The 117500-nt window shown below is 42.7% G+C and overlaps 2 protein-coding genes across 2 annotated transcripts; both read left to right on the top strand.

Moving 5' to 3' along the window:
* Nucleotides 1-19967: 19967 nt before the first annotated feature.
* On the top strand, nucleotides 19968-21235 carry pirt (phosphoinositide interacting regulator of transient receptor potential channels; the record flags this gene model as incomplete). The annotated part of the gene is made up of 2 exons (XM_084328924.1): nucleotides 19968-20069; nucleotides 20789-21235. Exons 1-2 carry the CDS (start codon nucleotides 20064-20066, stop codon nucleotides 21233-21235), a joined length of 453 nt encoding a protein of 150 aa, XP_084185050.1. The 5' UTR covers nucleotides 19968-20063.
* Nucleotides 21236-39963: 18728 nt separating this feature from the next.
* Nucleotides 39964-77459, top strand: foxk2b (forkhead box K2b). Its single transcript, XM_084328160.1, has 9 exons — nucleotides 39964-40472; nucleotides 46347-46541; nucleotides 51403-51556; nucleotides 53005-53151; nucleotides 65656-65849; nucleotides 68538-68743; nucleotides 69297-69542; nucleotides 73741-73935; nucleotides 76732-77459. The coding sequence occupies exons 1-9, from the start codon at nucleotides 40153-40155 to the stop codon at nucleotides 76950-76952; spliced, it is 1878 nt and encodes a 625-aa protein (XP_084184286.1). The 5' UTR covers nucleotides 39964-40152; the 3' UTR covers nucleotides 76953-77459.
* Nucleotides 77460-117500: the final 40041 nt, after the last annotated feature.

The raw sequence follows: 117500 nt of genomic DNA, 5'->3' as shown, positions 1-117500 counted from the left end.
TTGATTCGGTGTAACCTTTCTGTTTATACAGTGATTGCGGCCTGTCCGCATTGATTATAGAGGAAATTAAACAACATGACCAAGTTGTTTCAAAATCGTCGAGCAAAATAAAAGGGCACTGAAGCTAAATGCTGTATGCCACTGAGACAATTAACAACATTTTACGCTGACCTTTCAACTGTTTTGAACACGCGACCAATGCTATGTTCGAGTTTGTTTTAATTAAACCTAAATGTTAAACTGCAGAGAGATTGCCCAGTTAAGGTCAAATCCTGCCGCATTATGTCAGCGCGGTCCCCGGAGTTCTAAGAGTCAGAATGATGATTAAAATGCAGGAAGACAGTTTGTTTGCGGGCAAAAACAGACGCAGGAGAAAAAGAACACACTCATGAATAATTCAAGATGCAACATGTCTCAGAAAACACCACTTAATGAACTGCGATAGTAAGAAAAGCCTCCAGGAATGTTGATACACTGACTCTTATAGAGCCAGGCCGATATTGGCTTCTCACCGATATTATCTGGCATTTATTAGCCGTCCTTAAAAAGGGTTCTAGCGGACGTATCTTTTAAGCCAGCATAAAGATACTGGTATCTCATGAAACTAGAGATCTTGGTGGGGACTATCTAAAAGAATCGGCCATGGCATGCTACCTCACTGGCAATGGGGGTAGATTTTGCTCCTAAATTGAACTATTTTAAGCTAGCTTAAACTTGATGGGAGGAAAATGCCACGGGCATGGCTATTTTCAAAAGGTCCCTTGACTTCTCACCTCAAGATATCTGAATGTAAATGGGTTCGATGGAGCCACACAAGACTCCTCTTTACAGCCAGGCTAATTGATGCTAGTCACGTGCAGAATTAGGCCCAAACCAGTCCATTTTCTTTGCATGCAGTGCAGGTTACCAAATACACATACATACATACACACACATTCACATTTACATTTAGTCATTTAGCTGACGCTTTTATCCAAATCGACTTACAAGTTCTGTACGACAAGTCATCAGGAAGGGCACAACTCTGTCAGCTGAGTAACAATGTTCATCAAAGTGTTGAGTGCTACAGTGTAGGTTAGTTTATTAGGACAAGTGCATGACAGTAAGGTTAGTTAGGGTTAGATTTTTAAAAAATTTAGATTTTTTTTATTTCTTTTCCCCTCAAATATATATAAAAGGCTAATGCATGGCTGCATTTATATAGCGCTTTTATCCAAACCGCTTTAGAATTTGTTCCGCACATTTTACCCATTTACTCACACATTCACACACCCGACGGTGGAGGCAACCATGCAAGGTGCCAACCTGATCATCAGGAGCAATTAGGGGTTAAGTGTCTTGCTCAAGGACACTTCGACACACTTCCCGGGAGGAGCGGGAATCGAACCGGGAACCTCCAGATTACCAGACGACTGCTCTACCTCCTGTCGCCCCCAATATAATATGTATATTCATATTCACAGTAAACTTTGTTCAACTGTAAAATATCCCATCTCCAGTACATTACACAACTCTTTGATAACTAGGTTTGATGGATCATTGCTAAAAACGTGTGCAAATATAATTTTTTTATAAAAAACGTTTTACTCCCAAATATCGGCCTCAGAAATCCAGTATCAGTCAGGTTCTACTGACAATGTTCAAGCTTATTATATGGACAACGAGTATAGAATGGAATTTATGGGGTATACTGTATAAGCTGTTCCACTCACTTATATCTTTGATTGGTAACAGGATACACATAATGGAGATAACATTTCCCAAGAATCTTCTGGCATTGTTAATGGAATTTGTGGTCCTCTCTTGCAATGAGGCAAGAGAAAAAATAATCAATTGCTGTCTCGAAATTAGAATAAAAATGAAGGGACTAAATCAATTCTATGAGAGTAAGCGTTCATTTGGTTGTTTTGAACAATGCTGAATGGGATTGGTTGCATTGTGCTTAACCCTTTCACTACCACACTACAAGAGGTTAACCCCTTCACTACCACATTACAGACGGTTAACCGTCTGTAGTGTGGTAGTGAAAGGGTTAACCATTTGGTAGTGCGGCAGTGAAAGGGTTAAGCATGCATCCACAGAGCTTTTAGAGAGGTGTGGAATAAAAGTATTGCTTTCCCCCAAAGTAATTATTGATTCATTTGGCGGGTCCAAAATGAATGTTGTTGTTTACATGTTGCGTGCATGTATCCCCTCGATACTTCCCATTGTCCCAAGTGGAAAGCACCTGATTGGATACATGACATGCTGGTGCTCTGGTGTGACATCTAGTGGCTGAATATTATCTATAGCACCTTTAAACCTTATAGTAACATGAAGGAAGTTATTCTTCCACAGTCAAATAGGAAACTTGAAACTTGAACGTACACCTCGTACCTTAAATCTATTTAGTGTATTACACGTTTTCATACATTTTTCCACAAAGTGGAGAATAAAACGGTAAAAGTAAACTATTGCTCATTTTCCCGGGGACCCCCCTGGACCTCCCTCTGGGGTCCCCACATTTTGCTGTCCTTCGCCCCGTCCACATACGATACTATACAGACGTTATAGGTGCAATGGAATGACAAAACATCAGAGGAAATTGAGCAAAACTGGACAAATGCAATTTCCACACTACAGAGGTCGTATATATAAATTGACTGTGTGTAACGGCAGGTTCTACTCCCTCCTCCAGCCATATGCTGTCCTACCAGTCTGGAAACAATTAATGTAATGACCCCACGCGGATGTGTCCGGGTGTTCAGGTTCTCAGCGGTCAGAGCGGTCAGTCATCTCCACTGTTTGCGAGAAGTGGTCCCTTAAGGTTAGTACACACTCGGAGTCGTAAAAAAAAAAGAAAACTGCAATTTTACCTCACACTCTGAAACGGAGGATAATATACTTCCAGACACAAGGGATGAACCGTCGACCTCACCCCGAGGCGTACTACAGATATGCCTTTCAAGGAGAACAACACATCATCGCTCGGGCAGAAAATTCAGGGAAGCAAACAACACGAGTGAGAAAAAGGATGAAGGACGAGATGCATTTTCTTCTGAGACAATCTTTAGACGTGGAACATCACCGGTGTGTTGTTCCCAAGTCCTTATGCGGCTGCTTTTAATCCCCCACAATAGCAGAGAGGCACAACTCTCACACACAGCATGTAAGCACAAATTGCAGAGTCGATACAAATTAGAAGTAAACTTGTTCTTTCGCCCGTTTTAAGAAGCATCACCGTCCCAAAAGGTTTCCTCTGAGCGATCTAAAGGCCAGACACGCCACGGGGAACGATCTCGGGTGACGCAGTACGGCCACCATATTGAATTTTCAGCAGGTTGCAAAATAGGCCTCGTTCATCTCGATTAGGCCTCAACATACATCGCGCTGCCTCCTCTGCCGTCATGGCTGTCGTCGAAGGTTAGGCCTCTGACTGCTACACTAGTCTGAACCCCTTCGGCGTTACGCACGAAATATCGAGGCCTGTGAAAGATAAGCCACGGCGAAATACTTACCCCCGCAAGACAGAGGAGGAGGACCGTCTCCTTACCGCTGACGGGCCCCCGGCCGATCAATAATACCATCGACCCCGGACCTGCCGCTCCCGCAGGGGGGGGGATTAGCATTTCAAAAGGATCCCCGGCGCTACGACGGCGACGTTGCCTCTGCCGGGGTGGTCTCTGTCTCTTTCCCGAGTCCCTGTCAAAGGGGAGACGCGTCGTCCCCCCTCGCCGCGGCTTCAGCAGGTTGAGAGACAGCGCCGGTATCGCCGGTCGATACCGTGACCCGTGAACCACGTGTGCCGGTACAAACAGAGCCTTCCAAAAGATGGCACTTTCCAGATCACGCCAGTCAGCCATAATAAAGTGCCGTTTGTTCAAAGCTCAGTCCTATTCGTCGTCGTTGTTGTTATTGTTATTGTTGATGTTGTTCCCCTTTTGACCCCGGGTAGATTGCTGTTATTTCCCATGGCTCAGAGGGATGCTCAGACCCGGTGATACCGTTAGTCTCTCCCTTGATATCTGAAATTCGATGTCAGATTCTCTCCTGTGCGGCGCGATCATAACGTGGGCTTGTAGCCTAACCTTGCTGAAACCCTCTCAACCCCATTTTGGGGGCTGACGTAATTAGAGTGTTATTGCTTCAAGAGGATCATACAGAACAGAAGATGGCAGCCATAAAGGTTTGCTAATGAACGGGGTTTAGAGTTTATGATCCCCGGTCTTCTTCTTCTTCGCTCCAGAGACGACTAGATTGTGTGTGTGTGTGTGTGTGTGTGTGTGTGTGTGTGTGTGTGTGTGTGTGTGTGTGCGTGTGTGCGTGCGTGCGTGCGTGCGTGCGTGCGTGCGTGCGTGCGTGTGTGTGTGTGTGTGTGTGTGCGTGCGTGCGTGCGTGCGTGCGTGTCTGTGTGATGAGGGATGGATGAAATCCTAAATAACATTGACCCTCTGTCAGAGTTATTGAGGCAAAGGGTCCGGGCTACATTGATCCGTTTTGTCTGTCCCCTCTACGTCTGTTTTTAATTATTTTTCAATGAGGGGTATCCGTTTACCGGACAGGGCCCGTGACCCGTCCGTCTCCCCTCCGGATTTGTGTCCGTTTTGACGGAGAGGGTGACCTTTTGGAACCGACGTCACCCGTCCGTTTGCAAAGCTGTTGTTTCTGCGAACGCACGGTTACGTCATGTTCTGATTTGAAAACGAATCTGCTTTATCTCTGAGTGCTCATCTCTGAGTATTGGCTGAGTACCATTCTGGTCTACTTTTACCAAACAGTCGGCTACTTAGAAACATCCGATGCGACATGGCTGATGGTTGAAGGGTGGTAAAGATGCTGGGGTTTGCTGATATTATAAACCACTAATCTATAATACAACTATACAATTATCAGTGAAACAGTCTATTGACTTAAACCATAGTTTGGGATCATTGGACAAAAATTATAAAGAGAGAACCCGTTTTTCTATAGATCTAATGTGATTTCATGATTGCATGTGCCCAGAACGTAGAAAATCAAGTTGCTTTGCTCTGATTTCTGACACTTGGAATACAGATACTGATCCGGTGTTTTAGCCTCCGGTATCGGTCTTGATTTCAGATACCGGCGTGAAACCGGGGTGACTCCCTACACTAAACAAAGCCTTAGGGAAACGGAACGAGTCACAACTGACTAATTAATCGATTGTTGTTATGACATTGTAATTATTCATGCATTTCGCCCGCAGGGCTGACAGTAACATTATGGAGACAGTGTCGCTGGTGGAAGGCAGTGTCTTAATCTCTCTGCTTGAGTGGATTTCTTATTCATGGCGCTATATATGCTCATGCAGAACAGCGGTGACAGCGCCGGAAGAGAGCTGACACCTGCAGCACGGGGGCCCCGTCTCCTGCGCGGTTACCTGAGAAACGCTCTTAACCCTTCACTACCACACTACAGAAGGTTAACATTTCACTACCACACTACAGAAGGTTAACATTTCACTACCACACTACAGAAGGTTAACCTCTCACTACCACACTACAGAAGGTTAACCTTTCACTACCACAGTACAGACGGTTAACCCTTCACTACCACACCACAGATGGTTAACCTTTCACTACCACACTACAGAAGGTTAACCCTTTCACTACCACACTACAGAAGGGTAACCCTTTCACTACCACACTACAGACAGTTAACCTTTCACTACCACACTACAGACAGTTAACCTTTCACTACCACATACAGAAGTTTAACCCTTTCACTACCACACTACAGACGGTTAACATTTCACTACCACACTACAGAAGGTTAACCCTTTCACTACCACACTACAGAAGGGTAACCCTTTCACTACCACACTACAGACAGTTAACCTTTCACTACCACACTACAGACAGTTAACCTTTCACTACCACATACAGAAGTTTAACCCTTTCACTACCACACTACAGACGGTTAACATTTCACTACCACACTATAGAAGGTTAACCCTTTCACTGTCACACGACAAATGGTTAACCCTTTCACAACCACACTACAAGATGTTAACCCTTTCACTACCACACTACAGAAGGTTGACCCTTTCACTACCACACAACAGAAGGTTAACCCTTTCAATACTACACTACAGAAGGTTCTATTTCATTCTGGCCTCCGCTCAGCGTCAGTCTGCACTGACTTCACTTCGTGCACGTGCACTGAATAAAAAATTCCACAATGTACCTTTACATACCAACATTCGTCTGGCCACACCCCTATCCGCTTACCTTCATAAGCAGGTGTGTGGTCACCTATTCGCCTCCTTCTTCACTTTCACCACAAGGAAGTGCCTTCGGTAGATACCCACACTTGACGAGGTTGTTAGTTGAAGAAAGTTGATACGTGTTTACATTTTTTCTTGCTTTTTTCTTCTCTCATATATTTCAAAAAGAAAAAAGCTAAGTCATAATGTCTACCTCGGAGGGTCGCGCTCGCAACGCCACCCTTTTTTTTATTGGATTCTATTATATGTTGTACCACTGTATTGCACATAGTTGCGGGCAAGACCACCCGCATTTCATTGTATACTTGTATGCCGTGACAATTAAAACTCTTGACTTGACTTGACTTGACCCTTCACCAGCAGTTCTCCATTGCCGCCTCTGTCGTACGTCTTGGAGCGGGGTTGAGGCCTCTCTCGTGGTCGGCAGCCACGCCCGGTAGGCGTCCGATGGGTAGTTTGCCTCTCCAAGGAGCTGGTGCACCAGCGCCGTCTCCTGTGCGATGGCCTGGTTCCGGCTCTGGTTCCTCTGCTTCCGGGGAGTCGTCCGCTGTTGGGCGGCCGGCGCCTTTGGTTGCGGGGGATTTGAGACGCAAACTTTTTGCGTCAGCTCACTCCCGTCGCAAGATGGTTGCTTGCAGATGCGAACGGCCTGGTTTTGGTGAGTTGCTGGAGCCGGATGAGGATGCGTCTGTCTCTACATGGCCGATGGAAACAGAGGACTACATGATAGAGGCGGACGGGTTCTTGTTCAAAGGCCCGGTGGAGACATGTCTCCCGCCCGTCCAGGTAACACTGGAGGGGGGTGAGATGTCTCCTTGGGGTTCCTCGTCCGCAGATGTTGGGTTAGAACCTCCGACTCGGCGGCGGGATGCCCTGCTATCAGCCACATCAGAATGTGGCTCCTTAACCAGTGGTCTGCTGCATGTGAGGGACGCGGGCTCGGAGGGGGAAAGTATGCAGGGGGAACTGCGTGCTTTGTTCCCCGAGCTCATGGCGGCGGCGGCAGTCGCAAACGGCGTACCGCTGCCGCAGCCACTGCCTGTTCCTATCCCTGACGATCTCATAGGTCATCTATGGCAACGTCGCCCGGTGAGAGGGGTGGACGTTGTCTACCCATTTTTCCCTTCAATGGCGGCCTACGTCCGTCAGGGACAGGTGGTCTCCCACATCATGGGCCTTACTACCGCCTACGTGCAAGTCACGCGGGTGGTGGGTTTGGTAGAAGGCATGAAGGAGGGCGTGCCTCGGCTTGATAGGCCAATGGCGGCGCTCCTTTGTCCTGAGGTGGTGTGGGAGCCGTTACGGAAGCCGGTTCCTCAAGGGAAATCGGCGAGGCGGTTGGCTTACTGGAGTGACCAGTCATTTATCTCCGCGACGCAATCTCTGGCTGCCACTTCCAACATTGCGCAGCTGGCGAGATTCATGTCCGGGATACTGACGGGCGGCACGGAGCTGACTGATTTACAGCATGATCAGCTCACCCAGGCGGCAGGAGCCATCCTGCATCTGATTCAGCCGCAGGCTATAGCCGCTGGGAAAGTGCGTGCCCTGGCCACTCTGATCCAGCGCCACCTTTGGCTGGAGCAGGCGCGTGTGCCGGAGAAGAAGAGGACTCCACTTCTGACGGCACCCCTCTCTGAGGCTGGACTATTCGGGTCGGCACTGCAGCTGATGACCTCAACCTGCAGGGAGATGCAGGAGGAGCGCTCCGTGCTCCAGCCTCATTTCCCCCTGCCCGATGTTGCCGGTGGAGTCAGACGGCCGCCGCGTCGTCGAGGTTCCTCCGCCGTGGCCGCCGCTGCTACCACCGCCACTGCTGGACCTTCGGCGAAGAAGGCCAGGAGGAGAGAGGGCGCCTCCGCCACTACAGCCGGCCCATCTACGCCCGGAGGTGACGGTAGGGATCGTCGTGACCAGCCGCCGATCGTTTACCGTCCCTCCGGGGCTCCACAGGGTGGAAAACCCTGAGCGGCTCGTGGCAGGCGTCACTAAGATAATTTACTTTTTCCCTCTGTGGTCCCCCCCTGTTCCCTTCCCGGCCCTACTATGATTTTGTTGCAAAATAAAGAGTCCCTCCTAAGGAGCCGCTCCTAAGGAGGGACTGTATTTTTGTTAAAAAACTGTGTGTTTATTCACCAAACATATGATGGGGATGCAACGTGTGAATCTTTCGCTAGTATGGGTTTGATAGGAGGGCTAGACGTTACTTTCATGTTAGAGCTTAAGCAAGGCCTGCAGCCTACACTCGGTTGAAAACGTTTTTTTTTCTGCCTCGACCTGAATCTTCACATAAAGGTAGAGGTTAGTTGTGTGCTCTGTTGCTTAAACAGTGATATTGAGCTGCAACACTATTGTGTGGTTTGCAGTAATGCTCGTATGAAAACGTACCGCGGCTCAGCCGCTCTCTCTCTCTATCAGATTTTTCTGTGTCTTACAACATAGATACGGGTGTTGGGTTCACACATACACAACTTGGCCTTGCTATAAACCCTGTTCACAGATGTGTCTGTGGCTAGCGTGCATTGAATTAGCTTGCACTATTCATTAGCATTGCTACTGAAGGTATCATATGGCTGTTGTTGTTGTCGTATGCAAGGGTTGGGCTTGCGAGGGGGTACCGGATAAACCCCTCCTTCCCTCTTCTGATTGGTCAGGGGGTTATTGGACTCTCTTTTCATTCGGTCAGGGCCAAGCTGTTAGGCAGCTTGGCACGGGGGGGGGGGTTCCCAGACTCCGCACCTATCACAGGCGATTGAGTCTTGGGTTTCCCCCAGTCATAGCAAACGTCACTAGGCACGTTTTTATTGGACGACGGCTTCCGTGAGTTTAGACCCGTATGTAGGGTCTGTTGTTGTCAAGTTGTCGGGGCAGAGCGTAGGAACTTACTGTTCTACTACGCTCGATATACGTGTAACTTGAGTCGGTTGGTCACATGACTCAATGTTACCGTGACTTTTCAATCTATGGCTCACATGGGAAGTCTCTCTGAGGAGTTCCGTCTCTCCTCTGTGGTGAGGGTGGCGGGATGTAAAAATGTAAACAATTTTTACCCTCGGCTGCGTCACGTGGGATTCATGTCAGTCGGTGTTTCTTTCTTATTTAATAAAAAAGAGTGGAGAATATGAAGCACGACAAACTTCTTGTCGTTCTCCCAGGCGACTTGGAGTAACAATGTGGGGTCTGGTTAGACTGTCCATTGATATGTTTGGGTCCCGACGCATACATAGTGCTGGCTCGGGGTGTTTCTGTTAAGAATCATGCGGGAGGCAAGTACGCCTTGGTTGCTCGTTATTAAAACAGCGTTTTTATAGGGCAACTGGGATGGGGGATTTTTTCCTCTTCCGAGAGCCTGTTACTGGGTCTCGACGGATTCTCGTTCATATCTGGGGGATGTTAACGGAATAGATCAGAACATAGGTAGAGGGGTCTCACGCCCTTGGGGTGGGCCACTGAGCGCGGTATAAATAGGACCGTCTGGGTGGCGTCCCTCTTTTCATGTTTTAGATCAACACGCATACCTACCCCTTCTCCTGGAGTGGGCATGTCGGCGTGGTTATGGCACGGGACTGGTTCTGGTCACGCTGGTCCAGGTCAGTTAACCCGTTGTCCGCCGGGGATGCAGATCTGCTGTTCTGGTACCCTGAGGGACTTGTGCTTTTTTCGGGGGGGGAAATGCCGGGTCGGCCCGGGTGTCACAGGGTTAGGTGTTATGGAGACCCTTTGTTGGGTACACGTTGTACCTGGCACTATTATAAGGGGCTGGTTCTCCTTTCTTCGCTCCTCTCTCACGCATGGCGAAGAGGGGGCTGTTGGGGTGGTCTTCTGGACCTCCTCTGGTAACCCTGTGTGCTTCCCGAGCCGCCGGGCCCGGTCCGAAGTAATGTTTCGTTGAAACCGTAGGCCTGGGATAACCCTTTTTTCTTGAGGGGTTATAGGAACTACCACCGTATGTGGTACCAAGAGGGTGGTTGATTTCGTGGTGTGTTGGAGCAGAGTCAACTCCCGGGTTACCCGGTTGAGTGTGCCCCTGCACGTTCATGACGTCTGCCAATCGTGTCAGCCTTCTCTGCCTCGACCCCTCTGGGTGGGTTTTTTATGGAGGCTTTGTCATGGTGCGCAACAACGCCAGCATATGCCCCTTCCGCCGGGGGGCTGTTTTCAGTTGACCCCTTTGGCGCCTGTCTCGTCCGCAGTGCTCCAGGCGGACGAGACAGTGCGCTGCCTGCTTCCGTTGGTTAACCATTTGAATGCTTTACAGCCATGCTGACTGCCTGTGTTGCAGGGTCAGTGTGCCAGGCGGTGTACTAATGGGGGGAAAGGGCCCGCTCTTGGAGGGGCCCTGTCCAAATACGCTGGCGATGTGGGGGGCGGTGTCACTAAGTGACCGCCTGGTGGGGTCTTGATGCCTGGCGTCATTGACCTCTCCGGGCCCCCCTTTTTCCAGGGGATCCAGTCCCTTCAGTGGGTCTGGGTCTTCCTTCGCGCTCCGCTGCTACGGCCTTGCCACGGGGTTGAGTTTGCTCTTGACCCCGTGATTTTGGGGGCAGTAACGAGGGTTGTTCCTTCCGTTTGTTCCCTGGTGGCATGCGGGTTGTGCGTGTGCGTAGTCGTGGGGTCAAGCCACGATCTGCTCACCCTGTGCATTGAGTTGCTTGAGTTCCTCTTCGCACAGTCGGATCCGTCTCCCTCCCGTCCTCCAATAGGGAGGGTATCCCTCCATTAGGGAGGGTCGGGGGGCTCGGTCTTCCCCGGTCTGATGGTTGTGGGGGGCCTCAGCGGGGTACATTTGTCAAGCTTCTGGCTTCCGCTCAGCTCCTCTTGTGCAGACTGACGCTGAGCGGAGGCCAGAATGAAATAGAACGTATGGTTATGTATATAACCAAGTACTATGAATTCTGCTGACGCTCAGCGTCAGGACGGCGCTGCGGCCCTTGATCTCGCCTTGTGGTGAAAGTTTCGGAAGGAGGCGAGTAGGTGACCACACACCTGCTTATGAAGGTAAGCGGATAGGGGTGTGGCCAGACGAATGTTGGTATGTAAAGGTACATTGTGGAATTTTTTATTCAGTGCACGTGCACGAAGTGAAGTCAGTGCAGACTGACGCTGAGCGTCACCAGAAATCATAGAACTTGGTTATATACATAACCTTACATTAACCTTTCACTAATACACTACAGAAGGTTAACCATGGTAGTGTGGTAGTGAAAGGGTTAACATTCTGTGGTATGGTTGTGAAAGGGTTAACCATTTGTCGTGTGGCAGTGAAAGGGTTAACCTTCTGTATTGTCGCAGTGAACGGGTTAACTCTTTGGTAGTGTGGTATGGAAGGGTTAATAAACAAAGGCTGCGTCGAATTCACTCCAAACCACTCCGTGGACTGAATACAAATCCTTTTCTTTACACCTTTTCTTCTTTTTCTCTTTTTTTTCTTTCTTTTTTTTGCATTATGAATCATAGTGAGGTACAATCAATTCATTACAGAAATTCAAATTCAAACAGCAAAACCCCTCATTCAACTGACGTGTATGTACGTTTGTATGTATTGCACCAGAATATTAGAAGAAAAAAAATGCAATGGATTCCCATAATAACAGTAACTTTTGTATTTTCTGTTTCTACAAATTCATTATAGGACTCTGTTTGGTATAACATACATATTTTAAGCTACCGGTTCTTCAAGAAGGACTTGTTATTATTATTATCTCCACCAGGCAGAAGCAGCTACTCTTGCAAACTACAGGGCCAATTTGGATGAAACGTCGCACATAGGCTGAAAGCAGGTCAAGGACCTGAATTCTGGATAATTTTTCTAATTGGTCAACAACAAATTGAATTAATTTTCATCATCGTCCATTGGAATAGATATTCAGTATGAAGTAACACATTTTGAATGCAAGAGAGTGATACTACACAGCTCTCTGGCACATGCCATAGTGAACCTAAAATGAATTATTACATTTCCATCATTGTCCATTGAACGGTACGTTCCACTGAGTGTTCTAACAGAGCGGTACGTTCCATTGAGTGTTCTAACAGAGCGGTACGTTCCACTGAGTGTTCTCACAGAACAGTATGTTCCACTGAGTGTTCTTACAGAACGGTACGTTCCACTGAGTGTTCTTACAGAACGGTAAGTTCCACTGAGTGTTCTTACAGAACGGTATACGTTCCACTGAGTGTTCTTACAGAACGGTATACGTTCCACTGAGTGTTCAGAACAGTACCTTCTCCGTATAGATCTCAGCATGCCAGATAAATCCATGGACCCAGTCTCAGTTGAGCCGGAAACTGTCAGCGCTCGCCAATAACCCCGTCCCTGAGAAAGAAAACAAAAGCTCTAGAGAAGTCAAACGGCTCGGACCTTCAGATCAAGGAGAGGAGTGTGGCGCTCTCAGTCCTCACCCAATTACCAGGCTGGGAAAACAAATCGGGCAGAAATCAGACCTGGCTAGAGCTATCGATCTGTTTATACAATCCACACACCTTTCTCTCAGCGCGTATCACTACCGTCCGTTTCTGTCTTCCTCAATGTCTGAGACGTCACAGCAGGGGGGGGGGGGGGGGGGGGACTACGCCGAGGGACACCGGGTTGACGTCTCCAGGGAGAGAGGGGTTGAGGGGTCAGCGGCACCGGGACCATGTGTGGGATACTATCCCTCCTTTTATTGGGCCAAAACTCTACGTTATGTACTGCGGTTTAACTCCACGGCGGCGAATACATTAGGTCGCCTCGTATTGACCGTATTCACACGGCGGATTTCTTAACCCAACATGAGCATGACGTAAGAGCAAAATGGCCACCGTGTGAATACGGTCAATAGCAAAGAGGAGACATAAATGGGAGTTCTAAGAAAGGCAGGGGTGGGGGGGGGGGGGGGTTCCCTATGAGGAGATTAAGTAATTTGTAGCTTTATGGCTAAGAGTGACAGTAAGTTATGAAGGAGGAAGTGTAGGTATTAAAAACCCTGGCCCTTTGTCTATCTCTCTGCATTTGAATGGCTAAGAAAGGGATACACCACATGTACACGCTACAGTCATTTGTATGCACCGCCGCCCTGCTGGTGTTTTGTATGTAATTGAACCAGAATATTAGAAGGCAAGACATTTCTATGGATTCCCATAAAAACAGTAACTTTTGTATTTTCTGTTTCTACAAATTCATTATAGATCCCTGTTTGGTATAACATACATTTTTTAAGGTACCAGTTCTTCAAGACAGACTACAGACGATTATTATCTCCACCAGGAGGAAGCCATGGGGGAGATCATGTAATCAGTCGCGTCTGTGTGTATGTCCGCAGCTACTACAGGATTATGCTACCTATATACACGCTACAGGTGTTTATGCGTGTACTGCCGCCCTGCTGGGTGTACTCTGCAAATGCTGTACGAACGCAAAGGAGGTTATTCCCGTGGTCACTTGTACATAACGGGCTTTGTCTTGCGACAGTGAGACGTTTGAATCGGGCACAGGAATGTTTAACCACAAATACTATTCGTCTGCAGATGAATGAATATCAGCGGATGGATACGACCCCCCGAGGTTTCATGGATATTTACTCCGAGGTTCCCGAGGCTCCGCGTATGACTGTGACTTCACTCGGCCAGGAGAAGTACTTCTCTTTAATCCTCCGCCTAAAATAAAATAAACCCAGAGAGGGTTGGAGTTTTTAAGAGTGTCTTAGTTCTGCCGGCTTTAACCGCAGGGTCTGTGCATTGTGTCTCGGAAGTCCACCGCTGATTTGAACCCTTGTCCTCCTAATACTGTTTTCCAAACTCCCCTCGCAAAGTAACAGCCTCAGTTTGCTGACTTTAGCAGAGGCGTATTAGTTAAATCCCCCGCTCCCCTGATTTTTTTCTTCTTTTCTTATCAGCCCGGGTCTACGGCGTCCAAACCTCATCAGTATTAATTCACAGCCCAATAAACAAGATGGACTGTAACATCACCTTCAGTGGGGGGGGGGGGCTCATTAATGCAAACAGCTCGCCACCTCACAGCTACAGTGTGATGAACGTGCCGCTGGAAACAGGGGGAATGCGGTGAACGATAGCTACATAAAGCAAAGCCTGGACTCGGATAACGGAGGGGATAAATCTTAATCAAAAACCTTTTTTCACACTGCTTTCAAAGACGTTTTTGATATTAGATCAGAGCGGGTTGTTTTATTTTCTTGCCTTCATGGTGACATGCGACGGGACACTTAACGAATGTCACCTCTTACAGACGAATATGATACGACTAACGAGACTCCAGAGTAATGTAAATGAATGAATTGCATATTATTAGGTCCGGTTGATAGGCTACGAAGGAATCAAGACGTTACATCTTGGCTTTTCAAGAACGTCCCGAACAAGCTTTCAAGCTATATTATGTCCTGCGAGATATCAATTATCAATGAACACTTTTTGAAGTTCTTAGGTAGTGGTGCCTGGGAAGTTGCAATCCTTTGAATTTAAAGGCATTATTAAAGTTGTTTCGCCTCGCTAAATACTTGTGCTCATACTCTGTGATGTATATGTATCATCTGTGTCCAATAGTCTTATCTGGGTCGTTCTTTTTTGGTTTATTTATTTATTTGAATGTTTATTTATGTATGTATGTATTTTTTTTATTTTTTTTTCGCTTTTCCCTATTACCCTTCAAGAGGCTTTTTTGTCCTTTCGCCAGGCCGTCGTTGTAAATAAGAACTTATTCTTAATTGACCTGCCTGGTTAAATAAAGGTTAGATTAAATAAATAGAAAATTCTGCCTACCTGCAGTCTCTGGTTATGCTTCATTGTTCCTGTTTATTCAGCAGTAAATGTGACATGGTTACTTCAATTGACTCCACAGGATAATTTATACAATCAAAAAAATAAATGGGCCTTTAAGGAGGATTAAACACACCCTGATCACAGGCTGCCAGCCTGCCACCAGTACGTGCAGCCGCTAATAAACGCCTCAGGCCGGTAGTGACTGTGAGATAAAAGCCTGATTCATAAAAAGGGCCCTTCAGAGGGAGCTGGAGATCCCCAATAACTCAGGTAATGTAGACAACTCAGTGTCTTCCCAGAGGAAGATTAACTAAAACATTCCTGTCTTTTTCTTCATACACACTGTAGAGATTTACCACAGAAATTATGTTAGTCAATTGTGGTATTTCTGCGGTTTTACCATAGAAATACTCATGGGTATAAAGTACTTGAGTAATTGTACTTTGTTACAATACTTAAGTACTGTTTTGGGGGATTTGTACTTTACTCAAGTATTATTAGGTTTATATACTTGTACTTTTACTCAATTACATTTCGGAGAAAAAAAAACATTTTACACCTTACATTTAAAATGCAGACCTACAAAGTACAAAGTACAAATCTCGCAGGTCCAACCATTTTAATTAGTATATTTGTTTTTCTGGCCAAACTAACGTTAACGTTATTAATCCTGCGGCCACACTTTATTTAAAAACAGACCCCCATCAATGGAAAATGAACCTGCCCATACCCATGCTGATTGGTTCTTGTGCAAGACTAGAAAGCGGGGATCTTTGATTAAACACCTGCTATCAGAAGAATAGACAGTCAGAGTGACAAGCTACAGAAGATGGCCACAATCGATAGTACGAGTGATGAAGAGGACGAAACGGAACATTTCATTGCCCCGGAATAAAAAAAAAGTTTTTACTTTGACTTTTTAGTACTTAAGTACATTTAAAAGTAGAAACTTTTTTACTTTTACTCAAGTGTGTTTTTAGCCAGATACTCTGACGTTTACTTGAGTACGATTTTGAGACGGTACCCACATTCACTTAAGTATAATTTCTGGGTACTTTTTACACCCCAATACTACATTTCTATAGTGGTTAACCATAGTATTTCCATAGTAGTCTGTGTGTTTGATTGATTGATTGATTGATTGATTGATTGATTGATTGATTGATTGATTGATTGATTGATTGATTGATTGATTGATTGATTGATTGATTGATTGATTGATTGATTGATTGATTGACAATTGTATTAACAGCTCAATACACACAATTGTTAAGGGGATGCAGACCAGAGACAGACTTTCGTCTTGTTTACATCAGGGTCCCCCATTTTCAATTCATCATAACATATATGACATACATGACATACAGATAGACAGTACTGCTACATCTGTACATTTATGACGTACCAGATTTACAAATACAGTACTGTTTGTGATACAAAAAGAGTTTAAAACAGAGAGTATATACATTTGACGAAGAAACTGTACATTGGATGAGGTGGGGTGGGGGGTTTGGTAGGTGGGGTGGGGTGGGGTTGGGGGGGTAACTGTACATTGGATTATCGACGAAACCTTACTTGGTTCCAAGAAGAGGGTCTTGTGTATTATTGGGTTAGGACATTCACATTAGAGGGGGTTGAGTTAGGACATTTACAGGGGCCAGTTTCGAATTGCAGTCTCCCGTAGGTGCTCCTTGAGAGTGGTTTTAAAAGTGGGTAGTGATTCACATTCCTTTACAGCTGTGTGTAGGGCGTTCCACATTGATGTGGCATAATTGCGAAACGTGTTTAGTCCCTTGTTTGAGCCGAATCTGGGTTTAACATGATTTGTGGAGCTCCCTCTGGTGTTGTGGTCGTGGTATTCACTGACCTTTGGGAAGTATTTTGACATGTACATGGGTACCTTAGTCATGTAGTATATCTGTAGGCCCATTGCAAGTTGATGTACTCTGTCGTCTACTCTAAGCCATCCTAGGTTGTCAAAGTGTGCAGGGGTGAGGTGGTTTCTAGGAGTAAGGTCAAGCAGTAGTCTGACCAGTTTGTTTTGTGATGTTTGTAATTTTGTTTTTAGTGCCTTTGAGGTGCTTTGGTACCATGAGGTGCAAGCATAGTACCCTTGAATGAGTGCTCCTGCCAGAGTCTTCAGGGTATTCTTGTTTACCAGAGAGGAGATCCGGTACAGTAATCTAGTTCGTTGGTTGACTTTTTTTTTGTAGGGGGGTGGAGCAGTACCATCGTTTTTCTATTGTTCATTAATCATTTCCATAATGTGTTAGTATGAAACGTCTACCAACAACTTGAGCGATACCCCTTATGTTGGTCAGTTTGCTCCCATATCAGGCACATGCAAGCTGCTACTGCCCTCTGCTGGATCCATTCGACTACTGCACATATGGACCTCTTAAATCAGTGGTTCTCAAAGTGGGGTCCTTGTGGGTGGGGTCCCAAGCTGTCCCCTGAAACATAGGGAATAGTTTAATTTAAAAATATTTTCTTCACTTGAAGTTAGTACAGTGGGAGAATTCTGCTTTCTCCTGTTAGACAGCCCAATATCTTTCCACCTTCTCCGTACTGTCTTCTACTATCATGCACTTTTCCACTAATTCATCTTCCTTGCCTATATTACTACCTACTATACTAATAATTATGTCTCTACTATACTATGCACTCAAAACTGCAGCGTTTCAACACTGTGTGACTCAGCACATTGTTACTCAGCTAAAAGAGTTGTACCCTTCCTGATGACTTGTCGTACAGAACTTGTAAGTCGCTTTGGATAAAAGTGTCAGCTAAATAATAAATGTAAATGTTATGTAATTCTGGATTAAATCATATGTCAGATATCTTCACAGATGGGGGGTCTCTGTATGGGCAAAATCAAAAGGGGGTCCTTGGCCAATTACTTATCAATTGAAAAAGTGAGATCACTGCCTGAAAGAAATATTATTTTGATTGGTGGAACATATAGCCCTATATGCTCCTTGATTGATTGATTGATTGATTGAAAAGTTTATTAACAGATTGCAGAATGGGTACAGTACAGTACAGCTCTATACATACAATTGTTAAGGGGATGCAGACCAGAGAAAGACTTTCGTCTTGTTTACATCAGGGTCCCCCATTTTCAATTCATTATAACATATATGACATACATGACATACAGATAGACAGTACTGCTACATCTATACATTTATGACATATCAGATTTGCAAATACAGTACTGTTTGTGATACAAAAGTGTCCAGAAAAGGAGTGTATATACATTTGGCGTAGAAACTGTACATTGGAGGAGGTTGGATGGGTGGGGTGGGGTTGGGTGGGTTGGGTGAGGGCTGTACATTGGAGGTGGGGGGGGGGGGGGGCTTGGGTAGGGGACACACACACATTTTACACTGTACATTGGAATACTGACAAAGCCTTACTTGGTCATTTACTGTACAACTAGGTTAGGACATTTGTAGGGGCCAGTTTCGAATTGCCGTCTCACGTAGGTGTTTTTTGAGAGTGTTTTTGAAAGTGGGTAGTGATTCACATTCCTTTACAGCCTTACCTATGATGATGATTGGTAGAGTGAGAGTCTTGCTGTTCCATGCTGTTCCTCGTACTTCCTCATACTAACTCTGGCTAGTTGGCCACAAACCAATACAAAGTCAATAGGGTCACGCCTCCTGCCTGTACATGCTGACTGAGGCTCACTGAAATGTACTCCACAGTGCACGCAAAGTCATTTCAGCGAGCCTCAGTCAGCTTGTACAGACAGGAGCGTGACTCCATGGACTTTGTATTGGTTTATGGTTAACTACTGACGCTTACGTCTTCTCCATAGTCAGACAAAATATATATATATCTATTTCCTCCCTGTACGTTCAGGAGAAAGCTATCGGGCTGCAAGCTAGCTTAGCTTAGCACAAATTAATGGAAGCGGATACGGACCAGCAAGCCTAGCTGTTGGCCAAAAACACGTCTCCCGGGGGTTTTGAGCTAGGCTAGTGGTCCGTATCCGCTTCCATTCATTTGTGCTAAGCTATAGCTTGCAGCCAGATAGCTTTCTACTGAACGCACAGAGTATCTATCTGCTTGTCTGACTCTGCAGAAGATGGCTAGTGCGTTTCCCATAATGTTGGTATGTTCCTTTAAGTAGGAAATGGGGCTAGGGTTAAAAAGAAATCTGAACTATCCCTTTAAACCAATCAGTGCCACATGCACTGATGCTGTGGGGCTATTGCGTTTCAAATAAAGGACAACATTAAACTAATGAGGAGGATTACGAGTTCCGTTTCAATAAACAACTGCTCACAGGGTAGTAATCACAAGGAGCCATTTTCCCGGCTGAGGAGCTCTTTTTAGCGGCACAATTGTATTAAACCGAGGGATCACATTTCGATCAATGGCCACACCCTGACACATGTTCCTCTCCAATCAGACAAAGGAGCAAAGCCCAAAATGCACCAGCAAAATGGTTTAATGGAAACCCGAGACCAGGCCGAGGATATCACGTTGCAAAAAAATACTGTATTTGCACTTCCTCTCGAGTCCGATCTGGGGCATGTATTGTACACAGGGGTTGGTGATCAAAAGAAGTTTAACCAGGACGGCAGCTTTCCTCCCATTTTCCCAGGGCCTGGTTATGCTACACAGATTTCATTGATCGTATGGTCACTGTACCACTTGCAGATAATTGCTCCAGGGTACTTTGAGATCAATACAATACCAACATATCAAGCCGCATTGGAAAGTCGCTGTGTGTGGGTGATTGGCTGTTACATCAACCCAGCAGTGAGTGAGTGAGCCATTTCCTACCCAGTGTTCTGCCCTTCTTTGTGAGGATATATCCGGCTTTTGAAACACAGTTATCATCTCTTTATTATCCAGTCATGGGAGATTTCCGGCTCTTCTTCAAACTAAAGGCAATACACGACACAAGCTCTAATGCAGTTTTTTAATAGAGTTTGCACAGGTCGAGGAGACGTCTGCCCGTGTCGTCTGAGGTCTGAGCTCACTGCATGGGAGCTCCCATGGACAGACTCTGGGGACCGGAGCTCCTCGCCCAGCATGCACCACCAGGACTAAGTGCTGGCGAGGCGAGATGATGGTAAGGGATGATGGTCAGAGGAGCCTCTTGAGGAGGAGGAGGAGGAGGAGGAGGAGGAGGATGGGTGGATGTTGTTTTCAGAGGGTGTCTGTAGCACTGTGTTGGCTGATCTCACTGGCGTAACAGTCCGCGTGGAGTTCTATCAGCTTTCCAGTTGTTTTCTGCTGGATGTTTTCTGACGGTGAAAGGGATCTGAACCTATTTTGCTCAGAAATACAACCACAGAAACATACTACCGATCTTTAAAGGTAGGTGTTTGTGCGTTCTTATTTTAGGTCATGGGTTGAATTTAAACAAGATTAGCCAAAAGCAAATCAATTGGAAATATTAGACTTTTTGTCACAATTATGTGGCCAGTGAAAATACCCATCAGCATGCATGCAATGGAGGAAACCTATCTTTTCAAAGTATTGCATAATAGTGCACGTTTTGAATATTTTAGTAATTGATCATTTTTTTCAACGTCAAAAGCTATTCGGTGTCATTAGCACCCACATGAGTTGCGTTCAAGAACCTTTAATCAACTGTTATTACTGTTGTTATGCAAAAAGGGATGTTTTATTGAATAGATGTTGCTTTACTTCATCCATATTGAAATGAACCATAATTATCCCTCGGTCATAACTTGCCTACATTAGTTTCCATTGAGGGGGAGATGGAAAACGTGAGGCTCCTGGTCCGCTACGGGAAGATAACTCATTTCACGCCTCCGTCCATAGAGAGGTATCCCGGGCGAGGAGGAGGGGGCTGAGGAGGCCATGCCGGACAGCCCAGAGAACATCCCTCTCGGGGAGTGCACCCTCTCTCAGTCCAGGGACCAGCTGACCCCCCCGAGCAGGACGGAGAGCACCATCTTCAGCCTGTCCCGCAGCGAGTCCCTCTGGACCAACGAGCCCGCTCAGACCACATGTGACATCTACTGGTTCCCCATTCACCTCATGTCCACGGGCGGCAGCTTCCTGCTGTGCGGCGCCATCATCAGCGGCCTCTACTTTGCCGGACACTGCAGGAAGGTGACCAACATCCTGGGGCCGGCGCTACTGTCCATTGGCCTGATGGTTTTCGTGGTGGGCGTGGTCCTCATACCCATCACCAAGGAAAACAGGAAGGAGCCCACCATCAAACGACCCCTCAGTTACTACCGACCTCCACAGTTCAATCTGTGACGACGACGACATGAAGCCATGTAGAAGGATGGAAATAAGTTGGGAGGACTGTTCGAGTACACTATCCAGAATGATAGCACACTATCTAGAATGATAGTACACTATCTAGAATGATAGTACACTATCCAGAATGATAGCACACTATCCAGAATGATAGTACACTATCTAGAATGATAGTACACTATCTAGAATGATAGTACACTATCTAGAATGATAATACACTATCCAGAATGATAGTACACTATCCAGAATGATAGCACACTATCCAGAATGATAATACACTATCCAGAATGATAGTACACTATCCAGAATGATAATACACTATCCAGAATGATAATACACTATCCAGAATGATAGTACACTATCCAGAATGATAGCACACTATCCAGAATGATAGTACACTATCCAGAATGATAGTACACTATCTAGAATGATAGTACACTATCCAGAATGATAGCACACTATCCAGAATGATAGTACACTATCCAGAATGATAGCACACTATCCAGAATGATAATACACTATCCAGAATGATAGCACACTATCTAGAATGATAGTACACTATCTAGAATGATAGTACACTATCCAGAATGATAGCACACTATCCAGAATGATAGTACACTATCCAGAATGATAGCACACTATCCAGAATGATAGTACACTATCCAGAATGATACACTATCCAGAATGATATCACACTATCTAGAATGATAGTACACTATCCAGAATGATAGTACACTATCCAGAATGATAGCACACTATCTAGAATGATAGCACACTATCCAGAATGATAGTACACTATCCAGAATGATAGCACACTATCTGGCATTATAGCACATTATCTAGAATGATAGCACATTATCTAAAATGATAGCACACTATCCAGAATGATAATACACTATCCAGAATGATAATACACTATCTAGAATGATAGCACACTATCCAGAATGATAATACACTATCCAGAATGATAGCACACTATCCAGAATGATAATACACTATCCAGAATGATAGCACACTATCTAGAATGATAGCACACTATCCAGAATGATATCACACTATCCAGAATGATAGCACACTATCCAGAATGATAGCACACTATCCAGAATGATAGCACACTGTCTAGTATACTATCCAGAATGATAGCACACTATCCAGAATGATAGCACACTATCCGGAATGATAATACACTATCCAGAATGATAGCACACTATCCAGAATGATAGCACATTATCTAGAATGATAGCACATTATCCAGAATGATAGCACACTATCCAGAATGATAGCACATTATCTAGAATGATAGCACATTATCCAGAATGATAGCACACTATCCAGAATGATAGCACACTATCCAGAATGATAGCACACTATCTAGAATGATAGCACACTATCCAGAATGATAGTACACTATCCAGAATGATAATACACTATCCAGAATGATAGCACACTATCCAGAATGATAGTACACTATCCAGAATGATAGCACACTATCCAGAATGATAATACACTATCTAGAATGATAGCACACTATCCAGAATGATAGCACACTGTCTAGTATACTATCTAGAATGATAGCACACTATCTAGAATGATAGCACACTATCTAGAATGATAGCACACTATCCAGAATGATAGTACACTATCTAAAATGATAGTACACTATCCGGAATGATAGTACACTATCTGGAATGATAGCACACTATCCAGAATGAGGAACTCTCACAAATAATGCAAAGGATGGAATGCATATCTTTCATGCATTGGTGCCCATACCGGTATATGCTGATTGTTTAAAGATACTCAATCAATCAGATTTATTTATATAGCACATTTAACATGACACGTGTCAACCAAAGTGCTGTACAGAGGGTAGATACACATAGATACATATTGACAACAATCACACTCCGTTTTATGGGAGGGCACACAGGCAAACACATAGGAAAACAGGGCATGAGTCAGTGAACGGGAAAGGCTAGTATGGTAGAAGTGGGTTTTGAGCCTCGATTTGAAGGCATCTTCAAATACTGTGTGGAGATACATATGATTTTGGATATCTTTTTCTCAATTCAACGAGATTGACAGCTCAGCCCTCTACTACGCACTCATCTTTATCTCAGTCAGGGCAAAATGTTGCATGATAAGACTCTATACTGTAACTAAATAATCAGTTATTAGGCTTTGTCACTATAGGAGTTGAAAGCACCGGCATAGCAACATGCTATATATTACAATTATGGATGTGGTGCACCACTTAGTAAGAAGGACAATGGGAAGCAAGCTGTCTTCATGAATATTTATGTGTGTTAGTGAAAGAGAGAGAATTGCCTAATGTTTTCTAGTATGCCGATTTATGAATAATTAAAGTATGTTTGAGTTTATAGTTGTTAATGTGCACTTTACTACGTCCAGTTGCATCCATTAAACATTGTAGTGTATGTGTATGCCATCCGCATCACCATACAGGCCGCCTATGAATCCAGTGCATGAGATGTCGGCCCTTCAATGTCCATTTCTGTGAAGGGCAAACAATTTCACTATAGGCCCTGGTCTGACCTGGAAAGTGTTATATATAAACAAAAAGGAAAGACATTTTACTAGAATTTGAATATTCTTTGCACCATGTGCCCCAAATAGGCTAGTAATAGTTTGGAACATTTCTCTACAAACAGTTTAAAAGTTTTTAAAAAAAATTACGAAGTTTGTGATAAATATCATAAGATAAATTTTCATGCAGATTTATTGTTGAAGTGTTTATTGTGTAACGTCATATATAATAGATGGATTGTCATTTGACAGTCAAATTGTATGGTAAAAAGTTCTGAGTCAAGCATTGGCCTCGCATGCTACACAATTTGCATCCAGCGACGACATGTAGACAAAGCAAAGCCCAGTTGGTTGTTCTACCTTCAACTATCGCTAAGCGTGAGAGTTAGTATTTGTGTTTTGGTTGAACAAACAATAACCATTAATTAAAACAAATAGTCTAAAAAAAGCGCACTTGGCCGATAGCATATAGGAAAATGCGGTGTTTATCTTCTGACGTCACAGGGCGCGTCTCTACAGGTGCGTGTGTGGAAGAGGATCCAGGTGAAGAGGATGAAGCATCTTCCGTTATACTGTAAATGCTAATCGTAACGTTTCAAGGATGGATGTTAAGTGTATAGGCGGGTGTGTGCCTTTATTTTTCCTGGCAATCGCGTTTGATGTTGTCGGTTTAATTGTTCTCTTCGTCGGCATATTTGGCAATCTGCGCGTCGATGACAGGTTTTACGGCGATTTCTTGATCTACAGCGGCTCGCTGGTCATCTTCTCCAGCTTGGCTTGCTGGGTCATGTGGTACGTTGGGAACATCTCGATCCCGGTCCCGGACGATCCGTTTGACCGCGGCTCTCTGAAAAAGGAACATAGTTTCGTGCAGTTGGCTCGGAAGTTATCAGAGAGGTTATCCCAAACACTGAAACCCGTGGTCGGCCCGCGTACAAAATGTGCCGAGGATTATGAAGATGACGGACAACAGGTGGCTCTACCTGAGGCGCACAAAGCCACCCGGGTGACGTGGGGGAAATCGGACGGTTTTCATAATGACGGTTATTATACTGATGATAGTCTGGATACTCTGGACTCCTTTCCCCAAGAGAAGAGAAAGAAGATCAGGCCCGAATTACCCAACAACACAGACGGGATGGTCAACGCAGATGGGATGAGCACCTCCTCCACGACTACGGGTAATATAGAAAGACTCCTCTGATGTTGTAAGTTTTGTGTTCTGAATTAATGAAAACTTTATTTAACAGATTGCAGAATGGGTACAATACAGTACGGCTCAATACATACAATTGTTAAGGGGTTGCAGAGACCAGAGAAAGACGTTTGTCTTGTTTACATCAGGGTCCCCCATGTTCAATTCATATAGTGACATTTATGACATACACAACATATATCATCATGACATTTATGGCATAGGGACATACATGACATACAGGTATACTGTTACTTCTGCTTCCGATAAATTATTAGGCCTGTTTCAGAATAGCAGAAAACAGAAACTACTACCGGGTCTTATTATTTGCTGCTATTTGGGGGAGCCCTATAGGCCCCCCACCACACAATTTAATGGTGTGGTGAGGGGTGGGGGCCGAAATTAGCAATTTACCTGTGTAGTTCAATAGCCCCCAAAACAGCAGCAAATATAAGCAGTATAACGTTATCATTATATCATCATTGACCACTTCTCTCTTTCTCTTATTAAGATCCCTCCTTGGCTTATGATGATCCAGCTCTACCCCCATGAACGGCACAGACAACTTGCCATAAGGGCAATGCTTGGGGTAATCCTTGAAAAATATCGGATATAATAATCACCATGACTCTGCAGAAAGGTCATCATGCACACTATAATTAGGCCTATGTCATGACTCCTGAAATGTCCCTGTGTAAATGGCATATTAATTAAGAGTCATTTATATTTCTGCTATAGGCTTAATGTTAACTGTAAAGTAGAATTAGCCTGCATGTTTATGTTTCAGAGATCAAATGAAGGCTAGAGTTTTTCTTTAAATGTTTAAACAAGACAAATGACTGTGGAATCTCATTTACACTTGAAATTGTTGTCACAGCAATAGCAGTGGTCAAACAGGTTTTTCTGTTGGGTGTGAGCCAAACTAAAAACGCAAACAACTCTCGTGTGACTATAGGATCCCCATGGTTTGGTAACACAGTCACACCTGTTCAAAATATTTAAAAAACGCACTATACTACCACTTAATGGGAAGTATAAGCATTTAGTTTAGGCAGCTGTGGTCGACCAATTTGACAGTAACAATAACAGCACACCTTATGCAAACATTTAATGTGTGACCGGTTTTAAAGCTTTCCTTGTGTTTGTATTACACTTTTCACTTTAGTAGAACTAAAGGCAGCAGTCTCACCTCTATCAAAGTAATCTACAAGTAAGCCAGCAACCACTACTGTCCCTGTCATCTGCTATCAACACCATCATTCTTATCAGGTGTCAGGTTCCTCAAAACACTTCCTCTCATTTTGAGGATACTGTAAATATCATACTTCTGAAGTATAAACAAACAATACAGAAATATTAGTGAGTCAAAGGTATTTTCTTTTTTGTGCTAATGTTGCCATTTTCAATGGATGAGCATGGGAACTATTTCTCACTTGTGGTGTAGTTTGACCAGCTGTCAACTTCTCACGGTGCGTTTAGAATATTTCTTACAGCACGTAACCATGGTAACCACTCCCCAACAGTCTATGCAAGGCAAAGATACACAGCACACTCCAGACTAACAACAACTTTTATTTTTCTTAAGGTCACAAATCTCTGTAAACACACATAAAATGCCAAAACAGACAGTGTACATTTGACACAGAATGGTCTGCTTTATTGAAATCTCCACAGCAGTAGTTTGTTTATATTTCAGAAATATGATTATTTAGACTATATAGGTCCTAAAATGAATGGAAGTGAATGAGGAGCCAGAGGGGAATGGTGGTGTTGACAGCTGATGACACGGACAGCAGTGGTCACTAGTTCACGTGTAGATGACTTTATGAAGTGATAAGACGAGTTCTACTAAAGTGAAGTATCACTTTAGAGTGACTCTGCCCATTAGAAGGTTGACTCTCCGACTCAGTAACATGATTGATGATGCAACAGGATTAAGGACGGTGTCACAGTCCTGTTGACAGTAGGCGGTGGTGAGCACTCCTCTCTGCCTACAGGATGCAAACAGTGCCTTGGTGAGTCCAACTCCCATGACACTGACAGCCTGACAGTCAAACAAGGCACTAGAGAAGTTTCCATTACATCATATTTCCTCCCTGTGACAGTCACTCAACAACGCTGCCCTACAAAGGCAAAGGGCCGTCACTGCTGTTTGCCTTTGTACAGAGTACCTCTCTACATGTGTATTTATACTCCGTGCCCCTCTACGTGTGTATTTATACTCTGTGTATTAATACTACCACATATTTACACCTCTACATGTGTGTATATACCACCATTTATGTGTATTTATACTCTGTACCCCTCTACATGTGTTTATACTCTGTACCCCTCTATGTTTCTATTTATACTCTTTACCCATTTACGTGTATATTTATACCACCATATATTTACCCTCTACATGTGTATTTATACTCTGTACCCCTCTACATGTTTATGAATAGTAATACCATACATCTACTAATTCTACTATATCAGCACTGCCCTACAAAAGGCTAACTATAGTAACTGAAGATAAAGGGGCACTTGATAAAAAATCAAATGCTGATTTAATTTCTCACATCCAAAATCTCTAAACAGTTTTGCACGCGTTCATTTAGTTTGACAGTTATTGAGAGTAAGTGAGTTTGAATATGGCCACCGGGGATGTAATCGGGGACATTGAGTCATTGTGTTGATTACAGCACCATGAAATGATGTGTAGATGAACATATATCAATACCTTGTCTTATAGGGGCCGCTACCTTATCATTTCATTGAGCTGTAATTAACACAACACACAGATTCAATAGCCCAGATGACAAAGTTTACTCTCAATAACTGTCAAACTAAATTAATGTGTTTAGAGCCTTTTGGGTGTGTGTGAGATTATGTGCAAAATAAATTAGCATTGTTTTATTTTTGGTGAAGTGGCCCTTTAAGGCGTCGTGCCTTTGTAGGGCAGAATGCGTGTCATTGTGATGATAGCATACTATTGTCAATCATTCAAGAGACTGTTTCCACTTGGCTTTGAGATCCAATCCGGGCGATCCACTCACAAGTGGACAGCTCTAGGGAGAAGTAATTATTGGAATGCATACCCCCTAACCCAATACAACTAGATGATATCATCTTTGAGATAGTATCTTTTGACTCGAGTGAAAGATTACATAATATTACATGGGACTTCAGAGGCTGGCAGGCTATTCCAGAGTACAGGAGTCCTGGCAGCAAAAAGCCTGGTCGCCCCTTAGTTCTGAGTCTAGTTTTAGGAATGGACAAAATCTCGATTAGGAGGTTCAAGATATTGCTGGGAGCTAGACCCAACTTTGCTTTAAAAGTGATCAATAGAATCTTAAAATCTATTCTTCTTCTAACATGGGGGGGGGGGGGGGGGGGTGTAATGTGCTATCGCCAGTTCTAGATTCTGGCAGTGTCCCGTATACCAGTTGGATGTGAAAGAGAGTAAAGAGAATTGCAAATAGTCTCTAGAGTGAAACCGAATGATCAAAACAGTCACTCTCATTATTAGGCTAACAAGTAGTACAGTAATTTAAATACTCATAGTACGGAAATTCAACTATTCCTCATTTTACAGAGGGGCCCCCCCCCTTGAAACCCCTCCAAAGGACCCGTGGACCACTGCAAGAACCAAGTCTCTGTCACACAACGTTATGTAAATGATGTGTCTGTCAGCTTTGCAAAGGAATGAGGTAGGGCCTTTAACTTTGGTAATTGTAATAGGATTCCATGACAGCAGAACAACCAGTTGGATACCATTGGTCTTACCATTGTTTCTCGCTATGACAGAAATGTGAGGCGTGCTGAAAGCGCAGAAGAAAATTTCAGAGCTTAGAAAAGCCACGTCCCGGAGAGGACTTGACCTAACTCACTCCGGATCCTCAGGCAATATTATCAACTCTCCCGTCGCTTGGCACCGGGACATGGATTACTCTGGGCACAATACGCAATATGGCCGCTGCGTCGCCTTGCTGGTCGTGGCGTTGGTTTTCGATGTCGCCGGCATCATCCTCTTCTTCCTGGGGATTTTGGCACCGCTCTCTTTCTGGGATTTCTTTGTGCTGTCCGGACCACTGCTCATTTTCCTCAGCGCGTTCTTCTGGATCTTCTGGTACATGGGCAGCCTCACCGTGCCTTACGAACAGCTCGTCCGGGTGACACACAAGGTGTGACACTCGGGCACGACCGGCGGTGGACTTAGAAAACACCGGCCCGCCACCGGTGGCAGGACCCTCTCGTTCCGTGAACACCAAGAGAGAGGAGTTGACGGGATCAGAATGGGAGTTGACTGGATTTCCACTGACCCACGCTTCTCACTGGAGTGTGACAATATAAGGTCCTGGAACTCTTGTCTCGATGGAGGATAATGTTTGCACGTTTACAATGATGAATCCAGACGCATACATGACCAGGGATGCTCGAAACTCAACTTGATTAAACTCTTACACAAGTGTAAATAACGATTTGGGGGTGATGTCGTTATGGAGAGCGACGGTATTGTGTTGGAGTGGGGAAAAAAGTTAATGTCTGTTTTTAAGCACTTGTTGGGGGAAAGCATTAGAAAACCGCAAAACAATGTATAATATGTATATTTAACGAAATACCCATATTTGTATAGTGTATCAATATTTATATTTCAACATGTTGTGATTTATTCTGTGAACATCATCTAAGATGTTCATCTGTTTATCTTTAAGGTCATTGCCGGGACATTATGGACCATATCTGAGACGCTCAAATGACTGGCTTAGGCTTAAGGTTCCCAAGTACAGACTGAATTCTGGCTTCTTTGAATGCTCTCCAGGAATCAACACACCCACTATCCTATAGAGACAGTTTGAAATTACAAATGTCCCTGCTTTCAGTTTGTAACCGGTTTTGATTTGGATCTTCCTTTATTTTTTATCTCTTCATCGTCTGTGTTTTTGTCCTATTTATACAACGTCTAATTATCTAGACATATTTTCTTTTCCTTTATGTTTTTTTTTACAATGTTATTCTTTTTTGTGTGCCTTTATTTATCCTCGAAAATAAAGGTTTGAAATGGATGAACGCATGAATGAATGTATAAAGATGCTTTAAATCGGGAGTAAGTAAAGTTTTTGAATACACTTGAGTTGAGCCCTGTGTTCTTTGTGAGGCAGCCAAACAGGCAGCGTAGGTTTTTTTGCTTGTGGAAGTGAGATCCACCCGGCTATGGCATAACCGGAAAGAACAAACATCCCTCCCATGATTTCCCACACAGACACTTAACTGAGGCGTTCACAGAGACACAGTGTCTTTCGTCCACGAAACCGGTCGAGCGAGTGACGACTGGAACGCCGATATTAAGAACTACCAGAACATAACAAAAAAGTATTTTGTCCACTTGCAGTTTTGCCTCAAATAATATCAACCACTGCCACTGGAGTATTCTCCGGCCTGCGTGTTGTGTTGCAGCCAGTGCAGAGAATCAAGCTACGCCTATTCCCCCTGTTTCTTCCCCGCTATAATCAGCAGCACTCAGGGCACCATTAGCTTCCTCAGACATGGAGAGTGTTATTAATGTGTCCATTTGGGCCCTGGCCCTGAGAGAGAGAGAGGAAATGGAGGAGAGGCGTAATGGGTTCCCTTTGCAAGGAGATTGAGATGGAATGAAACGCTGCTGCTGTTTCTGCTAGAGCCCTCTGTGGGATTGTGTTTCTTTTTCTCTTTTTTTTCATCCTTTTTGCATTGAAAATCCAAATTGTTGATGATAATGGCACGTGTCATCGTGGGATGGAGCTTAATCGTGGCTGTTAGGGGTTAGATAAGATGAGTGTGAGGGGTTTGCCTTGGGAACAACGACAAGAAGGGAAAAAAAGAAGAACACATGTCCGTCCTGATACATTCGCTGGGTATATCACCTGTCTGAACAGCACCGCACTTTTTTTTTTTATTGAATACTTTATTTTGACACAATCGTAGGACAAACATTTGAAAAACAAACAATAACTGTCAACACGCTGGTCAAAAATGGATAAAACACAATAAAGCCAAGGCTTGTTTCCATTGTGGTCCATACATGGAACATAAAAGGCACAAAAACACGAATGGACATGTACACTAGACAGGACACCCTAAAAATAAGTACAATAACACCTAACCTGAAAACTCATACAGTCAACTAATGTTAAAAGAAAATCCGCAAACCCTTAAAAGAAACTCATGATAAAGAGAAATAAAAACCAAGTTATGATAAAAGAGATAAAAACCATATTAAGACCAATTTGAGTTGCTGCTGAGCCATATTTTTAGGGCGGATTTAAATCCGAGAGGGGAGTTCAGGAGTTTTATGAATGTTGGCAGGGCATTCCACATTACAATAGCTGAGTAAAAAAATGCATCTTTCCCCATGCATGTCCTGACTCTCGGCGGGACCAGGTCTGTGGGGCTTCCTCTTGTGGCGTGTTTGTGGACATCTCCTACTTTATATTTACTAGGTACTTGGGGACCGTTTCTTTCAGTACTTTAAAAACCAGTAGCATTTTAAGCTGGTGTACCCTTTCCTCAACCCTAAGCCATCCCAGACTGCTAAAGTGGGCTGGCGTTAGGTGAGTCCTAAAGTGAAGGTTGTGCAGGAGTCTCACTAGTTTGTTTTGGGAGGTCTGGAGCTTGTGTTACTTGATAGACAGACCTAATGTTCAACAGACGTTATAGATGATACACTATGGATTGAAAACAAACGTTATTTCTACTTACATTTAGTCATTTAGCTGACGCTTTTATCCAAAGTCCTGTACAACAAGTCAGCAGGAAGGGTACAACTCTGGCAGCTATGGGTATGTGACATTGTTCATCAAACAGTGTCGAACTTGAGTGCTACAGACTTGAGTGCATATTAGCATAGTTCAACACTTTTACTTAGAATTGAATCACTTACTTAGAATAAATTGTTTCAATAGCTAAACCAGTTAAAAGACTGTAACTTACTATGTACTCACTTCCTCACTAGTCAGTAGGATGTAACTTCCAGAGGCTTGGTACAGAATGACCTTAATTATATGTTGTACTTGGGATCAAATAATAATAAGAGAGAGTCAAGTCAAGTTATATGTATTTGTATAGCCCAAAATCACTGGGATTTACAGATGAACAAGTAACATCACAATAGATCCACACAAAAAAAAAATCATAAAATCCACAATTTTACACCCCCAGACTTTTCCCCAATGAAGATAAGGAACGACTCCCGAAAACCTAGCAATGGGGGGGGGGGGGACCTCAGATGGGCAATTCAAGGGGGATCACCTATCAGGGTGTCGGTAATATTAGGGGTGTTGCTATATAGATGATAGGAGGATGGGTAATAGAACAAGCAATTAATTGGTATGTATAATTTGTGTTATTTTAACTATTTGTCTTAAAAACTTAATATTAAAGACAAATAAAGTTAAAATAATAATAGAAATAAGAACAATAAAGCACAGGAATACAAGCGCCGGTATGATACAATATGAGGCAGGCAACCGTGTTTGTGACAGTTCAGAATACTTTTACAACAGTACTTGAAATCCAATAACTAAAAGAAAAAGTATACACATTTATTTTGCACATATAAATCTGTGATGAGACAAGTATATGAAGAGACCAAACGGTAACTAGGTTTCCTGCAAAAAGCTCTATTGTTGAGGAGCACTTACAGGACAAGTAAGGATTTTAAAGAACTATATTTAATAATTTGATAACAGTGAATACCTTTAACTTACAATATCAACATTTTAACACATGGAGAGACACGCTTTCACACTTTTATTTCATAGTCCATTGTAGACTAATCCCTACATCATGTCATTACTGTCAACAGGGCTTCAAAAGACTTTCAATGTACCATCAGTAGACTGTCAACAGGGTAGCCTCGACAGACTTTTAACAATAAGGCCTAATTTTGAATTCTTAGGTAGCAGGAATGGTAAAGGTTATGGCTTTCATAAAACAAGTGTAAAACATAATAAGTTAGCACGGCATTGTCACTACTGCCTGTGGCAGTAGTGAATTGGCACAACAACAACAAAATCTCAATAGGCGATATCATGAAGTGACCAGCTAGATTCTTAAGTGTGATGTGTTCGAGAGAGAGAGAGAGAGAGAGAGAGAGAGAGAGAGAGAGAGATAAGCCACAGGTATAAAAAGGAAACTGCACTATACATGCTACTTTAGACTACACAGACTGCTTACAGGATGCAGTACATGTTGTTTACAGTCAACCCCTAGCTGCTCACGCTCCCGGCCCCACCCAGGAGAGTGTCTCCCTCCTTATGTTGACATTATTCTAAAAGAGATTGTGAAGGCGCATGTCTCCCTCCAGTGGATGTTTGAGTTGAAATTGATGGGTAAATATTTCTTATGATAATGACTCTTTCGTATGTCAGCATTTAAACTTTGCACTGATCACAAGAAAGGTACCGTAGAAGATAAAATAAAAAGGTCCCCCCCCCCCCCCCCGTCCCATACCGGTGTTACAGGTTGCAGTGTGTATTCGGTTGAGCATTTCCATGACAATGAGAGGTTGCCAAGTGACCAGCCAAAGTCTAGTCGGGATGTCACTGTCATTACATCACAAGGTTCAGATTATTATGAGGCCAAACAGCTCCTGGGAATTTATCTATTTAATATATATATAATATATATTAACTATATATATATATATATATATATATATATATATATATATATATATATATATATATATATATATACTGTACAACCAGTATATCATTGTGATGCTAAAGTGGTTGATAGTAAAGTAAGCATGCAAAGGAGATTAAGAACGGAGGACACGTTAAATAGGTTCAGACAAGAACTATTATCACAGGATTGGAGAAATGTATATGAATCAATAGATGTGGATTCTGCTTATGATTCTTTTCTGAATATGTTCCTGCTGTTATATGACAGAAGCTGTCCAATGCAGCAAAGTAGAATAAATGCAAAAAAAACTGACAAACCCTGGATTACGGGAGGTCTGTTGAATGCTTGCAACAACAAAAAAAAGAACACCTTATATAGAGAATTTATAAAGCACAGAAATAAAGAGAAAGAAATTAAGTATAAACTATATAAAAATAAACTAACTGATATTGTTAGAAAATGTAAGAAAGAGTACTATAATAATGTATTAGAAAATAACATAAAGGGAACATGGAATATATTAAACTCAGTTATAAGAAATAAAGCAACTAGTTCTGGCTTTCCAGATGAATTTATAGATGAGGGAAAGTCAGTAAGTAATAAAAATGAGGTAGCAGAAGGTTTCAACCGTTTCTTTGTTAATGTGGGGCCTAAATTGGCAGAGGAGATAACCCCGCCACAAGGGGGAGGTGTTTCTAATTATCTTGAAGAACGAAACCCAAGTTCTATCTTCTTGAGAAATACGGATAAAAATGAAATTATGGATACTGTGAACAATTTTAAGAATAAAACATCAACAGATTGGAACGGCATTGACATGACCTTAATTAAGCATGTAATAATAGCCATAGCAGACCCTTTAGTTAGTGCATATTTGTAACCTCTCATTCAAACTGGGTGCCTTCCCAACCAAAATGAAAACTGCAAAAGTGATACCGATCTTCAAAGCTGGTGAGAAAAATCTATTCACCAACTATAGGCCGGTTTCTCTCCTTTCCCAGTTCTCAAAGATAATGGAAAAGGTATTTGCTGCACGATTGGACATGGTTTCATTGATGAACACGCATTACTTATAGACAGTCATGCCAACACCATTCTGATTGACAAGCTAAAAGCAATTGGTTTTGATAGTTTATCAGTGAGCTGGATACAATCCTACCTGGAGGGGAGGGAACAGATGGTGGAAGTAAACGGTACCCTATCCCCCCCCTCACAGTGAGCTGTGGTGTTCCACAAGGAAGCATACTAGGACCGCTACTATTCCTAATTTATGCAAATGACATGTCGTCAGCTTGTGACTGCAACTTGTTCCTGTTTGCGGACGACTCAGCCCTGCTGGTCTCTGACAAGAACAAGTTACAGGTTGAAAAAGCCCTCAGCTCGGAACTAGGCAAAATCTGCATATGGCTCGCCGACAACAAACTATCATTACACATGGGCAAAACAGAGTCCATTCTCTTCGGTTCAAATAACAAACTCAGCAAGACCGACGGCTTCTCGGTTACAGTGGGTGACAATATTATCACAAGGAAAGATGAAATTACCTACCTGGGTTCCATCCTAGAGGCTAATCTTTCCTGTGACAAAATGGCATCCAATGTAATAAAAAAAGTCAACCAACGAACGCGATTCTTGTACCGGATCTCCTCTCTGGTAAACAAGAATACCCTGAAGACTCTAGCAGGAGCACTCATTCAAGGGTACTACGACTATGCTTGCACCTCATGGTACCAAAGCACCTCAAAGGCACTAAAAAACAAATTACAAACATCTCAAAACAAGCTAGTCAGACTACTACTTGACCTGACTCCTAGAACCCACCTCACCCCTGCCCACTTTGACAACCTAGGATGGCTTAGAGTAGACGACAGAGTACAGCAACTTGCAATGGGCCTGGTCTACAAGATACACACAAGGTACCCATGTACATGTCAAAATACTTCCCAAAGGTCAGTGAATACCACGATCACAACACCAGAGGGAGCTCCACAAATCATGTAAAACCCAGATTCGGCTCAAACAAGGGACTAAACACGTTTCGCAATTATGCCACATCAATGTGGAACGCCCTACCTAAAGCTGTAAAGGAATGTGAATCACTACCCACCTTCAAAAACACTCTCAAAAAACACCTACGTGAGACTGCAATTCGAAACTGGCCCCAACAAATGTCCTAACCTAGTTGTACAGTAAATGACCAAGTAAGGCTTTGTCAATATTCCAATGTACAGTGTAAAATGTGTGTGTGTCCCCTTCCCAACCCCCCCCCCCCCCCCCCCCACCTCCAATGTACAGCCCTCACCCAACCCACCCAACCCCACCCCACCCAACCAACCTCCTCCAATGTACAGTTTCTATGCCAAATGTATATACACTCCTTTTCTGGACACTTTTGTATCACAAACAGTACTGTATTTGCAAATCTGATATGTCATAAATGTATAGATGTAGCAGTACTGTCTATCTGTATGTCATGTATGTCATATATGTTATGATGAATTGAAAATGGGGGACCCTGATGTAAACAAGACGAAAGTCTTTCTCTGGTCTGCATCCCCTTAACAATTGTATGTATTGAGCTGTACTGTACTGTACCCATTCTGCAATCTGTTAATAAACTTTTCAATCAATCAATCAATCAAAGTCAATATGGATTTAGATCGAATCATTCAACGTCATTGGCACTAATGGACCTAGTAGAAGAACTGACAAGCATAATTGATAATAAGAAGTTTGCAATAGGGGTCTTCATAGATCTGAAGAAGGTGTTTGACACTATAAATCATGATATTCTGCTACTAAAATCGGAAAGGTATGGGATCAGAGGAGTAGGGCTCAAATGGTTAAAGAGTTACTTAGAACAAAGACAACAGTTTGTGCAGTTGGGGGAGTACAAGTCCACTCAGTCAAATATAATCTGTGGTGTGCCGCAAGGGTCAATTCTGGGCCCGAAACTATTCATACTGTACATAAATGATATAGGTAATGCGTCTAAAATATTGAAAAATGTAATTTTTGCTGACGATACAAATGTCTTCTGTGAGGGAGAGAACCTCCAAATGCTTTTAAAGGATGTCGCAGCATGAGCTAACCAAGCTGAAAGTGTGGTTTGATGTAAATAAATGATCATTAAATATTAAAAAAAATAGTATTAAACTGGAGAGGGTATTTGAGAATACATTTCTGGGTGTGATAATAGACGACAAACTCAACTGGAAACCTCATATCAAATATGTCAGGACTAAATTGGCACGGAGTGTTGGTGTTTTATGCAAGATAAGACACATTCTAAACCAAAAAACACTGTATACACTGTACTGTACACTCTTCCTACCATATATGAGCTACTGTGCGGAGGTGTGGGGTAATACCTATAAAAGCACTCTACAGCCAATATGCACCATGCAAAAAAAAGCAATAAGAATAATCAACAATGTAGGATATTAATAACTTATTTATAAAGCTATACAAATATTGAAATGTATGGACCTAGTGGATTACAAAACTGCCCTCATTGTATACAAAGCCAGATACAAGCTAATCCCAGGCAACATTCAAAAATGGTTCAGAGACAGGGAAGGTGAATATAATTTAAGAGGGAGAGGGAATCTCAAACAACCAATGGTACACACCACGCTGAAAAGCATGTGCATATCGGTGTGTGGAGTGAAGTTGTGGAATAATTTACCCGATTACATCAAACTGAGTAAACATGTGGCACAATTTAAAAAGCAGTTAAAAAAATACACATTAGAAAAATACAGAAATGAGTAGTGAGGATAAACAAAATTATGTTATATTGTGTATGTAGTGATGTACTATATTCACTGCTGTCAAGTGAATCATGTTTTTTATTGTAAACTTTTAATATAAGTAAAAATAATATTCTATATTGTAATATACTAAATTATGTAAATTCTAGTAATATTAATGGAAGAACAAATACAAATGTAAGGGGGTAGGGATCAATAAGCTAAGCTTCCCTCTACTCCTTTTTTTGGACATGTCTGCCAACCAAACACATTGCTCTTTTGTTTATAATTCCTGTTTTTTCTTTGAGGATTTTTTAAAATTTGTTGTTATGATTGTTTGGTCTGACGGATCAAGACACTGTGAGTTGTTTGAAGAAATAAGAAGAATAACATGTCCAAGAAATAAACTTTTCATTCATTCATTCATTCATAGCCATGAAGTGCTTTGAGAAGCTTGTGAAGGGCCATCAATCTGTCTATCTATGTATATTGATTGATTGACACTTTTCGTTTACATACTATTGACTTTTTCTATTTGATACTTTTTATCTATTTGATCTAACACCCTCCCAGGAGCTCATATAGAAAAAAGTATTTCATGGAAAAGTATTCTGTATTTTACTATAACAACTTTAAAGAAACTTGAATGTTCTTGGCTTTAACCTGGGGATATTTTAAGTTGACATTTAGGCAGTCTCCATGGTCTACAACGTTCTTAACCTGTCCTGGATATACATTTAAAGTTGACTATTAGGCAGTCTCCATGGTCTACAACGTTCTTAACCTGTCCTGGATATACATTTAAAGTTGACTATTAGGCAGTCTCTATGGTCTGCAACGTTCTTAACCCTAATCATTAGATTAGATTAGATTAAAATGTATTGTCATCATACAGCACAAGTACAGTACAACGAAAATAAGTTTGGCATCCAACCAGAGTGCAAATGTAGCAGTAAAGTGCAACAGCAATATACAATATACAAATTAGTACTACTGAGTGTAGTGCTAATCAGAGAGTTGTATTATATAAATAGAGACAGTATGACTACTACTGGCCAGCAGCGTAACTAGTAAGAGTAGGCTATGTACAGATATAGATATAGTAAAGGACATAATGTGTAAAGTAAAATGTGCAGTAAGTACAGGCAGGTGAGGATAGGTATATATGCGGTGGGAATAAATATATGGTATATACAGCATTATAATACATGCTATCATACAATCATGTGTATGGTTGCCCACAGGGACCAAAATTAGCGACAGGCATAGACCGCCATGGGCCTGTTTCTTGAGGGTCCCTGCAAGCAAGTAGCCCAGTGAGCCAGGATGAAAATGAATTTACCCAATTTGGATCTGGAACTGAACATGTTTTAGAACCTCTGGCTGGCACAAATAGGGCTACTCAGAATAGCAATTTGATTTAGATGAAGCAGTGGTCACTGCATTGCAGAAGAAAATACTCAAGACATCTGTATCACCTCCTGCAGCATTATGTATGCAGGTTATATAGCTATTAAGCTGTCTATAATAAAACACAAGATACTTGTGCCCTAATGATAAGGATAAGTGCTCAATGAAGAAACACCCTTCCATAGCCAAAAGAAAGTCTAACATGCCTATAAATACTTACTATGGAATGACACTCTACAAATGTATTACGTTGGCCCATAATGGCCCCCAAACAGAATTGGGGCTTTACATTGGAGGTGGTATAACTATTACGTGGCCTAATAAGTGAAAATCTATTATGCATGACACTTGCCACCTAGTGCGAAGAGTGATTACTGCACGACAGACCTAGAGGTGTCGGCTCGTCCCTCCCCCAGCCCTCTGCACTGTTTACAAACAACTGACCTAAAGCGGGCAGGGTCAATCACCCTGATGACGTCACTGTCTGCAGTAGGGTTAAGATTCTACAGCAGCACCGCCGCCAACTCGTTGATATGAAAACAAGAAGCCGGCAACAGATGATTCGGTCGATAATATAATAGGCTGTCTTCTATATGGAGCGTATTCGAAAGATTGGCACATATATGGTTTACAAACTCATGCTCAGAGAGTAGCAATATGCTGCAAAAAGAGGGGAATTCAAAGCCAGGCATGGAATATGTAGTGGACGAGGCGATTTGGCACAGATTGATGCCTGCTACACTGTGATGATGACCGAATTCGTGGTTGGAAAAAATCAGGCAAACCTACCACATCACTCTTGACTGGCCTTCGCAGTTCACGTTTTTGATTTCGGTTGGTGCTTAACCCGTCGTACAGTGTTGCAAATGATATAAATGATTGTGGAGGGGGGCTTGCACGTGTAAACTAAAAAAAAAAATCCACTCCCGTCTAGAGTAAGAACCCGTGCCATGTTTTGCAGCTTACCAAGCATATGCGCGTACACTACCAATCAACCGACCTTGAGTCTGTCCTCGGGTTAATGCTCGCGTACGATTGGATGCCGCCACGTAGGTCCACTGGCATGCTCGCATTTGATTGGCCGAGAGGACTGTCAGTAAAGTAATATCCGCCCTTTGCGTCGTTCGGTTGGATCTTTCCACCACCCTTTCTCTCGGCGGTGGGTCGGAGCCGCTGTCCCTGTGGCCTCGCAGCACGCTCCCCTCTACATTTGTGTTTTGAAATCGATGTCCCTTTTTTATAGATTAGTTCATTCACGGCGCCTTTAAAAAGAAAAAGGGGGGCACAGTCAAGGCGTCGATACACCGGTGTTTATTATTTCTCACATATTCGACAACATTATTAAACCCGTTAACCTGAAAATGGCCGTGGCGGTGGTGGTGAGCGGAGGAGGAGGAGGACCGTCTAGCGGGCCGGTCGCCCGGCTCGAGGGCCGCGAGTTCGAGTACATGATGAAGAAGCGCTCGGTGACCATCGGACGCAACTCGTCGCAGGGCTCCGTGGACGTGAGCATGGGCCACTCCAGCTTCATCTCGCGGCGGCACCTGGAGATCTTCACCGCCAGCGACGACGGCAACACCGGCAGCGGGGACTTCTACCTGCGGTGTCTGGGCAAGAACGGGGTGTTTGTGGACGGCGTGTTCCTGCGCCGCGGCGCGCCTCCTCTGCAGCTGCCGCGGATGTGAGTGTCTGGCTGGGTGGAGAACATGTGGAGGATGGTGCTAACGTTAGCTAGCCGCTGTTAGCCAACACAGCGACCTTGTTTTGAATCTGCTACAGGGCGCATCAGAGCACGTGTTTTAGCTCGCTGGCTAAACCCAAGAGTGTTCCAACATATAGCCTGTTCCTTTCCTTTATCCATCTGATATTTAACTTAATAACGTTAGCTGGTTAGTTACACTTACTGGTTTTCTACAACAACAACAACAACTACCTTCCACGTTGGTTGTAATGTTGGGCTAACGTTAGCCGCATTCCTAACTTGTTTGTGGAGCGACAATAATAATGTTGTGCAATGTTATTAGTTGCCCCCCTACTACATTAATGCATTTTTTTTAAAGTGGGATATCGATTCGTAATTCTCCACAAAATTGGCTACCTACACTACAGCTAACGTTAGCTATAGAGGCAGTTGTTTTGCATAAAGCTCCTCACTCCTAAACGTAAACAAAACAGATGTAACCCCACCCTGCCAGGTCACACCGGCGTGACGGGGGGGCTCCTGCTAGACCCCTGGCCCTGGCCGTCCTACAGACTGGGGGTTGTTTAATATGAAACTGGGTACTTTGTTAATCTGATCATCTTCAAAACATTTAGGATTATATATATTGAAATTATTTATTTGGAATTACCCCTTGAGATGAACCATCTCGTTTTCAAGGGGGTCCACAGCTTACAAAATACATAAATTACACATAACAAAACAAAAACCAAACTCAAAACAAGATACAATTAACAGGTTCAAACATCAAACAAGAGGAACATAAGACAAACAAACAACAAAACACAGCACGTATTCTAGTGGTTGCTATAGTTAACTTGTTAGCCGTTTGTTGGATTAGTCCATACATTGAACATTTTAAAAGGTGTAGTAGTGAGTAGCTCGATACACACAGCTAGCATCAACTGTAACTGTTTAAACTTTAGTGCGATGTGGCATTATGAACGACTGGTGTGTGTCGGTCGGCCCCTGATTGTTTCCCACAGGGTTCTTCTGATCAGGAGAAACACCCATTGCAAAACATTTCTCACAATATTATACTTGTGTATATCCATCAGTGTGTAAATTGCATCTTATGTTGGTAACTAATTATTTGTATGTCTCAATTAACTAACTTTCTTACTTTACTTAAATTTTCCTTGACGGTGAGTATGTATTATTTGAGATGATTCAACTTTTAATCAACATTATTATTTAGACCCTGTTTGTTTGGAAAGCACTTTAAAACACGTCCAAAAAAAGGCTAATCTATTTCAAACCAGATATATTGGAGTAGGCCTGTGTGTTTGATCAGAATTCCATTCCTTCACCTGTACATTCTCTTACTACACTAGAAGATACAGACACTATTCCCTCTCGTCGAGGAGTCAAGTGGTTTCATTTTCCCCTATCGATCAAGTTGATTGTCAAAGAGCTTTTAATCAGCGAGTAGCCGCCCCCCCCCCCCCCCCCTTGTGTGTACTCCTATTGGTGAGACTGAGACACAATTTGCACCGTGACTCATAGCGTCAAACATAGTGGATGTATATAGTAGTAACTGTGGATGTATATAGTAGTAACTGAATCAACCCTGTCTAAAGAAGTAAGGCAGACTGGCAGCGTGAGGCAACTGGTAGAGCTGTAGCCCAGGGGACAGGTCCATAATATACCAGGGATTCCAGCGGGCTGATGTAAACAGACAGACAGAAACAGCCCTCCCCCTCCCTGTCTCCTCCCTCCCTGGCTCTCCCACACACCCAGTGAATTTCTCCACGTTCTTATCCTCTGCCTGGCTGTCTTTTGGTGTGTGTGTTTACATTTCAGCCCAACTAGTTTGAAAGTGATCTGGCCACTGAGAATCATTTTTTTTTTGTTTTTTAACTGGGTTGTTTTCCTCCTGTGGTTAATATATGTTGCCATTCTGATGATGGCATAGCAACTGTGTGTATGTGTGCTTTCAGAGTTCAGGCCTCATTGTGCAGCGGGGACAGGAGTGCAGGGGGAAGGGGGTGCGGGGGGGGGGGGGGCTTGGCACAGAATTCTATGAATGCATGGGGACTGTGGGAAAAGGGGAGTTCTCTACAAAATGAACAGAGCTTTACATTCAGTGAGTTCAACTCGAACTTAGTTCATCTTTGTTTAATTGAAAATTCCAATGTGAGCTTTAACTAATTTCTTGCATTGCTGATGAATGTCATAATATATATATATATATATATATAATTATATATATAGCTTGTATTTATAGCAATAGGGGGGGGGGGTACGAGTTGGTACTAGTTTCTGCTTTTTGTCTGCACTAGTGCAGTGGCCGCTGGGAGCGAGTACCCATTGGGGATGTGTTCCCGTTTGGAACGGGCTGTTTGCTGGTCCTCTGAAAGTGCTGCTTGTAGCAACACTGAGAACCGCGGTATTGCAGCTAGGAGCACTCTCAAACCAGTGCGCATCCAATCAACTTCACATTCGACATTATGGCTATTTAAACTTATGGCTGCCTGCTACAGCGCCACAGATCCAGGGGGAAAAGAGTTTCTGAGAGTTACAATACAAAACGGCACCAGATTCGACACTGCACTCCCCATGTTGCTCAGCAATACAACTGCCGGCCGTGAAGTTGATGGGATAAGCGGTTCTCGAGATGTGAAATACAGTAGATAGCCACTCGAGAGATTCCTTCCTTTTATAGTTGGATGCTGTGGCCTCTTTACTTCAGGTGGTCAGTCGGGGGCCGGGCAGGGTGGTCATTTTTTGTCATGAGGAATTTGTCATCTCAGTTAGTGCAGTATGTGCCTGAATGGTTGAGCCACCTACAACGAAACACACGCAGTCTTGTCTACCAAGTTGTGAAAACCAATGTGTGTCGCCGCACTGCTGCTGCCTTTTGTAATCATACACACTGCTCAGTGTGGAATGTGACATCTATTAAGCTCAGCATTCCATTATCAAAGACGCCCTACTAGTGGTTGCCTGGCTAGCATGTTTTCCAACATTGAGGGCCCACGCTCCCTTTTAATTCCTATTGGACACATTGACCTTATCCTGCCAATTATACTCTGTTGCAAGATTTTGAGAAATGTTTTCATATTCAGGTCAAATCTGAACTATCGTATCCACCGTGTGGGGTATTTGTTGACTGATGGGAGTAGATATTGCTCCTGACAGCATGCCAGAGACCATATGCATAATTCAGCGTCTCCCCTCAAACAGTATGGCGCCTTTGCAGTGTTTCACTTTCTCTCTTGACTGATAACGCTAATCTGAGAGGTGTCGGGTACGTAGTTCTCTCTGCATTGGCTAATTCTCTTTGGGCTCGGCAACCCGAGTGCTGTGCCTGGCACTCTTAACCAAAGAGAAGACGGGGCCTCGGCAAAACAATCTGGGTCTCCTGTCTCAGGGGTTTGAGGGAAGCCCGATCTTTAGCAGAGATTTGGAATAGCTTTCCACTGGTGTTCTTCACGAGTTGCAAGTTACTTAGCTAATCATGTATTTCCCCTCAATTATTCGCCCCCCTTTCCTCAAATATAAAGGTTGTGAAGCAAGGATTCTATTATACACTACCAAGCCTTTTTATCCCAATGGAAAACTCTCCTTTAAGTCAAAGTCAACTTTATTGTAAATGTTGTATTGTGCATACGTTTCCCTCATTTCCACAGAGTAGGCTATATATAAACACAGGCAATATAAACAACAAAAGTAAAAATGTGTGTATATATATAATAGTTGCTATCTGCGTAGAAGGAAGTGCACACTTCCATCCAGTGTTTGTTGTTTATACGGTGGTATGAGGGGGGAACGTGCTCGCAGCATGTGCTTGTGTTTACCACAGGACCTAAATTTAGCCAGGTCCTCCAGCGAGTCTCCGTTCCCCCTAGAGGAAGCCATGCTCTGCTCTCTAGCCACACCTCACCTCCAGTGTAGAGCTGGAGAGGGGAGGGCTGTCCTCCTTATTGCACTCGTAGTCAGAGGACTTTGTTGACTGACCAATTAGTTGATTTAATTGGGAAATCTGTACATTTCTGTTCCCAGTGTTACCAGTTTTAGGATAATCAGAGCTGTATTCACTGAGATATCAGCATGTGCCGTGTGTGTGATCTTGAGGAAATGAGAGAATAGATTTTTCAGCCCGCTTCTATAGCGTGCATAAGTACACATATACTATCGATAATCTAGCGTTTATTTGAAAACTATTCATAAATAGGCCGACAAATGACAACGTGTCTAGTGTATTCGAGAATATTCCAATAAATGCAGTTTATGGGCGAATCTTTAACTTTTTCTGAAATTTTCGAGAGAACGATAGCTTTTCGAAATGCTATAAAAAGGATATGAACCGATTATTAAAAAAAAAATCCGTTTTGACAATGTTGACTGCAAACAAGTCATTGATAAGCGACGGGCAGATTAGAGACATAGCCATAATTTAAAACATAGATTATGCGTTTTTAACGCTAACATTGAAGTGGATGATGGCATTCAAGGGGGTAAAAAGGAAAACAAGGCCGGCACTGATAGTGTTAAGGTTCCCAGAGTTTGCACTGAATTAGGAAAAATCTGCCTTTAGCTTCTGTGCCCCAGAAACATGGAATGTTTTGCAATGCACTTTAAAACTCAATACATTAGTATATCTATTGGTCAGTTTAAATCATAATGTTTAATTGATTCCGTTTATATTGTCTTCTTCTTTTCTATTCATGTGTTGCATTTATCGACGTAATTTTGTAAATGAGAGCTTTCTTTCAATCATCCTAGGGCTGGGCGATATGGGAAAAAATCATATTGCGATAACGATATGATAATATCATATTTCTCTATCGATAATTATCGAAATTGTTATAAGTATAAAAAAATATATATATATATATATATATTTTTTTTAAAGCAACAGATGTATGTTTATTTTGCAGCAATTCTTTGTCGTTGCCGCCATCTTTAGTGTTACATCCCCTCACACTCCAGTTCTCAGGCTGCAGCTGGTTTAAAAGCTAAAGTAAACCGGCTTCTCTGCTGGCTGTGGCTCCAGGGGAGTTGAACAGTTCTGGCTCTGCTAGTTTATTTTCGATCTTTTGGCGCTTTTTTGGTGGACAAACCACCGCACATGTGCACCGTGACTCGTGACTGGAGTCTAGCTCTGCTAGCACACATAGCCTACTGTGTACAGACGGTTTCAAACTGTATTTTAAATTAGAAAGCAAACAAAATAAATGGGCAAGAGAGAAATAAATCTCAATTTGGTCAGTATTGTCATTTGGACAAGCAAAGCCATTACTTTAAGTTGCAGGCAAGAAAGACAAGTCTGTCCACTGTCTCTGGTTTTAAAACTGCCCTGTTGCAGGTCACCATTTTCTTCTTATTTTCGATATCTATTAAAATATATCGCGATATTTATCGTTATATCGCCCAGCCCTAAATCATCCGAGATTAAATAGATATTGAATTGAATTATTATATCAGATTGGAAAGAGGTCAAAATCTCGCTCTGTCGTCCTACGTTGGCCGACGGGCAGCCGACACCCATTATTTCTACATGATATATTTTATAGCTATATCGTTTATCCTAGCTAAAGAGGTTTGTGTGATGAGCACTTTTGCACGTTTACTGGTTGTGGTGGAAGGCTATTTATCTTATCTATTGGTCTACGACTCTACGTTAAACATGATTCTGAGAGCTCTATGGTGGATACTAGCCCTGTACCTTCCTGGAGTCATCCAGCATAACTCTTGTAGTACTTCGATACTCTGTTGAGGAGCTAAATAAACCTGTATTAACTAAGTCTATATTTGACTTGAGTACATCCTTGATCCGGCTAAATTCTTCCACATGGTCAAATGATTGATCCTTGTCTCTTCTTTGTGCAGGTGTACGTTCAGGTTCCCCAGCACCAACATCAAGATCACGTTCACGGCCCTGTCCAGCGGCAAGAAGGTGCGGCGCGACGCCCCAGAGTCCCCCGTGAAGCCAATCCAGCCCCAGATCTCCCCTCTGACCATCAACATTCCAGACAACATTGCTCACTTAATGAGTCCTTTACCATCACCTACTGGCACCATCAGGTATGTGGGGGTTCTCTAGCTTAAGAAGCCTACTGGCACCATCAGGTACATGGGGGTTCTCTAGCCTAAGCCTACTGGCACCATCAGGTATGTGGGGGTTCTCTAGCCTAAGAAGCCTACTGGCACCATCAGGTATGTGGGGGTTCTCTAGCTTAAGAAGCCTACTGGCACCATCAGGTACATGGGGGTTCTCTAGCCTAAGCCTACTGGCACCATCAGGTATGTGGGGGTTCTCTAGCCTAAGAAGCCTACTGGCACCATCAGGTATGTGGGGGTTCTCTAGCTTAAGAAGCCTACTGGCACCATCAGGTACATGGGGGTTCTCTAGCCTAAGCCTACTGGCACCATCAGGTATGTGGGGGTTCTCTAGCCTAAGAAGCCTACTGGCACCATCCGGTATGTGGGGGTTCTCTAGCCTAAGCCTACTGGCACCATCGGGTATGTGGGGGTTCTCTAGCCTAAGAAGCCTACTGGCACCATCAGGTATGTGGGGGTTTTCTAGCCTAAGGGGGCTTTCACACTCAGCCTTTTGTATCGAATCACCGTCCCGGAGCACGGGGGGGGGAGTGTTCTCACTCACCCCTTTTGGGGTGCGAAACGGCGCTGATTCGTTTCACCCCCCGCTGAACGGGATCAGCTGGCAGAGGTGGTCTCGGGTTCGGCCCCGGGAGAACGGGGGGTGTGGCTTTGCGAGCTTGTACCTTTTCACGGGCGTGGCGCCTGGTGCTGACATAACGTCATAAATTTTGTTTGCCATTGCTATGTCTATACATTGTTCGAATGCATTTATTTCTATTAGACCAGTGGTGCCCAACCAGTCGGCCGTGGTCGACCAGTAGATCGCTCAAAACGCTCAAAAGCGGACTCTACAACACCATCCATTCGTGATAAAATGGGGTGGGTTATATTGACAAGGCTTGACAACAGAGGTTCAAATATAACTTCATATTTATTGGCAATTTGTTCATTTTATATCAACATCCAGAGTCCGCAGTCGTGTTAAGACATTCCCGTTTACATTTTCGGTCGACCAGTAGATCAATGACATTCAATATAATCGATGCAAGCAATGTTACTAGTAAAAGGTTATAAAGCTAACTAGCGGTAGCCGTTAGCTTAGCATTATTGTTAACCCTGCAAAACGATCAAAAGCGGACTCTACAACAGAGTTCCATTCGTGAGAAAAGGGGGGTGGGTTATATTGACAAGGCTTGACAACAGAGGTTCAAATATAACTTCATATTTATTAGTTATTTGTTTCTTTATATCAACATCCAGTCTCCGTGTTAACACTTCCTGTGTTTACATTTCGAGCGTGACATCATCGACTACGGCAAGCTTACAAGCTCAAACCGTAAACAAAACCCAGAGTGCACCCAGACTGAAGTGTGTACACAAACTAGAGGGGGGGGGGGGGAGTTCACATCAGATCTCGGAACAGGCAGAACGGAACGAAATAGAAACGAATAGGGTGAGTGAGAAAAGGCCCTAAGAAGCCTACTGGCACCATCGGGTATGTGGGGGTTCTCTAGCCTAAGGCTGAGGAGTAGGCCTGAACAATGTGGAGGATTCATTCAATTTGAAAAGGATGAAATGTCTAAATTGATATGGATTTTTTTTTGTATTTGTTGACATAGAAGGTAGATATATTATCACTATGCTATTGAAAGATTACAGAAAAGGAAATGTAGATTCTAAACCATAATAACAAAACATAGGCTATATTGTACTTTGTACAATGTCATCACAAAATGTTTGGCTGGGTCTGACATTCTCATGGCAGTTTTGCTGGTATTATTTACATGTTTAATTAAGTAATAATGGATGTGCTATTACTGGAGAAACTGCTTGAAAGCTGACTACATCGACCACCAAAGCTGATATGATATTACTGGAGAACCTGCCTGAAAGCTGACCACATGAACTACCAAAGCTGATATGACTGGAGAACCTGCTTGAAAGCTGACCACATCAACTACCAAAGCACACAAACATACATAGTGAGACACACAGTGAGAGACAGTGTAGATGGTCATGGTGGTCAGCAGCACCTCTTCAACACCATTCCTTTTCTACCAGAGGATAGGAATTATTCAATTGATTTCCAACCAGTGAGTTTGACATAATTTAGTTATTTCTATTACACCTTTGCTACACTAGAGCCAGAGACCACCTTGCTTCTGGTTAGTTAGTGATGTAAATGTGCAAATATTAAGCATGTTATATCTCACACCTTTTCTCTTTTGGCTTCACAATACATATCGTCATGTTTTTGTGTTGCAACAGTTTGTTGTTCACTATTTCCTCACATCCCTGGAAAAGACACTACTTGGCCAAGGAAAATATAAAACATGTATAACTATTATATAATATAGACTAGGCAAAGTTTCAATGCCGTGGTTAGATTTGTCTGAAAATCCTCATGACTTGTCCTTGTTTTAGGAAAATGTGTGTGGGGGGGGGGGGGAGAGAGTATTTCAATCATGAATTTTGCATTGATTACCACGGCAACGATTTAAGCTTTTGAAACATTCTGCTTAGCCCTATTCTTGATTTAATTTAGCTGGTTGAAAAAACACCTCAGAGAACGAGTGGGCATAATAAGATTTTAATAGGCAGGGGAAAACCCAGTGTCAAGTCAACATTAAAACAGGCTGCTTCACGGGTCTTGGCTCCTCTCCAGGATTGTTATCCGCCATAGATAGTGGTTACAGTTTCGCTAAGGCGATGGCGATTCCTTGACCCAAGCCGAGATAACTCCTGTCGCAGCAGGCCCGTGGTTTAACCTTGGGATGCCGGCTAACCTTGCGGCGACCTGTCGTCTGCGGATCAGCCTGTGGCCCCAGAGCTTAAGCTTATTTCAGTGAAGGGCCGGGAATAGGGGGGCTGGCTGCATCAATGAGCTCTCTACTAGATCCTCTCAACCTTACCACCAGGCCAGATGGCTAAGGAACAACACTGTACTACAGGCTGGGTTTCTAAGGTTTCGGTGACGCTCCTTACCTCGTTTGCGAGTTGAAGGATGGTTGTACCACTCTTGCAACCAAACTCTTGACTGGAAGCTGTGCCATTAGGTTACATGCACCCAGTGGCCACTTTTTTTACGAGGTGCACTTAATAATAAAGTGGCCACGCTCTCTTTATTAGGAGTGTGCAGGATAATCTAATAAAGTGGCCACTGAGTGTGTGAATCCCAGGCTCTCATTCCTGGTCGATTAGCATATTTGATCAATTTAGGCTTTGTCCTAAACACGTAAACACTTTATTCTGTCGACACTTTTTGCACTGCTCTTATTCTGGCTATTTTTATACACATTCTATGTCTGCACTTTATGCATTGCCTTTATTTTGTCATAAACCTGCTAATAGTCTTTTATAGGTTGTTTATGAAATGCAACTTAATAAAAAAAAAAAAAATTTGAACCTTAAATCGCCCCCAAAAGTGTCATTTTCGATTTTGAGGACTGCATACCTTTTTTGCAAACAAATACTATACTTTATACTTATAGCACATGCATGGGCCTGGTCTTTTTTGAAAGATGACATTCTGAAGTTTCTGATACAATAAAGAAAATTAATAAACTTTTAGTGCTGCTAATGAAATGGAGTAACATGGGTCTGAACTTGAGTTGTATAAAAACTTGTTACTCACGTTTTTCTGTAGTAGTTAGTAGTCCAGAAGTAGTATTTTCCCAAAAATTGGTATGGTTGAACTTGAAAAGACACGATGGGTCCATAGCATGAAGTCTTGTGTAGTACATGTCCAAATTTCATAAAAATCCGTTCAGAAATGAGTGATTCGGAGCGGAGTGATTTTGGTAAACTGGTTTCCTTTTCCTCATAGACTTCAATTCATTCTGCGTTTTTTTCTCTTCCTGTTTTCGCTTGTGACTTTTCACCTAGATCCCCGATTAGCCACACTCATTGGCTACAACCCTGTCCAGTAATTTTCGAGATTGCCAAATGATTGACGGAGTTAGAGGTTCGAGAGTCGGGAGTGTATGCACACCCGCTAGAGGTCGCCAAAGTGCCTGTGGGAAAATCGTTTTCAAGAGGGCCCACATGTGGGCCGTTGCATGTTAAGAGGTTTTAATGATTGAAATCTTTAAAATCTTTCATAGATTTTAAATAATGTTTGAATATCAATTCTCTGGCATGATTATAGATGGGCATAAAATGAGCAATCTTATGCTTATGTCTATTTTGTGTCTACATCACTGCTGTGAAGCAATTTTGGTCGTAATTCTTGTATGAAAGGTGCTATACAAATAAAATGTATTATTATTATGGTTGTGTAGACAGATTTTAGAGTAGAGATTTTCTAAAACACTGGATGAGATTTTCTTTTTAAAACGAAGGAGGACAAAATGCCCACGTACGCGTGGACAAGGCCATGGTCACATCTCTAGAGACCCAGAGAATGGAAATGGACATTGAATATTGACGTCTTCTACCACCGACGGTGGCATTTGATCTACCAGTAATTCAGTCCAGTTACCGGACTAATTAGAAATCGTTAAAACCCTTCTACTTTAAATGCGTTAAAATGCTTGCGGACAATTTCCTAGCCATGGCTATTTGCATAGGTGTTGGCTGACTGCAGACCGCTGCAGCAGAGACTACAGATGAGCCCAGGCAGGGTATTTAATTGTTCCCAACAAGCTAATTTGAATACCTCTACTGTTTATTAAAGTACTCTTGACAGTTACCGGTAACTAAAAAAGACCAGACTGTTATATATATATATATATAAAAATGTTTGGGCATTCATCCTAGTTTCTGTCATCTGCAAACCTTTGTATTTCAGGTGTCTGCTGTATTCGGTGTGACTAACTCCCTTTCTGTTTCTTTCCCCCCTCAGTGCCGCTAACTCATGTCCTTCCAGTCCGCGGGGTGCGGGATCTTCGGGCTACAGGATGGGCGGTCGTATGATCAGCTCTGCAGAGCTGCAGCTCATAAACGATAACTCCCAGCCTGACAATGACAAAGACCACTCGGGAGGTGACAGTCCCAAGGTGAGCGCGAGCCGAGTGAACAACCCCGTCGGTCCAGCGTAGCCACGCGGTGCGGTGATGGGCCTCCCAGGGCCCCCGGACTAACCTTTCCACCGCCGTGTGTTGAGTTTAATTTCACTGACTATAAAGCCTGGCAGGCTCTGCACTAGTTGGCTAACGCTAGTTTGAATGTGGATCATTATAGTGGACTGATGCCTGCTCTTTTCTTAATTGACTGTGGACTGTGTCCCTTCTTACCATGTCTTACCATGTAGGGTTAAACATCAGACTGCACATCTTTTCCAAACTGCTACGAGGACTAGTAGCATTTAGCGTGTTGCTAACGACACCGCTAGCTTAGAACGAGAGAAACCAGCACTGTTTTGAGAGCAAGGTGTCGGTGCGGCCAGTGGACAAGTAATGTAACAGGTGTCTGTCGGTGCTCGGTGTGACCCTCGTTTTGATCGTTAAAATGTTTTTATTTCATTGGCCTTTTGTTTTATACAGGAAAGCACACAAGACCGAGATCTCTTTTTCACAAGCGACTCGTTTACACCGACAGTAGACTTATATATAATGAAATGCATTGAACAAACGCAGTATAGTTCAGACAGAAATTCAGTCCAACATGTGCATCAAATTAAACGATTACCAGCAACACTTATATTGATATCAAGAGTTCAAAACTTCTAATGGTAATATTTACAACCTGTTTTATGCCAAGCTCAGTTTTTACAAGTGTTATACCTAGGTATGTCCCGATCAGAATCTGAGCTGATCATGGCATATTTAAACTAATCGGTATCTGGTATATTAAGCACAATCAAATTCACATCCTTTTTTCATAAATGTTTTATGAAGCTTTGATGTAGGCTATTTATTTTCTTATTTCCAAGCATATCTTGCCCACATTGAAATATTTTTTTACTAACTTTAATATAAGTATATGCGCCGTACTTCTATATTATCTAGGAAAACACAAATATTGGATCAGGACACTGATTGAGGGCAGAAAAACTTGATCGTGACATCCCTAGTTGTATCTAAAGCCAAGTATTCCTGTGACCTAGTACGATGTGTGCTGTATTTTAAAAGCAATCAAAGATAATGGGGAAGTCTTATAAGTTATAGATAAATAAAATGCATATTTAAAATGCCATATAAAATACAATGGTGAGTGATAAATGTGCTCTCCAGTGGTTAAACGCAGTGCCCTATGATACAGCTGCAGACCGCTTCATGTTTGGAACATGGTAACGGCTGAATGGATTGTTTCGTGAAGTTCTGTGTCCTTGACTTCGGAGAGTCTCAATCCTATGCCGCTGCAAAAATGCGACAACATGAAATTTGAACTCTCGAATTCACACACGTGACCATTTTGCTCAGTCTGCAGCCCTGCCTCCTTATGTCATCATCATCAGAGTGTTTTATCATTATGCTAATGACGTGCATCTCTTCTCTCCCAACAGGATGATTCCAAACCCCCATACTCCTATGCACAGCTGATAGTTCAAGCCATAACATTGGCCCCGGACAAGCAGCTCACACTAAACGGAATATATACTCACATCACAAAGAATTACCCTTATTACAGAACTGCAGACAAGGGCTGGCAGGTGAGTTGTGTTTGACGCAGGGCCTGTGTGTGTCAGTGGACTGCTTTCATTTAGGAAAGTGAGGTGTGGTGGAACCGGAGAGGTTAATCATGCACGTGGTAAAATCTTCATGGTTGATATAAATGTATTGTTAAAACATGGCTACTCTAATACAATTTGTTAGTTCAGTAGAGGACTTTACTTTCCCTGGCCAGGAGAATGGGCCCCCCATAATCTGTGTGATCATCTTTTAAGCCTTCTGGGAGGAAAGGGTGCGGGGGAGTGATGACCAGGTGAGGGGTGAGGAAAGGAGGGTACAGGGGGGAGGGAGGTGTGTGAACAAAAGGCCTTGAAAGGAAATTCCACAGAGGCCTTCGCACATTCAGTCGGCATCGTCTCGTCATGCTTGACCTTTTCATGTGTACCCTATTCTTGGAAAATGTTCTTCAAATTATATATATATCTTGGAATACTAGAACTCGGTAGCTTTCAATGACCAGTGGTCAGTCGGATTTCAAGTCGGATTTATTTGTAAAGCCCTAAATCACAATTTCTCAATGGGTGTCACAGGCCTACAATGGATTGAGAGACCCCCTGGCTTAACCCCCAAAGAAGATAAGGAAAAACTCACGGGGAAAAAAAAACATTAATAGACCTTAGATGGGCAATTCAATGAGATCCCCCCTCCAAACTAGGATGGCCAGACGTGCAATAGGTGTGGCCGACCGTTCGGTAAAGAAATTCAATGAGGGAATAATAATAATTAATAAAAGGAAGATCATTGATGGGCAGAGAGACAACGGGCATAACAGCGTCCATAGAGATGGCATCATCGACGTCCAGGGTGATCATAGGGCATCACCACGGAACATCAACATTAGAATGTCTCATGTGAGATTGTGCACGGCTAAGTTTCATCCTCATAGGGTGCTGGTCCTCGCACAAATAAAAGGTTACTTCATTGTCTGTGACGGCAGAAATAGTTTTGACCTCCCCATCATGTAACGCTACGCAAGCTAGCTCTCCAACTGGGCCTGAGCGGCACACTAAGAAGTAAACAAATGGTCTCACCACGGTCATGTGTTGGTGTCTCATCTCTCATCCCATAATGAATTCCTGCCGCTGTAATCGCATTAAAGTACAGGAGAAAGATACTTTCTCTATCTGTGTGTTGCCAAGGAAGCGGGCTCTAGCCCCGCCCCTTTTTCTTGATCCTCTCATCACAACTATGGTTTTTCCGAGGGATCAAAGAAAGAGGGTGGGGTTTGAGATCGGTGGATTGAAGTTGAGCTTCCAAGCGAGGCTTGTTTACGGTGGGGAAAGATGCTGGCGAGTACAGAGAAAGTGTTCCCCACACTTTAATGCGATTACAGCACCAGGAATTCATAACCGCTTGAGACAAGACGCCAACACATCACCGTGGTGAGTCACATTGACTTTAATGACGTCCATTTTCACCAGGAGGCTATTTGTTTACTACTCGATGTGACTCATTCGGATCCAGTGGAGAGCTAGCTTGTGTAGCGATTCACGGGTCAGACGGTTCAGGCTAATCACAACTGTACTGGACTACACTTCTGATTATTTGTGTACCACTTTAACTGACATGTACTAGACTACACTCTTCTGATTATCGGTATACCACTTTAACTGACATGTACTGGACTACACTTCTGATTATCGGTGTACCACTTTAACTGACATGTTGGTGTGGTAACGCAACAAATGAGGCATGTCAGGCACATGTAGGGATGGGTACCTTTCACATTTGAACCGATACCGGTACCTGTGAATCGATACCGGTACCCAACGGTACCTTTTTTCGGTACTTTAGTCTCAAGAAATTTAATTTACCTACCTCAGTCGTAAAAAGAAAAATCCAAACTTCAAATAACTACAATTTAGACAGTTTTCGGCTTGTCATTGCTCCGACTGCTTTGTTGTTGAATCAAGTCAAATCCTAGGTAAGCATATATTGTGCGTGTGAACGTTGACATGAAAAGAAAAAAGTTAAAAAAAAAATTAAAAAAAAATTATTTTTTATTTATTTTTTGGTTTCTCACTTGATTCGATACTCGGTAGTACCGACGTGTTTCGGTTCGGTACCTCAAAAGTACCGAATTCGGTACCCATCCCTAGGCACATGTCCGATGAAATGCCTCAAAAACATAGTTGTCGTAGATGGGGAAGAACTTGGGGAAACGAGCTAACCATAATTCACAAAGTCCTCCCAACCAGATTATTTTAGTAATCGAGTATTCTTCCCGTTATTCCATTGATTATTCAAGTAATCGGATAAGAAATAACTTCTGCTTTTTTATGGTTATTTTCTTGAGCAACTTGGGTAACTTGGATCTTAAATCAATATAGTGGCTAGTAATTATGTTAAGTTCTTAACCAGCCATAATTAACTGCATCGTACATTCTTTACTAGCCATAATTTAAACAAGCAATCATAACATTATAGATTTACGTTAAATTCTGAAATTTCTAAATGTAACTAGTAGGGATGCACCGATCCAATATTGGTAACGGTATCGGCCGCCGATATCAGTAAAATAGCTTCATCGGGTATCGGTAAAAAAATCGGATTTTTATATTTTTTTTATAAATAAAATAAGAAATAACAATTCAGTACATTTAGATCTGTGTTAATTTGTTACATTTAGTTTCTCTAAGTTAGGAAAGTAATGTTTTAAGTCGAGCCTGATGTTGCCTTGCACAAAAGAATGATCCCAGTCTCTTCCACACAGTGACAGTGAGGCATACAGTTTATTAATTGAATGAATGAAGTTTATTTTCTGTCTTTGTTTACAACAAATCAAAAACACACTTGTGATCCTTTACAATTCTTAAAAACAAAATATATTTTAATATAAAATTAAATAAAAACGTGGATTAAATCTTTTTAAACTTTTTGGAGAGAAACATTTCATTTGAACAATGGGTATCTGTATTGGCCGATACCCAAACCTAGGTATCGGTATCTGGACTGAAAAAGTCGGATCGGTGCATCCCTAGTAACTAGCCTACCACAATAGCACCCGAGTTTTCCTTTTCTTTCAGCTTGAAATTATCCCAAACGTTTGACAATCTGGCGTTTTCTAGGGCCCGTTTCTCTTTGCTCATCACTATTTTCTCCTTCCATTTTGAAATCCACCCCTGAAACCTCTCCACGTCTAACGCTCCACAGTGGAAGCGTGTTGTGCAACAGTAACTACAGTCAGTGTAAAACACAGACTGTCACGTTTCAGCTCTACTCGCGACATCGTCGCTGGCCGACCTTATTTTGATGTGTTGACATAAGTTACTACTTATGATTAACAAAGGCATTCGTTTTGTGGCATTAACGTTATATAGTTAGTTACACGTTCAATAACATCAGCGTATTTACCCAACCATAGCAAGCATTACTCATTCATATCTCTCACTTCCTTCCTTTGCTCAGAGAGCCTGTACTGAATTGTACCCATTCTGCAATCTGTTTAATAAAGTTTTCAATCAGACAAATGTATAGAAAAGCTTTTATTATAACAATCGTTGGAGTAAAATCATTATGCCTCGTTTAGTACTCCTGCGGAGCGCTGGTAGTCTACTCGTGGGCAGCGGGGAGCTAGCGTTATTAGCTTTGTTGTTGATCTCTCAAATCAATGGAGGACTTCCCGGAAGTAAAAAATACGGATGCACTGAAAATTCGGCCACCGAAAAAAATTATCGCCGAAAATTGTTAAAAAGGCTCTTTCGGCTTTCGGCCGAAAGGGTTTTAGCACCGAAAATATATCACTGAATGTCAAAGAACAGGGTTACGTAACGTTCGTAACCTAAAGTGTTGTTGTGATGACAATCAAAACGCGCAACGTGTAACGTGAGCAGCTTGGCAGCTCTTCCTGCGTTCTGCAGCCTGTGATAAGTAACTCCTCTTGGGAGTCGCGCTGTTTCTATGTAAACTCTGCGAGCAATGCATCCAATAAATGCGTCTTTAACATGCTTTATATCCTCGCCATTACTATATGCCTGTCGCGGTTAAAACCTTTTGAACTAACGTTAGCGTTAAGCTAGCTAACGCTTCCATTCCTCTTTGACCCGTCTCTCATAAGCTACGTCATCCCCCGCTAAGAGTCATGGGAGATGTAGTAAATACAACGGTCCTGTGTGTGTCGTTATGCAGTTTTAAAGCACCTTGGCTTTGTTCTGAATGCACTTTGTTGTAGTTATCCTACAGAGAAAAGAAAATGCACTTGACTTTAATGCACATTTTGTTGTATGCAAAGAGAAAATGTTTAAATTGTACAATCTTTCAGCAGTCAGTCTGGAATTAATGTATGCATTCAAAAGTGCTGAATAAATGTTTTATGTGCCCATAATAGTGATTATTAATATTATTTAAGTTAAGTTTTGCCATAATCAGGTAGCTGAAAAAAACTGTCCAGACCAGAAAAAGACTTTCGGCTTTTTTACATAAGGGTCCTCCATTTTCAATTCATCAAAACATTTAGAGACATACAAATATACAGTAGTTTCATAAAAAAATAAAAGAATTATAATTATATATATTTTTTTTGCCACAAATATCGGTATCGGCCGTGTTGGTTGAACAATCGGTATCGGTGGAAAATTTTCATATCGGTGCATCCCTACTTGACATGCATGAAGAATGTCTTGCGTTTAGTAATAAAACTCTTATTGAGCAAGTGAAGACGGTGTGCAGTCTCCTCAAAGAACATACTGAAGTGTGACTTGCACAACTGTTAGGATGGATTCCATTCAGTAAAACTGAAACAAAGATGTTGTCGATGGATTTATCACCAACACTTCTTGCTGTGGCATTGTCTGGTATCAAGTTTTCGACGTCTCATCGAATGCTCAAGTTCAAGTTTCAAGTTTTATTTGTCACATAAGGTACATGTATCTCAGTGAAATGCTTGGTTCTGTATGACCCTCCTGGGATTGGAACCAGAGATTCTGTTTTCCCCCAGCCCTGCACAATGGTGCGATCCCTGTTAAGGTCCCTGCTGCGATTGAATATTTATGACTCATTTGATTTATTAGGACAACGTTGTCTACTAACTATGGTTGGGCGTGTGATTCTGTTAAATACACCTTCTGTGCTTAAACCCTGAACAGTTAACATGCATGATCTAGACAGAGACATTGACCCAGAGAGGAATTTCTTTAATAATGTGACTAGTAATTGCTGCTACTACACCGAGGACCAGTTCAAGGAAAAATTCCAACTTGGACACAACATATCGATCATACATTTCAATAGCAGGAGTTTATATGCTAATTTTAATAAGATTAAAGATTATCTTGAACAGTTCACCAAACCATTCAGCATAATTACAATATCGGAAACCTGGATCAACCTGGAGAAAGGGGTGGATTTTGAGTTGGAGGGATATCATTTTAACTACATGAATAGAGTAAATAAAAAGGGAGGAGTAGGACTATATGTAGACAGAAGGTTAAAGTTCATAGTTGAAAGCAGGGTTTCCGTTAGAAAAAATTGTTGCCGGTCTCCGTGACCTGCAAGATTTCAACTACCGGACAAATGAGATTAATTCCGGTCATAGTTTATTGAGCTTTAAAACAATTGAGATAGGCAGGCTATATAAAGAATGTCATCCTCAAGGCATGTAGATTTATAATATTATTACTTAAAACTAGGCTACTTTTGCGTATACAGTCATTAATATATTCCAAATAAAATAAGTCCCTCGATACTCCGTCTCCGTGCTGCTGCTGACTTGAAATAAAATAGACCGCGTATGTGGCAGTCGGTCCGACACCACATTATTATAAGTCTGTTATAATCACATTTTTATGAGCTAACGAATTCCGTTATATTGGACATTTGTATTAATTATATCAAGCGAAGAACTGAGAAAGCAGAGAGCCGGCAACATTATCGTGGTTTGCGTGACTACTCTCTCCACCTCAATGTCACGCGGTCGAAAAGGGCGCTTGTCTATTGGACAGTGGAAATGTGTGTGTGGCTGCGATCCTGTGTGTGCGCGCGCGCGTGTGTGTGTGTCTGTGTGTGTACTGCGGAGCCCAGATCAGCGGAGCCGAGTTTTGACATGGCATTGATCCATTGTTCTATTGAAGCACATTACTTTACCACCATCCTCTCGCTAAACAACTTGTAGACCACGGTGTTTTTATGAGTGCCCACAAGTAGCCGTTTTAATAATATAATAAGCCGCGCGCCTCGGTAATAATAATAAGCCGCGGTTTTTCTTCCTTCTTCCCAAGATGCACAGACATAGATAGATAGAGAGAGAGAGAGAGAGAGATAGATAGATAGATAGATAGAGAGATTAGATGCAGTGTGCTTGTTTTGCAGTGAGTGCTGCGAGCAGTGGTAATAATAATCACTTCCTATATTTGGTTCGCGTTTGGTCCGATGAAGCGAACCGAGACCTACGTTTTTAAAGCTCTCGCTGACAACGTCGTTGTCATTATTAGAAGCAACGAGGAAACAAATGTAATGATCGTTTCGTTCATCGCATAGGCTATTTAATTTTAGCCTATTTTAATACAATTCAAATAATCAAATTGTGCTTAGACTCAGGGAATTATTTTCACCGGACATTAAGACCGGAGAAATTAAATATGTCGGACTTCAAGAGATTTTGCCGGACAAATACCGGTAATTACCGGCTAACGGAAACGCTGGTTGAAAGTATGACGATTTATGTGAATGTATTGCTATTGAAATTGACATGGGAAAAAGGAAGAATCTCTTTGTCGGTTGCATTTACAGAGCTCCCAGCTCTAGCATAGAAAGATTCAGAGAAACGATGGAAGGTATGATTACAAACACTGACCAGAAGGTTACTTTTATTTGTGGTGATTATAATATAGATTTTTTTTTAAATCCTAACAAACTATCATTGATAGACGAATTTAAGGATGCAATGTATAGTAGGAGTCTATATCCTATTATTACAAAACAGTAGAATCACACTCATTAATAGATTATATACTTACTAATGTAGAGAGTGGACTATTAATAAACGACATTAGTGACCATTTACCGGTGTTTGTAGTCTATCATTGTGATGTTAAAGTGGTTGATAGTAAAGTAATCATGCAAAGGAGATTAAGAACGGAGGACACTTTAAATAGGTTCAGAAAAGAACTATTATCACAGGACTGGAGAAAGTTATATGAATCAATAGATGTGGATTCTGCTTATGATTCTTTTCTGAATATGTTCCTGCTGTTATATGACGGAAGCTGTCCAATGCAGCAAAGTAGAACAAATGCAAACAAACCTGACAAACCCTGGATTACAGGAGGTCTGTTGAATGCTTGCAAAAAAAAGAACACCTTATATAGAGAATTTATAAAACATAGAAATAAAGAGAGAAATTAAGTATAAACTATATAACTATAAAAATAAACTAACTGATATTGTTAGAAAATGTAAGAGTACTATAATAATGTATTAGAAAAAACAAATAATATAATTAAACTTAATTATAAGAAATAAATCAACTAGTTCTGGCTTTCCAGATGAATTTATAGATGAGGGAAAGTCAGTAAGTAAGAAAAATGAGGTGGCAGAAGGATTCAACAGATTTTAATGTGGGGCCCAAACTGGCGGAGGAGATAACCCCGCCACAAGGGGGAGGTGTTTCTAATTATTTTGAAGAACGAAACCCAAGTACTATCTTCTTGAGAAAAACGGATACAAATGAAATTATGGATACTGTGAACAATTTTAAGAATAAAACATCAACAGATTGGAAAGGCATTGACATGACCTTAATTGAACAAGTAATAATAGCCATAGCAGACCCTTTAGTGCATATTTGTAACCTCTTATTCAAACTGGGTGCGTTCCCCACCAAAGTGAAAACTGCAAAAGTGATACAGATCTTCAAAGCAGGTGAGAAATCTATTCACCAATTACAGGCCGGTTTCTCTCCTTTCCCAGTTCTCAAAGATAATGGAAAAGGTATTTGCTGCACGATTGGACAGTTTCATTGATAAACACACATTACTTATAGACAGTCAATATGGATTTAGATTGAATCATTCAACGTCATTGGCACTAATGGACCTAGTAGAAGAACTGACAACCATAATTGATAATAAGAAGTTTGCAATAGGGATCTTCATAGATCTGAAGAAGGTGTTTGACACTATAAATCATGATATTCTGCTACTAAAATTGGAAAGGTATGGGATCAGAGGAGTAGGGCTCAAATGGTTAAAGAGTTACTTAGAACAAAGACAACAGTTTGTGCAGTTTGGGGAGTACAGGTCCACTCAGTCAAACATAATCTGTAGTGTGCCGCAAGGGTCAATTCTGGGCCCGAAACTATTCATACTGTATATAAATGATATAGGTAATGCGTCTAAAATATTGAAAGATTTAATTTTTGCTGACTATACAAATGTCTTCTGTGAGGGAGAGAACCTCCTAATGCTTTTAAAGGGTGTCGCAGCTGAACTAACCAAGCTGAAAGTGTGGTTTGATGTAAATAAATTATCATTAAATATATATATATATATATATATATATAAAAAATCATGATATTTGGTAAACGTGATATACAAGTAAATACACCGGTTGAACTAAGGATTGATAGTATTAAACTGGAGAGGGTATTTGAGAATACATTTCTGGGTGTGATAATAGACTACAAACTCGACTGGAAACCTCATATCAAATATGTCAGGACTAAATTGGCACGGAGTGATGGTGTTTTATGCAAGATAAGACACATTCTAAACCAAAAAACACTGTATACACTGTACTGTGTAAAAAAAAATTTAATCTCACCAAGTCCACATGGCTTTTTCACAAACAGTTAGAGCTATGTTTGAAGTCTCACGGTGTTCCATTAGACAGACCAATTGAACACCACAGATACCACAAATTCTTCTACTCAAGAGAGACATCGAGAGGTTTTGTTTCAGAATTTTATCATCAATTACTAACGTCCTCGTATGAAACCCTCCAACTTGACTCTGTCTGGAGGAGGGATATACCAGACCTGGAAAATGACTTTGATTGGCAAGGAGCCTGGGCAAATGTCCGACTTACATCAAGGAACCCGGATCATCAACAAATCAATCTTAACTATATTCACAGGACATACTTGACTCCTATAAGACTGTGCCGAATGGGGCTCAAACAAGATTCCAAATGCACCCAATGTACAAATGGGGACGAAGGGACATTTATGCACATGTATTGGGACTGCTCACCAGTTAAGGCATTCTGGAAAGATGTGACCCAACAAATATCAAAACTCGTATCTTGGAATATACCTGTACACCCCTCGGTATTGCTGTTGAATGATGTTTTTGAGTTTGCAGTGAATCCACAGCTAAAGAGATTGGTTTTATCGGGTATCACAGTAGCCAAAAAGCTGATCGCATCACGCTGGTTTCAACCGGAAAAAATGTGCCGTAAAGTTTGGTTTCTTACATATCTCGATGTAATTTACCATGAAATATCTACAGCAAGAATTCTGGGTCTCAATGAATCCAAAATGTCAATGTGGTTAGAAGTGGTGGAGAGAATAAAAGCTAGCTTATAATGGTAGTGTCTGGTTAGGTGCGAGGGATAGTGGAGGTACTTCTCAAGGTGGGGTCCGGGAGGGGGGGTTTCGAGCTGAGCATATGTATGTAGGTTTTTTTTTAGATAACAGGTATTATGGGTATATCTTATATAAAACAACTAACCAAAATGTGATCTCATTGGATGTGCCCTGACAATTAATGCTTGTATATCTTATCGTGTGTTGTCATGTTTGTTTATATGTTTGTTTTAAAAAAGAATAAAAAAATAAAATACAAAAAAAATACACTGTACTGTACACTCTTCCTACCATATATGAGCTACTCTGCGGAGGTGTGGGGTAATACCTACAAAAGCACTCTACAGCCAATATGCACCATGCAATAAGAATAATCAACAATGTAGGATATTATGAACACCAATAACTTATTTATAAAGCTACAAGCATTGAAATGTATGGACCTACTACCTAGTGGATTTCAAAACTGCCCTCATTGTATACAAAGCCAGATACAAACTAATCCCAGGCAACATTCAAAAATATAACTTAAGAGGGAGAGGGAATCTTAAACAACCAATGGTACACACCACGTTGAAAAGCATGTGCATATCGGTGTGTGGAGTGAAGTTGTGGAATAATTTACCTGAATACATCAAACTGAGTAAACATGTGGCACAATTTAAAAAGCAGCTAAAAAGATACACATTAGAGAAATACAGAAATGAGTAATGAGGATAAACAAAGTTATGCTATATTGTGTTATGTAGTGCTGTACTATATTCACTGCTGTCAAGTGAATCAAGTTTTTTTTTTAATATAAGTAAAAGTATATTCTATATTGTAATATACTAAATTATTAGGGATGCCCCGATCACGTTTTTTGCCACAGATACCGATCACCGATCGTCGTGAGCCATATCGGCCGATACCGATCGTTTTTGATTATATAATTAGACTTGTACTTGTATTATCTGCGAGACATCGCCACCACGCAACAAGCTCCACTGTCTGTGTGTACTCTAGTAGCCTCCAGCTACAGCCAGGATTCACCGGAGCTGCAGCTGGACCTATACTCGAGTAGCCTCGAGCTACGGCCAGGATTCTCCGGCGCTGCACCTGGACCCTATTGGTATAACGTTACTTAACTGTGCTCAGCAAGCCCTCAGCTCGAATACGCATCGAATCAGTGTTATAAGACATTGATATCAGGAGCTATCTGTAGCTACTGCTAGCCGGATATATAACGTTAATACAATGCCTCAGTGAATTATTTAGTTCAATGGGACATTTCGTTTTTAACAGTGAACTAACTTGCGCTAACGTGAGCTAACAGCTAACGGGTATCATACCTACCTACTATACTTGCTGGAGCGTTTGTTGATGTCAGGAGCTATCGGTAGCTGGCCGGCTAGATACCGTTCGGTTAGACAATGCCTCATCATGTATTAAACTAAAAGTGAATAGTTGACTGGGTCATTTTGTAACGGTAGCTAAGCTAACGTTAGCTCAAGGAGACGCTGACACGCCGTCCTCCCGTGTCTCACTAGACGAGACCCGTGTTTACATGCGTGCGAGAGGGGCTGGACTCGAGAGCAGACGCTGCACCACCGGTGTCTGAGACAACTCAGCGACAGCGAGTGAGATCGGGTTTGACGATCGGTGAAAATAAAACATTATCACCGATCGCATATTTATACTGATTATCGGCCAATAACGATCGGTGGCCGATCGATCGGGGCATCTCTATAAATTATGTTATCTAGTAAAAATTTATGGAAGAACAAATATAAATGTAAGGGGGTAGGGATCAATAAGCTTAGCTTCCCTCTACTCCTCTTTTGGACATGTCTGCTAACCAAACACATTGCTCTTGACCTTTTGTTTATAATTTTAATTAATTAATGATTGTTTGGTTTGACGGAACAAGATACTGTGATTTTTTTTTGGAGGAAATTGAGAATTACATGTTAAAAAATAAACCATTCATTCATTCTATCGCTATCAGCTCTTAATAAAAAAAATTCTAAATGTTCAGTTGCTATTGCATGCACTCATCTGTGTTTCACTACACACATGAGTGCATGCTTACCAACTGTCCGTCTGCAACACTACTATCACCGACGTCTAAAAAGGGAGATCCCCTGGGGAGCTCCAGTAGCTCACCGCGTACCTCGGACGCTATTTCGGCGTCGGGGACAACCGTGCGCGTCACGGATCTGGGGTACACGAGTTCGACTCCCGGACTCGCCGTATTTTCTCAGTGTCTTTCCCCCGATCTATACCCCATTCAACCTGTTTCTGTCGGTCATGCTTGACCAGAAAAAGCGATAAACGCTAAAAGAACCAGCTGACTGGTCAAAGTTATAAAAAAAAAAAAATAAGGGAGATCCCCCCTTGAATTGGAGGTTTCTCCTCCACATTGCCTGTTGTGCATTTTTTCCTATTGCTAGGTTTTAGTGAGTTTTTCCTTACCTTCGCGTGCGTTATGTCTGGGAGTGTTTGCATTGCATTCATTTATTTTGCATTTATTTAAAGATTTGTTGGACCTTATGGTGTTCTTGTTTTGTTTCTTGACTTATTGTGATGTTTCTTCTTGACTTGTTTAAAGAAGATGTGTCCGGCCCATGGGTACATTAACGTGTGTTGTCGGGCCTTACAAATACATTTGATTTGATTTAAAGTGAGTGTGCATGTGGATGTTGTGTGGTTCAGACAGGGCGGGCTACAATAATCAGGTTACCAGGTCCGGCTACAATAATCAGGTTACCAAGGCAGGCTACAATAATCTGGCTACAATAATCAGGCTACCAGGTCAGGCTACAATAATCAGGTTACCAAGGCAGGCTACAATAATCGGGTTACCAGGTCAGGCTACAATAATCGGGTTACCTAATCAGGCTACAATAATCGGGCTACAATAATCGGGTTACCAGGTCAGGCTACAATAATCTGGCTACAATAATCGTTCTCCTCTTTGTCGCAGAACTCGATCCGCCACAACCTGTCCCTCAACCGCTACTTCATCAAGGTGGCGCGGTCACAGGAGGAGCCGGGCAAGGGGTCCTTCTGGAGGATAGACCCGTCCTCCGAGAGCAAACTCATAGAGCAGGCCTTCAGGAAACGAAGGCCCAGGGGAGTGCCCTGCTTCAGGACCCCCCACGGACCCCTCTCCTCCAGGTGGGACTTCAGCCATCGTTTACTTTCTCCTGGATGTTGTTCATAGTAGGGCTTGCGGGGGGGGGGGGGTGGTATTTAAACATGTTCTCTTAAAATAAATTTTCTAACGAGGATTTCTTTTTAATGCATTTTAATCAAATCCCAAGACGGATTTTATTTTAATATTTTGTATCTTATGCCTTTTTCTGTGGATGTGTGAAGATTTTAGCTATGTGAATTCTTATCACAAAATATATAAACGATGAGGTTTATAATCTTAGCATCGCTAGAAGGTCTGAACCATAATTAAACCATCATCGGGGTATTAACACTTTGAGTGCCAGCAGGGGGGCGCACGATTTATCGCTTGAATGCCAGCCCTTTTAGACTGATTTTCCGATATTTCATGATTTTCACGGAGCTATTTCTATATTCTATATTATGGCTATGTGTCTAATACGCCCGTCGCTTATCAATGACTTGCTTGCAGTCAACATGTACGAAACTGATTGTTTTTTCATCGGTACATTTCCGTTTTATACTATTTAAAAAAACGCAAATTTTTGGAAATTTCCAGAAAATAAAAAAGATTCTGTGATAAACACCCTTAAATTTTTCGGCCTATTTATGAATCGTTTTCAAATAAACGCTAGATTATCGATAGTATATGTGTACTTATGCACGCTAGAGAAGCGGGCTGAAAAAGATATCTATTTCCTGGTCAGCACACACACACATACACGGATAGGGGACACGTTGAGATATACGTGAAAAAAATTCCACGCTGTTCTGAGGGTCGGCGATGACTGCAATCGCCTGAGAAATAAAATGTTGATTCCGGATTTTTTTCCCCCCATGCATTTTCATTCAGTCCAATCCAATGCGCGCATTACCATCCGGGAGACTATAGGGGGCGGTATTTTCCCTGTTTGAGCTCAGAGCCAGTCCCAATGGTAATGTGAGGCTAGATTGATGAAAAATTTATGGAAATCGCTAATAAAAGAAATAACGATTAAATAACAAGATTTCTCGTCCTTGGCACTCAACGCATGGCAGGAACTAACGAGATTTCTCGTGGCTAGCACTCAAAGTGTTAAGAGCTCACGCAAATATGTTATGGCCTCATCAAGTCAGAGTCCCAGATTCCACATCTCGGTGACATCACAGATTTGTAAGGGTTCTCTCTGATTTCTAGCTTTAGGAGAGAGCGGTGCATGTTCACATACTGACTGAACTGTCCTGGGACACTGTCCTGGAGCACAGGAAGAACGTACTGTCTGGACTGTCCTGGAGCACAGGAAGAACATACTGACTGGACTGGACTGTCCTGGGACACAGGAAGAACATACTGACTGAACTGTCCTGGGACACAGGAAGAACATACTGACTGAACTGTCCTGGGACACAGGAAGAACATACTGACTGAACTGTCCTGGAGCACAGTAAGAACATACTGACTGAACTGTCCTGGAGCACAGGAAGAACATACTGACAACTGTCCTGGAGCACAGTAAGAACATACTGACTGAACTGTCCCGGGACACAGGAAGAACATACTGACAACTGTCCTGGAACACAGGAAGAACATACTGACTGAACTGTCCTGGGACACAGGAAGAACATACTGACTGAACTGTCCTGGAGCACAGGAAGAACATACTGACTGAACTGTCCTGGGACACAGGAAGAACGTACTGACTGAACTGTCCTGGAGCACAGTAAGAACATACTGACTGAACTGTCCTGGAGCACAGTAAGAACATACTGACTGGACTGTCCTGGGACATAGGAAGAACATACTGACTGGACTGTCCTGGAGCACAGGAAGAACATACTGACTGGACTGTCCTGGGACATAGGAAGAACATACTGACTGGACTGTCCTGGAGGCCTGTAGCCTGTAGAAAAGCTACACGCGTCCTGGAGCACAGGAAGAACATTACGTGAATTCTTAAAATGGGTGACGTTCCCCTTTTTTAATCTCATCAGCACCAGTGAGACAATAAGCATGTTTGTTCCATGATCTAATAAGGTGACCGGGAGATTCTTCTGTTCAACCAGTCCAACATGATAACAAAGCCTCTGGACACGCAATGCACATGCAACACGGCACACGCATAATTAGGCAAAGTAAGGTATCAAAAATAGCATCGCTTTGGTATCGAATCCCAGATATCGGTATTGGCACCGGTATGGAGACTACTAGAAAAGTCTCGCGATATCCAGCTGTTAAACAGTCCCAATACTCCCATTTTATTAGTACCTATACTTTTAGAATAATAGCCTGATGCCGTATCTTCTGAGTTGTGAGAGTGCTTGCTTTGCGTAGCAGGCATGTTAACGGTGTCTGCTGAATGCATACCAAGGCATTTTCCACATTGTCTGTTTGTGATTCTGCCTAAAGCCAGGAACTCCACAGTGGGAGCGTTTCACTCGCATTTGCGACAGATTATATCCTACAAGATGACAGTTCCATGACCTAAACTAATGTTGGCTGCTAATGTTTTTCCTGTGGTATCCTTTTTTGAACCAGTATCGTGATACTTAGGCTGGTATCGGTATTGAAGTCAAAACCTTGGTATCGTGACAACGCTAATGGTGGCCCCGCCCTGCGTTTCGCACGAGCACCAGTAGCCACCATGTTTCTGAGGGCAAACGTAACTCATTCTAACGTGACCCTTTGCTGCCCGCTTGTTTGCCCACACCCAGGAGTGCCCCGGTCTCTCCCAGCCACTCCGGGGTGCTCTCAGCCCACTCCAGCGGAGTACAGACCCCCGACAGCCTATCACGAGAAGGATCCCCTGTTCCCATGGAGCTGGAGGGCGCCCCTCCTGTTCCAGCCGCTCCCTCTATCGCTGCGCTTCAGCCCAAACTAGCCATCATCCAGGAAGCACGGTTTGCACATAATGCAGCAGGTGAGAGATGACGCACTGACGCCACATTGATGAGTTGAACATTTTTCAGATTATTTTGTCTGTTTACATTTTTTTATAATTACATGTACCGGTATTCAGAAAAATGTGAGATGCTGGTTTTTCCCGGCTCCTCAACCGTACTAGATTTGTAAACATAGTGCACAACATATATTTCATCTATGCAAACTAGAACTATAGGCTATGAACTAAAACTGTAAACTATAAAACAAAACATAATAAACAACGTATATCATCTATACAAACTATGCTAACTGTATAAATAGCTATAGACTATAAAATAAACTAGACTGGACTGAACATAAAGCACAACGTACACAAATGTCCTTTTTCTATTCTAACATCGTAAGTTTTGCTAGTAAAATAAAGTAGGAGAAGATGTTGGGATGGCTTTCCAGGTTCCAGTCCTGATTGAGTAGTCCGAGCATAAATATTATGTACACAGTGATCTAAATTACAGTATTTATTTTCCATTCTAGAGATTGGGGATTATGTTATCTAATGACGGGGGGATTATGTTGACTTGTGTTCCCAGGCTCGCCTGTCAATAACCAGCCGGTACTCATAGCAGTTCAACGTCAGTTACCTCAGACCATCAAGCCGGTGACCTACACCATGGCCTCGCCGGTGACCACCAGCACCTCTCAGCCCACCATCCAGGCTGTCCACATCCTCCAACAGATCCCGGTCGGCGCCCTCAGCCCCGCGCTGATCGCCCAGACAGCAGTCATCACCCCAAAGAGGGAGCCGCAGGAGAACGGGGAATACACGGAGGTCAAAGGTGAGAGAGGGAGAGAGCTGGGCGATATGACAAATATCACATCACAATATTGTCTTTGGTTTTGACGGTATGTGATGGTATAGTTTTCCAGTGCAGATTACATTGTGATCATCTTTCATCTGCAAACATGTTTTTTTTTTTTTTTTTTTTTTATATACAGGTAAACGTCTTTATCTTGTAATACAATTGTCATCATGGTCCCTATTTCATTAAAAACTTTTCTTTTACTTTTTAAATTCTGATTTAAAAACGTTTTTTGATTAACTTAAAAATATACAGTTTGTATGTATATATATTTTTGTATACAATGCATAGCTGTCAACCCTACCGTTTTTTTCTGGAATTCTCCTGTTTTTTTTCGACCCTCTGCACGCCCTTTTCACGGTTCACGGATTGGCACGTTTTTGAGAAAAAAATAAAATTATTTTTCTTTTTTTATATATAATTTTTTTTTTTAAACTCATAAAATATATGTGATCAAGTCCAGCGTTTGTGCCGACATGTCTCCATTTTCATTTTCCAGATTTTTCCAGGTTGTGAAAGTACAGAATGTAAGCTTTCAAATGATGTGTCATACTTTGAAATCTGAGAATGTTTTGAATATCATGTATTCATTTAAATCTTGTAACTCAGGCTGAGGTTAGACTAGTGTATTCCTGGCGTTTTTTTTATACGTTTTTGACGACGTATCATGTCCTATCTACACAGAAACGCGTTTTTTGGCGTTTTTTTGTGGATACGGCTGAAACGCAAAATTGTGTTTGCGTTTGGAGATACGCAAAAAAAACGAGTCGACAACAGCGTGTAGTCAGCACGCTAGCCGTTGTTGCGAAAACGCCCATGCGCAGTAGATACCATCTGCGTGCCCTTCCGGTGACAACAGTGTGTGTGTTTGGGACAGAGCTCCGTGTCCCAAATAGCTTCAGCTACCATGTGTTGTCAAGTTATTGTTATAAGGACCCCAGTCCAAGCTACAACAGTCTGCATTCCCTTAACAATTGTTTGTATTGAGCCGTATTGTATTGTACCCATATGCAATATGTTAAATAAAGTTTACATCCATTCATTCTGCTAGCATTACCGATTGGCACTGCCACTGGATAACATGAGCTAGTGTTAGCTATCAAACCCTGTTAGCTCAAAGCTCCTCTTTCAACTTTACAAGCATTAAACAAAATGGCCCAGTCATCTATTCACCTTTGTTTAATACACACAGCGTTGTCTCTAATGTTATCTAACTACTGATAGCTCCCGATATCATCAGTTTGGTGCTGGCTAAGTAGCGTGAGCTAACGTTAGCTTCTAGCCACAATGCTATACTGTTATAATGGCAAATTCCATTGACGTTAGCATGCAGCTAACAATGCTACCGATCGTTTTTAGACTAAACTATCTGCTCTTGGTGGTCACTTGTGTTGATGTTAGTTTTGTTTCATCAACGAATGACAGGCAGAACACACAGTGAATGTATCCGTTTTGTTTATTGCACTTTTATTAGGCTTTGCTGAAAAAAGAATTGCTGCATTGAGTGAGCAAGCAAGATGGTGGCGCGGCATAGGCGCCTGCCTTATTGACATTTCTTTGCTGGAGCTTCCACCAGGAAGTGTATTGGCACATTCGTTCTGATTGGTTGAAATTGCCTTCATGTTTGCCACCTACTGCCACCTACTGCTTTGGCAGTGTACTACATCAGTGTGCTTGGCTGACAAAAACGAAAAAAAAAACGAAAGTGTGACTCAGGCGCACGACGTCGCGGCGATACGCATAAGAAAACAATACGAAGATGATACGAAAGGTGTAACCTCTGCCTCAGTCTGTTGTCTAGAACGCTCAAGGGGAGGAAATGCCTCTGATTTTCACACTTCAGCTAGTTTGGGGGGGGGGGGGGGGCGTGGACAACTACCCTCACCTGAATGCGTCCATCGTTAACGTTAATGACTCTCTCTGTGAATGCCTTTACCTGGCTCAGTTAATCTGAATCCCAACGCGCAGCTCTATTCAGATGCAAAAATACCCCCCCCCCCACCTCTCCTCTGTGGAGAGTACAAACTGTTTCAAAACAGTTTTAAACACAGAATTCTTACAATTAGTTATTATATCTGTTCGCTGTTATACTAAATATGTTCTTCATGTTCTAAGTGGTTGCCTAGTGGAGATTTAGGATTCACTGACTGTAGACTGTAAGAAAAAAAGCTGCAAGAAAACTGTCTGGCATCTATGGTTTCCAAATACTGTCAAATTACAGTAAAATCAAATGCATTTACAGATTACAACCTTTATTTAATGGTTAATATTTTGATAAAAGGTAATTTACTGTATTTTTATAGCATTTACACTCTACACAGTAGGAAAACAAAATAATACCGGTTTTGACCAGCAGATGGCAGCGACGAGGCAGCTCCATTGGGAGGGGGCGGGGCCGGGTGGGAGGGGCCGGGCTGAGGGGGCGGGGCCAGGAGAAGGGGCGGGGCTAAAACCTGCACGTTTTTAAAAAACCCAATGTTGACAGCTATGATACAATGTGTGTGTGTATATCATGGATGACATTATACCAAAAACCCATACCTTTGCATGGATCCATGTCGGTATACCTTCATATTCTGCCTCGTCTTTTTTTTTTTATGTTAGGATTGGATGTTTTTACATTTGAGTATTTCTGTATGTACACTCGACATGGCTGTAAATGAGGGAAACATCAGTTGCTTTTTCGAGTTTAAATAAAGGTATGAAATTAAATTAAATATTGACCTCCCGCCCCGACGAGAGGGGGTGGAGTAGACGTGACCGTCAGGATGTCAAGCCAAACTGGATTTTTAACCTCTTTAGTTCGACGGGTCCAGTACCGGACCCAAAATGACATCGCGCCATAAATCCATCTCTACAGACTGTATGAATTAATGTTGCGTTTATTTTTTTCAAATGTAGCCAGAGTAAAGACCATAACTGTCAAAACAGCAGTCATAGTGTATATTTTAAGCAATACGTTTGTTTACCAATAGGTTAGTGTTATTAGTGAAATATGAGTTTTGGAAATGTATTTGGAAACTGGCGAATATATATACGCTTCGAAATGCGCACTGCCATTTTGTAACTGTACTTGCAGTCGATTTCATTCACTGTTCTTGCTGCACGCCTGATGATACTAAATCCAGATTGAACTCTGCCATTGGAAAGATGAGATTTGGCCCGATCCATAGATGTGCGACTTGGCTATAATAAGGTCATTTATACGCCTGATGTTCAATAGGGTTCACACAAGGTCCTTGAAGTGCTTAAAGTGCTTGATTTAAAATACAATAAAGTCGAGGCCTGGAATTCCTCAAACAGCCCATTTTGTAACAAGGTGCTTAAAAGTCCTTGAAATCAACAATTCGCATTGAACGTTTTGTTCATCCATGATAAAAAATTTCTGAATCAAGAAATACATTTTATTTTAAAGTGTAACTAATTGTCAGACATTGGTTTTAAGCCATAAATATTGTATCCGATTTTTCTTCTATAAAAAACGGCATTTAAAAGTGAATTGTATCCCTTTAAATGCCCTTTTAAAGTGAAAAATGGTGCTTAGGAAAGTACTTGAAAGTCCTTTAATTTCATTTAGCAATGTCTGGGAACCCTAATAATATTTCAAATTGCATGTGTCCGGATGGCAGAATTCAGTACTCTATCTACAAAACCTTCTGCTTTATTCATTTGCTTAGATTTTTTTGTACACGTGATCTCAAGAAGGTGCTGAACGAGCATGGTGTTATTCACTGTCAAAGATTTAAAAAAAAATGTATAAAAATTTAAAATAGGATTCTCCTTTTTACAATTTACTCAAGCCTATTAATAGACACTATTTCTGACACTGGGAATACATTCCCTGAGATCCATAGATGTCCCTAGATACCAAGAACATGCAAATGGACCTTGTAGAAGTGGAGCAATCTTCCATTTACTTAGGTATGTACTTTTAGGCGGATTTCTTAAATAGGGCTAGGGCTCAAGAGGTTAAACGAATCATCCTATATCGCATATGACCTCTGCGACCTGGTCCAGACTCCCACCACTTACTCGCCTTGTAAAAAACCTGGTAACCGTAGAAACGCTACTATGTTTAGGATGAATCGCGCTTCCCGTTTCCACAGATGCCGGTGACATACTGTAATGCACACAGGATCAGCGGTGTCATTCACCCTTCTCTGTCTCGTCTCAGTGAAAGTGGAGGCCATTCCCACCATCAGCCACGCCTCTATAGGCGGTCGCATCATCCAGACCACCCAGTCGGGCACGACCCTGCAGACCGTCACCATCCTGCAGCAGGCGCCCCTGGGCCATCACCAGCTGCCCATCCAGACCATCATGCAGAACGGAACCCACGGCCTCACCACTGCCATCCAGGCCAACTCAGGTGAGACGCAAGGGGTTGAGATGAAGGATGCGCACATTTTTAAGATATTGATTATTCGAATTTTTGTGGAATAAGTAGAGAGTAATTTAGTGGTCATGTCACAGTCGAACCTGCAGACTCTACTGCTGACTTGCGTGCACGTAACACGTTTCTGAGGCCTGACCGTTGAGTCCCAAACACGTGTTAACTTGTTGGTTTACACAGCTGGTCAAACTGGATTTGTCACAATACACACGGCAACCTGCACACCTTCCCAATCATTGCCAAGACTTTTTTTTTTTTTTACATCTTTCTTTTAGTCGACTCTCAAATTGTTTAAACTTGTCTGCTACATATACCTCACCTCCACTATAAGATATTACCGTACTTTTCGCACTATAAGCCGCACCTGACTATAAGCCGCAGCAGCTAAATTGAATGATGTGTACATATATAAGCCGCACTGGACTATAAGCTGCAGGTGTTTTAATGTTTAATTACCATATGTAATTAGCATTGGGACACAATACTGTCGGACAAATAACAAGAATTAACTCATTTACAAGTTGTATTAAGTTTAGCAAATAAGGGAACAGATAAATAACATTTCAATGCAGTCAAAAAAGCAATATTTAGATTTTTACATTTTCGGGTTTGGTCACGTCGAGTCACATATAAGCCGCACCGTTATATAAGCCGCGGGGTCGAAAAATTGGGGAAAAAGCCGCGGCTTATAGTCCGAAAAGTACGGTATTCCTTACTCATTTCTCATACACACTCGAAAATGTGTTTGGTATCATAAGAGAATAGGGCTGACCTTCGAATTTCTTTTTGGCATTCGAAGCTTCGGGGCAGAGATTTTAATTCGAAGCTTCGAGATAATAAAAAAAAATTATAATAAATTATATATATTTTTATTTATTTATTTTTATGTTGTGGGACTTGTACAGCACTTTGGTCAACTGTGTTGTTTTTGAATGTGGTCTATAAATAAAGTGGATTGGATTAATTAAATTAATAATGATACACAGCCAACAACATTACATAATTATGTTGCAACCTTCGTCTATAAAGCAAACAATTATATAAATATTTATATGTACCGTACTTTTCGCACTATAAGCCGCACCTGACTATAAGCCGCAGCAGCTAAATTTAATGATGTGTACATATATAAGCCGCACTGGACTATAAGCCGCAGGTGTTTTAATGTTTAATTACCATATGTAAGGGTTCGTGCACAGAGGGGATTGTCACAATACTGTCGGACAAATAACAAGAATTAACTCATTTACAAGTTGTATTAAGTTTAGCAAATAAGGGAACAGATAAATAACATTTCAATGCAGTAAAAAAAACAATATTTTCGGGTTTGGTCCATATATAAGCCGCACTGTTATATAAGCCGCAGGGTCGAAAAATGGGGGGAAAAGCCGCGGCTTATAGTCCGAAAAGTACGGTAGTTAATATAGACAACGACAGAATTCGACTTTTTACCGCCAACGGTAAAAAGCGCAACACAGTCCACACAGATCGCGGGAGAAAGAAATATCAGATCAATGCAAGCTTGGATATATAGTGTTCTTACCTTGTCTCTGATGTAATGCAAAAAAAATAATCCAATTATCTGATCGCCATTTGAAGTACTGGGCGTGGAGGTCCGTGCCGCGTTATTCGGCATTTCATATGAATGAGGGGTGGGGGCAGCCTTGTAGATGTATGGTGGTGACCGGTTACCTCGCCGGAGTATTTAAACCCCGCCCACACGGCTCAGATCGGCCCAGATAACAAACCACATCGTTTCTAATGGAGTGCAATAGCTGCCACAGGGCGGTAGGCGGCGGTATTGACCGTCTGCAATCTCAGACACACTCGGAACAGTATGCACAAGGTGCCTCGATAAATTATGAATGGCAATAGCGAATAAAAGAAATACCGTGAGAAAAACGTAGATCTACATTTCCGGCACTCAACCGTCTGGCCACAGAAATGTAGATCTACGTGAACGGCACCCAAAGTGTTAAGACATGTTTTTATCTGGGTCAGGACACTATATAAAAAATACTATAGAGAATTGTCAGTGCTGTAAAGTTTAAACCTTTTTAAAGATCTTAGACAAACGAAACACTAAATATTGTAAGCCGTCATTTGAGATTTTATAAAAGCAGCACAATGAACACAAATCTGTCAGTGCCGAGTCCGACCTCATCTTAAATGACAAACGGCATTGCTTGTTGTACTAACAAAGAGAGGCAGAGTTGATTTTGCAGGTTAACATTATATATATATTCTAATTTGAATTTCCCATTCGAATCCCATGCCCATCGAACGAAGCTTCAAAGTATTTAAGATGGCCCTATAAGAGAAGATATTCCTTTATTGATCCCCTTGGGGACATTTGTCATAGCACCATGGGGGGAGGGGAGGGCAGAGGTACAGGTACAGGCATGGTAATAGTAGAAGACATAAAATATAGGCAATGCGGTTATAATAAAGATGAAAAAAGCAGGGTAAATAATATTAGTATGAGCAAGTAAACTGTAATCAAAGGTGCAGATGAGGGTCTCTATGCTATCAGTTATGCTGTATGTTACAATAAATATAGTCTAACACTTAGAATCTGAATATATAAGTAAAGTATACACAGGTGCAGTATACATAGGTACTCTAACTAGCATGATCTATGTTGTAGTCCGTTCAGTTTAGGTGTCTGGTCATGTCAACGTTCCCGGCAGTCGATCGACTCTTAACATTCAACACAGAACAAATAAATAATGATAATAAATAAAACTGACCCGCTCCTCTCTCTGTCTGCAGTTGTGGCGAGTCCCCTCCACCTGCTGGCGGCCCACGCCTCCGCCTCCGCCTCCCTCCCCACCAAGCGGAAGAACGGCGACCAGGGGGCGGGCGAGCACCCAGACAGCAAGCGCATCAAGACGGAGGAGGAAGAGGAGGAGGTACGACCGGCCCAGAGCTCCACTGCAGCGGCAGACACAGACTCGTTGGCAGCTAGCGACCAGGGCGGCCACATCAACTAGTCTTCTACGACCATAACACACACAAAGAGAGAGAGGCCATCTTGGTCTTTTCCTTTTTCTGTCATTCCGCATCGTTTTCTTTATTTCTCCTTCTTATGACATCATCGACTCCCAAGGTGCCAAAACGGAGAGGCTTCTTTTTCTTTTCTTTTTTCTTTGGGTTATGTGTTCTAGAGCATTGGGGTGGGGGGGAAAAAGGAACTACCCCTTTAAGAGACTGAAAAGACAAAGTGGGTTGAGAAAAGAGAAAAGAAAGTCAAAATGGGACAAAGATGAACTCTTAATGGACCTCTCTCGAACCCCGCCCTCTTTTCCTGATCCTCCAATCACAACTGTCTTTCGATTTGGAGGATCAAGGAGAGAGTGCGGGGCTTTGAGACCGGTCTCATTTGAAAGGTGTCCCCTGTGAGACTTTGCCACTGAAACAGAAGGGTAACTAAATCAAGACCACAGGAAGCCTTAACAACAATTAACCTTAAAAGAGCCGACCTTTGACCTCAACAGGATCCAACGGGGGGGGGGGGGGGGGTGCACCACGTCACGCCCGGGGCCAGACGCCACCTTTTCTGTCTCAAACTACCTCAGTGCAGATTGGGGGCCCACCACAGCCCAGCCGGGGGGCCCTACTCCCCGCCTCCGGGACCCCTTGGGATGGCTCTGGAACGAAGCGACCAACTAGCGTGACAAAAGTATTTGGAGTCAACGACGAGTGCATTCGGAAAGGGAACAAATCCACTCGGAGCCAATTTTCCTGAGCGTTTTTTGGCAGCTAGCCTTTCATAAAACTGACCCCCTCCTTTTATTGCAGCTGTACGTAGATATGCAGTATTTTGTTGTTCATATGTGGAGCATAGGATTTTTTTTTATGTATTTTCACTTATATAGATAAGTAATAATTTAAATAAAAAGGATACAAACGGTGAGGTCAGTGACATTTCAAAATCACTCGAGCTGAATTAAAAAAAATAAATAATATCACTTTTTTATGTGGACATATTTTCTGTTCGGTGAAGACAAAGTGTAGTTTCTTAACGATACTCTTTTTAATGGGAGTATTTTTGTTTTATTTTTATTTTTTCTCCCCTCCTTCCTGTCAAATCCTTGTTCTGTCATATCCATATAAAATGGCTTAGTTATACCTACCTACATATTTTAATATTTGCACAGATAACCAATATGATATAAACATGAGTTTCCATGTGTAGTTTCAGACGTCAACTTGACCTTGCATGTACAAGACAAGAGAAAAATACCTTGAGTTGTAAAAACTGTAAAACTTAAACGGAGGAAGAAGAAAAAAGAAAAAAGACCTGCTTTATCCAAATCAGATCTTGCACTTGATGAAATGTTTGTTTTTATTTCTCTCCCTTTCCTTGTTTCCGTCTACCTGCTCCTCCTTTTCTCCCTCGTTCTCCTTGGCTGTGTTGTGGTGTTGGCAGAGAGACCCCTTTGCTTGATGATTATTTTCACTCTGTCCTGGCGACCTGGCGAGTCTGTTTTCAGACTGGACACGTTTCAAAACAATAGGAAAGAAAATTGATGTTTGTTCTGCTTCAGTGGATAAATGCCTCCTCCTCTTTTTTTTTTTTTTTTTTAATAAATTAATTTAAAACCTTGTGGCCGTGTCCTTTCTCTTTTTTTCCCTTTGGCACTCGGATTCAAACCTAAAAAGAATGCAGCCATTTCGTTATTCTTAAGAATGTGTATATATACTCTTCTCCACAGTGGGGCAGTGTTGTAATACTGTACTGTTTCATGGCTTTTAGGAGCCGCCTTGCTTCCACTTCACCAAAGAACAATGCTGATTTATTTTGCACATAATCTCACACTCATCCAAAAACTAAACGGATTTGCACACATTCATTTGAGTAAATGAGTTTGAATATGGCCACCAGTGAAGTCATCGGGGACATTGAATCCCTGTGTCGTGTTAATTCCAGCTCAATGAAATTATCGTGTAGCAGCCCCTATAAGACGAGGTGTTGCTATGTAAGGATCCGATATCCCCCATGACATCACCGGTGGCCATATTCAAATTGCCATGTTTTTATTTGTATGTTTAATGCAAAGAGAGACTAGTGGATGTCTAAACGCTACTGAATACACAACATGACTGCAGGGTATCCAAGTTTTCCACCTGTTGGCAGCATGACAGCTGATAAACGCTCCCGTTAGCCGCAGAGCCTCATGCGTCGAGGGCTGGCAGCAGCACCCACATGAAAGTAAACAGCTCGTTGGCATCGCGCCAGCCAGCCAGGTGGGAGTTGAACGCACTGAGCACTGCCTTTAACCCAGAGAGGGTGTTTATCCAGTAGTAGGAATTCACTACAGTAGCGATCACGCTTGTCTGATTAATATTAGTTACGCAACAACTCCAGTAGTGCAGATGGGTGTAAAGAGTACAGTGCGTCCACATGAACATGAATCTCTGGGGGAAGAGGGGGGTGGGGGTCATTCACCTTTTTTAAAGGAGACATGGAACATGGGTTTTGCCTATTCTGTGTATGGATTTGTCAAGTCAGTCCAACGTGTTATTTGGGCGCTGGGAGAACGTGATATAAATACCCTAGTTTGGCCAGGGTTTCAAGGTTATTGCCCTTTGTGATGTCACAAGGGGGGAGCATTAGTCAATTCATCACCCTTCATTCCAATAATCACTCGTATATTATAAATATATGTCGGACCTGCTTTTTAAGTCTTTCGGTTTGAGTCCTAGTAAAATCTCAAGTCGTTTTAAAGGACAAGTCCAAGTGACGTCTTAAAGAAACACGCCAACCTTTTGGGAAATTAGCTTATTTGCCATCTACCCTAGAGTTAGACAAACCTGCATGCATTAGGCTTAGGGAACAGCCGCACCGTTAGTTTAGCATCATTCACTGGAAGTAGGTGTGCCAATGTAGCCTATAGTTCCCAACAGTCACCAAATACAACTCAAACGTTCCTGTAAACATGTTGTGACCTGTGTATTTACCACGTTTCTAAGCAGATACTCAGACATATTTCTTTTTACCAAACCACTGCTGCCTGGGTGCAGTGATTTCATCACCTCAAAAGCCCTGTTGTTTTTTGAAAAACGGCTTTTGAGGTGATATCACTGCGCCCAGGTAGCAGTGGTTCGGCAAAAAATTATTCCGAGTATATATCTGCTTAGAAAAAGAAAATGTCTATAAAAAAAATCATTTCTCCATGTGGTAAATACACAGGTCGCAACATGTTTACAGGAAAGTTTTGGAGCGTATTTCGTGACTGTTGGAAACTAGGCTACACTGGCACACCTACTTCCAGTGAATGACGCTAGGCTAACGGAGCGGCTGTTCCCTAAGCCTAATGCATGCACAGAGAAGAAAAGGGTATGTATCTGCTTGTCTAACTCCAGGGTAGATGGCAAATAAGCTAATTTCCCTAAGTTCCTTTAAGTAATTTGTGTCGAGTCACAACAAGCAAATTGATTCTCATTGCTCATATTCTAATATAGTTTAGTATTCTCTTTATTATTTGGGCAACATAAACCCTCTCGTCATGCCAAACCTTTAAATAAAATTATAGTTTAGTAGAATTTACAGTTGTAATTTGCCAATTTTTCCGACTGGTTGAGTCTGAGGCTGAAACCCGCCCAATTTTTCGTCGTTGACTAAAAACGCACTCAATCAATATCTGAAATGAAAAGATTTTTTTTTACTACTAACCTTTGTACTGCCTACTCTGCTACTAAGGAATTTACCTTGCCTATATTATTACCTACTATGCTAATATGCACTCGAGTCTAGCAATCAAGTTCAACACCTTTTTTATTTACCCTTAGCTGCCAGAATTGTACCCTTCCTGCTGACTTGTTGTACAGGACTTGTAAGTCGCTTTGGATAAAAGCTTCAGCTAAATGACTAAATGTCAATGTAAATGTGATAGACTTGGGGACTTGAGATTTTAGTCTATTTCTTAAAAAAGACCATATTTACAGGTAACTTGCAATCAATGTCAATAGCCTGACGTTAGGCAGACCACTTACTAATGTCAATTTCAAACCAGCTTTAGAAAGGTGGTTAAATGTATTAGCAAATAAAAAGGCGTGAAGGACCGGTTTAGATGGCGTTACCCTCCACCACCCTGCCTCTAGTCTAGGGTAACAGGGAAGGGAGGCAATGGTAGGATGACAAGTGGGCGTGCGGCCAATAATGGCATAAAAAAACTAGAGCGAGAGAGCAAGATTGGCATAATGAACACAATTCCGGGGCGGCTAGGTGGCGTAGTGGTCTAAGGCACTCGCCACCAGTGTGGAGACGCTAGGATTCGCGTGTTCGAATCCAGCTCTCCACATTGTTTTTCAGTTTGGCTGGTCGTCCGCAGTAATACACATTGGCCGTATTACGGGGAGGGAAAAACTGAAGGGTGGGGATCGAACGTTGTGAACAAGCGACTCCTACAAGTCGGTTGGTGCGCCTGCGCAGTAGAATCAGGAAGTGTCGGGGGCAGCGTGAGCCTCCCACGCGTTACTCCTCGACACTGAGAGGTCGAGCTGCGCAGGTGAAAAGATGCGACTGCTGTTACCTCAAGTACCGGAGGGGACTTGTGCTATGTATGACTTAGTCCTCACTGCAGCCGGCTTGTGGGAGGCAAGAAACAGCGTTCGTGACAGGGGAGGGTTGAATTGGATGATACGAAATTGGGATGGGAGAAAATATAGAAAATGGAGAAAAAGTGGATCAAAAAAAAATGAACACAATTCCATCGCTTCTGCTGCTGTCTGTGTAGGTGGCGTCTCCATAGTAACCAGGAGCTTTGCTGCAACTCCTTTATGGAGGAGTGATTGTAGTTGGGCTGAGTGGGAGATTTGATGGATGTAGAGAGTCTGAAAATACAGAAGTATTTAATGAAGTCCCATGTATGTTGTTGTTGTTAATTTAATTTCTTTATTTCACACCATTTCAGCAAAACAGTAAAAATCAAAACATTGACCATGACAGAAAGTGTATATAAAGGTGCTGAGTAGAGGCAAGAGACCCAGATGGGCCTATATGGGGCCTCAACTCATGAATCAAATCATTGGATTAAAAAAACAAACAAAAGTAAAGTGAAATAAGTTAATAAATGTTTTTTCATAATAAGCGATCAGTTTGGTGACACATGAGCATGTACACACAAAAGCACCATAACTCATTCAACGCCATAGCCACACCCCATCTCTGCTCTCTAGCGCCAGCTTTCCATTGCCTATTTTCACTGTGCGTCACGATGTTTGCAGATCTATATTCTATATTATAGCTATAGAGACAATACTATGGCTCATTTGACAGACACTATTTGTAGTCCAATATGTAAAAAAGAGTAATTTCTTTCATGTATACGTTTGCGTGTTATCCCGTGGTGAATATTGTATAGTTTCAGAGTGATCCGGGCTAATTCCTGGAAGCTGAGTTATGGAGCGCTATGTGCATTTTGCGAAAGTCGTTTGCGTTGCTCACCTGGACACGATATTATTTCCAAATCAAAGGTATATAATAGGTATTATGCTTCATCATGAAGGCATCAAAGGGGGGGGGGGGCGTTTTGTGATGCTCTGATTGTCAGCAACGGTATACGTTTTGAATACTACATACGTTGATCGTTATGATCGATGTGAAATCATTGTAGGATCAAAGTAGGATTGATGTCATATAGTCCTTACCTTTGCTAGGAGTTATTCCAAAATGAATATTCCAATTGTCTGATCGCGATTTCCAGTATTGATGTCCATCGTGTCCCTGACATGAAATGGCACAAAATATGCATCAAGTGTGCTGGACGTGTTCCAAGGTGCTCGAATGAAGCATTTCACTTGCCTGGGTCCATTCTCCGCCCGGACCATATAAAATGTAACACACAGTGTGAAATAAGGTTTCAAAGGGTAGGCGATACTGCCACCTAGAAGGATTCGGCCGGCATTGCACTCTCTGGGTCTCAGAATTAGTTCCAATGATAACACTGAGGTCCGTGAGAGTGTATAGAATATTAAAATCGAAAAAAAGAAAAACGGACCTTGGTGGTGAACCGCTGGCGGCCAATAACGAGTATACTCGTGATTGGCGCAGAAAGTGTTAAGTGACTTACACAAGCACACATACGACATGCTAACATATACCTTGTATTGTATAGTTTGTATCGATAGAATATACGTTGTAAATTGTAAATGGACTGCATTTATATAGCACTTTTATCCAATGCGCTTTACAATTTCCGTTCCTCCATTCACCCATTCACACACAAATTCACTCACACATTCACACACCAACGGCGGAAGCAACCATGCAAGCTGCCAACCTGCTCATCGGGAGCAGTTAGGGGTTAAGTGTCTTGCTCAAGGACACCTCGACACGCTGCCGGGAGGAACGGGAATCGAACCATGAACCTTCCGATTACCAGGTGACTGCTCTACCTCCTGAGAGTTTATAGTTTATTTATAGCCTATTTAGTTATTTTATAAAAAATTTAGTGTTTTTCCAGCTATTTATTTCATGGTCAGACATGACCGACAGAGGAGGAGAGGGTGAACGGGAGAAGAGGTGGGGAAGACATGCGACAAATTATCCCCCGGGAGCGGGAGGCGAACCCGGGATGGGCGCGTAGGTGTGCGAGGCACTATGCGGTGCGCCACGAGGGCGCCCCTATTTAGTGTATAGTTTTTTTTTCTACTTTTTTCTCCTCCTTTTTCTGTGATTTTTCTCCCCCATCCCAATTTACCTCTCGTGCCAATTCTCCCTGTCCTGTCCTGATCGTTGCTTGCATATGCCCCCCACTGGACGGTTGTTGGGAGGATAGAAGCCTTGCATCACATGTCCCCTCCGATACATGTGGAGGCAGCCTGTCACATCTTTTCACCTGCCAGCGGCGAGCGCGGACTCTCATTTGGCGAGGAGTAATGTGTAGGAGGCTCACACTGCCCCCGCCATTTTCCTGACTTTGCTGTGCAGGCGCCCCAACCGACCTGTAGGAGTCGCTGTTCACAACGACCAGACTACCACCCTTCGACTTCCCAATTGAGTTAGTATGACGGCCGGCCCAAGCCGGAGGCAACACCGACAGCCGGATTCGAACCCGGTGTCTCTTGCGTTGGTGACGAGTGCAATGTCCACTGCGCCACCCAGCCGCTTATTTAGTGTATAGTTATAGTTTATATTTATAGTTATAGTTTGTATAGATAGAACATCTCCGGTTGAGGAGCCGGGAAAAACAAGAATATCACGTTCTCTCTGAATGTATACGTACATTTAAAAAGGTTGTGACAACAAAAATAATCTGAAATCTCAATAAAATTATTTTAGTTTGACCTATTTTGGATCCTATAGCCTACCAGGACAGAGGCTGCCTTTTATTATTAGTCTCCCAGGTCATGGGGTTCGTGCCTGCCACGTGTATTCCTAGAATTAAACTATTCCAGGATTGTAATCCTCTGATATAATGTCTCTTCTATGCTCTCCTCGCTGTGTCTATCTGCGTCCTCTTCTGTAAAGCTATACTCTTTATACCGGGAATCTGTTTTTAATCTCATGCCGTAGGACGGCGGTGTGGTTTGTAGTGTGAGAGGTTAGGAGTCACAATCAGTCAATTGGACGTTGGTTAATCCTGTCTGGTACAAACATATCTCATAGAAGGAATTTATGGGTGGCACGGTGGTGTAGTGGTTAACACTGTTGCCTCACAGCAAGACGTTTCCTGGGTTTGTTTCCCGCTTAGGGACCAGGTTGCCGGGTTGCCAGGGACCCAGGTGGGGTATCTCCCGGGCCTTTCTGTGTGGAGTTTGCATGTTCTCCCCCCAGTGCTCGCAAGGGTTTCCCCTCCAGAAAAAGAGAGAAACCCAATGGGAAAACTGACGAAGACTAACAGGAGCACTTGGCTTGGTCCCCGGGTGTGGCCCCACGCCGAAACCCATGTCTGCTCCTGGCTGCCCTTGGGGGGGGGGGGATGGGTCAAGTGCAGAGACTAAATTTCATCGGCGACCCCCCAAAATATGCATGTGCGTGTTCCTATGTGTGTCGCTGCATGACTACGTTGCAATGTGTGCAATGAATAAAGACTTCCTCAAAGTCCAGTTTAATCTTAATCTCGGTTTTGCAGCTCTCATCCGGGTATGTGATGGAGGGTCAACCCACTTTCTAGAGACACTCTTGAGAGACACTTTGGTTTGCCCACCCACCTTAGCCGATATGAATCTTCACGACTGAAATTCACAACATATATATCATCGTTAAATAGTATCAGATTGACGCACGTTACTACATGAACATGGGGTTGTGGGTTCATCGTTTATCCATGTTTCATTTTTGCCATGACTGCATCATGCAGGCTGCTCATGTCATATTCTCTCTAGGGAAATAGTAACACAAAGACCTCACTTCCACATGGATTTCCTCTCGTGCTTCTGCTAAATCTCGTTTTGAAACAACACAGGCGAACCAACAATAATCCTCTTTGTAACTCTGCGGAATTTACACCCAGGGCCGCCCTCTTATAACACAATAGGTATTTTAGTTAAAACAGATTTTTACTACCTGTCCCCTCTGGATGTATCTTGTCCTATGAACCACTTGTTTGATTTTGGCAGCCCTGTCCAGTGTCCATCATTGGAGTCGCAGTCCCTCCCATCTACCACATGATAGCAGTGCAGAGCAACCTACGAGTACATTATGCAGGCACACTCTACACGTACACTAATACGCAAATTGACATTTTCAGCACTGTAGTGCAGGAGAGTTCATCATCATCACACACACACACACACACATCAGAAGTGGCCGGAGAATGGGGCTTGAATACAATCCAAACAACAACATCTCTCTCTCTCTCTCTCTCTCTGCAGCCATTTCCACAAGCTGCAGATAGAACAAGAGAGAGGGATGAGAGTTAAGAGGGAGAGGTGTGTGTGCGTGTGCGTGTGTGTGTGTGTGTGTGTGTGTGTGTGTGTGTGTGTGTGTGTGTGTGTGTGTGTGTGTGTGTGTGTGTGTGTGACTCTGGAGGAGGCAGTGTGGGCGTGCAGGGCCATGAGGGATGAACACCCAACCTAACCCTCCACGGAGATGAGCACGGATGACTGAATAACATGGCTGCACTACAACCAGTCCTGCTGGACTCTCTTTCCCCGAAGCCCTACATGCAGGGATCCATAAATCTCAGGGCTTTAAACACACGCATTCCCAGGCCTCATCAGCCCATCGGGTGCTAAGAGCACTCAGCAGGCCTCGATATCCTATACAGATCAGGCCGTTAATGTGTTTCATTAATGTGATGACGAGAAGCAGCACTCGAGATGCGAGGTACGAGGTGTCCCTGCTTTGTGTGACGATGATCTCATTATTCTGGCCATTCACACTGACTCCTCTCTATCTCCCTCTCTCTCTCTCTCTCTCTCTCTCTCTCTCTCTCTCTCTCCGTCTCCCTCCTGACCACGTCGTGGACGCGCGCTCTCCTATCTTCGCCGCTACCGTGGCCTCGGGGGTCAGAGGTCGTGCCGTGCCTCTGGGGGTCAGAGAGAGGCCTGAAAACATCACGTGGGTTCCCGCTGAACTCTCATACCCCCTCCGGTGATGCTCTTCGGACTCTACATGGTTGTGTTTCGTATACCCTAGCTCGTCTGTGTGCGCATGAGTGCATGCAAGCGTGTACAAGTTTCAAGTTTTCAGTTTTGTTTTATTTGTCACGTATAAAGTACATGTACATTACAGTGAAATGCTCGGTTCTGTATGAGCCCCCTGAGAATGTGCTTCATACAGTAAAAAAGTAAAAACAATAAAGTTCAAACACTATACAAAATAATACAATATAGAAACTAACGTACAACCTAAAGTACAAAATTAAGTACAAAATGCAACAACAGAAAAGTATGCTAGATGCAAAATGAGGCATGAATGTGTTTTTGTAATAAATAGATAAAATATGGTGTAGTGTTAAAAGTGTAAAGTGTCTAAAGTGAATGTTAAAGGTGAGTGTGAGTGTGTGCAATGAATGTAGATGGATGGGTTAGTGTTGCATAGAGTCGTTGAGCATCCTGATGGCCTGGGGGTGGAAGCTGCGTGATCTAGAGTGAGTCCTGGAGCCTTTGTTCTAACAACAGTGCATCTGGGAGCAGCGTAGAAGCAGAGTCAGCGGCAGCAGTGTCCGCTCCCCCCTGAACCGCAGGTCCCAAATCCCCAGAGGAATGTATGTCAGGAGGAGCCCGGCCGGCGCGGCCCAGAGGTGAACAGACCTCCATCATAACCTCCAGCAGCCAGAGCCCGTATTCATCACACCTCCAGGAATAGGGCTCCGGATCAGAGAGCACCGCTCAGGCCACACGGCCGCCGCATATATATACACCTCGTCGGTCTCGGAGCGGCGTTCCCGCTTTAAGACGCCTGGTAAATACAGACCCGGGATGCCCCGTGTCATGCTTCTTGGCCCGTTCGCAGGTCGTTCACCAACATAAGAACGTGTTGGAATCTTTGCGACGTCATCGTGTTGTTTCCCAACCTGGTTCTCGTAAGCTCCGGCAAACTTGACGATTTGGAAATGAGGGCTTGGTTTAATTATGAACCTGGAATCCATGCATTAGCTAGAAGGAGTGCAGACCTGCGCCAAGGCTTAACAATCCCTCCACTTTACCCTCACTTCACACACTCAACATTCTACTTGGTAGGTGACAGAAACGGGAGTTGCCTATATTGCCAGTCTCAATGGTCTGTGTCTAAATCCATGTTTTATGTGTTTATGTGTGCAAAGCGGCCAAATCATTCACAAGTAACATAACTTCCTGTTTACTGTGCACCTGTTATGGTGTGGGGGTGTGTAGGACCAAAATGCAGGACAGAACGTGAAGAGAGCAGGCAGGAGACGGCGGGGTGTGATTCAAAGAACTTTACTAGGAAACAATTACCACCAACCATCGTTGTGTGGCATTAAAGTATCTTGTATCTTGTATCTTGTCTAGGAAGACAACTAAAAACTGAAAACGCTATAAACTGAAACTCAGCAAAGCTGGCAAAGGGCGCAAGGTGCAAAAGCTAACAGACAAGAAAACACACTACCACGACAGGACATATAACTCTACGAATGACAGGATACAGAATACAGAACTCCACGAACGACAGGATACAGAAAACAGAACTCCACGAACGACAGGATACAGAAAACAGAGTAATGAACCCACAATGGAGGGCAGGGGAGGGGAGCATGTCTCTGTTCCCCGGGTCCTATGTTCCCCGGGTCCTATGTTCTCTGGTAGCGATAGATAGTCAGACCACCAGCCCTGATTCCAAACTCTAACCTTAACCAACTTCGAAAGAGTCGCCAAGCTTAACCAGTTCGAAACAAGGCGGACATTAATAATTAATAAAATAATAAAAATTAATACAATTTTCAATCAATCAATCGGGGAACATAAGACCCGGGGAACATAGGACCCGGGGAACATAAAAAGGACCCGGGGAACAAAAAAAGGACAACGCAAATATCATCATGATTGCACAAACTGTTGAGTTCACGTAAATAACACATCACTTCTTGTTTACAATGATCTGAATTTAAATTGGATCTGGTTGACGATTTAGCCTATTAACTATTTAAATAATACATTTAACCATGTTGGTCCCTAGATGCCACACAATGATGAAAAATAAGTAGGGGGAATGTTTTGTTGTTTGTTTTTCCCACAGTGCTGCAGTTATAGGCTATACATGGCAAATTGTGGCAGTGTTGTAGTCGAGTCATTAAATCTTGAGTCCGAGTCGAGTCTTGAGTCCCCAGTGTTTGAGTCCGAGTCCAAGTCTGAGTCACCAAAGAAGAGCCAGAGTCAAGTCCCCATTACCCTAGTCCGAGTCTGAGTCCAAGTCCAAGTCATCAAGGTTGAGTCCATTCCACTCTGGCAGTCAAAGAGCTGACATACAAATAAAAAAGGTCTACATTAACTCATTGACTGCCACGCTGTTTTCCCATCTTTACTCCCTGGCGCCAGCGTTATTGACCATTTTCACGATGTTTGCGGACCCATCGTATATTCTATATTATAGCTATGGAGACAATAGTATGGCTCATTTGACAGGCACTATCTATAGTCCAACATGGACAAACCAGTTCATTTCTACATACTTTCGTTTGTGCGCTATTCCACGCTAAACATCGCCCCGTTTCAAAATAATTCAATCTCGTTTTCTAGATAGTGAGATATGACGTGTTATATGCATATGCGCAAATCGTTCGGGTTGCTCGCCTGAAACCTATATCATTTCTAAATCAAAGGTATATACCATATATAGATGTTTCTTCACAAAATCATCAAGGGGGGGGGGGGTTGTTTTACGAAGAAATACGACGCTGTGATTAATACAAAAGCATGTTTTAGGTTCTGTAAAATAGACCTAAAATAGACCTTACCTTAGTCAGAAGGTACTCCAAAATGAATAATCCCAGTAGTTCCATCGCGATCGTCATTACCGGTGTGCATTGGGCCTGGCTAGCATACGGAAAACAATAGGTTTCAGGCAAGCAAATCCGTGACAGATGGCTGTGTACTGCTTCACTTTGAGGGGGAGGGGATTCCTGCAGCCGAAGATACTGAGGCACTGAGAGACAACTGAGAGACCCAGTTCAAAAGGTAGGCAATACTGCCACCTGTCGGGATTCGATCGTCATTGCAATTTTAACGTAGGCAGCGGTGCCAGGGAGACAGGCAGGTCTGCGTGAGTGTTTAGAATGGGAAAACCAAAAAAATATTTAAAAGGATCAAAACCCGAGAAATCTCGGGTTTGGCGCTCAACTGTTGGATTCAAAACACGAGAAATCTCGGGTTTGGCGCAGAATGAGTTAAACATAAATGACACAGCGGTCACCATTTCAAAGGGAGTTTAACAAACAAATGCACTAGCCAAGAATATCTTATGTCAAATTATTAGAGCCTATTACACTTTCTTTATTTAAATATTTTTTTAATAACTGTATTTATCAATTAACAAGTCTGAGTCCTCTCAAGGGCCAGCGAGAGCTCACTGGACGCTGACGAAATCGCAACACTTTCCAGGGCACGGGCCCCTCTCTCGGGGCGAACCCATTCCAGGGCGCCTTGCCCTTCACAAAGAAAAGAGAACTCTCTCTGGGGCTCCCGCCAGCTTCTTTCTGCACCTTCCGAGTCCGAATGCAGTCAATGCTCGAGTCCAAGGACTCGACGACGCCTTTCTCTGCATCTCACGAAATCCTCCGCAAACGGCAATATCCTGCTTTCAATTGTAAGATATTTAACACGAATACCTTTCCTATGTTATTTTAAGGTGAGAATCTACTTGTGTTTCTTCAGCTGTAGAGCAGGTTTATTTCCTGTTAACATACGTACCTTTCCCAGTTTGTGTTTGTGAAACGAATAAGTGAACGGTCGTTTACGCTAACAACCTTGGTTCTCTGAATACCACCTGTAGGCTACTAAGAGGTGTGCTAGAGACAATGTAATTTTTTATATATATATATAAAAAACACTATTTGGAGCGGTATTTATAACCTTTCCCGGTAAGCTAATGTGTCATGTCTGGTATCACTGGATTCCTTGCAATCTACCGACTTCACGCTAGCCTGGTATGGCCTTCAAAAAGACAGTGATGGCGCACGGTCGGTTTAACTGCCACAAATATTGTATGGCATTGTTTCAAGCCGTTCCTTTGTTTAAATATTCTTTCATTTATTTTCTTGAATATTTATTTGGTTTTGTATTTGGACTGTGTGGAACGTTTTGTTTTCAGTTTGTGTTTTGGTGCTGCACAGGTCAGGCTCACGCTAAAAGCACACACCTGTTGCTAATTTGTTTGACTCGACCCCGGGCTCCGGGAGGAACATTACTATTAAATATAAGAATTATATATAAGAATTATATATAAGAATTACTATTATGTAATTTGATGATAGTTTTTTTATTGTGTTTTTCTGGAGCTTTGTTTTCCTGGACTCATCATCTCATTCCCTCACGGCGATGTGCGGCCAGCGAGGTACGTTTTTTTAAACTTGTATTTGCGTCCTGTACACATGTTTTGTTTTCTGTTTTTTGTTTGTTCATTTCAACCACTTCATCCAATTGGACAGCACCTTGCTTCCTTTTTTTAATCTTATTTGTTTTTTCCTGTTGTTACTATACACATATATTCATAATAAAAAAAAATTATCGTTTATTTTTTCAAATTTTTTCTTTTTCTATACCCTTTCCTTGTACAGTGGCCTTGAGTCTGAGAAAGGCGCTTCTATCTTAAAATCCAATTTATTATTATTATTATTATTATTATTATTATTATTATTATTATTATTATTATTATTATTATTATTATTATTATTATTATTATTATTATTATTATTATTATAATAATAATTATTATTATTATAGCATGTTTCTACTGTCTACAGGTGTATGTGTATTATTTGTGTATATTATATTATACGCTTTTGTACAGTTCAACGTGTGGATTGGATGACTGAAATAAATCCACCGGTATCTGAAGAACCATGGCGTCGTGTGTTTCCTGGAGGGAGTGCTAGTCGGGATGACATACAGGCTGCTAGAGCGGTAACTATGAAGCGGAGGCAAACAACTCTCACACGTCTCCACTGGCTGCTCAACACACAGTGTCAGTTGTGTCGTTGACCCGGGCGGTTTCCTGCTCGTTTCACCTAAAATGGCATAAAATCCAATATGGCAGACGTCATACTAGGTCTTTATGGCGTATGTAAATGGTAAATGGTGCATTTATATAGCGATTTTATCCAAAGCTCTGGTGACAGGCAGGCAGGCAGGCAGGTAGGCAGGGCCTTACCAGACAGCAACCAGTGGCTAGAGCCCATAGGATCATTAACATTAGGGATGTGTGGATGACTGACCAAAATAATTTTCGAAATAGTCCATTTTTTATTTTTTATTATTATATTAAGAATATATTGTTATTTTCTGTTTCAGTTTAAATTAAGTTAAAATGTTCAGTTTCAGTAAAATTCTGTTATTCTTTTTAATAGAATGGATCATTAAAATCAAAGGGTATTGCACATAAATAGGCACTTCAGAATCTGAAGTTCAGATAATCCTTCAGAACGTTGATCGGCTCAGCTGACCGACAATAAATCAAAATGACACCATTCACCATCGTAGCCTATAATAACAGCATTGCATTGGCCTATCAACCGGTTTTAATAAACAAACAGAAACGGTAGCAACAGCATTGATTTAGATCAATTAGGCTATGAAAATTAGGTTGCCTCTAAATATAAAAATGAATTAAATAAAAATGGTTTGCTTCAAAAAAAATATATATATATATTTTATTAATAAATAAAAAAAATATTATATATAAAAAAAAATCTACTCTGACATGAAAATCGAATGTGGAGACTGGCACGACTATTCGAAAATTTGAATATTCTAACTCATCCCTAATTAACATCTCCCAAACCAGATAGATAGATGGACTGCATGTACAGTATTTAGCGCTTTTATCCAAATGTTATCGCTTTACAATTTTGTTCCTCACATTCACTCACACATTCACCCATTCACTCACCATGCAAGGTGCCGACCTGCTCATTGGGAGCAATTAGGGCTCAAGGACACTTCGACACGCTGCCCGGGAGGAGCAAGAATCGAACCGGGAACCTTACGATTACCAGACGACCGTTGAGCCATTGTCGCCCCTGTATTGTCTGCGAGGAGTTGCATCTATGAGCTATCAATCTTGTGACTGTACCACTAACGGGTCGGTGCACCGGTGGTGGGAGGAAAGCTCATGGATGAATTCAGCATCATCTCAGTTATATAGCATTATGACTATACGGATTACGGTACTTTGCATGCTTTTCTGGACCTTTTCTATAATCTCACTCCAAAACACACGCTCAAAGAAAGATTCGTTAGGCACTGGTAGTCTATTTATTAGATCACGTGTCATCAAAACTGTCATCAAAGAGAGTCGTTATTTCATTGAAATCCATCAAGGTGATTAAAAGACACACTTGTCTCCATCCTTATTGCCAAGGACCCCCCAATGTCCTTATTAGAGTAATATAGACTCATCATTCCGTTGGTACAATATGGCAAAATATTGCATAATACTGTCAATTAAGAGTTAATCTGAGCAGTGTATTTTTGGGAAACGTTGATTTAATACAGTATGCTTCTAAATAATGCATGAATAATCACGTTCATATTATTGTTTCCTTTCTTGAAAATGTTTTCCTTGTATTCTTGGTGGTGGTGATTGAAAAGGCTCTTGAAGGTAATTCTCCCGGACCAGGAGGCACAGAGCCGCTGGGATTCTAGTGTGTTAATTGGTCGGCCTCATTCTCCCCCAGCGCTCTCTGCTGATGGGGCTTAGCGATGGAAAGCCTCTCCCTCCGTTCCCAAGGAAACAAAAAGACCTTCTCGCTCCGCAGCCTCTGTGAGCTGAGCTGATGCCAGTGTGGTATCCATGGGACCCACAGACAGCCAGGAGGACAGAGAGACACAGACACAGGAGGACAGAGAGAAACAGCACAGACAGCCAAGAGGACAGAGAGACACAGACACAGGAGGACAGAGAGAAACAGCACAGACAGCCAGGAGGACAGAGAGACACAGACACAGGAGGACAGAGAGAAACAGCACAGACACAGGAGGACAGAGATAAACAGCACAGACACAGGAGGACAGAGAGAAACAGCACAGACAGCCAGGTGGACAGAGAGAAACACCACAGACACAGCCAGGAGGACAGAGAGAAACACCACAGACACAGGAGGACAGAGAGAAACAGCACAGACACAGCCAGGAGGACAGAGAGAAACAGCACAGACACAGCCAGGAGGACAGAGATAAACAGCACAGACACAGGAGGACAGAGAGAAACAGCACAGACAGCCAGGTGGACAGAGAGAAACACCACAGACACAGCCAGGAGGACAGAGAGAAACACCACAGACACAGGAGGACAGAGAGAAACAGCACAGACACAGCCAGGAGGACAGAGAGAAACAGCACAGACACAGCCAGGAGGACAGAGAGAAACAGCACAGAGAGAAACGTTAGGTTATGACTATAACCAAGTTCTGTTAGTATAGCGACACTCGGCATCGCTCTCTGCACTATCTCGCATATGTGCACGCGCACTGAATAAAGACCACAAATGTACCTTTAATCCCAATATTCGTCTGACCACACCCCTATCAGCTTACCCATATAAGCAGGGGTGGGGCCACCCACTCGCCTCCTTCCCAAGCTTTCGCCACAAGGCGAGGTCAAAGGCTGCAGCGGCGTCGGATGCCGAGCGTCGCTATACTAACAGAACTTGGTTATAGTCATAACCTAACGTTCTGTTTCGTATTCGCTCTCGCTCGGCATCGCTCTCTGCACAAGGGAGGCCGAGCGAGAGCCAACGGCCGACAAATACACCCCGCTGACAGCCCCCCACAACCATCAGAACAGGGAGGGCCGAGCCCCCCCGACCCACCCTAATGGAGGGCACCCCCCCTATTAGGGGCTTCACGGGAGGGCGACGGACCCGACCGTGCGAAGAGGCACTCAAGCAACTCAACGCACAGGGTGAGCAGACCCGCATGCCACCCGGGAACGAACGGAGGAACAACCTCGTTACTGCCCCCAGAATCACGGGGTCAAGGGCAAACCCAACCCTGTGGCAAGGCCGTAGCAGCGGAGCGCGAAGGAAGACCCAGACCCACCAAAAGGACTGGACTCCCTGGAATGGGGGCCCGGAGAAGTCCATGATGCCAGCATCAAGACCCCACCAGGTGGGCACGTAGTGCCCCGCCCCCCACATCGCCAGCGTATTCGGACAAAGGCCCCTCAGCCGAGCGGGCCCCGTCCCCCCAATAGTACACCGCCTGGCACACTGACCCTGCAACAGGCAGTCAGCATGGCCGTAAGCACACAAAAAAGGTTAACCAACGGAAGCAGGCAGCGCACCGGGGAAAAACCAGGCAACAGGCTATTAACCCTAGCCTGGAGACTGCGGACGAGACAGGCGCCAGAGGGGACAGCTGAACACAGCCGCCCCGGCGGAAGGAGCGTAAGCTGGCGGTGTTGCATGACCAAGCCTCCATTTAAAAACCCCCACCCAGAGGGGTCGAGGCAGAGAAGGCTGACACGATTGGCAGACGTCATGAACATGCAGGGGCACCCTCAACGGTGAACCCGGGAGTTGACACTGCTCCAACACACCAGGGAATCAACCACCTTGGTGTTACCCAATGCGGTGGTTGTTCCTATAACCCCTCAAGAAAAAACTCCAAAACACACCTGCGGGCATACACCGGCTATACCGCAGTACAAGTGTTTCAGTTTCCAAAAAAGGGTTAACCCAGGCCTACGGGTCGACGAAACATTACTTCGGACCGGGCCTGGCGGTACGGGAAGCACAGGGTCACCAGAGGAGGTCAAAAACCACCCCCACAGGCCCCTCTTCGCCATGCGTGAGAGAGGAGCGAAAAAGAATGGAGAACCAGCCCCTAAGCACACCATACTTGGTATTCCCAGGCGGTCTCCCAACCAAGTACTAACCAGGACCAACCTGTGTAGCGGCCGAGATCCGACGAGATCGAGCGTGTACAGAATGGCATGGCCGTAAGCCATTACGACAGTGCTGAGTAAAAACGTACCCAACCAGGGTCTCCATAGCGCTTAACCCTGTGACACCCGGACCGACCTGGCATTTTTCCCCCTGAAAAAAGCCCAAGTCCCTCAGGGTACCAGAACAGCAGATCTGCATCCCCGGCGGACAACGGGTTCAACTGATCCGGACCAGCGTGACCAGAACCAGTCCCGTGCTCTAACCACGCCGACATGCCTACTCCAGGAGAAAGGGCAGATATGCGTGTCGATCTTAACATGAAAAGAAGGCACCACCCAGACGTTCGGGCGAACCGCGCCTGGTGGCCCACCCCAAGGGCGTGAGACCCCTCTACATATGTTCAGATCCATTCCGTCATCATCCCCCAGACATGAACGAGAATCCGTCGAAAACCAACCCAGGTCGTGGGATTTGGTCGTCGGAAGAGGAAAAACCCCCATCTCAGTTGCTTTATAAAATCCCCAAGGTGCCCAGGGGAACGACAAGAGGGGTGTGACACTTCCTAACTCCAACACTTTTTGAATAGAAAAGAAGGAAGCATCAACAGTATGTATTCACATTTTTACATCCCACCACCCTCCCATAGGAAGGAGACGGGGATCCCCAGAGAGACTTCCCACGCGAGCTGTACAGATTGAAAAGAATATATTGCACCTTGAGCCATGTAAAAAATTGGTTTTAGGGCTCTCCGGGGAAGAGGCACTGAACCCATACACACTCAATAATCGAATTGAATCGAAAACATATACAATAGAATAGGACACCTTCTAGAGGGTCCACTCACTTTGACAATCTGAGGAGGAAGGCCCTGTACTCTGATGGAGGCTCCCTCACATGGAAGAAGGAGTCCGAACTCACAGAAGGCCCGAATAGGCGCTTGGTGAGGAGGAGCCCTGACCACCCCCCTGAAACAGATCCATCACATGGACCTGAACAGCACACGGAAGTCCTACCAACAGAGACGCGCACGGTGACGTACTCTATGGCGGGGGAATTCCTGCGGTGCACACGCCCAATATACCAGGCCGTGGGACCAGGAAACTCCCCCCCCCCCCCCGTAACGTGCCGAACCGCCACGTGACGGGAACCTTGAAGGACAGGGGGTGTACCCCTGACCGACAGAAACAAGGAGGAGAGGAAAGGTTACCAGTTCACCCCTTTACGACCCCACACCCATGATACGATGTAATGACAAAAAGAGAATATGACACAGTCATAGTCAGCTCTATGAAGCGTTTGACAGCTCCACACAGCGCATGAGCTAACCTGCTATCTGATTTTTACTAAGGAAAAAACACAGAATAGAGAGGGCGCTAAGAGCCCCGGTCCAACATACACATGTGCTTCTGTGGCCAGTCCAACCCAGTTGTAGGTCACATGACACACACAACCCATCATCACCTACAAAAAATGGCAAAAACACTCTACAGAGGAACGCCGTTTTTCATAATGAGAGAATACATAATTCTCGATTAGTATTGGCCACAGGCCTTGCTAAGCACACACGACAGCGACCAAACAATCTTTTCTTTTAGGAAAATAAAGTTTCTCCAGCAGTTTTAGCACAACCTCAGCAATCAAGCTAAGGGTTACATCGCATCCCTACCACACAAAAGACACAATGTAGTGCAACATGTCTGATAGGAGGATGAAAAAGTCCCCAGGGAACCGGGGGGAAACACAATCCTCTTATTTTACCCTTAATACGGCCAGTTAAAACAGGAAAACCTGTTAATATGTGAACACTGTTCATTGTCATCACAGGCTGAAAAAAGAACATGCTTTTACTCACTTGTCACTAAGCATAGCTTCATAGGTTAGTTACCTTAGTTGTGAGTACACGGTACATATAAACACCATGATGTTTCTCACACAACAACCAGATCATTTTCACATCTGTAACAACAACCCGATTTGCACGGAGAAGCTAACTGCCAGTGACAAAAACAGTTCACACATAACTCGCGTCGTATCCTAAATGCATTGCAGCAACACACGTTTTGGGAAAACATCGTTATTCACAAAACCTTTAGAAAAGTAAAACCAGAAGACGTGTTATAAGGTCTGGTCAAACCTTGTCCTACCCGGAACGTAGATCAGCGAAGTGCAGCTCAAGACCCCGTAGACAACACAGCCGATCCTGTGTTGCTCGAACTGGGCAGCGTCGTCGCTCCAACCAGTCGCTACAGTCCTCTTTGTTGACGCAATCCCCGTCCAGGCTCAGGGCAGGGTCGACGAACATCCCCTGTCAAGGATGACGTCGTAGTCAAGAGTGTAAAACATGTTATAATCAAAGCACGTTCAACAGAGTAGCATTAAGCTAACGGCCGCTCCAACCGTTCGGGCGCTACTGCCCCTGCTCGCGAGACGCCGAGCTAACGGCGCACGCGACCAGAAGCGAGCTCGCGGCGGCGCGCGAGGAGCTGAAGCTACCCCGCGCCAGGCCTTGGCCTATAGCAGCAAGCTAACGTTACCTAGTGATCACGACATGCTAGCGCCGCAGCTAACAGCTGACTGGCTAACAGTAGGCCCAACCTAAGTAGGCCATGCAGCGATCCCAGCAGGCTAACGCAGCAGCTAACAGCTGACTGGCTAACCGTAAGCTAAGCAGCTATCACCTGAACATGTATACAATGACATAACACTCACCCAGACAGGCCGCCGTTCTGAACCTCTCCTCACTTTTTAAGAGAAAAGAGAAACAAGATGTCAACACTGCTTTACAACGGTGATTTTACCAACACCCGACGGAATCAGCACAATACCAAACTGGCCTGTGTAGCTGACTTGAACATGGATCTGCCGCTATCGCACATCCATGCACATATCTCCTCGTGAAGGAATACTCTCATTTGGATATGAAAGAAGGGGCTTAACACGGGACAGAGAGATACCCACTCGTCCAGAACACACAGGGATCACCAGTGTTAATGGTCGCAGCCCACTAGTTAAACTAAAATGGCTTCAGACCAAGGCCTTCTGTCGTCTAGGAGACTGAACAAAGGACCCTAGCCTGGGGCCGGTTTTCATAAACATTGTCAAGTAGCCCCCATAGCACTAACAGACAAGTGAAGCCTGCCAGCAAACATAACTCACCAGAACCAGGAACCCACCGCGTCTCACAACCGCGGCGCGTCTTACAGCCCAGCTGTGCCTTTACCGCAACCAGCACACAGCAAGGACTGCAGTTGGAAAAGCATGTAGCGGCACAAACTCCCAATACGAAAACCGGTGGAGGATTTTTAGAATGATCATCATCTTCCAGACACTCCAGTACGAAGACAATATCGCCGTATTTTCTCGAAAATAGTGAGAGAGAAAATAAAGATATGATGTCAACGTATCCTTGTTTCCCAAAGCTGCTCCTAATCCTTTCTTCCAGCATGGTGTCAAGTGTGGGGATCTACCGAGGCACTTCTTCCTTGTGGTGAAAGCGAGAAGGAGGCGAGTGGGTGGCCCCACCCCTGCTTATATGGGTAAGCTGATAGGGGTGTGGTCAGACGAATATTGGGATTAAAGGTACATTTGTGGTCTTTATTCAGTGCGCGTGCACATATGCGAGATAGTGCAGAGAGCGATGCCGAGCGAGAGCGAATACGAAACAGAACTCCATTTGTAGTTGTAATTTTTGTATTAATCTACTGACTTCATTAAATACATTTTGGTCTGATTGGGAACATTGCTCCCGATAAGGACCACTTCCTGTTTGCGCAAAAATCGCAGGCAGCTACGTCAGGAAGCTATACGACGTCAAGCAGCTACGTCAGGCAGCTACGTCAAGCAGCTACGTCAAGCAGCTACGTCAAGCAGCTACGTCAGGCAGCTACATCAAGCAGCTACATCAAGCAGCTACATCAGGCAGCTACATCAAGCAGCTACATCAAGCAGCTACGTCAGGCAGCTACATCAAGCAGCTACATCAAGCAGCTACGTCAGGCAGCTACGTCAGGCAGCTACATCAAGCAGCTACATCAAGCAGCTACGTCAGGCAGCTACGTCAGGCAGCTACATCAGGCAGCTACGTCTAAGTCAAGCAGCTACGTCAGGCAGCTACATCAGGCAGCTACGTCAGGCAGCTACGCCAGGCAGCTACGTCAGGCCTCCACGACCAGCACCCACTCCTTCACAGCGTTTCATAACGTGATGCGGTTGGTCGGCCAGTGACCACAGTCTAATCAACAGAAAACACCTGTGGCTGCCGCGTGCAGCTTCAATCCTTCAACCCTTTCTGTTGTACAACCTCACATAGCAAAAGAAAATTATGCACCAAAGCTATGGAACTCTTTACATTCACACTGTGATTATTGTATTGTAAATGAGATCCATTTTTATTGTTGTTGTGTTTTTACTCTTTTTCCTATTCTCTGCACTGCTTTTATTCTCTCTATTTCAGGCAAATCTTACGTCTATTTTTACTGCTGTGAAGCACTTTGGGTTGCAATTCTTGTATGAAAGGTGCTATACAAATAAAGTGTATTATTATTATTATTATTATATTATTATTATTATTATTATTATTATTATTATTATTATTATTATTATTATTATTATTATTATTATTATTATTATTATTATTATTATTATTATTATTATTATTATTATTATTATTATTATTATTATTATTATTATTATTATTATTATTATTATTATTATTATTATTATTATTATTATTATTATTATTATTATTATACTGTATGAGATGAGAATTCTGCGAATGGAACAGTCTAATGACGATGGCATAATGGCTACTGGTCATCGAGAGCTATTTAGGGTGAAATTCTAAGAAAGAATTCAAACAAATAAAAACAATGATAAAAGTACCTGAAATCTTAAAAGCTTATGTAGCAGGGTGGATTATCCCTGCTTCGTGGGAACGGGTGGGCACAGCCACTGGGTAGCGGGACGCAGTAGAGCTCCGTCTGACTGCACCCTCGTCTTTGGGCCTGGAGCGTCAAACTGGAGGCCGGCAGTGGGAGTGGATGGGGCCCGGGATTTACCAACCTGGTTTGGTACTCTGGTCTTCCTCGCCTCTCCGGGGCGGTCAGCAGTACTCCCCAACTCGCTCTCACTTCCCCCAATACCTCTGTTAACCCTCCCAGACCTAGTGACTGATATATGAATAAATAGATTTGTTCCTCCCGCAAGCAGTACCCTCCCTCAGTGACACTAGAGACCTTAATAACTGAAAGGGGAAGGTGGGTAGGAAAGGGTTAAATGTATTAACGTTACCCGCACCAAAAGGGTTAGTGTTAAGGCTCAGGAATTGACACGCACACAAGACTCCCATCTACATCCTTTAGTGTTATTTAAGGACTGGTCAGTTACAAATATCCAATAGCAATGAGTCAAATGAAATGTAGTTCTCCTATTATTCGAGTCGTAACTCAATACCTTGCAGCCAACTGATATTGTACACCCAAATAATATAGACTCAGATATTGCAGACTCAAAGATAACTGACTCATTACCCACGTCTGGGCTAGTACCAATAATAATACCCCTCTAAGGCTTTACATATATGGCAGCATTACGTTACCCCCAAGAAGAGAAGGGTTAACTGGATGGGAAATTATTATGAATGAACATACACGTTATTACACTCAAATTAAATGAAAATGTGGGCCCACTTTACCAAACAAAAGTCCTAACTAATGCCGGCATGAAATGTTTGTGGGGTACCCCTATGCACTGTGGTTAGCAACCATTATCTTCGCCCGTAGGCCGCGACACACTGTGTAATGTACGTTATGATCTTGGTCACAGAAGTGCCACTGTACTTAGCCAAGATGGCGGCCTCGCCCTCACCACCACTCGTCCGGGTGGTAAGATGGCGTCGAACGCTCTCGTCCCAGGAGCTAGCAAGCTGTGGTAGGCAGGGGGGCAGTAGCAGGCTGGAGGCGCGTGCTGGGTGGTAACGACCTCTGCTGGAGAGGCGGCGTCCTCTGCTCCGTCGAAACGAAGCCTGCTGCTGGTCTGCTGAGCTGCCGGTGCTGACAAGCTGCTGGTAGGTAAGCTGGGTTGGCGGACTTGGCGCGCATGCTAATCTGAAGGCTACCTTAACTGAAGCTACTCTGTGGGTCTGAGAAGGCCCTCCTGCTAATCGAACATGCAGCAACGCACGGTGCCTCTAACCACCAGCTCTCTTCAGGCAACGCTTGCCGGGGGCACCTCGCTGGAGGGGATACAGTTAGCATTAGCCACTTCAATATACCGCTTACTTCTAGGATAACCCGCTGTATCACTAGGGTTGTTCCGTTCGGATGTTCAACACGCTACTAACGCTTATATTTCTATCATAACCCGAAATATACTTGAGTCCAATTACATTCACCCGTGTGCTCCACGACGGGGCTCCTCAACGATACGTCCTCTCAGGTTCACGTTCAACGCCGAAGAGACTGTTTCTCTCCACTTCCGTTCAGGTGACTTGCTTCTCCTCGATGCCTCCCTCCTGCGCTCCGCCTGCCACCGCCGCCCCCTGCTGGCACCGCCAACTAGTCTCACAGGAAGAACTGGGTGAATTGAATATGATTCAGTTAGTGTTTATAATCCATATTCCAGCCGGTGAGAGAAGGAGAAACTCGCGTCCTTGTTCAGGAGAATATCAAGGGAAACTGGTTAACATGTCTTTGTGCACAAAGGGGAGATAAAAGGTTAAGTCAGCACTTCTGAATAATAGTCGAATATTCAGGATGCTACACTTACATTTCTGTGTGTTTTATATAGTGATGCACCACACCTCAGCCTGCAGCATTCAGCGACAGCACAGAAGAATAACATCTGTCCTGTTCCCTCTGACCACGATCAGTCTGTGATGTCACTTGAGGATCCAACTGACGTCCTAAACGCCTCCTACCCTGGAGCCTCCTATCGGCTTACGTTCATTGGAAAGACTACAGTCCATAACCACGTCGTACCTTCCTCATCCTCATCGCATTCAACCAAATGATTGGTCAAAAAATCTGAGGCGAGGTCAAAGGTGCCTGTGACATTGTGTAAGAACCAGTGTGTGTGTGTGTGTGTGTGTGCGTGCGTGCGTGCGTGTGTGTGTGTGTGAGCTGACATCACTGTTGCACACATTCATCATCATCAGTAAAGGTGGAGTGGCCTTCTTAGGACTCCTCTCCTTTGTAGTCCCTGCAATCAGGCTGATTACAGGCACGGCGTTAGGTGAGAACGAAAGACGTCTGATTAGTCGTCGACATGAAGCACACAGTGTTCCTCATGTCATATTTATAGCCCCGTTTAGAGCCACATGCGCACATCTTTAAAGGGACAATCATCTCAAATCAATTCAAGGCTATGTCGATGTGTATCGTAGCAATATCCACGCGTTAAGTGATCAAGGTGAATCGAGGTAATCGAGGTGAATATTAGGATTTGAATGCCTTGATTGAGAGATATCGTTTGACCTGACATCCACCCAAAACAAAAACGAGATCTAGTAAAAAGCCTGATCCATTTCTGCATCTTGGGTAGACATTTGTACACGAATTCTACTTAGAAACATATACAAACGTTGTACACTTGTGTTTGTTTGTATTGTATGGTACTAGGACCCCCTTGAAAAGGAGACGTACAATTACTCAAGTACTTTACCCCCCTGCTCTTACCAACCAATCCATTCTGGTCCTATTCAGTGCTGATAGGTGTCCGGACAGCTTTGAGACGCTATCCCTGGCAGCCAGCTGGCCCCTTCACCCTTGGCTGTGTAAGGTCAGGGGCAAAGCTGCCGGGGCTAATCCCTGGACCCTTATTTGGTCCAAGGGGAGTGGGGTAGTATTTCAGTTAAACGTATGAATGGAGAGTGGGGCTGTTCATAATTCATAGTTCATAATAAAGCTGTTTCAATTCATCAATACCAGTGAATTCGGTGAGATGGTCTAGTGTAATGTCTGGCGTACAAGTGAGATGGTCTGGTGTAATGTCTGGTCTGTACAAGTGAGATGGTCTGGTGTAATGTCTGGTGTACAAGTGAGATGGTCTGGTGTAATGTCTGGTCTGTACAAGTGAGATGGTCTGGTGTAATGTCTGGTGTACAAGTGAGATGGTCTGGTCTGTACAAGTGAGATGGTCTGGTGTAATGTCTGATGTACAAGTGAGATGGTCTGGTGTAATGTCTGGTCTGTACAAGTGAGATGGTCTGGTGTAATGTCTGGTGTACAAGTGAGATGGTCTGGTCTGTACAAGTGAGATGGTCTGGTGTAATGTCTGGTCTGTACAAGTGAGATGGTCTGGTGTAATGTCTGGTCTGTACAAGTGAGATGGTCTGGTGTAATAGCCTATGTGTCTTCTGTCTTCTATCGCGAAAACGTTTCACTCTGAGGTTTTAGTTTTACGAAACGAGGAACGTGTGTCGTCGGTGTACTATAATGCTTACACAATCTTTGACGATTGAGTGCTATACTATGCTCAACCGTTAAATTGCTTCGGTTACTCCACGTTGTCATCTACGCGATCGTAAAAAGCCTTTCCTGTTTATATTTGGAAAATCTGGAAAGACACCAACTGTGTTACTACTGTTGCCATGTAACAGTACCCCAGCGATGCCAAGGATTGTGGTGTTGATGACAGTGACATGGAAACCCCTGTGTGTGTAAACCAGTCTAATTTTACCAGCGAGACCACTACACAACTGGTGCCGCGTGCCGGTCACACGGCCTATACATTTCATGTAGTCTACGGATGCTCTAGTCCAGGGGTGCCCAACCGTTTTTGAACCAAGATCTACTTTTTAATTTACCACCTAGCCGAGAGCTACCAGCCAAAATTGTATATTGTAAGCCGTCATTTGAGGCTTTATAAAAGCAGCATAATGAACACAAATCTGTCAGTGCCGAGTCCGACCTCATCTTAAATAACAAACAGCATTGCTTGTTGTAGTTAACAAGGAGAGGCAGAGTTGATTTTTAATTTTTATTTTTTTTATAATCTAATTTTATTAATCGAGATCTACTTTAAATCAGCCCGCGATCTACCTGTCGATCGCAATCGACTGGTTGGGCACCACTGCTCTAGTCTATGTCACAATGGCTTCCTGGAGCGAACTCCACATGACTCCAGAGGTTACCGCTCTCTCTGTAAGTGCTTTTAACCTGACAACATTCTAAATACTACTATATGCTCTCAGAGTGTAACACTCAAGTTCGGCACTGCTAGACAAACAATACCACTTACCTTTAGCAGCCAGACGTGTACACCCCTCCTGATGACTTGTTGTACACAATGTGTAAGTCGCTTTGGATGAAAACATCGGGATCATCCCTATGTTCCCCGGGTCCTATGTTCCCCGGGTTCTATGTTCCCCGCTTTGATTGATTAATAGATTGAACATTTTATAATTTTTTATTATTTTATTAATTATTAATGTCCGCCTTGTTTCGAACGGTTAAGCTTAGGCCCTCGTTCGAACTGGTTAAGGTTAGAGTTTGGAATCAGGGCTGGTGGTCTAAAATTTTCAATCTATCAATCAATCAAAGCGGGGAACATAGAACCCGGGGAACATAGGACCCGGGGAACATAGACATGCTCCCAAAACATCAGCTAAATGACTAAAGTCTGTATAAAGTCTGGAGCTGCGCCGCCCATAGACAATGAATAGGAGACCGATTCCGAATGCATTGTCTATGGAGCAGCTCCGGACTTTATACTTGATGACGTCACACATTTGAGTTTAGCTTTTGGATTTGGGTGAGAGTTTGTTTGTTTTCACTGATATATTGTCATGTTTTTTTGCTTTATTTTTCCTTTCTGTGAGGGACAGCTCACAGCTGTCTATTTCGTCTCCTGTGAGGGATAGCTGTCAATCACTGGCCTCTGTGGTTAATTGCCTCATGGGTCGGCAGGTGTGTGGGCTTGATTGCACCTGATTCAGTGCAGCTGTGCCTATGGCAAAGCTGAGTCTATTTAAGTTTGAATCTTGCGTTGTTAACTGCTTTTTCATGTCCTTGTGTTGGCTATCCTTCTGGTCAGGCTTATTATATTAAAGTGTAGTGCTGCCCTATTCAGCATTTAGCCTTCTTTGTAGCCATCCTTGTTTTGGGCTACTGGCTTATTTTACACTTTATTTTATAGAGGCTGAGCCTTTTATGGTAGTGTTTTCTTGTGTTCTTTTGGAACTGTCCTTTGCCTACTTCGGCACATAAACTCCCTTGGTGGAGGTTTATTGTTTTATGTTTTTCAATATAAACTCTGTTTTTAGGAGTTGCCTTTGTGGCTTATTTTATTTATTTTTCTACAATACCTCTTTATTGAGTGTCGTCCTGTTTTTTGGACTTTACTTATTTTCTTAAATACTCACTTTGAGGCTTCCACCTGTAAAGGTTGTTTTTGTTGTTTATTTCCCCCCTTCTCCTTAATGTCTGCGTAAGCAGTTTAGTGGTTATTCATACACGGATAACTTAAAGAGTCCCTATTATCTGCTTGTGACCAACACACACACGCAGCCCTTGCATATATGGTCAGACCAAAGGAATAACATAATACAGTATGAATTATTCAATTGAGCGTAGTTCCCCTTTCATCTCTGAGACATCGTAATGGATCATTAGACACTTGACACAAAGTATTCATTAATTAAGCTCATTATGAAACGTAATCAACCCATACGTTATTATTGTGGGAGCTATGCTCACTGCCAAGCAATAAATCAAGTTAATAGGCCCAGTAGACTTTTTGACCACTATGAAATTGTCGCAGTAGATCACAGGTGGTGAAAAGGGTGCCCGAAAACTGTGCACACACACACACACATACTGTACGCACGCACGCACGCACGCACGCACGCACGCACGCGCACACACACACACACACACACACACACACACACACACACACACACACACACACACACACACACACACACACACACACACACACACACACACACACATACTGTACGCATGCTTGCACACACACACACACACACATACTGTACACATGCACGCACGCACACACACACACACACACACACACACACACATTTATAAATGTTTGCCACGTTTTCGATGCAAATTATTTCTCTTCAAAGTAACCAATAACTGACAGGATCAGATAGATGTAGTGGAGTAAAAAAGTACAATGCATGCCACAACCCAGGGAGAGTTGCCCTGTAGGTCCACCAATCCATCGCTCTATACAATCTTCCCTGAAATCTAACAAGTTGACTGCCTGTCAATCAAAGGATCAGTCTTGTGAGGGCTTCGCCAAACTGAAAATGAAACTTAACACACATAAACAATGCAGGACAAAAAGACAGACCAGAGAAAATGGACTTTGTAAAGGTCTATTTTGGTGGATATAGGCAGTGCTCCTTAGTTATGAGTCAAATGCAGTGGACAGATTTCTGGAAAATTTACTTAAAGGTCCCCTATTGTAAAAATGGCATTTTCCAGTGTTTTGCATTGTTTTCAAGCAATGTGGGGTTGTACCAACACTGACAAAATGTGAAATCTGTACCAAGTCCCGTTTCTGCAATTCAGCTGAGACAATAACGCCCTCCACTGAAACAAGCCATTCTGAATTGACTCGCTCGCTGACGTGAATAGGCGCTCATCTGCCACCGCCTGTCCACAATCAACTGTGATACGTTGAAGTTATTATGGGGGAAGATTTCTATCAAAAATAAACAAACGCAAAAGTTGAATCCACAATCGTAAAAACGATCCACACACACACACCTCAGAATCCACAATCGTAAAAACTATCCACACACACACCTATCAATTTGTGTTTCATAAATCATAAAAACACGCTTGATTTGTTTAGATTTACATACGGAATTCTAAAAACAGCTTGATCTGGTTAGATTTACGTACGGAATTCTAAGGACACGCTTGATCAACTTGGAGTTACGTACGGAATTTTGAGACAAATATTTCGCTGTTTTCCCCGTGGGGATTTGTGTGTGACGCTTCTTCTTCTTAGAGTTCTATCAAAAATAAACAAACACAGAAGTAGAATCCACAATCGTAAAAACGATCCACACACACACACCTCTCAATCTGTGTTTAATAAAACGTTTGATCTGCTTAGATTTACGTACGTAATTCTAAAAACACGTTTGATCTGCTTGGAGTTATGGATGGAATTCTAAGGACACGCTTGATCTGCTTGGAGTTACGGACAGAATTTTGAGACAAATATTTCACTGTTTTCCCTGGCGGGGATTCGTGTGTGAAGCTTCTTCTTTTTCGGCGCTACCGAACACGGCCCGAGGTGTCTCTGGCTCATGAGCGCTACCTGTGGCCAAAATCGCACATTATCTTTAGCCCTAGGCATCAACATTCATTATGAAAATGAATGCTCAAAGTATATATAGTACCATTTTGAAGATAACAACTAGGGCTTTCAAATGATATAAAATATCTGTATGATTATCATGATTATTATCTTTCATATATTTTTTCTTTTTTTAAGAAATTTTTAGCATTTTTACAGCTTTTTCTTGGTCACGCAGGACCGACAGAGGAGAGGGCGAACGGGAGGAGAGGTGGGGAGGACATGCGACAAATAACGTCGGGTGCTGGGATCGAACCCGGGTCGGCCGCGTAGGTGAGCGTGGCACTATGGTACGCGCCACAAGGGCGCCCCAATATCTTTCATATTTGATACAGAAATTATTACAAAAATCTTGTCCGGCCACCACATTTCAACTGCATTTTCAACCACTTTACTGACAAGCTAGCAGGAAACATAGAGGGTATGGGATATAGACAATTATGTGGGCAATATAGAACAGCTGACAGATTAGAAATATAATTTATTGTTCAAAAGTTATGATAATTATAGTGATAGTAATAAAACAATTCCGTCTGAAAATTTACTTGAAGGGGTTTATGATGAATATCTGTTTGTGGGTATGCTCAAAGTAATATATTATTCATATCTTTCATATTTGATACAGAAATTATTACAAAAATCTTGTCCGGCCACCACATTTCAACAAACAACTGCATTCTGAATTAATTTAGCCTTGTAGTTTCTAATCCCATCGTTTATTTGTATTGATTAAACATAAGTCAGTTACTGTACATGACACAGTATGTCAAATATGCTAAGGTAATTAGCTTTAACTTATTGCTTATGGAGCATTGTTTCCCCATTTATCCCAGAGGAGTTGATGAACACTGCAGCTGTATTATGTAAGAAATACATATGCAGTATATAATAATTGTATATAATAATTGTAAAGTTTTTTTGATGTTTTTATTTTGGTTTACATTTACATTATATTTCATCAAAGTGTTGTGTGTTACAGTGTAGGTTAGTTTATTAGGACAAGTGCATGACAGTAAGGTTAGTTAGGGTTAGGGTTTTTTTTTAAATTATTATTATTATTTTTTATTTCAGATAATGGTTGAAGAAGTGCGTCTTTAGTCGACCGGCGAAAGATTGGACGGGTTTCGGCTGTCCTAACTGGGGTGGGTAGTAGTTCATTCCACCATTGTGGGGCAAGTTTTGGTGTAAATAAAAATAAACTGATCAATTCAAATCAGTTTTTTAACTTTTTTGGTATTACACACTGTTCTATTCAATTCAGTTAAAAAAACTTAGTCCCGCAAGGGGCAATTTAAGGCATGATATCACAAACAGCTGCATTTCTATACATTCAAGACAAAACAGGACAAAACAGGGACAAGAGACATACTCAAAGCATAAAAGACATGACACTGCCAGAATGGGATCCCTAATTGTTGATCTGACTGTCAGTCCAATAGATAAATAAATAAATAAATAGATTTGGTCGGTATATAAAAAGTGCACTTTCGTCAAAATATTAAAATCAAGGGGTCAAAGGGTGCACGTTTGTAAACTGACCTTTCCTTGTACTGTGGCCATTCACCAGTCGAATGGCCTCTGGTACAAACCCAAATTTCCTTCTGTTTGTTTTGCAGGCAGGCTGTCTAAAGCGCTTTCCTGAGGGCAGCAGGTCAAAACACACATGAAGGACATGTGTGGGGTCATCAATTATTTTGTGTGCTTTCTTGAGCACTTGGGCATTGTAAAACTGCATTAGGGATCTTTGTGTTCTGCCGATAATTTTTGAGCTAAGGTTGACAACACCTTGCAGTTTGTTCTTGTCTCTTTGATAGAGGGATGTGAACCAGCATACAAATGAAAAGGTTAAAATACTCTCAATAAAGGAAGAATAAAACATTGTCAGAATTCTCTGTTTTTTTTTTTTATTATATTTACAGCTCCGTTCGGCTATGCGAGCCTATGGAGTTCCATGGACCAAACCAACTACTCACCCCTTAGTTACTTTCTCTAAAAAAAACTGCAGGTCTGTCCAAAGGTCAAGTTTCTATAATTTATAAAGATCTATCACAAAGATGTACTTCGTTAATACCTGTTATCCAATCGTGGAGCACAGAATTGGGATTAGAACACCATCAATCTATCAATTGGACCAGAGTTTGGGGAAATATTATTATGGCATCACAAAACCCAAATCATCAGCAGATTAATTTCAATTTTGTCCATAAAACATATTTAACCCCCCAGAAAGCTTATAGAATAAGCTCTAAATCAGTGGTCACCAACCCGTCGATCTTGATCGACTGGTCGATCTTTGAGACTGTCCCTGTAGATCTTTCCATGAAAATTAAAAATTAATAATTTTTTTTTTTTTTTTTTTTTTTTTATAGATCTTACCCTGAGAGTCCACATTACAGTTCTACCTTTGTTTGGATGTGAAAAGTGATGCTGCACTTAGCACTGACTGAGAAAGTACACATTACAGTTCTACTTTTGTTTTGATGTGAAAAGTAATGCTGCACTTAGCACTGACTGAGAAAGTACACATTACAGTTCTACTTTATAAAATGCTAATTGTAAATATGTTTGTCAATGTTAATAATATGAGAAAGTCCACATTACAGTTCAACTTTTGTTTTGATGTGAAAAGTGATGCTGCATAAGATGACTGCACTTAGCACTGACTGAGAAAGTACATAATAGTTCTACTTTGACGTTTTAATGTTGGACCAAAGCATTGCATGTAATTAGAATACAGGCAAATAAAAGTAATTTAGTTTAAAGTACAATCTTGGCTGTCTTTTTCTCTCAACGCTTCAATAGGTAGATCTTGCCTTCACCAAAAATAAAAAAAAAAGTGATCTTAGGCTTAAAAAGGTTGGTGACCACTGCTCTAAATACTACTGGTACTTTTACACATATGATGTGGGAATGCCCCACAGTCAAAAGTTTCTGGGAACAGATAACTAATTATCTATCTAAAGTATTACAAAAACATATTCCCTGTTGTCCTAAATTATTGCTCCTTAATGATGATGATTCTTTAGCTTTAAGTATTGTTCAGAGACGATTTTGGCTGGCAGGAAGTACCACTGCAAAAAAAATATTGGCACTGCGATGGCAAGCTCCACATTATCTGCCCTTTAATTACTGGAAACAGTTATTAGCTGATGTTGTAACACTGGAGCTTTCTACAGCTAGATTAAATGGTGCAAACTATCAAACAATAGATAGCTGGAACCATATTCTCTATCAAGTTCGGACCTCTACTATATAACATAGCAGGACATAACTAATTATATCTGTATAATTCCCTCTTTTTTTTGGTCTTTGTTGAAATCTTTGCTCAATTCTTTTTCTTTTCAGGCCTATGACGGGGGGGGGTTGGGGGGGATTATTATTATAATTTTTTTTGTCAACAGTGGTTGGTTGCAAGCGTTGGTAGAATTTTTTTATTTTAAATGAGGCAAGGGGCAAGTCAATGCTTGTAGTTGGCAAATCATTTTAATTATGTTTTATGTGCATTGTATGCCTGTACCTGTGCCTTTCATCCAAAAATGAAATAAAAATATATATATTAAAAAAAAAAAGAGAGAATTCTCTGGTCAACTCCAAAGGAGTTTAATTTGCGAAGACAGTACAGACGCTGATGAGCCTTTTTTATGATAACATCTGTGTTGTCACTAAATTTAAGTTTGTCATCAAACACAGTTCCTAAGTATTTGTAGTTCTGGACAATTTCCACCTCAGCTCAGTGGATGCTTGTTGGGGTGACTTCTATGTGTTTTGGTGAGATAATAATTTCTTTGGTTTTGGATACATTTAAATCCAGAAAACAGCCATCACACCAGTCTACAAAGTCTTGCATTATGGGTCCGTCTGATTTATCTGACTGACTGAGAAGAGATAGGATAATACTGTTGTCAGCAAATTTTACATATGGTGATTTGTATATTTGCTAAGACACAGCCTTGCGGTGAGCCAGTGGAAATTATTATTGATTTGGAACTTTTTCCATTTATACTTACTGTCTGAGTTCTATTGGTAAGAAAACTGATAATCCATCTGATAAGTTGGTGATCCAGGTTAAAGTCATTTATAAGTTTTTCTACAAGTATGTGAGGCTGCATTGTATTTAAGGCTGACGAAAAGTCAACAAAGAGTAATCTTGCATATGTGTTCTTTTTTTCTAAGTGCTCATGTACAGAGTTCAAAATAAATAATTTGGCATCATCAACACCTCTCTCAGGTCTATATGCAAATTGCATGGGGTCAAGAGCTGATCTGGTTGCATCTACAATTTCAGATTTCACAATTTTCTCCAGACTTTTCATTACTAGTGAGTCGAGGCCGCAGGTCATTGAGGATTTTGGGTCTGCTGATCTTTGGAATTGGAATGATAGAATTCTTCCAGAGATCAGGAACCACTGCTGAGTCCAAGCAGAGCTGGAAAAGTCTTTGAAACACTTGACTCAGTTGATCAGCACAGTGTTTCAGTGTCCTTCCACATATTCCATCTGGCCCTTTAGCTTTGTTTACCTTAATCTCTTTTAAATGTTTAGCTATGACTGCGTGGAGACTTCTGTCCAGGTGAGAGTGAATCTGATAGCTTCTTAAGTTCAGCACTAAAATCCTGAGAGTCAAACTGACAGAAGAACTTATTTGCCTCGTCTGGCAGGGAGTCATGGCTACTATTTCCTATTTGTATATTTTTAGGGGCTGTATTGGTGTTCATCCCGGACATAATTTTAATTCCTTTCCAGGCTGAACGCATGTCCCCTTGATTCTATTTATCTGCTATCTTATTCTTATAGTTTAGCCTTGCCTGTCTCACTGCTCGTTTGACCTCTTTATTAACATCTTTCTTCTCCTCAGGTGTCCCACAGAAAAATATAATTGTCTTTTTATTAAGAATGCTTTTCAGGTCCTTCGTTACCCAGGGTTTATTATTAGGAAATATTTGTGTCTCTTTAGAGGGTATCACTGTGTCCACGCAGAAATTAATGTATGATGATATCACATCTACATTATCATTTATGTCTGAGCCTGGCTCGACAAGAGCATCCCAATCAGTACATTCAAATGAGCCTCTAAGGGCCTCAATGTTGTTTTCTGACCAGACCTTGGATGTCTTTATGGTTGGTTTTTCTCTTTTAATGACTGGTTGGTAAGCAGGGGCCAGCAGAACTGCGTTGTGGTCCGTAAGTCCCAGGCCTGGTAGCGCGAAGGATCTATATGCTCTGGGAACAGAGCCGTAGCATTTATCCAGCACCTTGTTGAGTCGTGTAGGGCAATCAATATACTGGTGGTATGCAGGTAAGACACCATCCAGCTGACAGTGATTGAAGTCGCCTAGGAGAAATTTAGGTGCATCTGTTGATATTTTGTCCATCTTGTTTACCATGTCCACTATAACTTCCAGTGCATTGTTCATGTTGGCACGGGGGTGGATGTACACTATACTGCATACATGAGTTGCGGGAACTCTCTTGGTAATGCGGGCGAAGAGACACAGTCAGCATTTCTATGTCAGCTGTACATATTGTGTCCCGTACAGTAACAGTCTTACACCACTTTTGGTTTATATAAGCAGACACCTCCCCCTTTCTGCTTACCGGTGATGGTTATATACAATTATTATATACTGCATATGTATTTCTTACATAATACAGCTGAAGTGTTCATCAACTCCTCTGGGATAAATGGGGAAACAATGCTCCATAAGCAATAAGTTAAAGCTAATTACCTTAGCATATTTGACATACAGTGTCATGTACAGTAACTGACTTATGTTTAATCAATACAAATAAACGATGGGATTAGAAACTACAAGGCTAAATTAATTCAGAATGCAGTTGTTTGTTGAAATGTGGTGGCCGGACAAGATTTTTGTAATAATTTCTGTATCAAATATGAAAGATATGAATAATATATTACTTTGAGCATACCCACAAACAGATATTCATCATAAACCCCTTCAAGTAAATTTTCAGACGGAATTGTTTTATTACTATCACTATAATTATCATAACTTTTGAACAATAAATTATATTTCTAATCTGTCAGCTGTTCTATATTGCCCACATAATTGTCTATATCCCATACCCTCTAAGTTTCCTGCTAGTTTGTCAGTAAAGTGGTTGAAAATGCAGTTTGTTGAAATGTGGTGGCCGGACAAGATTTTTGTAATAATTTCTGTATCAAATATGAAAGATATTAATAATAATAATCATGATAATCATACAGATATTTTATATCATTTGAAAGCCCTAGTTGTTATCTTCAAAATGGTACTATATATACTTTGAGCATTCATTTTCATAATGAAATGTTGATGCCTAGGGCTAAAGATAATGTGTGATTTTGGACACAGGTAGCGCTCATGAGCCAGAGACACCTCGGGCCGGGTTCGGTAGCGCCGAAGAAGAAGAAGTTTCACACACGAATCCCCGCCGGGGAAATCAGTGAAATATTTGTCTCAAAATTCTGTCCGTAACTCCAAGCAGATCAAGCGTGTCCTTAGAATTCCGTCCGTAACTCCAAGCAGATCAAACGTGTTTTTAGAATTCCGTACGTAAATCTAAGCAGATCAAACGTTTTATTAAACACAGATTGAGAGGTGTGTGTGTGTGGATCGTTTTTACGATTGTGGATTCTACTTTTGCGTTTGTTTATTTTTGATAGAAATCTAGCCCCATAAGTTATGATCAAAACGGGCAAGCAGCGAGTGGAAATAATGGAGAAGCGGTTTCGACAGCAGAGTTGCCACCTTCAGATTTTAAGCTTTGACTGTACAGCACTTTGGTTATCTCTTGTGCTTTTAAACGTGCTATATAAATAAATTACCTTACCTTACCTTACCTTCAGCTGTTCCACTGTCAGCACTTCCTCAAAAGTGTTCGACAGTGCTGTTTCTATGTGCAGTGAAAACATCAATGCTTTGCAATGCATCCTCGTTATTCCTCCTGATGCCCACTAATGTTAACTGCTAGCCGAACCGCGTGTATCCTTTCCGCAACGGAATTCGGTTTCCGGGTTCCTCTGATTGGCCGCGACCCCCACGTGACCCGCCCCCCTATCCACCGCTCTGCCGCTGCCGCGCGCGGCAGAGCGAGCGGCCGCGGACTCGCTCGCTTCCTCAATTTATACGCATGGAAGCATTGACTGAATTAATGAATGAATGAATGAAAACTTTATTTAACAGATTGCAGAATGGGTACAATACAGTACGGCTCAATACACACAATTGTTAAGGGGATGCAGACCTGAGAAAGACGTTTGTCTTGTTTACATCAGGGTCCCCCATTTTCAATTCATATAGAATGACTACGCCATAACAAATCATTAAAAAAAGATACCGTTAACTGGAATATGTTGTGCCTTTACACATATCGCTGCTGTCGGGACAAAACCTCATAACTCCATTTTTTGAATTTTTTTTATTATTATATAAATCAACTCCGTAGATCATCCTCCATATGTGTGTGTGGGTTTTACAAAGTTTAAACAATGGGAAAGCATTAAACCGATCATCTGTCTAAACCTCCTAACTCTATTCACCCTCAAATCTGTGTTAGTTTTTTTCATCTGCTGAAAAGTTGGGTTTTTGGAGTTATGAGGTTTTGTCCCGACAGCAGCGATATGTTGGATTATGTAATTGGTTTGTCATGACAAACAAATAAAAAATCGCGATTTACCCGCTGGCTACGCCAACACTCAGTGACTGCATGTAGTCAGAGCCAGAGCTCAGCGATGCCGCTCGCGGCAGCACATTCTCGCAGCGGGCTGAGCTCTGGTTTTCCGCTGGAGCAAGCCAGAGACAGCCGGCGATGCGATATTTTATTTGTTTGTCATGACAAACCAATTACATAATCCAACATATGTGTAAAGGCACAACATATTCCAGTTAACGGTATCTTTTTTTAATGATTTGTTACGGCGTAGTCGTTCTATATGAATTGAAAATGGGGGACCCTGATGTAAACAAGACAAACGTCTTTCTCAGGTCTGCATCCCTTGTATTGAGCCGTACTGTATTGTACCCATTCTGCAATCTGTTAAATAAAGTTTTCATTCATTCATTCATTCATTCAGTCAATACTTCCATGCGTATAAATTGAGGAAACGAGCAAGTCCGCGGCCTCTCGCTCTGCCGGCAGAGCAGAGCAGAGCGGTGGATAGGGGGGCGGGTCACGTGGGGGTCGCGGCCAATCAGAGGAACCCGGAAACCGAATTCCTTTGCGGAAAGGATACACGCCTCTCTCTCTCTCTCTCTCTCTCTCTCTCTCTCTCTCTCTCTCTCTCTCTCTCTCTCTCTCTCTCTCTCTCTCTCTCTCTCTCTCTCTCTCTCTCTCTCTCTCTCTCTCTCTCCCCCTACTGGTGCGCTTTGAAAAGGTTCCTCCATCCTTGCGTATCTGCCAGTGCAGGTGGGTGACTGTCAATCAAAGCGCATTGCGAGTATGGGCGGAGCCCAGCCAAAAACAGCTTGTACTTTGGAAGGGGAAAACAAAGTACTTGATTAAAAATACAAAACAATGAATTTGATTGAAATAAACCTTACAGATGTGTTCCATGGACTCACAGGAATTGTGTAAAATTGCCCAAATAGTGAACAATTGTGGACCTTTAATAAAGATATTCTGATTTGAATTCTAATTCGAAATATGAACAAAAATGTGTTGTTTACCGAGAAAATCTGTTGGATACCTTTGATGTCCTTTGAAAAATACATCCTGCCCCTTCCCTCCCGTCCCCTCTCCTCCCCTCCCCTCCTCCCCTCTCCTCCCCTCCCCTCTCCAGATGCGATTTATACACACTTTTTAATAAAAAACCTTTCTAATGTTTTCTTCCAGGCCCTGGACGCTCGGAGTCCTGGGTAGTCAGTTCCACCCCCGCTAGTCCCCCCCCCCCACCGCTGTGCCTCTGCTCTCAGTCGTAATCAAGCCTGTGTGTGTTTGCGAGCCGCTTTTTCCAGAACGGACTGACCTGCATGTGTTCGTCTCCAGGGTTGCAGAGTTACTGATTACATGTAGCTGGATTACAGTAATCTGATTACAAAAATGGTGTGACTGTAAACCGCTTCAGTCATCGTATGACAAATACTTTCGGGGGAAGTCATTACTTTTTGGAAGAGGAAGGAGGGAACGTTGAGATTATGGGATTAAAAACACAAATATAACTTTACACAATTTAAAATGATGACAACACCGTTCGATTGACAACTGTGCCAATTGAAATGAATTCCTCGTTCAAACCAATATTCTGTACATTTTGGAGGTAGGATAATCCGATAACGTAATCGGATTACGTTTGTCTGTTTGAATATTCCATCGGATTACCGATTACCAGTATGCATGTAAACAGTAATCTGTAGTGTAGTTATTACCATCCCAACCTTGCGTTTCCGTGTGGCCGAGCACACCTTAGCAACAAGTGTTTGTTGATATCCCAAAACGGGACCAAAAAGCCATGAAAACAAAAAGCTGAAAAAACTGAAGGAATGTGGGTGAGTACAGGGTCAGAAAGTGTACACTTCCCAGATTGATGGTGTGGGCACATGTGTGAGGCCCCTCTTTCTGTGAACTGCATTCCTTGCGCGGAGAGGCCTCCAGGATAGGGGCTTGCTGCAGTATTCTTGTGCCTGCGTGTTTTAATCACATTACAGGAGGCAAGAAGCCGTGGCAGCGGAGCACAAAGGTTTCCTGGACCG

Source organism: Notolepis coatsorum (genome assembly GCF_963971535.1).
Source record: "Notolepis coatsorum genome assembly, chromosome: 14".
Taxonomy (NCBI): domain Eukaryota; kingdom Metazoa; phylum Chordata; class Actinopteri; order Aulopiformes; family Paralepididae; genus Notolepis; species Notolepis coatsorum.
Note: the sequence above shows the minus strand (reverse complement) of the source record. Positions and strands in the feature narration are given on the sequence as shown.

Bases quoted from the DNA above. Each gene is read 5' to 3' on its own strand.
- foxk2b (XM_084328160.1), top strand. From the start codon at position 40,153: ATGGCCGTGGCGGTGGTGGTGAGCGGAGGAGGAGGAGGACCGTCTAGC. The intron at 53,152-65,655 runs GTGAGTTGTGTT...TCTTTGTCGCAG, and splicing joins CTGCAGACAAGGGCTGGCAG to AACTCGATCCGCCACAACCT. The intron at 73,936-76,731 runs GTGAGACGCAAG...CTCTGTCTGCAG, and splicing joins TGCCATCCAGGCCAACTCAG to TTGTGGCGAGTCCCCTCCAC.